General features: G+C 37.0%; 1 protein-coding gene across 1 annotated transcript; it reads right to left on the reverse strand.

The window, feature by feature from the left end:
* Positions 1-50,946: 50,946 nt before the first annotated feature.
* On the reverse strand, positions 50,947-106,145 carry KCTD8 (potassium channel tetramerization domain containing 8). Its single transcript, XM_027642603.1, has 2 exons — positions 105,700-106,145; positions 50,947-52,313 (listed from the first exon to the last, which is right to left on the reverse strand). Exons 1-2 carry the CDS (start codon positions 106,143-106,145, stop codon positions 51,815-51,817), a joined length of 945 nt encoding a protein of 314 aa, XP_027498404.1. The 3' UTR covers positions 50,947-51,814.
* Positions 106,146-124,796: the final 18,651 nt, after the last annotated feature.

Consider the following 124,796-nt stretch of genomic DNA (forward strand, 5'->3'; position numbering starts at 1 on the left):
GAACAAAGATTAAAGAAATAATAAATTACTAGAATCTATAGCACTTATTACTGTCTCAGAAAAAAATAAGATTTTTAAAATATGGAATTCAACAGCAAAATCAGGTTGATCTACATACCCACACACTGAACAGTGAACTTTTAATTACATGTACATAAACACATCCACAGTATTGTGGTTTAATGCTTTCTTCATCTTTCTGCTCTAGGTGACAAAGATCATCAGGAAGGAAAAAAAAATCACCATCTACCAGGATACCCTGACACAGTATTTATTCTCTTCTTAAATTCTACACTCATCCTTTTCTGTCTTGAAGACTTGCCAACGCATTTGAACTTGGGCAAAAGCTACGGCAAAGTGATCTATTTGTCAAAGCAACGTTATTTCTGCAGAGTGCCTTCTCATCTTGATTAGATATAATTGTCTTCACCAAATTTAGGTTTGCATTCTACAGTGACTTCCTATTTGTTTGTCTCTCTTGAGATTGGGATTCATTTAATCGCATTTTGACTATCTGAATGGTGAGGATCTATCTATGCTAATCATCTGCATCTCTTGGAAGACAACAGAAGAAGATGAACATTTGTCAGCAAGTGGTTCAGGTGATAAAGTAAGACTTTTCTCCCTTGACTGAGGGAATCTAGTTAGATAATTTATGGCTAGCTTAGACTGGATGGTCTTTTTGGTGGCTAAAGTCAAGGGAGATATATCCCATCCTTAACATAGATTTTGTCACTTTAAGCTACATTAAACAGTCTGTGTTTGGAAGTGCAGGAGTCAGAAGCTATTACCTGTGTGATCAGTCACACGGAAGATGTTTGACCCTAGTAGCACAATAAGGAGTTTTTTGCTTTGTCAAACACGAATATATATTTGCAAGTGCCACCATATCCACTGTTCTCCTTTGTGCTCAAAGACACTTTGACATTAACGCATGACTGACTCTCATGAAAACCACATACAACCATTCCATGATAGTCAGGATGAATGGCTTCACGGGCCATTTTTTCAGCTGTTTTAGGAAAAAATAAAAGGGATATTTTGTGCGTAATTTCCCCATTTGTATTCAATCCTATTTGTACTGCTGAATCAAGTGTAAATCAAGAATGCAATTGCAATTGCAATTGCAATTAAATTATTGAATCATTTAGTTTGGAGAAGAACTTCAAGATCATCAAGTCCAGCTGTTAACCCAACACTCCGAACCCACCACTAAATTATATCCTTCAGTGCCATATTTACATGTCATTTGAATACCTCCAGGGATGGTGACTCAACCACTTCCTTGGGAAGCCCATTCCAGCGCTTGATCATGCATCAAACTGCATTTGTTTTGATGGTTTTGAACTTGTAAGGCACTCCAATTACACAGGCAAAATTACATTTGCTCTAAAGGAGACAGGACTATTTGCATAAGTACACTTTTAAAGTACACTAAGTCCTGACACTTTTCATCATGGCTGGTGGTTCCATACTTCATTAACACTGAAGGATTGTCGTGGTTTGAGATTCTCCAAAATCCTAATTCCCTAGTCTAAGCCCCCTTGCACATCTCAACCTAATGTGAGATGGGTTTTCCAGACAAAGCGCGCAGTAGCTGTGGCTGGATTTCTGCCAGCACTCATGAGGGAGGCCTCCAAGCCTCTCTCGACCCCCTTGACGCAGGCAAAGGGGTCTTCCGTGGGCTATGTCACCCCAGACAAAGGTCGTTCCACCGTGGTCATACCACGAAACACTGGGGGTCTTCGTGGCGGTCTGGTATCTTCAGGGGACTCAAACCCCTTCCAGAGCTTCTGAGCCCTGCCTCAGGCTGCCACCTTGGCAGCAGTGCGAGGGGGGAGCCAAGGTCACCCCCTCTGCATTCCTCTCTGTCCCGGTCCAGCTTCAGGATGCTTTTGAGCTTCTCAACTCCTCTCTCTCTCTAGTGTTGCATGTCCAAGGCTCCTCTCCATAATAGGAGTCCATGTCTCTCCTTTCCTGGAGGTCTCAAAGGAGTTTGGGGGGGTCTGGTTCAGTTCTTACCCCCAAAACTCTGTAGCTCTGTTGCTGACTCTCCTTCTCGGCTCTCCAAGACAACTCAGTGTCTTCCTTACTCAGTTCCATGCTGTTTCTGCTGTTTAGTTCAGTTCTTATCTGTCTTGGCTCTCTGCCACCTTCTCCGGTCAGTGTTGCTTCTGCCGCTGCTGTTGTTGCTCTGTCTCCGCTGCTCAGGGTGGAGAAAACATCTCCCGGCATAACTACAGGCACCTAGCCCAGCTTTATGCTGTTCCAGGTCCCTCCAGAGGCCCCAAGGGGCTCAGAACCCCTTTCCTCATGGTGTCAGAACATGGCTACCACTTCCACAACCCAAAACTACGTCTTCTCTTCCGTTTGGTTGTGATATGTTTATGCTTCGCAGAAGCACTCATTGGCTAAAACTTCAAAACTTCAAAACTTACCACCCCCTGGGGGTTACCACTTTCAACTGCAGGGGGAAAACTTGGTTTAAACTACTACAAGGATTCAGTGAGACTCACAAGTAAGAAGCAGTCCATACACTGTCATAAATGAAAGAATTGTTGATTTTCCTTGAGTTAGTTTTTCCAACATAATTTTAGCCTTTCCTGGCTTAATTTACAGATACCTCACTCTGACACCAACCAGATCTGGGGAAAGGTCAAGATAATCCACACTTGGACTCAATGAAAGAGAAAGTGAAGCTGATCCTCCTTAGAATGACATAATAACAAGCCACTGGTATTTTCATATTCATTGCATGTCTCACACAGAGGTTTCAAAGAAAAGAAAGCAGGATTCGTGACAAGGGACAGCCTTAGGACACATGAAAAATGCTTCAGATTGGCTTTTTTTGTCATTTGAGAGAGAAAATAATATCTTTCAAGGATATTTACATTTTCCTTCACTTCCCCACCCACACCTGTCCTAAGTCCTGTCATTCTCAAGGGGGAACAGCTTTAAAGATTTGATTTTAAATTTTACATACTGATTGTCACCCACTGACATGAAAGAAGTACCAGGTGTGTGAAATGAATGAATGTAGTAGCAGCAGAGTTCTCCGCCTCTGAAATACTGGCTTGTGAACTGGAATTCGGGAGTGGCCTGTCCTTTGTTTGTCTGACAGATGACACAGAGTTTAATACTTTTGTGCCTTGCTTTGCCCATCTGGACAGTGCTTACATCTTTGCAATGGCATTGAACTCCAAAGGAGATACCTCCATTTGAGAGATGTCACCTATAATTTTAATTTCATCTGTAAGATTCTACCTTAACTATTTTATCCCAATACTCAATTTCTTTATCACATCTTGTTTCTCTCCAACAGATAGTATTTGATCCTTCCACAATTTAATACACTGGAGAAATTATTCTCCTGTAAATTTGCTTTACATCGGCACTCAAGAATTCTTCTGCACAATTTACCCCATTCCTGGTGTCCTTGAATCAGTATCGCTCTGGTATCGAATTCGAAGCAGTGCACCAGGACACCAAAATATTTTATGAGGAATCTCTTATGACAAACAAACTTCATTTTTTTCCTCAACTTTCTGTAGTATAAGCAGCAGCTACAGTTTGTTATGAGTACATGAACCTGAAAGAATCTCCTGGACTTCTTCCAGGTACCAAGGACATATCCAAAGAAAGCATCAAATCCTCTAAAAATATGTTCATTATGCATTTCACTTCTGAGGACATCCAAAGAGAAACCAGTCATCTGAGTTTATTTTTATCTAGTACAGATCCAAGTTTCTATCTCATATAAGTCAATGGTAAGTTTCTATTGATTCCAGTGACACCGGGATTTTGCCTGTACAGCTCAGAATTGGGTCTTAAAGTCTTCCTTCCAGTCAAGAGAAGTGTGAAAAAATTATTCAAATGTCCACTTACAAAGAAACAGGAATTATTTTACAATGTCTGCCTATTATAAAATTTCTTCTACATGAATAGAAAGGAACCCCTCCATGCTGTTGAAAACTTTTTCTTTCTCTTGATGCATGAACATTGCTTGTTTGGAAAATAATTTTGCAGGCTGCAGTGATTTATTTCACAGAATCAGAGAATGGGTAAGGTTGGAAGGTGGGTCGTCTACTCCAATCTCCCTGCTCAAGGAGGGTCATTCTAGACCACATTGCACAGGATTGCACTTGTGTCCAGATGGTTCTTGAATAACTTCAGTGAAGGAGACTGCACAACCTCTCTGAGCAATCTGTTCCAGTGCTTGGTCACCCACACAGTAAAGAAGCTCTTCTTCATATTCAGCTGGAATTTCCTGTGCATCAGTTTCTATCCATTGCCTCTAGTCCTATGGCTTGGCAGAATCAAGAGATAAGTCTGATTCTATCCTTTTAACGCCCTCCCTTCAGATACTTCCTTACATTGATGAGGTCCCCTCTCAGTTTTCTCTTCTCAAGGCTGAACATGTCCATCTCACTCATCCTTTCCTCATAAGAGAGATGCTCCAGTTCCTTAATCATCCTTGCAGCCCTCCACTGGACTTGCTTCAGGAGCTCCTTGTCTCTCTTGTACTGAGGAGCCACCAACTTGTCACAGTGCTCCAGATGCGGCCTCCCTCCACCTTAACTCACTCTATTGTCATTAGGATGAGAAAACAGTCACTTAGAGAAGCTTGAAATTACGTATTTCTAACAAAGCCAGTGGAGGCAATTATGCAGTAGATGTTGCACCCGATCTACTGTCTAAGACACAGCAGGTAAAAAAAGTCAAAGTGGTATCACACACGTTTTCTGATGGTTAGAAAGACAACAGATTTTTCTAAGTCTCTTTGGACAGGGTAATTAATTTCTAGCTGATTAATAATTTCTCTTCAACTCCACCTGGAAAATGAGATAGAGGTTTGTCCTGTGTCTCATTCCCTATGTGTTGTATATTAATTTCTGCAGTGTCTATATTTAAGGATGAATCCTTCAAACTGCTGTCCTGTGGCATGGTGTTCTATTGATACTTCTCTTATTACTGCAAATAAATCCTAAAAATATTTTATAATCTGTGAAGAGTAGGAAGTTAAATTGTTTCTGAGAAAACCACTGTGTAGCCTGAGCTCTAAAGAATGTTAATAGGAGCAGAGCAAAGTAATCCTACCAGTGGTATCACCAGAGGCAGGATTTCAAACAGTGAAAGGGAAATCAGGATGTTTACCTTACTAGAAACCATTAATCCCTTTTAGGATTTAATATTTAATTATGGGAAAGTGTCAATCAATGACTGGGTCTCCACTGTGCTATACAGAGAATTCTGTCTGGCAAAACTAAATCTAAAGCTAAAGCTCTTGTCTTGCCCATGTGAATTCTGGGTTTGATTGTTACTGGCTATGAAACCATTGTTCAAAATTCCATGAATAATTCAAAACACATATTTGTTTGCAGCAAGAAGTCCAGAAGCAAGAGTTCCCAAATTGCTCTTGCAATTTTCAATGAAGCACATCTGACTTTGTCAGGAGATAACACACGGAGAATAAAATTTATGAGCTCTGACTTTTCGGTTCCCCTTTATATCTGGAATGAGATTTCCACTTCCTCTAACCTAGAAGGTTGCTGCTACTGGGCTTGAGCTTTAAACTGGGAAATTCTGAATGAGCTTGATTATATCATCTCTGTTTTCAGAAGTGGTTCTATCCTGCTTTATTCTTCTGGGTAAAGCTTTAGTCCCAACCACTAAAGAAGCCTCTCCTAGCTTTGCTGACTAAAACCTAGACAGGGTCAGTCTGACAAGGTGTCACCATTGTGCAGACATCTGAATTCTCCAAGAAATTCAAAACAAAGATCCCCTGATGTAACTCTGTATCCTGCTCTGGGAGGGAGAAAGCAAAGAATTCTCTTATTGCTTTTGGAGCAGAGCTGGCAGTGATCACTTGCTCACTTCCTGAGCAGCTATGAATAGATCCCCTTACATAAGGTGAGTGAAGTGGAAAGACATAAGCTAAACACATTGTGGGAACAGGCTGTATGTCAGACAAGTCTGAAAATTTGTTTCCCCGTAGTCTTCTGAAAATGTACATTAAAAGTGTGCTGCAGGTAGTCCCTATATCAGGCACCTCTGAAACTTGTCCAGAAACAGTTTACAGCACATCAGCCCAAAGGGAAAGACAACAATGAGGGTAAGTACCTCTGCACTGCACAAAGGTGGGTCGACTCTGACTGTACTATGCTAAAAATATGGATAAAGCTGTACGAAGTAAGAGAGTACTTCATAATTAATTTTCATACCTGTAAAAACTAGAATTGTCTGGAAAACATCAGACTCATTACAATAGACTTTCTTTGTACAAGTGCAGCAAATAACCTTCTGTGATTTCCTGAATCGAACAAAAAAATGAAGGTTGGATTATAAAACTTAAATAGTCTTCAATGAGGTCTTTGCATTAAAAAAAAAAGTTATAAGGAAGATTTAATAGTACAAAAACCTGTATTGATTGTATGAAATGGGAAAAAAAAAGAGTGGCTAGAATTATTTTGTTATTATATAAAAAAAACATGAAACTTGAAATCAATTCTTTGTCAGTGCTGTCATTTTTACCAACCTCAATACATCACTATTACCCCATTTAGGATGGGAACAAAGATACAGAAGTATAGACCATCAGTTTGTCATCACATTTTTTTTTTCCAGGGATGGAATACATTCTGTCTAGTTTTTCATTTTGCTGTTCTTCTACTGATTCAGATTATCTTTCTTTCAGATTGTATTCCCATATTTGAAGCCTTTTAAATGAGAGAAATGAAATAATGGACCCTCTTCTGCTTTTCCAAAAATAGTGTCCAGGAACAAAGGAATGGAAATCTTGGATGTGATGCATATGCAAATATATCTGTGAATTTGTTCATTGCTCTGTGAAACTGAGCTATATATCCTCAGTGGATATATTTTTCTATAGATTTTGGAAAGTATAAACGTTTGTCCTTTTTTCCTGTTTAGTTCTTAGCTTTTCATTAAATATTTATTGAAAGTAGGATCTAAGAATCCAGTTTACTAACAGATTTTCTTCTGACTTATTTCAAGGTCATTTGAATTTTTTTGAGCAAAGACGTTAGCTCAATAGAAACTAGTCTGCCAGATATAATTTCATCTCCAGTAACACTGATGAACTTCACTTATTGAAGCGCTGTTATGATCTGCATATCTGTCCTCTTTACTTGTTGATAGGCTTATTATGTAATCAAAAGTAATGGTCCAAATTCAAATTTATTGAATACATGTGGTTGGTAAGTACCTTACTATAAGCTACACTGATTACATCTTCCTCATTCTCAGGTATCAGACATAATTTTTAAACTAATTATTTCAGAGTTTTTAGGATAAAATGCAAAATACATGAAGACAGTGAATGTTATTTATACTTAGGCTGAGCGGGGATGAAAATAATTTTACAAACATGTGGCATACACAGGAGATCTTCCAATCAGAGCCTGATCTTTTCAAACAGGCTTCTGGTGAATTTATTTTTAATCTATTTGGCTTTTTAATTCAGGTTTGAGTGCAATTTACCTAATTTCATGCAATTAGCAGAGGTGCTTATGTTAGGATTATAAGCACTCTAGGCTCCTTTAGTAGTCAATGGAAAAAGTCAGCATCTCTAGACAACTCTTTAGCTCATTAAACTTTGCAGTTTTCCTTTAGATATGTCTCCTTCTCCATCTTCCTAGTGATAGAGGGGGTCTGAGGAAATAATATTCCCGTCTCCTCAGTGCTTTACTGCAATGGGATTATTCAATGATCTGCATACAAGTGGGAGCTTGTCCGGGCTCAATGGAGTATGGCCAAAACTAATATCAGAGTAAATATCTTGACTCTAAAATTCAATCTCCTTGGAAGAAATAACATTAGTTTGGTCTGTGATTTGTACATACACCATTCTCAAAACCATTCTTGAGTCAGAAATGACCTAAAATATCAAAATCACCTTAACTTCTAAGTTCTTCATGGTCTCTTTATACTTTTGCTGCTTGCTCCCCCTCACTCTAATTGTGAAAGTCCAGTCTATTCTGTCCTCTCCATTTGACTGCACACATCAGGATAAGACAATTACTTCTCATATTAACATTTACAAACGCAAACATTTTCATTTGCATTTTCATTTTTAGGTAACCATCCAAGTGTAAACAAATCACTGCTTAAGTTCCTGCTCTGGGAAGACAGTAATCCATTAAGGATATTTTCTTTTGGAATAAGAGGATAAATAGTGCAGTGTAGAGATTTCTACACTTTCACAAGAAAAGACTAGCAGTTTCCTACTGTAATTCCTTCTAGTGTGGATTTTGAGACCACTTTCATTTTTGTTACAGCTATACATAGGATTTTAACAACTCATTGTCAAGATTTAAAATTGTCTCTGTCCTACTTCCACCTGCTTATCCATTTCTCTTTTATCTGTTTCTACCACATTTTTCCCCACTAATATTTTGCCTCATATGTTCTTATGCTTTCTACACCTTATAAGATAGATAAGTATCTGGCCTTGGGCAAACAATTCAATAATTGGTGTAGGGAGAGAATAATGAAGCCAACAGCAAAAGACCTTGGGCAAGTTTCATTAAAAACAAACAAACAAACAAAAACTAATAAGAAAATGAAACCAAAACACAGACAAAGGAAAAAAAAATCCAACCAAAAGTAAATGCACAGAAACCCACCTTCCTCCCCCAAACCAGCTTTGATATTTGTGCTTGTGCTCTTATTGTATTGTCCCTACCTACCCCATGACATTCATCCAAATCTCCATCTACTCCAGCCTGCTTGAAAAGGTTGTGCAATCTGACTGCTCCTTCCAGGAGAAAATAAAAAAGTACTCTAAAAATCCACAGAAAATAGGTAGAGAAGCTGTACAGGACAACCCCAATTCATCCCTGTTTGGGTCTCCGCATCCGGTACTAACTCTTATATGGCCACAGAACCAGAAAGATTTAGACTGTGAGAAAGGCTTGAATCCCTTCCAAAACCAGCAAAAATAGAGTAGTTGAAGAAATATGCTTGTAATTTTCTATGGTCAAGATAAGACTGGCCCCAAGTATTTCATTTTCTCAGCAAATTACTTCCTTTCCAATTTTTTATTATTTCATTAACTTTCCCTTACAGTAAATTTTGGTATCTTTTGGAATGGACAGGTTCTGGTCTGTAAGATCTGTAAGACTGATTTATTTCTTATCTGTAAGATTGATCAATCTGTAAGATTGATTTATTTCTACAATAACATTAATTAAAATATTAATTCATATTGGAGTTCTGCACTGCACAGTAAAGACTCCTTTGCTTTTGATGGCAAGCTGTTTATGACTACTTGGGTATCTGACAGAGTTTCCACTTTCATAAATTTGAAATTTATTCCCTTGGCATTAGTCTTATACGTATTTTTTTACTCAGTTTATCTTAGCCATCTCTCATTTGGTCTTTGGATAAACTAACAGAAGGTAATTATAAAAGCAGGAAGAAAAAACTATAAACAGTGGAAACTTACATCTCATACTTAAGATTCAGAAGCAATAAGGCAATAGTGGTCAAAGAATAAAGAAGTAGGAAAAAAATTTGGACTTTACAATGAAAACTTTATCCTTCCACTATTGCTTTTAACACTGATTTCACAGGTAGTATCTCAGAAGATGAAGTTAGATTTTGCTTCTAATTTATCTCAGAATATATTCCCATACCAAATAAAAATGTGTAAAGGAAGATTATGGACTTCATTTGCTATACAGTGGTGCAAAACCTGTAATGGTTAGCATCACTTAACGTCAGTAAAATGCAAGTTGGACTCCTTATGCAACCGCGCAGCCACCAAATTCCTGACCTTTGACAGCTACTGCTCTCACCTACACATCCATTTAAGTTTTTTCTTTAAAGAGGCTATGTGGCCTTTTTCCTCTTTCCTTGAACAGTGTTATGGTTTAAAGTATAAAGATATTAAAGCAAGTTTCCGTTCCTGTTGTATCATAGGGAATATTCTAAAATGCTGATATATTCGAATCACAATCTGAAGGTCATTTCATTGATTTCCATGCCATTCGTCCCAAGAGGTGTTTTGGTAGGAAAGCACCTTTGCCTTCTTTCCCAGCAAGGATTGCTGAGAACAGATCTCTTTGCACAAGGAATCACCTCTTTCTTGCTGCAGGTGAAAAAAAATTGCTTAAGTAGCACCAGATAGGAAAACAGAAAACAAACAGCAATACATCTGAAGAAGCTGAACACCCTCTACTCTCTTGCCATGAGACAGAATCATGGTCAGTCAAGAGGGAATGGATGTAGTTCCACAGTAGTTTAACTCTGGGTGTAACACAGTAGTTTAATACTGGGTTGTTTCCATACAGGAAGTTACCAGGCACCTAAGTAACATCTGCTTAACATAGGGAAGGCGTTCAGTGTCTGAGGAATGCTTTCTAGATCTTAGACCTGACTCAAAATCACTGTCTATGGAAAGTCAAGACTGTTTCTTATGTTTTTCAGTACTTCATCATATTGTATTTTTAATAGTTCAAAACTACAACTTCCATCAGTTCCTTCAGAAAATTATTCCAGAAACTGATGTTCACCAGGGTTGAGGGGTTTCTGTGATTTCTCTGTCATTTTTGTGCCTGCTGACAATTTTCTTTCAGTTTAAATAGGAAGAGCAATGGCTGAATTACTCCACTATAATATGTATGCACTCATTTGCAGCTCATTTCCGCTCCCATTAACAAGCTTTTCAACACCCTTAAGTAGTAGGAAAGAAAATATTTGCAGCCATTAACAAATGCACCACTTAATGACATTATAAGCCTGCCTGATCAGAGCCCTTTACTAGATATTGGATTGCTTGTTGAAAGTCAATTTTACAACAAAATAAACACCAGCATGACATAAATTTCACTAGTTTAGTTTTCAGAGGTAGTTATATGCCATATTACTCCTCAGGGGTGAAAAACATAATGTGTGCAAATGAATTTACATACACAGCAACTGATTTTCCAGTGACAATATAATTAAGGCTGTAAAAGACTGCCTATACGTAACAGCTACTGTGGGAGCCTCTTGTGTGCTCTTATATATACACAACAACCATATTTTGTTTTCTTACTTTGCTGTAACACTTGTCTTTTGGTAAAAAATACAAATTATACTGTGTCTAAAAAGTTTCTAAAAGACTGAAAAGTGCAATATTGAGACCACTGACTCAAATTTTGCATTAGAGAAAAATAAACACTGTTGAATCAAAATATATCCTATTTGTTTGGTATAAGCACTTGTTTTCAGTATAGACACATGTACATCATGGGAACAAAGTGAGTAGTTTTAGTACTTTGGTTTTCAACTCTTTTCCAAGATGATCACCTGGTATCTGAACCAAGCACCTATTAGAGCCCCTCTGGTTCCTGATCAAAATATTGCTCCACTGTGGCTTCACCTGGTACTAGGACAGTACCAAGGAGACACAGTTCATTATTTTCTTTTGTATTAAGGAGGGCTTCACTGCATCACTTTTTTTTTTTTTTTTTTACTGCTACTGGAGGAATTGACTGTGTTGCAATTACAGGTACCATTCAAATTTCGGTTCTCTTTGTGCGCCTGAGAAAGCAGAAGATAAGTGATGGTGGCTTTAAGTAGCATAAGCATGAGTATAAGCACAAGAGTGGAAGGTAAAAGGATAAAGACACCCAAGACTAGGACCTGAGCTCCATCACTGAAAAGAAATCCAAGCTATTTTAAAATGCATTTTGGAATCCATGGATAAGGATGTTTAAACCAGTACTTTAAACAGGTACAGTAGATAAATATTAATAAATTGAACTTCATTCTGCAGTATGAAGTGGAGAACTATTTAAGTAGATATTTGGAGATGCTTTTTAATCTAGTTTTCTACATAAAATTTCACAGATTTCTCTAGGAATTTTGATTTGCTTCAAAAACAAAAGCAAACTAAAAAGACCTTTTGAAGCATAAGAAAAGGATATTACTTTCCTTCAGTCACATAAGACATGAATGTATAATAGTTAATAATAAAGGCTAATCAAAAAAATTTGTTAAATTTCTTTACCAATAAAAAACTACATTTTTCTGGGAAAAGAAATCTACTTTTAGTAGACAGGTTAATATTTTCTTAGAAAATCAAGGAACTGAGAAAAGAAACCTTTGAAGCTTTGTATGAGAATATGGAATATTTTATTTGAAAGACAAAAAAAATTCAACTCAAACAGTGCTATTTTCTACTGTGAGTTATACTTTCTAATTCAATTGTAGCTCATATATCACATAATATGTCCTCCATCTTCATTGAGAGGAGATAAACAGATGAATAATATGATAAGGAGTCAGTCTGGAGAGACCATCAAAATGGCAGAATGGGATTGTAAATCCTGAGCAACAATTATAATAGGATCTGCATAGAATCATAGAATAGTTTGAGTTGGAAGGGACCTTTAAAATCCATTTCCCCTGCCATGGTCAAGGACATCTCAGCTAAGTCAGGTTACTCAGAGCCCAGTCCAACCTGACCTTAAATATTTCCAGGGATGAGGCAGCCTCTTCCAGTGTTTGTGAAACCCCTTTGTAAAAAACTTCTTTCTTATATCTAATCTAAATTGAGCCTCCTTCAGTTTAAAACCATTACCTCATGTTGTATTGCAACAGGTCCTGCTAAAAAGTCTGTTCACATCTTTCTTGTAAGACCCATTTAAGTACTGAAAGGCTGCAATGAGGTTTCCCCAGAGCCTTCTGTTCTTTAGGTCAAATAGTCCCAAATCTCTCAATCTTTCTTCACGTGAGAGATGGTCTGATCATCCTGGTGGCCCTCCTCTGGAATCAGTCTAACAGTTCGATTTCCTTCCTGTGCTGGGGACTCCAGAGACAGATGCAGTACTTTGGGTGGGGTCTCACCAGAGCAGAGTAGAGGGGTGCTGGCCATGCTGCCTTTGATGCAGCCCAGGATACAATTGGCTTTCTGGGCTGCAAGTGCACATTGCTGGCTCATGTCCAGCCTCTCATCCACCAGCACTCCCAAGTCCTTCATACCAAGGGCTGCTCTCAATCCATTCATCCTCCAGCCTGCATTGATACCAGGGGTTGACCTAATCCAGGTGCAGACTGTGCACTTAGCCTGGTTAAACCTCACGAGATTTTCATGGACCCAGTGCTTGAAGTTGTTCAGGTCCTCTTGGATGGTATCCTGTCCCTCAGGCGAGTCAACCACACTAATTTAACTTGGTGTCAGCTGCAAACTTGATGAGGGTCCCATTGTCTATGTCATTGATAAAGATATTAAGTAGCACATTTGTTACCATTTTGAAGAGAGTACCTTGGCATGTTTCAGTTCTGGACTAGATACTGAAATAAAGGAACTTTTTCAGTTTAAAACTTTGATGTTTCAAGGCACTTTGAAATTATTTTTAATATTTACCACATCCTTGCCTTTGAATCTCTGTTTTTGTAATATACATGTTCACAGTGCATCACCCCACACAGAGTGTAATCTGCACTTTATTCAGACTAATATTCCTTATTACCAGTTGAACTATCATCTTCAATGCCTTTGGAGCCTTGCTTTTCTTCCATTAGAGATGCTTAGGGGTCCTCGCAGATTAAATTTGCTGATGTACTAAATCTCAGATTAGATACACACCACAGCTACCAAACAAGCAGAGGTAATTTCAGAGCCAGTACTATGAGAAACATAGATCCATAATGTATTTCTTAAAAAAAATAGTAAAAATGGAAGGCTCTTAAAGTGTCATTGATGCAATCTCATAACTTACATAATGTTGGTATTCCTTGCACACGCACAAAAAAGTCTTTTGGAGGTTTCCTGAAAAGAGATGTTTTTTACCTTCTCCACTTCTGATTTTATTGTTTTAAAGACTCTCCATAGTGTCCAATTTTCCCTCACAACAGCTTTAAAAATAGTATTACATACAGTGAAATGTCAGACTGAAAATATCAAATAACCTTGAATTCACACAATCTTACTGGGCCCAGTCAATACACACTTAAATGTATTGCAATATTTCCATTCACTCAGGTATCTATTTCGAAGCTTCACAAATTCAGAAGTGAAATATATATTTGGTCTTCATAATTTTCTATTTTCCTGTTACAAAACTTCATATTCTATCAGGAGGATAAAAAATACCAGGCAATTTTGGTGACTACTTGTGAGCTTTCAGTAATAGAGTCTTTGGATACTTGAGAGAAGAATTCAATCTCAATGTCTGTCATAATTTTTAATTGTTCTTAAATGACAAACACAGAAATATTTCATAATTAATTGGAAATATGTCAAAAAATCCTAATGAATTTCCAGTGTCTTATTTCATTGTGGCCCTGGGTGACCTCCAGTAATATTGTTATAAACCATTTTTCAAATAGTTGAGATTGTACGTGCCGTCTTATTGACATCTCAGTTGTTCTTCTATGCACAGGCTTTTCTAGAAAAGTTAATTCAGCAATGTGATTACAAGAGCTTTCAAGTTTTCTAGGTCTTTTATAATTAGGCCTTTTATAATATGCCCTCACCATGTCAAAAAGAAAAGTTTGCTTATTTTATTCTCAGTAACCTAGCCAATTAGTAGGTGACACAAAACCAAGAAAACACCAAGGGGTTGGACACACAGATCAGACTTTGTTTTCAACAAAAATATGGTGCTTTGTAGTCCTTAGGGTGTAATGTCACATATTTAAATTGTAGTTCTCTATTGCCTCCTACAGTTCTTGCAATGGGCATTGTTCCAGCAGCTCTGAAGTTCAAAACTGGGATGGCTTGTTTTTATTAGGAATTTGATTGTTATCTTGACAGTATTCTTTTGTTTTCACTAGCACTATAACCAGTTGGAAGTATAAGAAAGGCTGATGCCTGAACAGCCTTACAACGCTAACAACCGCTTTCACAACAATGAAAAATTTTAGACAGATACTAACTCCTAATGTTCACAGCTGATTCTCAGATATTGTCCTTATTCCAGGGCAATAAACATAATATATTAAGAAAACCGAACATACTTTCTGCCCATTCTCTTGCTTCTAAAGACTACTACCACAAAACAGCTTACACAAATCAATGATTCTGCTCCCACTGGAAATGGAAGAGCCACAGTTCTTTTCTGCATTTACACTCATGGTGTAAAATACCTATCCAATTCCACCAGGAAGTCCCAGAGATTTGTACATGCTTTGAGGGCAGCAAGAGAGGAGAGGATACACGAATCATCTAACTAAGATCATTTAGATGAGAAAATATTCCCCAGAATGAGCAAGGGGTACACAAGATCCTACTATATAATTTTCTGTCGAGCTTGAAAATTATAGTTTGATTTGGTACAATAGGAACAATAAGCTCAGAGCTTTACTGCTCCCAGGAGACCAAGGGATTTACTACGGTAATTATAGTAACAGATACAAAAAACCTCATATATTTGGTGCTCATCTACTGATTTTTAAGGTTTGGGGTTTTTTTGGGTTTTTTGTTTGGTTGGTTGGTTTTGTTTTGTTTTGGGGGATTTTTTTTTTTTTTTTTTTTTTTTTGCCAAAGGGAGAAGAAAAATGGATTGCAGCAGCCTGGATCAGGGAGAAAACAGGTATATCTGAAACCAAGTTAAGAAGAATAAAGAAGATAACTGTAATTTTATGTGGAAAAAAGAAAATATGAGAAAACATTAAGGTCTACTTTGTGAGACAGGGATGACTAAGATTTTCACACTTATATTTCAAAGTAAAACTCTGCTCAAAATCTCAAGACAAAATATTAGTTAACCAGTAAATCCAGCTCCTAGCCAGATTAGGGAAAAAATAACAAAGGACATAATTTATAACATTTTCAAAACTGCTACAGTGAAAAAGAACCTTAAGTTGCCCTTACAGTATAAAAGATTTTCTAACAACTTTAGTGAAAATCAAGTTGAAGTATACGAAGCAAAACTAATTAACAATACTTTCTCCTGTGTGGTTTCTAATGCACTCCAGGCTTGGCATCAACATGCTCCAGTGGAAAACTCCACACAAAGTTGGTTTTTTATTCAATACTGGTACTATTATACAGTGTGACAAATAAATAAAGAGAATGAAATTAATTTATTTCTAGATTCAAATGTATCTACTCAACTTAAATGCTGAGCTTCATTTTTAAGATAGCTTTTCAGAACCATTTTGCTGAAACCATGGGTTTTGAGCAAAATGAGAACCAGAAATGATGGTGGGTACCTATTTTCCAGAAATTAAAACCAGGAGTTTAAATGCACAGAGAATGCAGGTTAGAATAAAGTCTAAAAAAAGAGTATGATTCTTAACACATTTTGTCTATTTATTCCCATGAGAAATCAAAATAGAAAATTCATAACACTAAAAAGAGAAGGAAGTTTACAATGGTAAATATAAGGTTATGACTTATCTAGTGACAAGTTTCACCCCTTGTCTTCATTATTATTTTTCTATACATCTAAATGTTATTCTCTATATAACATAATATAAAATAATAACATCATCATGAAGGTTATACTTGCAAAGGCTAGATTTAACTATTCTTCCCAAAAGCAAGTGACCTCCTGGGACCACCAGTTTATTCTATACCTGAAATTTCTCTTGTAGCCATTATATTGTGTTGTTGTATTCGGGTTTCTTGGGAGTTTTTTGTTCTGTTCCATGAGGGTTAAGGCTTGACTGCTCATGTGTCTCAGCAATGACTGATGACTGAGTTTAGATGGTTCAGCTGTCAATGGAAAAAGTGATCTGCTCAGGAAGGCAAAGGCTGTAGCCCTGCTTTTAACTTACAGTAATAGCCTGTATTTATTTTAACAAAAATAGATATATTAAATGCTATGGAGTGGTCATAGCACTGATCGTTGGCTCCTAACTATCTTAATAACATTCACAACCAATTGCTGCACAGTTATATATAAGGTTACTAAGCAACAAAACCATAGTAGAGAGCAAGTCAAAGACCTGAAAAAATGAGAACACATCATAATAAACAATGGCATTGGAGGTCAGAAAGAATACTCCATCTGTGTCCAAAGACATCTTCATTGATTTGTTATCACAGTGATGTGATTCTTCATGGTTCCTTTAAACTGATTAACAAAGAGAAGTTATAGAAGTACTGAAGTGCTATTAGTTGCATCTAAAATGCTGCTCTTACCAGGCAGACACCAGATTCCAAACTGTGGTGAGCTTGGTCTTTACTTGCAGTTAACAAGAGGCTTTCCTTTCCTGTTATATCTCCCTACCTATTTTTAGAAGCCTCTCACACTTATTCATGAAGTGCTCGTCACTGTGTGAAATTAAAGTATGAACTGATCAGTGTGTGAAAGTGAGGTTCAGAGAGTTAATTTATGAATAAATTATACCAGGGATCTTGAATGTGTTTAAGGAAGGCTGTGCCACCTGCTGAAATGGGCTGCTACTACTACACTGAGAGCTGAAATCAGAATGGCTGAAAGCAAAGACTGGCTGAAATGTACTAAGGTCAGGCAAATTACTAAATACAAACAGGTAATTGCATTTTGCTGGTATGACTACTATAAAATCATATCTTTAAACAGGAAAGGCAGGATTGCAAAAACTCAGTTTCTACTGTTAAAGATGTACAATTTAAAGGTAAAGCTTTAAGCTATAGATATGGTTTACAAATAAACTGTATTTTTCTGCTAAAGTTATCAAAATGAATTGATCCATGTGTAATTCTAATGTCTGGGTGATGTAAGTGCTTTATCTCTTCAAAAGAAGTTATTCTGGAGTAAGTAAGAAGTGGATATATCCTATTAGATTAGTCTCATGCTCCCAAATAAACTGAATCAATTTCTTGCAGCTTGGGCTCAAAGAGACTGTGAAGAACACCCAGAGTTAGGAGTAAAATTAAATGGAGAAAAATAACAGCATGGAAGAATACCAAAGGTAAATGCTCCATTAGACCTGAACTCCTCTGAAAACTCAAAGCATCCAAGAAAGATTTAAGCCATACACAGGGCACTGGTAGGAAGACAATCAGAAAGTAGTCTTATTCCTGATAATGGAAGGTTCTGGTAAACTTAATGCATCTAGAAAGATAATTGTCAAGCCAATTGTGCAGGAGGTGGGATATGTAGCATACTAATCTTTGGTGTGATTGGTAGTACCTCTCCACTTTCAAGCAGAGTGGTGGTGGTCTTTGATAGCATATTTTACAGCACTGGCTACAAAGTATTATGTGGACATGATGACGAACAAAAAATAAGATAATGTTGATCTTCTCATCCTCAAAATTCTTCTAAAATGTGCTCTTGCTTTTTCTGAGTTGTTCCGCGAGTCTTTGACAAGTTAGGTAATTCAGTTGTGGGAAAAGTGAAAATTTAGAGATAGATATTTTCCTAAAAAATTACACTTTAAAACTATGATAAATTTAAAACTATAATAATTAAAAAAATGTTCACATAGGTTTAAAACTGTGGTCCTAAGTCCACAATTAATTCTATGAAGGTGGATCTCTGTGCCTACATAAAATCTGCCAATAAACTGGGAGATACATTCAAGCTCAGCACCTTCTGAAACTGATGAAGACTATTTCAGACATTTAGAACTAGTGAGCAGCAACATTACTGTGCAGTTTTGTAGACCAGAACAGTTGTGTTGCACCACTAAAAGAAAGCAGATTTGTGATTAAATCATCTAACAAAAAATAAATGAGTTATTTCTCTGGTCAGAGTAAGGAAGCTCACTGCAGTTCATCACGAGTTTCAAAAACCTTACAAGATATATGGAGAATCTTTCATTCTTGAAAAACTGCAGATTTCCTCAAACATTTGAGTAACTCTAAGATTAAACTATACTTGCTTATTCGACTCTAAAAATTTCTTAGGTTTTTCACATTTTTTTCAGGGTAATGTTTTAAAGGTGAAATTAGAATGACTTAAATACTTTCCACAGCTTCTGTCAGCAGGTTTTTTTTCTTCCAAATAATACTACATGGTTGTCTTTTGACATTTGTGGAAGATAAGGTTTGCTTTTGCACTTTATAAATGAAACAAAATTTTTTGTTTTCAAATATATAACTAATGGAAACTATAATATTGATTATAAAGTCACAGTTGTTTATTTGTCACTGTTTTAGTTGATTAAGTGACACTTTAATTTTTTTCTGTTCCAATATTGAAGGAAACCATTCTAAAAGTGTGAAGTTATGTGTAAAAAAAAAAATAAATTATATATATATTCCTATTTCACCAGAGTAGTAATGTACTAGATGTCAAGGTAATAGCTGAAGGTCCTTTAAGAATGATGGCATTTTTCAGAGGTAAAAGATATAAGGGATATAGTTCTAGGAAGTGCAACTAGGAAAGGATGAAATTAAAGAAATTTTGTGGGATAAAAAAAGGAAAGTATGAGAAGATATTTTGCAGCACAGCTTTTGATGTGATTAATGAAACTTGGTACAATAGTGCACTAAAAAAAGGCTTTTACTTTATGTCATATTGTCTGATCTGGTAATTTTGGAGACTGATTTTTAACATATCTGATAGTTTTATCTAGTTTTTTCTAATCCATTAGTTAGCCCTGTTTTGGCTAGAAGCAGGTATGTGTCAGTTGAAAGGACACAGCCACTTGTGTTTATTTCTGCTAAGACTAAATTTATACTACCTTTGAAAGGAAATGAAATACTTTAAGTTTATTTAAAAGCAGGTAGGTTTCTAGGAATAAAAATGGAAATGTGATCAACTCTATTTGCGTAAGTTGTACATACTTTCCGTTTTAAAAAACCTGTAGTTCCCTGTGTACTATTGTTCCCTAAATAAAAGTGCAACTTGGTGCACAATTAAATCATACAAAAAATACATTAAAAGCTCTAATGCTACCTTGTATGGTATGTGAAATAATCAACATTTTCTGCTCATAGTCTCAGTCATTATAATGTTATTACGCAGTCATTAAATTGAAGCTGTTATTCCACTGCTAAAACAACTGATCAATATCCATTACCCTTCAGTGGTGGTTGGAGCCAAAATGAGATTATATTGCAAATGAGCCACAGACAAGGTAATAATCCCTCCACTTTGATATATTTAATGGCATTCCCTAAAGCAGAAAATTTCCTTAAGAGAGAGTACAATTTTTCTATCACATCTCCAATCTAAGAAATAAAAATGTTCTTTAATTATAAAAGGCCTTACGTACTATGGTTTATAATGAAATAATACTGTTCTTGGCAAAGATAACCACTGCTGAATCAATGAAATTGTTTCTAGTTTCTGCCTATAGAGTTTTACATGTTATAAATGCTGTATTGTATAGAGCCTGTGCCTTACCAAGGAAATGAACAAAATGATGTTTTCTTGAAGTCAGAATGTATCTCAGTGTAGTACATTTCAAATCTTGTCCAAATATAAATAAATAGAGATCAGAGACACCTCCTTAGAAGGATTTTAGTGTCTTTTTCCTATAAGACCTGCAATAATCTTGTTTTCCCTTTCTTAACACTTACAAAATAGGGCTGAATATCTTCTAAGCTATGCTTGAGCAGTTCTTCCAAGGCCCTGTCAGTCATTAATTTGAGGGATCCAGCTTTTGCTTTCTTATCTCTGGATCATTAGTGTATCTGGGTGTTATTATGGGTAATATAATTAGTTATTATTATACTAATTATTGTTATGTATTAATATATTAATTCTCTGTTATGTTGCTATGTATTATTATTGTTATGTGAGGTTTTTTATTTTATATTAACAGGATATTCTCACAAGACAGATGTCCTTACACCCAGATATCCACATCTCCTTTACATTCCACACATCATTATGATATGCAGAATGCAGATGGCTTTTCGACTGCTCAGTCTTGCAGTTTTCAGCTGGTCCAGTAGTTTCCCTATGAAGCAAAAGACTTCTCAAGTTGTCAAACAAATTTGGACAATTTCCTAATACATAGTATAAGATAGTAATAAAACATATCTCACTGCTATATCTCAAGTTCTGTTTCCCTTTCGCTTGTTTTTCTTCTGTATTTGCCAGATTTAATTAATTTTATTTTCCAAAGTGGATGTTACTTTGTCATACGTGGACAAAATACTCAGTTTCCTCCAAAAAACCCTTTTAGAACTAGGACTTTTGTATTTTTTTTAATCCAGCCTTCTGTGATTTTGAATATACTTGTGGAATATAAATAACACTTCAACCCTCAACAAGATAGAGCAGTTAAAAAAAAAAAGGCTTTACTTTTAATATTGTAATGACTACTTGGAAGGAAAAATTAACAGTAATTATGATAGGCTTATATAGGCATTTATACAGTAAGTATAAATAGTTCCTATGGCAGAAAGAATTTTTCCAATACTAAGGTAAAAATATTGGAAGTCTAATATCTCCTTTTCACATGCTTGTATTTGATATTCCTGTGAGTCTTACTTTCTGTAATACTGTTCAGTCTGAGCTCTGCACCAAGGGTCTGAGAGACTTTTGGCTTGTCCAAATGTCAGTATCTCTGTAAGCGTACATAGAAATAGAGGCGAAGAAGTTTAGCTCTTTCATGGATAACAGTTAGGCTGTTCTCTTTGTAGTCCTTCATACCCATGAAATAGAGGCTGTGATTTAATTTTCTACAAAATGGCATTGTCCATCTGAGCTATTCACTAGGAAAAACCTTCTTGGATATACTCTGAGTTCCAATGGTAACTTTTGTCATTGCTCTCTTCTTTCTTGTGTAAAGCTAAGAACTCCTGCAGTTTTTGAAAAGCTCATATTCCTGGCCCATTTCTTTGGATAAGCCATCCTTAGCTTCTCACCTCTCTGGCTTATTCTTTTGTTCTTCTCAAAAGCTTTTTCCTCTTAATGACCCTATTTGATACCTCCATTTAGCAAGCACAACTTGGTTTTCTCCACCAAGGAGAAGCCTCTCTGAGGCTTGAAAGAACTCTGCAAGAATAATCACTTCTTTGCAAAATCTCCGCTTTTTCCTTATCAAACCACCTGGCTTGGCCACCACCATCATCACTAATGTACTACAGACTGCAGTGGGAGCAGCCCAAGGCCATAAAGAAATAGAGTGCTAAGATCATATGGGGAATGGACTGAGGAAGCCATAGTGCATACTAAAGGGATTTCACTGCTCCTGGCACCCATGCTAGAGCGAGTAAAGTTGACCTGCTATACTGTAGTCACACCTTTGATTGCTCTCTAAACGTACTCTCAGTTAAAAGTTCGTGGCAGAATGGTATGTGGCAGCAAGAACAATTGGATCATAGTCCATGGCTACTCTGAGACAAGATGATGATTCTAGCAATAAATAATAATAAAAAAAATAACTTTGCATCATCTGACGGCTCAAATGCATATTTAAAGCTAAAATAAATAAATAATTGTTCTGAGGAGACCCTTACAACCCCTTCTGTACTACTACATTCTGCTTTATTTAATGTAAAGTACGTAACCCAGCCTGACAACCCTGACAGCAGAACTGTCAGAAGGCTTAGTGGAATTATATGATTTTCTTCGTCTGATCAAACTGAGAACTGACTTGTTTTGGCAAAATTGTAATGAGGTTCTCAACACTGACAGAAGAACGGCAAGTTAGGGAAAAGTGCAGATCATAAACGCTATCTAATCTAATAAATATTATAATTCTTAATGAGTTTTTTTCTTGGTTTTTATTTTTTCCTTACACAGTTGTTTCTAGAAAGTTTTCTACTCCTAGTTTATGTTTTCTGTACAAATACATTAATTGCATCTTAGCTTTCAGAGATCTGAGGGCTGGTGCTGATAGCAAAACTAGATGCTCCTATTTATAACAACTGTTTGATCAATAATGTATTGCAGATGCACGGTCCATAGTACATTGTTACAAACATACAAATGGAATGCCTTTCTCCTACACATGCTCCACAGCAGCTTGCTTTGCAGTGCCCAGCACTATTCTGCTCAGAGGGCAAAGAAAATCTTGCTGTTTAATTGCAAGTCCATTAAAACACCACTAAAGGTTAAGATATTGCAGTTACTGACATTTAAGTCGTAAATAAGCAAGGTTTGAAGAGAAGAAAGGAAGTGGGATGCTATTTTTATTGCATAAAAAGAAAAATTTTACTGGAGTCATAAGGCCATTTCTGTTGTTTTTTCAGAGTTGCATTCTCATTGGCTGTGGCTGAATATAACAAAATCATGTCGAAAAAAGAATTTTAAAAGATTGAAATGAAAGAAGACCTTCATTTCCTTTTACTTATACCTGCCTCATCAAGACTTACTGCAGTGGAGGAAAAGTGTACGTGAACTGATTCTGGTGGATTGATTCTCTTTTATGACATGAAAGCCAGATGAACAGAATCACAACCTGTCCATCTAACTTCATCAAGTTCAGTTGGTACAAATGAGAATAATTTCCAGTGTAGTGCAATGTAGTATAGACAGCAGGCCTATTTAGATTTGATGTCATTACTATAGAAAATGAAAATTACTACGTTCTGTTCAATAAGTAATAATGATCCACTGTAGTCTTTAAATGTCTCAATTTGTAAGAATGGCTTACATAGCCCTAAGCTGCATACATATTAATGAGAATGTTTTCTCTTTCATAAAAAAAAAAAATCCAAAATGCTTTTTGTTACCCAAACTGATAACATTGTTTCAAGGAATAACATGACTTCGTCATTACTTTGAGGTCTTAAATTGGTATTAAAAGTCTTTCTGTAGATAATAATCTGCAACTTCTTGAGCTGAATGCAAGAACTGCTTGGTAAAATTCTATAGCTTTGGTTACAAAGAAAGATGTACTCATCTCTTTTACCTTTAATATCTACTACTATTACCTTCCACGATGTTACATACATAAAGAGTACAGTCAACATACTTCATCAAGATAAATAATGTGAAAATAGAAGAGATGTTATTTTAATTTTTTCAGAAGCTACACAAAAAACAATTAACATACTATATTGAATCTTTTGCAGTAATTTTTAAAGTGGTTTTTTCCATTGAGTCTTTTTTTATTATTTTTTTTTAGGTTTATTATTATACATTATTTTGCATGATTTCCATTTTCCTCAGAAATTCACGTAATTTGCTTTGCTCAACAGATGGTAACTTAATAGACAATGGCCATCCTTATATTTGAGAATAATTCAGAAAATAATTGGTTTCTGATGATTTTCAGATACCTTAAAGTACACTTGATTATTAAGATATGTCTTATGAATTCAGAAAATTACATAGCCAAGGCTAGTTACCCTTCTCAAGAAAGTCAATATATTAAAAACCAATATCAATTATATTCCCTTTAACATGTTAGAACCTTGAGTCACTTTGTTTCTGTTACAAAAAATACTCATTGTGTAATGGGGTAAATAGAGTTCTGTTTTATACAAGGAAAAAATTCATTACCAAGACCAGTCTATAGGCAGAACACATAAATTAAAGTTTAATGCCTGGGTGCTAATCATAATTCTATCATAATAAACTTTTATTCTTTAAGGATAGTGTCATACATTTTCCTGTTAAATTATGTAAATATTTCTTTTGTTGTTTAGTCTTGATGTTTTCCTAGAAAGTCTTTTTATATGCTTCAGTTTAACAGTAGCTACATATTGTTTTATATTTCTGCAACACTTTAGTTTATAAATTGAAAAAACCAGATAAACTGTACCAATTCATCTGGGTCTTCTTACCTTCTGAGCACATCACTGATGTGTGTAGTGTTGTCTGTTGGATAACAAGTGATTGATGGTACTTTTTTCCTACCTAAATGCTGTGTTATAAGTGTTTAGAATAAAATTAGTTTTTCTAATGTAGTTTACTGGAGTACGAACATCAGTGGAGAGTGTACTAACACAGTTTTTCAATGGTCTAATCCTTCTCCAGCAGGACTTGAAGTCATTGGAAAACATACATTAATTTTCACAGAGGCAAGTTTTGGCCACAAAAAATTCAGATAGAAAGTCACACAGCACAAAGATAAATTGTCTAGATTCCTGTATCCTTTATCCCAACTTTTTAAACGTATGACTGTCAACATCACTGGAGCTGTTCCCAATTACATCGATATATATATAAGCAGATTGGGCCCACTAAGATCGTGTAAAGACTAAGATCTAAAATAGTCACATGGAGAATTACCCGATTCAGGTTATCAAAATAAACACTCTAATTTCTGCAGGATTGCCTACACAGACTAAGAGACACAAAACTAAATCCGAAGCAGTAGAAGTCTACAGCTTTTTTTCCGCATCATTGGTTTAATCATAGTGGAAGATCACATTACAGTTTTATGCATCCATATGCACATTTGACATGTCTCTGAGGAGTTGGATGTTTATTACTTTGACCTTAAGCAAAAAAGAAAAAATGCTTCCTTTTCTTTTAAGAACTTGATCATCCGCAGCACTGAGCACATTGTAGAAATGTCAAGGGCTTTGAATTGCCATTAAAGCCAGAAGCTTGAAAGGTTGAGTCATATAGATATTTATTTTATAGCAATTAATAACCTAAGAAATTAACTTACTAATATACTATACATCTTAATTAGAAGCCACATCTTCATTTTAATTAATTTCCTTTAACTTATCCTCTATTTAATTACTTTCCTTTGCAGTTTGCATAACAAAGGTGCAGATTCTATATAAGATTTACAATGGATTCAATTGTTGTTTTGTTGTTTGTTTATGTGAAACTTGATGAGAAGAAAGATGAACACTAAGTGATCTATTCTTACTCTCTAGTTGAAATGCACAATTCTCACTGATGCTGGAAGACACATCACAGAGTGTACTCCCCAGTGACTTTAGGGAAGTATTGAAGCAACCCTGTATTTTAGATGTCTAGTTTGTTTTAGTTTATTCCTTCGCACCTTTTGCAATAATTTGTGTTGCAGTTTATGTTACTGCATTACTGTCCAATTACAATTATAGGCTCAAAAAAGTGAAAAATACCAGAATGGAAAAGATTTGCTTTAAATACAGAATTCAAAACAAGTCATGGACTAAAAGAAATGTCTCAACTTTTGAAAAAAAGAAAGACCGAAAAAAACCCAGCCGAAAAAATACCCCCAGCAACCTCTTCCACCAGTGTAGCCTAGTGAATTTACTAAATTAACTTTTCAAGCTTTGCGTAGATTTGTTCCTGTTTTTCACTAACTCAGTGCTACACATCTAACTAACATGCTGAGTTTAGTCCACTTCCATGCACACCTTACCTCAGCTAATTGTGCCTTTACGTATCTCCTATTCAGATTACATAAACCAGCTGCACACAGTAATTTTGAATACAATACCACATCACCTGTGCAATGGTTCTACCAGAATATATGATCAGATTCATCATGTACTGTTATAGGTTAGAAATTCAGGAGAATTTTTCTTCCCCCACTCCACTCGGAGTGAGTAGGGGGAAGGGAACCAATTAGCTTTACAGAAGATCTAGCCGAATTCCTGGCTAATGGACCATCAGAGAGGCTGGGGGGAGAGGGGAGGAGTTTTGGGAGGGGGTGGCTGGCTCTGTTCGGAGGGGAGAGATTCAGACTGCTGAGTTCTTTTTGGAGGACGGAGAAAGGGTCTGTGTTCGGGGCATTTGGAGAGAAGGCCTGGAAGCCTGTCTTTCTGGCTTCCCGTCCTGGTCAGCCCTGACTGCTGGCTTCAACTTACCTGTGAGCTGTCTTTTGCCTCCAGCCCGGACCTGCTGTGTTTTCATCGGAGAGTCTCTGTGCTCACTGGGAGAAAAAGAGGAGCTTTTTGTGGCACCATCAGCTGAGAACCACACTGAGTCCTGTTGGGGGGTGAACTGTTTTCCTTACCCCTTTTCCTTCCATTGGGGGAAGGGTCCCCCATCTACTTTTTGGCTCCTCCCGTGACCCAAGACAAACCCCCAGACCCCTCTCGCCGTGTGGTGACCGCCAGTGATCCAACAGTGCCCCCTGCAGGACAACACAGAGAACTGCAGGATCTGCACTTTCAGAGATCCAACAGCACTCCCTGCAGGCCACGACTAGGACTGCGCTAAAGGACAGAGAAGTATTCATCCAGATCTTTTTTCCTAGGATTACTGTCTAGTTTTTTTTTGTGTTCTGTTACTGGTTTTTGCCAACATACATATATATTTTAATAAAGGGTTGTTATTTCTTCTGTTTTTTCCACACTTCCTTGATTAAAGCCCCTTAATTTTGAATTTACAGTTGCTGAGAGAGAGGATTTTGGTCTATGTCATAACTCATCCTCTTTAGCAAACATTCCAGTCTGCTCAGACTGAGACATGTACCCAGTTCTTTGAATTTATAAGAAATAAGAGACAGTGAATCAATCTTTCTCATCTTTTAGGCAGATTTTAGGCAGACTACAATTCTGCTGTCAGAGGATCAGGCACCAGAATTCCAGCCCCTCTGGTGATTAGCCTAGATAAATGCCTATGTTCACTGAATGCTGACACTGTCCCCCAACTGGCATGCTGTCTCCAATACTCTAATCTCTGCTTCACATAGAATCATAGAATGGTTTGGGTTGGAAGGGACCTTAAAGATCATCTCATTCCAACTCACCTGCTGCTGGCAGGGACACCTTTGACTAGATCGAATTGCTCAGAGCTCCAGCGATGGGATATCCACAACTTCCCTAGAAAACCTGGTCCAGTGCTGCACCACCCTCACAGGAGAGAATTTCTTCCTCATATCTGATCAAAACATACTCACTTTCAGTTTAAAGCCATTCCCCCTTGTCCTGTTGCTACATGCTCTTGTAAAAATCCCTCTCCAGCTTTCCTGTCAGGTACCGGAAGGTTGTAATTAGGTCACACTGAAGCCTTCTCTTCTCCAGGTTGAACAATCCCAAATCTCTCATCTTTTCCTCATAGGAGAGTTGCTGCATACCTCTAATCATCTTGGTGGCCCTCCTCTGGGCTTGCTCCATGGCTTGGCCCTTCCCATAGTGCATGGCATTTCTGGTTTTTTTTATGGTCACAGCATACCCCCTTTTTTCACAGGCATCTTCTTTCTCCCTCTGCTTGTTCCAGATGCCAGTAGTTTGGTTTTAGAGCCTCAGAGACACTTGTCAATTGTAACAAAACTGTCAAGAAAGTCCTCATAGTTTTGTAAGCCTGAAAGGATCTTGGCCATCTCCTAGCTTAAGCTGTTTAGATGTCTTTACCTGCCTGTTATCCTAGGTCCTCAGTGCTCGTGAAAGGAATTGCAACCTTCCCATTTGAAAGAAAGTGAAGATGTGCATTGAAAGCCTAAATGCAAAAGAAGGCCGAACCCTTGAATTTTTTTTGCATTTTGCAAGAGGAAGCCAGGTGCCTAAATCAGGGCCATGGATCCAGCTTCTAGGTGACAAATAAGCTTATCTAAGTTTGTAAATGTGTTGCTGTAGGATGTTTTAGAACTAAATGTATGAAATGGTTAATGGGTAGTCTTGGAGAATAGATGTATGAGCATCTATTGAACATAACGATCCGTCACTTAGGTCAGGAAAACCCCCAGCTGCTGAGACTCAGTTGTGGGAGGGGATGTGAGGATAAGGATGCTGTTTCCCACACTGTTTGCTGAGGCACCTATTATGAATCAATTATGAATAGAGAGCATCAGACTGGATGGGTTTTGTTGTGATCCCGGAAAGTTGAGACTAAGATACATCTTGATTTAAGATACTCAGGATGGTAGACTAAATTAAAATGAAGCCATAATAACATACATCTAAAAGGAGAATACCAGCACCGAAGAAATTATATTTTTGTCATAAATACTATCCTGGAGCAAAGAGCACAATGAATAGCAATGATTTTTTAGATAACATTTTTTCTTTGGGACCAAATATAATCTTTTCTATCTCAGTGAACTGTACATTAAAAAGTTTAAGTTAGTTGTATCAGAAATCTACAATAATGGCAACTTAAGTTAAGCATATGCATATGTTTGTGTGGATTTTTGTGCATTTTAATTGTAAAAATGTTAAAACATGAAGTGTTGATATTAAAGATTTACAGAATTTACCAAAAAAAAAAGAAAAATAACAAAAGACTCTTTGAAGAGTGGTTTTAAATTTTTTTGTACAATATTAGGTGTTTTGGAAATACTCTGAGCCACTTTTATCCCATGAGTCTTCCTAGAGCTGGTGAATTTTTGTTTCCTCTGATTCGTTGTGTGGAAAACCGATAAAGTAAATCTATCCTCACAGCCCTCCAAAGACAGTTAGTTTCTTGACATTTTAGTGGTCCTGGTTCACACCAGATTACTGTCATTATAATGTCAGAGACATTCCAAAAGCAAGGGCACTCCCAGTAGCCATGTATTTAATTTTTTTTTTCAAATGCTAGGCTGTTGCTTTTTAAACAAATATGTTGTAGCTACAGCGAACAGGGTGTGTTCTTTGCTGGTTCACCTCTTGAGTCCCAGGCTGTTGCTGTTCAAAATAGCAACAGAAATGGAAAAAAAATCCCTAGATTCATAAAAATATGTGCTTCATTTTTTCAAAAATCTGTGTAGCCGAGAGTTATTTCCAGGCAGATTTCTAGGAATCACCTTTGGTAGGGCAGACACAGACACACAAACACACAGAAATTAACAGGCTTGTAATAACTATTTAGCTGCCTAAAAGGAAAGGTTACATGTGGTTAAGTAAGCCTTCAGCACCTCTCTTCCAGCTCCAAAATAGATCTTTCCCTTTGCCTTTTCAGCAAGCAGGTTATACCATGGGAGGGAGAAGGTCCAAGTTCCTAGGTAGGCACAAGGTGATCATTCTAGGAGAGAATTCCACAAAAAAAAGAGAAAATCTGAGGGTCCTGATACCCGAGCAGCAATGACTGAGGCATATGACTGACCAAAGCAAGCCAATAAATATTTTTATATAAATAAGTAAATAGTTAAATAATTAAAATTCAAATTTATTCTCCTGTGTCTTGGACTAGATCTAAAACAGGACTTTCAAAAGAGTGGCTTTCCACTCTCTGCAGGGGTTGTGCAAAGGTGTCCCCAGACGACAAGTCAGTGTCCTGAAGAGACTCCCTGATAGCATGTCCTGAGTGGTCAAAGCCCCAGATGGCCCTTCAATGAAAGTCTCAACAGAGTTCTTTCTGGAAGACCTGTTTCTTACTCATGGTAGGGGGTGGTCAAGTATAACAGGATTATTTATTCCTCAGAATATCTCATGCCCTCCTGGGGTTTGGTAGGTTCAAAATGGCATGCAGTTGCTTCCAAGAGCTCTTCACTCAAGCAGATCACCATACCTGTCCCTGTATTTCCCAGGAAAGATCTGAAGTAATAAAGGTGCTTCAATTTGCAACAGAACACCTCTGCTGAAATCCTGCTGTCCCTTGTACATCTCTGCCAGCCTCTGCATTGGTATTGATTTCTCATTTAAGTGCAGAGGAGCAGAAGAATAGCAGAGCATACCGTCTCTGCATGTCAGCTTCTACAAATATAATTAGAAAGGTTTTTCCCTCAGTTCAGAGCTGATGAGCATACAGAAAATGCCACAGGTGAGAATGCATCCTTTTGTCCCTTCCTCTGTTGGGACACTTTTGAGACAGCAAGGTTTGCTCTCTGTTGCTCACTTGGGCAGAGTGCAAAGGCCGGTGGCAGCTTGCCAGTTTATCTGCACCCCTACCACTGCATCATCTGTGCACTGCACCCCATGCCTTGAGCAGTCTTCCAGTTGGAAGCACTCCTGATTCAAATAGTCCAGCATCTCAATATGAGTAGTAATGAGTGCACTTGACTGGGTACCCACAAATTAAACAGTCCAGTTCTTCCTACAGGCTGCTATAGCATCTCCTGTGAAAAATCACTTGCCTCTTGGGAACTGAGAGCAGCCTGGGGTGTGTTAGCACAGATCTGGCTGACTTTGCCTGTGGTGGTATCTCAATACCTTTAGACCTCAGAAACCCTTTTCTTTCTTTAGAGGATCATTTCATGGTCTCATGTCCTTCATGGATCTTACTTTTGGATGGTTACAGTTTGTTTTCCTAAATGTAATGTGGTCAAAACATATGCTTTAAAACAATATTTTACCACTACATTCAATTCTGCACCAGGGAACTTAAGGAATTTGGAAGTGATTTAGCTTCTGTTATTACTTCCGAAGACATTAAAAATAATAAATAAAAACATAGCAACCAGGGTGGATTCAAGAGACAATGAAAAGCTTTCAGAGGTTTATATATACTACATTTCAAATATTTTTTCAGAAGGTATACAAAAAAAAATCTAGTGTCAGAGGTTCCTCTGCTGCTGTCTTACGGAAGAACAAATCCATGTATGCATGCATGATGGAGGGAGTGGGGATGATGGGGAAAAGACAGATAGTTCTGGGAGCCACACTTTCAGCTCAGGAGTAAGAAAGCTTCCATCTAAAGAAAGATTTTCTTTACAAAATTTCAAAAATTCAGGCATAATGAATATTTGCTAAAAAAATATGAATATTTTAAAATATTTATTTAATGGCCTAAATGTGACAGCAATCTTAAGAAAAAACACTATGCATTCAGGTGAGATTATTAAAGATGTTTGTATATTTTTTAAATGCCCAATGTAAGCGAAGATTCCTAACTTTGCATTGACTTTTAAACTTTTAACAAATATCTTCCAAAAAACCCACTTTCCTAGATAACATATTAGGTGAGTTCTGTGGTATGTCCTTAATGACCTTCTGGAACAGAATTTTAAACTTTTATTTTTATACTATTTTGTTTTTATTTTAGTTTATTATATTTTGGGTTTTTTTATCTTATACTCACTTTTTCTAATAATAATATTAGAAAATATAAACCAGTATATTACATATCTATTGTGTTTTATTTCCTTTTTCCTATCTTTTTTTTATTGTAATACTCAACTCTCACTAAAGTTAAGAAAAGGGAAACTTTTACTTGCAGTAGTTTCTTTAAATGACTTTTCATAATGCACTGGATAATGCACTGTAGGTGCTGGATAAGTAAGGAAAAAGAAAAAAAAACACATGGGATTTTCAAGGCTTGCAAAATGTTTTAATTTTAAATGTTTAGGTATGCAATCTAAGCAATTTTCTGACATCCTAAGCAAATGATTTATGGAAGGTGGGGGAAGAAACTCTTATGGCAAAACACATAACACCCAGGTCTGTAATTGTTTCTGCCTACAGAATTCCTGCTTGTCTGTGCTGCATTGTTTAGTCAACATAATTTATTTTATTGTGTTTTTAAATCATTATATCACATTTTTTTATTTTCAGATTAAATCTTTTTCAATCTACAAAGAAGACAACACTTCATAGCTTTTGCAAATATTTACGATCAAGAAAATTACAATTTCTCAATTCTGAATGTATTTAAATATCTCATGTAGGAAATAGCTAATAACAGAGCAGGTTCTCATCATGTGCAGTAGGACACTTGAAATTAAGGGGTTTTGTACCATGGCAGGTGAATAATTTTAGATAATACTCAGTAGAGCCAGCTGAGGTGAAAGAAATATTTTCTTGTGCATCCCACAGAAATAACAGATGACAGTGAAATGAAATAACATCAGTCCTAGGATAGGAGGAAGGGAAGGCTTGGACAGAAGATGAAGAATTTCAGAAAGTTGAAAATGAAGAGGCCTCAATTCTTGAAGATGCCTGGTTTTGGTAACTGATTTTTCCAATTGTGAGTAAATGGAAATCAATCGAGATAAGGGGGCCCCAGCTGCAGTCTTAGCTGTGAAGGCCTAGCTAATTTTCTAGCTAATTGAAGCTACCAGGACCAAAGCAGATCCACTGTACTAATGATTGCATTATTTTAATTTCAGAGTATACTTGCAGATATGAGTCCTGCAGAGAAAATATGAGCTCACATACAGTCATATCAAATCAGGATGCCAGTTTCTATCAACCTTAATACAAAGAGAATTAATAAAGGGAGAAAGTCAGATAGCTTTGTGTTTCAAGTATTTTCAAAATAGAAGGTGGGAGTTTCCAATCTAAAGCTGTTGTTGTTGTACTTGTTATCTAAATCAGCAAAGTCTCATTAGAAGGTAAAGATCTGATCTAAAACTTACTAAAGTTACTGTGCTTGTCTCCACTAATTTCAATTGGTTGCAAAACAAAATTAACTTGGTATTTGGCTAAATTTGGAATTGAAAGGGACAGAACATTAATCTTGGGATCTTTGAGTCCTATATGATGGCTTAAGGTCAGATTTTATTCCCAAAGGTCTTAGTTTGAAATTGTAGTATACTGCTTTTTTTTTGGTAAATTGTCTTTACAAATAGTTTTTTTGTCTCTTGTTTTGTTCATTGTTCATTTGTTCTATCAGAGGTGATACACACAGTTTGCTTAGTCTCATTATTGAAGCTTGTGCTGTCTTAATAACCTTTCTCACAGTTCTTCCTCAGTCTTTTCCTTACAGGACAGAAAGCAAATTTGCAAAGGCGATGCTTCATTAATCAGATTGATTCTATGTCATTAATGACTGTTAATTACAAAGCAAGAAGAAAGAAATGTACCCCCTCAACCATTTTGTTTCCTTCCGGAGACATCTTTATGGCCTTTTGAAAGTTAAATGCTTTCTAATATAAATATGTTCCATCTCATCAGACATATAATTTAATTCTAATTTAATACGATTTGACATAAAAGTTTCTATAAAACAATAACATGATTTTGGTATGATAAACGGTTTGTATTTCTGCGACATTCATATTCTGTTTATTTTCTTCTGATTTTCATATGGCACAAGCTAGCTGATTGTTCACTGAAACACAAATTGTTATGCCAGTCAGAGAGTCCACTTCCCCTATACATAAAAAAAATTAAGACATTTTAATTACTTGGTGGAAACAGGTGGCTTCCTGAATGCAATCACAAAAAATCTTTACTTAATAGCAATGTTTCATATCACATTATTAGAAATCTGTCAAAGAAATAAGGGCATGTAGTTTTGATAATGGTAAAACTGGCAAATAAGAGCATCCCAAAATTCAGATATTTTTGCTAAAGAAAGGAAAAACAATAACTTTCACACAAATATCTTAGATATGTGTCTATCTATCAGAGTCTCCAAGGTAACGAAAACTCAAGAAGACTGACTGTTGAAGCACTTGCTAACTTCAGTGTGTCAGGATGGGCTCAGAGGAAACTCTTAAACCTCCTTTAAGAAATGGAGCATATAATTTGCATTGCTAGGCTCTTTACATTTGTTCATTCATATGTCCGTAGTTTAACTTTAGGTCAAAGATTAGAACTTCATTATCAGGGAATTAGTGGGAATGGTCCCAAAAGCTTTTTGACAGCAAACTTTTCAATCTTTCCTCACATAGGAATAAGAGACAAAAAACAAAGAATGTCTGACTGCAGGTTACTGCTGTTAATGGAAAAGCTATTACTTAATGCTATGAAGTATGCAAGTTTTTTAATATGATGGATGGCAAAGGCACGGATGTTTAATGAGAGAGCAGTAGTTTTCTGAAAAGTAAAATATAAAATGCTTTTGTATCAACAAATATGAAAAATCATGCATGGATTTAAAATAGAAGTCTGCTTTTTTCATTTAAAATCATAGAGAAGAAAGCTGACAGGACATATGATGTGGGACTAAAAATTATTGACTGTGAGATGCAGATCACAGAGGGAAAGACATGAAAGAAAAATTAAATTGAGAACTTTCTCTGATTGGTTAATTGTCTACATTTTATATATGTGTAAATAGATTGTGTATGAAAAGAAGTGGTAGTCTGAATTGCATATCCCCGATAGAGTGATATGTTACCTTTTGTTTTAAAATATGGTTTATTTCTCAGGATATATTTGAAAGATTATTCAATCAAAGTTTACTTAATGCATGATGGCAACTGTAAATAGAGAAAAATAGGAACATAGAATTATAATAAAAATCTTTTGAAAAAATGCAAAGTTCGAAATAAATAATGATAACCTTGGAGGGACTAGATGGGAAACAGAGTGTGTGTGGTGTTTATTTAACAGAGCACATTTGTTGTAAGGACTGATGTGAGCACTGGACAGGATGGAACTCCAATATATGGCAGCGAGACAGAAGATTCCTCAGTCAACAGGAACTGAATTTAATTGCAGTGCAGGTAACTGAAATCACACTGATCAACAGTGTGTGACAGGAAAAGAAGAAGCAGCTCTGTGGAGGACAATAGCTGCATGTCTTTCCACTCTAAAGGGTGAGTCCTACATTTTTCCATGTATTTACATTCCAGTCTAAACTAGGGAGAATTCAATGAGAAAGTAGGGGCCAAAAATGAAACCGACAAATGTTTATAGAGACAATAACGTATATTTGTGTTAAAACAATCCCCAAGATATATCCTTTCTGGGTAGCATGAAAGAAAACATCTGTTGCAGAGAGAGCAGAGGCTCTACATTCAGATGATGTTCATCTTTTATGCGCAGTTTGGTCTTTTATGCATATTATGGGACACTTTAATGATACCTCACATAAACTGTGTCTCCCTTGTGGAATCTCACATTGGGGTAGGTTATTGGAAGCTAACATCCATTACAGCGGTAATTTGAGCTGGGACAGAGTAATGGTATTGTATCAAATTTGCAGATGACACCAAGTTGGGGGGGAATGTTGATCAGCTGGAAGGCAGGAGGGCTCTTCAGAGGGACCTGGACAAGCTGGAGAGATGGTCTGATTCCAGCAGGATGAGGTTCAACAAGGCCAAGTGCCTGGTCCTGAACTTTGGCCACTACAACCCAGTGCAGCGCTACAGGCTGGGGACAGAGTGGTTGGAGACCAACCAGGTAGGAAGGGACCTGGGAGTTTGGATCAACAGGAAGCTGAACATGGGCCAGTAGTGTGCCCAGGTGACCAAGAAGGCCAATGGCATCCTGGCCTGGATCAGGAACAGTGTGGCCAACAGGACCAGGGAAGTGATTCTTCCCCTGTACTCAGTGCTGGTGAGGCCACACCTGGAGTACTGTGTCAGTTCTGGGCCCCTCAGTTCAGGAAGGATATTGAGGTGCTGGAGCAGGTCCAGAGAAGAGCAATGAGGCCGGTGAAGGGACTCAAGCACAAGTCCTATGAGGAGAGGCTGAGGGAGCTGGGGTTGTTCAGTCTGCAGAAGAAGAGGCTCAGGGGAGACCTCATTGCTCTCTACAACTACCTGAAAGGAGGTTGTAGCCGGGGGGGGGTTGCTCTCTTCATCAAGGCAACCAGCAGTAGGACAAGAGGGTATGGTCTTAAGCTGTGCCAGGGGAGGTTTAAGTTGGATATTAGGAAGAAGTTTTTTACAGAGAGAGTAATCAGACACTGTAATGGGCTGCCCAGGGAGGTGCTGGATTCACTGTCCCTGGAGGTTTTTAAGACGAGACTGGATGCGGCACTTAGTGCCATGGTCTAGTAACCATGGTGGTGTTGGATCAATGGTTGGACTTGATGATCTCTTTTCCAACCCTCTTGATTTGATGATTCTGTGATTATCAACCAATAACAGCATACTAATGTTTGTAGGATGCTGTTGCAGTGCATAATAATGAAAGGGAAGTATAAGTTTATATATAAGCATATATAAGTTTATATATAAGTTTAAAATCAATCCTTAATTAGGCAGATGACTTTCTGACTCTGATAAACACTGAAACTTGCCTAGAACTTCAGCACTGACTCAGAATGTTTGCAGTATTTCTGCCTTAGGATGCTCAGGTCCCTGCCAAGCAGAGCCTGTTTGCTTTGGTTTTACTGAATAAAGTGACCTGAGCCTCTGAGAAGCCTTTCCAATCCCTTTGATTTGCATACAGTTTTATTCCTGTAGCACCAGTGATCTTATGCCATTTGGCAGCACTTACTGCTGTGGTGAACACATCATGATTTCAGCAGAGTGAGAAAGGCAACAAAAAATAAAAATGCTGGCATTTTGGGAGCAGTTGGATTACTTCTGGTCAGTGTGAAGGGATACTTAGCTGATGAAAATTGTTTTAGCATATCTTCTAAAGATATCCTCTGAAGTTTCAGATATCCTCTAAAGTTTCAGGTGGAAAAGGTTGTGAACCTTTCCAGCATAGGTCATTTCTGGCTACAGGACGCCTTGTGTGGGGAGGACAGTGTTTAAATCAACCTCTTGTGTTTTATCTAGTGTAAATGCCACCCACAGGGAATGCTGTGGATGCAGCTCTTTTTACAACCTGGAAAGCCTGAATATTGTCCATTAGTCATATCGGAGGAGGAATTGATAAAATAAAAAAACATGGAATGATTAAGTCTGCCACAGTACTTACACACTGGCCCAGATTCCCTTCTCCTGCAAAGCAGAATCAGTCAGAGTTTACAGTCATGTGTCACGTGAAAAGGGGATATTTCCTCAGCCCTTAGTGTAGGGAGATTTCCTTGACCCTCAGTGTGTGATTTGTCTGTCAGTGTCCTAGAAAAGCTGAGACCCTTGCGCCCAACCAGTCTGTCAGCACCCCATTTATGCGGATCCTTCACTGAACAGTCCTGCTGGATTGGAGGGTAATTTGACTGCCCTTTTCAGGGAACTGCCAAAAGAGCACAAGGGAGACCACTCAGAGGGTGTTCCCACTTTATTTGAGCGTGTAACCTGCTGCCAGCAACTGCGAGGGCCCAGGAAGGACCATCACTAACAGTTTATGTAATAATACTCTTCTTTAATACAAAATTGGGACAGGCCAAGGTTCAAAGGTTGGTGGTGATAGTATCTGACTGCAAAAAATTACTTAAAGCAATATGCAGACAAACTCTTATCTCTAATAAAAGTATTTAGCACAGGTAGAGTACAGCTCTTACCCAAAGGCAGCCCAATGGGAGAGAAGACATGTTTGGTCCATCGACAAATCCCAGTAGTTATAATAGTCTTTCCTAACTTTTCGCCCACTCTTGACTTCCTTTTATGCCATTTCTTTATGTTTAGGTGGAGCTTGAATGACTTCAGTCATAAATATCTTTGTTGCTGATTGATGTAAAATTCTCTCGCTTTTAAAGATATAGTCAAAAAAAAAAAGAGTGCATGCCCAGTGAGGTATGCACTTGGAGGTGGGTTACTTTGGGGTGGAGGTGTGCTTTAACATTACAATTAGGCTCTAATGAACCAAGTTCATCTGAGGAGAACAATTTTGCCATCATTGTTGGCTCATCAACAGGACACTTTCTCCTATCTCGATTGACAGGTGCTGTGTGGTTTGTCAACTGCAAAGTACGATCGAGTTCCCCCTCCCTGCAAGGATTTCTACAGAGGCCGGTCACAGTGCCTCCACTCTGCTCCACTCTCTCTTCCACCCCTCTTTGGCAGGTGCTTATGGTTGCAGACTGTGCATATGGAAAATCATCAAGGAATAGGTTTTGAGCATGCCAGCCACATTCCATCCAGGGAGTAGCAGCTGTATTTTACCCTACAATTTCCATACTGTTATAACTTGTGTTAGGATGTGAACATAACTTCTCAGTTTCCTCTAATGTTTACCCCAGCCATCTTCCCACAGTCATATAAACGCAGAGTGAAATTGGGCTCCTCAAAACTGAACTGTAGAACCTCTTTTTTATTTTTGTTTATGGTTCTGTTTTAATAAACTTTTTTATTTATTAAATTCTTTTTGGTTTTAAGAATCATGCATAAGACTTCTGCATGTGCCCTCAGGTTCAGCTCTACCAGCCTCACAGTCCATTACATTAAATGTCCCTGCTACTTTCTCTAATTTTATAGATGTGATGTAAGGATTAGGGAACTATGCTAAATATCTAATAGGAAACACATTAAAATCTGAAGATCAGAAACACTCTATATAGAGCACATTCATCAGTCCATGTCTTCAAACATTTGTGACAGCTGACAGACTGTTCGTTGGGCCAGCACGCACAGCACAAAGGAGACAGGAGTTAAGTGAGGCAGGAAAACAGAGCATCAGAAAGAAAACTGTCCATTTGGCATCTCCTGCTTTATATGCTTCTATTGTGAACTCCTTCATTCAAAATATTATTTGAAGCCCCCCTGCTGAAGCCTTTGGGTCTTCCTAGAAATGAACAGAAACAGATTTAAAATGGTAGTCTTCATTGGTCAGGAATTATTAAACTAACTATTTGTATTTTCTATAGAGAGGAATTTTCTTCCTCTCAGAATACACATTTATTATCAATCCCCCACAGTTTTTTATTTATTGCCTGCTCAGAGGTCAGGTCAACCAATTCAATTTTTTAATGTCCAATCATGATTTTAGGATATTTAATTTAAGGCAATAAGTAAGTTGCTAGAAATTTCAGCACATTCCAGGTCAATTCAATAAGTTTTATAATTCTTCTGAAGTTTAAATTTAACACTTTTCTGCTGAATTGCAATCTAATTAATTATGTTCTACGCTACTCATCAAAAGGACTCCTCTTCTCCTACCTTAACCTGCTAATAAATGTCAGTGTTTATGAAGAGGAAGGTGCCTGATTTTCATTTGCACTAATGCTCTTCATAAGGAGTGACAGTAAAAGAGGCCTAATAGGACTGTAAGATTCTTTGTCTCCAGTTTTAAAGACCCCTCTCTACTGATAGAATGGACAGCTGTTCTGGCAGTGACTAAATAAGCAAAGATTTAAGATTTTGCTAGTAGAGAGGTGAATAGTCAGTGAATGACAAATGCCAGCTCTAGGATTTAGAACGCATTAAATGTATATACGTTATTTTTTTTTTTATAAATTGTTCATTTATTACAATAGGAAGAAATTTTTTTTCTCCATAACTCTAGGGACATGCTTAACTTTCTTCCTGTTGATAAGACTTTTTAAGGCTCATATTTTTCCTTCTACCAGCTCCATTGTTTTTAAAAGTCAGTCTTAGCAGTTACATAAATTAAAGGGAGGGGGGGCAGAGAATGTGGTTATTTTTTTTGTTTCTCTGACAAGCAGATATTTCCAGAAGCAGGCTGACATTTCATCATCTTGTATTCTCAAAGAAGGGCTATATTTTGTGGGTGATTGTTTCCAATACACAGAGTTACAGCTTCATTCCTGTCCTGTATTAGTTGAAGCACATAACCTTTTTGTCCTGCATGAAATTATTATGAGTTGTTTCAAATGCAAGGAAGGGGAATTGAGCAGTGAGTAGAACTGTCCAAGGCAGATATTTGCACAGCTTCTATCCCTCCACCTGAAAAATATAGAAAAATGACAGGGAAGTGATTACTTTTAATCAACCACAACTGTAATGACAGACATTGTTGCTGTTCCTGCATTTTTGTGATTATTCCACTGTTTTTACTATTTTAGTATTCCAATCTTATTTTAATTCCTAAGAATATATCTAGCTGAACAGCTTTTGTATGCATATACATTGTTAGGGACCATGGTGGCTTCCTGGAGAGCAGCAGGGCAGGAATGGGCAGCCAGGGCTGTTCCCACTGTCCCAGCCAGGGAGCAGGGCAGCTGGGACTCAGGGCCAACCCCAGCCCTGGGCAGTGTGCACCTCCCTGGGGATGGAGATGGGCATCAGCCCATGGAGGGGGATTCATAAAGAGGCAGACTGGCAGCTTTGCTTACAATCCAGGCATCCCAAACTTTGGTTAAACTGTAACTTACCTGCTGCCTAAACCTTCAGGTATTTGTCCATCTATCATCACCTACCTACCCAAATGTTGCAACATGAGTACACACCACATAGGTACACTGTAGGCTTTGCAGACAGGAACAGTCCCCAGCTATTCCAGAAGAATATCTGGTCAGTCACATCAGTCACATCTTGGATCCCCTTTGCTGCTCTGGATTTTCCTGAAAGCCTAATTTTACTTTATTTTATTTTTTTAATGAGATGAGGGACACTGTCGGGGATGGCTGTTAGTGATGTTAGAGATGAGAAGTCGTTCCTCAGCCACAGATTCTTGTCTGATATGCAGCACTGCTACCATGCAATCAGTTGAAAGGTAGCTGGTGAAGAAAGCACCATGACTGGATGGGAAAGGGGGGGAAAGGCAACATCTGTGCTGGGAGTGAAAGGGTGTATTAATAAGAGAGAAAGTTTTCTGGACCAGACAAGGTTGGTAGAATTCGGAAATGCCTCCATTTCTCTACTGCCCCCCAGCATAGATGTTGCCCTACTACTCAACTGCATTTTCTTTCTGAAGGCATGTTTGTACCCTATGCAGCTTACAAGGGAAGAAATAACAGTTTCCCATTCTGCCCTCATCATCCCCTTACTGCACAGTCACTGCTTACTTTCATGCCCTTAACTCCAGTCTGAAGTCCCTTTTCACTACCTCTCCCAAATGGCACAGAGATGCTTCTGGTTTTCCTACAGTGAATCAGCTGATGATTGCCAACTCAGCCTAGGAATATCATTCTCTCTGAGTACAGTGCACCTGCTTCGCTCCCTCTGGGATCCTCTACAGCCACTGTCTCATTTGTGGTGGGTAAGGTGAGCCCAGATCCAGCTGGTGCAGGGGTCTGTAAGCCCTGTCCTCCTGCAGTTCTGTGCCCTGCAAGTTCAGGAAAAGCCAAGATGAGCTTATTGTCATCTTCACTTGAGCTCTGTTTGGTGAGGAACCACACATCTGCAGGCAAGTGTCAGTAGGAATGTTGTTTAAGGCTCTCCCTCTGGGACAGCACCTTGCAGCTTGCTCCATCTTGGGGGTGCATTCCGTGGTTGACATAAGTTGCTGTGTGATCTTCCGCTGCCCTCTCCACACTTCCCAATAGCTTTGTCTTATTTTTGTTCAAGGAGAGACAAAGTTGGCTGCCGGCCCAGATTTGCAGCTGGTGTCTCTAGAAGAAAGCTTACAGAGGGAAAAACCACAAACCAGTAAACAAATAACCCAAATTCCATGCTGAATGCAGTTGGCATCATTCAGCCTTACAAGACATTGGAGACTGAGAGGAGGTTAAAGCTGTAACTACTTTCTCCTGTGATGGGAAAAGCAGCAGTAGTTGCTCTCTCTCCTCCAGTGGTGTCCAATAAACTGCTCCAGGTGGGAGCAATGCTTTTAGCAATGCTGTGCAGTGCAGGAGTTCGAACCTGAGAAAGACGAAATAAAAAAGGAATTTGCTGTGATAATTTAGAGAGAATACACTGCCACTGCCACAAAATATTCCCACAGCCAGAAATAAATAATTCTCTCTTTCAAAAAACTTTCAAAAAAACCCCGGCTTGTTTTCCCACCTGGATTGCATACACAACAGCACAGCACAGAAGGTACAGATAGGGTGGTTCTGCAAGGAGGAGAATACACCTTTTCTATGATGTGGCATTGCACTTGGGTAATATAAGGGGGCTTGCAAATGTTAAATGTCATAACAATGAACAGCAGGAATGGGCCAGCAAATTGTTTCAGACAAGTGCCTTCCACAGAATCTGGGCAGTCCCTTTTCAGGTTTGCCTTTGAGGAACTTTGGGTGGAATGCCTGTTTCAGTAAAAAATGCCCTCTAGCAACTTATCCCAGTACTTCTGCCTGGTGGATGGGCTTACTTGGAGAATGCAGCCATGTGGCATTAAGATGGAGACCCTGCCCTGAGTCTCTGGAAAGGTCTGGTCTCCATTCTTACAGGTAGATAAACTTGCATGTGCTTTTTTAAAATTGTTTAACCAGTCTTTCTGAGGAACATGGTGCTCTTCCATCTATCCCTCTTCCCTGAGGTAAGATCCCCTGGCTATCAGCTGCATCAGAATGTTGCTCTGCACTGCTAGCACTTGAACAGATAGTAGACTTAAGACCTCAGTTTTAAGGCATTAATCCTTCAATTGGATACCAAGGGACAAGTACCCCATTCATACCAACATACCTTTGACAAACCATAAGGTCTTACTTAAACATTAGAGTCCTATGAAAAAATGTCTTCATCCACTCAGGAGCTTTCCTGCTTAGTGGTACATGATAAAACTTCTCAGCTATCACACACCAACCAGAATGTTTAGTATGGGATTAGGTTGTACATATGCACTTTTTCCTTTTATTTCTATTTTGCATTCCCATTATATAATTTCTAACTTAGTTGATCACACAGTTGATGAGCGAACAATAGAGCAAAGTAATTTGATAAGTCTCACAAATATGAAGGTGTCAAAGAGGAAGATGGGTAATTAGGAAGATTTGGTGCAGAAAAGCATAGTCTAGACATGAGTTGATTTAACTCACAAGGGGTTTCATTGATATAAAAACAAATGAAGAGATTGTGATCATACCCCACATTGTAATAAAATTTAAACAGAACCATTCTAAGGAATACTTATAGGAATTACAATCGGTTTGCATTTATGTTACAGTCATTTCAGTTGTCCCAGTTCCTGTTTTGCCATTTTCAATTGTCTTGGGGCAGGAGACAAGTCTTTTTGCTTAACTGTACAGCACTAAACATGCATCTCATGCAAAATAAATATAAAAGTGAATCATGACAGGCATTCTGGATATTAAGTAAATCAGAACACACCTGCTGCATCAATAATCATTCTGACTGAATATCCGTGGATGACTGAGGAACCAGCAGAAAATCTTCAGACCTGTGAGGAAGCATTAACCAGATAATTGCATAAACATGTGACAGCTTAAAACCTTGGTAACTTACCAGCAGAAAAGAATCCTTTAATCCATTAATGGTTACAGTAAATACATGATATGATAATTCTGGACATGGGTCCTGCATAATATGCCAGTTTTACTGAGATTTTCTGCAATCAAGATCATAATGGGATGTGGCACACATACAATAACGTAATTCATGGGAGTAATATATTGCATTTGCACCATTGTTAAGGTATGATCTATGAGTTTACAGCTATGCTTTCTAAGGTGGGGTACTGATGTGGTTCTGGAGATGAGGCCCTTGATGGTTGCTGTGAAGTCAAGCAGGATCTCAGCTCCTGAGCACCAGCTATGAACTATTCAATGCCTCAGTCCACAGGATATCCATCAGCAGATCATCAAGGTAATCATGTGAGGATGATGAAATGAAAATACCCAAAGATCTCACTGCTCCCCAGGTACTTGAAGATGGGAGAAAACTGCTCAAATCTCTTTCAAAGCCATGGAGGTTTTTTTTGCCCTGTTCTTGGTCTGGTTTCCCTCTATTCCCCCCAAGACAGCTTCACTGTGTGTGAAGACTTACAGAGGGACACAGAAGACTTTGGAAAACTTCTGTAGGTTTTCAGAAATACTAATGTATATAGCTAATTTATTGTAGGCTTGTATGTGTAAGAGTTCTTCTCATTTCTGTACCCGATAGTGCAGCATCATTACTTGCCTCCTGCTGAGATGCCTATCACAGATTGGCTCAGGTAATTGCTGTTTATGACCGTGTGGAAACAAGACAGACTCACTAGGAGTATTAAAACATAGCTCTTGTCAGACAAACTTGATTGATTATTCCTTTCATACACACTACAGAATTAGTGGATGAAAAGAATGGGACAGCATAATAATTCCTGATTTCAATGTCAAGAAACCTTACTTGTAAAATTAATTCAAATTGACTTAGAGTGGAAGTGGGAAGCTGTGGTTAAAGGTGATAGACAGGTCTTATTCAGATGAGCGGAAGGGCATAGGGATCAATGCAGAAATAACAAGAGTTTTTCAGAGATAGTAAAGAAAAAAGAGTTATGTGCCCAAGTCTCAGTTAATGCCACAGGGAATTGGGGATCTCTCTGTGTGCCTTTGAAAATCTCTTTAACTGAGATAATTAGAGTAAGTGGCATGTTCATGAAATTCAGCTAAAAAAAAAAGGAAAGACTCATGAGCAATTGGAAGACTAATTAGAAACATAGAGAAAGGTAAAATATAACTGAACATTTGAAGAAAATGGTCTGGTTAGAAACAATTGAAAATCTGGGGTGTATATTTCCAGAGGGCTGAAATAACCAGGAAGAAGTGATGATAATAAAAAAGAAAAAAGTCAAGTCAAGTGACCTAAGTTTGCAATTTAAAAAAATCAATAATGAATTATATATATGGAAACATCTCATCGCAGTGCAGGAAGGGAATAACTTTTTTCCTACTTCTGTCCTTCCATTAGTGACCAAAACTAGAATACGTGCATTATCTTTCTCCAAACAGTATTGAACAGTTAGAAGAAGTTCAAGGAGAGTCACGAGACGTATTTGAAAAAACAGTCCTTAACTTGCCAGGGAAGCCCCATGTAACTATTCACATAAATTTAGTGACTGTAGTGACAAAAATAGAAGCCAAGCTTACTTTCTCATCAGGGGCCAAGAGGGAGCTGTTTAATTTTTCCACAAGAACATTCAGGAATAGTATGATAAAACCTGTGAAAGAGCAACTGTTTTTCTCCAAGGGGCAGTCTTAGTTCTGCAAGACAGTGAAACCAAGCTTTCCCCTGGCAAAGGATACACAAGGGCTTCCTGTCCCTCCTTGTCCGGAGATAGAAGCATTATATGTCATGTCCTGGAAGGGCTGGGGCTTCCAGTCCTTTGCAATGCCTCCAAATCCACACTGGTATGGATTTAAACCTATCTTCTTTAAGCTCATTTCTCGACTGTATGGCAGGTGTTCAATCACTCAGCAGGCATCTCAACTGCTGATGTCAGAAGCTTACTAATGTAATTTATATCAAGGATAGGTATAAATCAGAACAATTCAGGGCCAAAGTGTCAGCAACTATTTTGTGTTGCATTGAATCTAATGCTACATTCGACACAAAAATGACACCATATGAAACACACAATTCATCTAAATAGGATGAGAAACAGGGAAAAAAGCTTTTTAGGGTCACTGATTGATGGTTTTCACAATTCCTCCTAGGCCAAACTAGCAATCCAGTAGGGATAAAGAATATTCTGTCAGGTGCTGCCTGCTGTCAAAACTTTACATTTACTATGTAGGGAATACATTTATGAAGAAAAAAATCTTTCAGCATTGTATCAAGAGGAATCTAAGTTTGGAGCACATTATCAATTATCAGTATTAAATTAATGAATTGCATGCATGTTAAGCAGATAGTATGTAAAGTGATAGTATTTCAGAATTAAATGTTGCTTTGGAATATGGAAAGATTATTTATTGCCTATTTATGATCTCCCTTCCTTTTATGTTAACTTAATTTACTTCTTGTGACTGGTACTCATATGTCCAGGGGAGACTCCCTGCTAAAAATTACACTATATTGTAAATGAAACACTTAACATGCTTAATGCTAGAACTTCATCTAATATGTACATGAAGGATCTGGAGCCTCAGAACTAATCCCACCAAGCTATTTCTACATTTCCTCTTCCTGTATATAAAGAAACATAAAGCAACCTGGTGAAGAAACAGAGAAATTTTAAAAGGCAATGTAACATAGAGAAATGGATATTTCCACTATCTCCATCTGGTCTACTATTGTTTTTCACAATTCCTTTTCCTTATCTGAGGAAAAGAGATGGCCCACTAAGAAGAGGAGGAGTCCTTTGAGTAGGAAAAAATTCTCAAATCCTTTTTCTCTTATATTTATTGCTAACTGCATTGTGTCCATTTGTGCTTTTCCCAGATGTGTCTTACACAATCTAATGTCTGAAGCTGAGGATTGCCAGGGTGCCAGGCTCCAAACAGATGGGAACACAGTCAGTGCTGAGTTTCTCTTCTGGGCACCATTTGTACTCTGTTTTCTCAGTATCCCATTTCATGCTACCACGAGCCCAATTTCAAAGAAGAAACAGTAAAGCAGGAGAGATTGCCACCTTCTGCTGGGAATCTACACATAAGAATGTTGGGATTTGGTCTCACTCTACAGCTGTTTTCTGTGCAAATGGTGATGACCCAGCAGAATAAAACAACAATCCCAGTTCAGATAACAATGCAGAGTGTTCTGAAGGCAAGTACCCGGTTACAGAAGCATGCAACAAGTAGTATATCCCCATGAATACTGTGTGAGGAGTAGCTCTTACAGCCCTTACCTGCACCAGCCTTATGCATCCCAGCATCACCATCTTTGAACTGGGATTCCCGATTTAGCTGCAGTACCAACACACAGCAGGTGTAGGTAGCCAACTGGATGCTGACAGCATCAGCGGTTCATCAGTCAGTGAATAATGTCTTTGTGGCTTGCTTCACTGGGTGACTGGTCAGTGCTAGAGAGATCTGACACCTGACAGTCCTACAGAGAGTGTGAGCTGTAATGCAATGTGACTTTGCCTTCCAGCTTGTGCTTTATGGTATCTTCTTGTCAGCAGTGCTGAAGTTATTCAAACCATCAACATTGCCAGTGCATCCAGCTTCCCCCATCATTTTCCAGTGTGGTCAAGTCTCTTCTGAATTTGAATATGTGTTTTCAAGCAAGGAATGGATAAGCTCTTAAACAAAAGTGATTGTATGTCCATGGTAACAATGGCAAAGAGAGAGGTAGAGTGGAAAATACGAAGCAGGCTGAAAATCACTTCTACATTACAGATCCTGCAAAAGAAGAAACTACTTGCTGGCCTATAATATCCGAGCTGAAGTAATGGGTGAATGCTGTTTTTATGGTGAGCCATATCAGTGGTGCAATCCTGCGAAAACCTGAAGGTTTAATAATTTCTGAGCATTCCGAAGATATTGGTTCAGGACACAAGTCACCTGCAGATGAAGCCAAACGTTGCCCCCTTGTTACCAAGTATACTAAACTGGGGTTTCCATCTCCAGTAGGAAGTATATTTTGAATATCATTACTTGAACAAAGACAGCATTAGCAAGTCAAATGATTCTGCGTAAGCATTTTTTTTAAAGGAGGCCACAAAATTATGCTTTTTGTGCAATTTGGCTCTTTTTATTCATTTAAAGGAATCAAAGTAAATTCTAAAATTCAATTTCAGAACTAATTTCAATTATTCTAAGACAAATTTTTATTAGTGGAAGAAGGGCTCACAAATAATATTTCATCAATAGACCAGTTCAGCATGTGATTCTGATCTTTATTCACATTTTAAAGGTGTAAACATAATTGTATGGCAAAACTGTATCTCTATTCCCCATCTGTCCAGTTAAAACAAAAAGTATATTAAAATTGGTGTGCATATGAGCTTAACTGGGAGATTACTTGTGAAGGAAAATTTGTTTTATTTTCATCAGTCCCAAATCTTTAAACATAATCTAGAATATAGCATTCTATATTTCTGAATATATTAAGAATTAAACTCAGATGAAAAACAAAAAGGGAAATGTATTCCATGTTAAACTCTCAATAAGACCATAATTTAAGGGATTGCATTGATTTAGAAAAAAATTCTGCAAAAGAATTTAATTTTTTATAAGAATTACTTTATAATAATTTCTTTCAGGAATAGGTTTCATTTATATGTTTTATTACTTCTTAGATTTTTTTATTTAATTTTAAAATAAATGTTATCAAGGCAATTAGCACTTATTATAATCATAATGACTAAAAACCACCTGGTCTTTAATGTCACAAAATCAAATTTGCACTTATCTTTAAAAAGGGTAAAAAGGAGGACCCTGGGAACTACAGACCTGTCAGCCTCATCTCTGTGCTTGAGAATATCATGGAACAGATCCTCCTAGAAATTATGCTAAGGCACACAAGGACAGGAAGGTGATTGGAGACAGCCAGCATGGCTTCACCAAGGGCAAGTCCTGCCTGACCAACCTAGTAGCCTCCTATGATGGACCAACTACATCAGTGAAAAAGGGAAGAGCTACAGATCTATCTGTACTTCTGTAAGGCCTTTGACACAGTCCTAACAACATCCTTCTCTCTAAATGGGACAGATACAGATTTGAAAATAAGAAAATATAAAATTATACGATTTTATAGAATGATGCAGACAAACATTTTAGTAGGGCCTGTTGTGATATGAAAAGGGATAATGGCTTTAAAGTAAGAAAGTAGATTTAGACTACATATGAGGAAGGGATTTTTTATTATGAGGGTGGTGAGACACTGGAACAGGTCTCCAAGCAACTTGATCCAGTTGAAGATGTCTGAGATCATTGCAGGAGGATTGGACGAGATGACTTTTAAAGGTCCCTTCCAACCCAAAACATTTTATGATTCTAATTGAAGATTGGCAAATGTGAGTATTTTGGTAATTTTTTAAGAAAAATATTATGTTTTTTTATCATAAACTTCAAATGGAGTGGAATTTTAGTGTACTGACCACCTCCACTGAAGTCCTATAAAAGACACAGGTTCCCATGGTAGATCATACCTGTGCATAACAAAGTGAATAACTGGAAAGAAGAGAAAAAGAAGACTGAAACGAAAAAACAAAAAGCAGCTATCAGAGAAAATAAGAAGAGTGTAAGACAAAGGGAAGCAATCAACCCCCCATGTGCTTCTAGTACACAATTTGCTTATAACACCTGGGAACTTCCTACCAACCATAGCCACCTAAATGCTCACAAGCTCCCCTGTTCCACCAAATGTCTCAGTTTATGTTCTCCCTAATTATCTGAAAACTGTAGATTAATAACTACATGGATAGAGTTGGAGCTGTAACTGGGTGAACTGCATGAAAAGTGTGATGGGAATTAGAGAATATGACTGAAGGATTCACGTAAGCTGTTGTTTTCTCCCTTTTCTCTCCAACTACAACACAACCCAATTTTTCACTCTGAAAGAAAGTGTACCTGCCCAATTCCAAAATACTTTGTCTTAAGATGCTGGTGTGGTTGCTAAGTAATAGCAATGTCATTTATCTGCCACATCACTCATGCGCCTCATGAACATATGGAAAGTGGTTATGAAAAATCTTACGGTACCCATATATTAAGATATGTATTAAGATAATACGTCTCAAGAATGAATTAAAAAAGTTCTGAGAAATTTTAGGTAGTATGATAAAAAGAAAAATGCTTATAAAAACATTTATATATTGACAAGTTAAAATCAACAGACAGGTCAAACAATCACCTAAGCATACATCGGGCTGTTACTACCTGGAGTACTGAGAATAACTAGGAAGGCAAGACAAATCTCCAGACTCAATAGCAAAGTTTAATGGGAAGGTTCAAGATGCTATCTGCATCCAAAAGTTATAATCCCAGATGGAAAGAAAGCTCTCTGTAATAGTCTAACTCTAGACTAAGTAAAAACACAATTGTACCCACTGGAGGTAAGTCATGGATAAACTGGAATCAGGTAAATTGGAAATTTCATCAGGTAAAGATTAGGAAGCCAAATACTAGAAAAGAGAAAGTAAATGCTAAATTTGTCTAAGAAGCAATAAACTTTCAAAAGAAAGAATGGGTCTTTTGGACCAGAGAGAAGCAAGCAAGGAACATGAGGGCAGAGCTGAGAAGCTCTGATTTCACACTGGACTGCATCAGTTCAGACTAGACTTACCCCAGATACAGTCTTTCAGGTTATTAAAATGTTGTCAGAAGATGTTGAAGGCAACTGACTAACTGAATAGGAGAACAATTAGAACTAGATAGGTTAAGAAAAGAAAGAGTGAATGAAGTTGCTAAGTTACTATTGGAAGTTTTCTTACAGTGGCCTCTTAGAGGACTGAAAAGTAATACAGGTATCAGGAATAACCCTGGAAGTTATAATACATGTCCTTTTTACTTTAGCTAAATTAGTTAAAATTACCATAACATGTAAAACACCTCTTCTGACACAACTGTGCAGTTCCTGCTACAGAACATGTATGGTGATGAACCCTTCTAAATGTGTTCATGTACTTCTGTGTGCTCACAGTAATAATTTCAAGTCCGTAAGAACTCAGCAGCTCTCTTGCAAACTTCAGTGGTCCTTACCCATTTCAGCTATGGCTGTCCAAACCACAGTTGTCTTCTTGGTGTTCTTGTAATGAGAAAGGTATTTATTTTCCTATATCATGGCTGAGATAACACGTTTGTCACAGAGTTGACTATTCACAGAAACTTTTCATTTGTCAGTGTACCAAACTCTGCTGTGATATTTTAAATCTTCTATTTCTAAGCTGACTTCTCGTGAACTTGTCAAATTGGAACTGCTTTCCTCTCTGTCAGTAAAACCGCTCAGTTTTTCAATTCAGTCCCTGTTGCTTCTTAGTTTAACTCTCTCCCTCTTAGAGAATCTCTATGGTGGTTCCAATTAAACGGCACTACCCTAAAATTTTTCCCTCATTTGAAATGTTTTTTGTTTTGTTTTTTTTTTTCAACAGAGTAGTTATGAAACATTAAACAGAAAGTAATAATTAGCTTGATTCTACTTTTAAAAGAGATAACAATAGCCAAAAAATCTACCAGATGGTTCTTTTAATAAATACATTAAAGTCTCTTTTATTTTTCTCCATTTTTAGCGATTAACATAAAAACTTTCAGACCATCAAACCAGTTTTCACAATCCGCCGTAAATTTGCATTTCACAGAAATAATCCTGACAAGCACTAATAGATGAACGTTATTGGTGCAATAATAAAACAATATAAGGCATATTTACACCATCCTTACATACAGAACACTGTACACACAAAAAAATCACAGGTCCAGAACAAAGTAAATTCAATCCCTTAGACGTTTTACATTTATAGGCTTGGTATCAAACAAATAGTTCTCCAAGCAACAGACAACCTCTTGTTCTTGTGTGATTTATTTGTAACATTGTGCTCATGCAAAATAGGTATTTGCTTTATTGCATTAACATTGAAAGAATGTTGAGAATTAGTTCCAAAATATGTTCAATTGAATTTTAAACCCTGTTTCTCTTCATCCTTAGTAAGTCTGAGTCATCTTTATTGGTGACATAAAATGAGGTGTTAACTGATGATTGAGACTTTTATTTGGTAAGTTCCAAAACAATAATGAAGCCCAACTGACTACAGTTAGAAAACCATCTTTCTTGACCATGCACTTTTTTCTTTGCTATTATGAAGTGGTTTAGATGAGATGCCTCTTGCATTTTTTAAGTTTCTATCTTTTTATATATATTTTTAAAGAAAAACATGTACTATCCAACATCCACTGTTCACAGAAAGAAATAAGCAGCAGGAATAGCTCTGGTGGCAGAGTTGGCCAGAAGGAGGACATCAGTAAGTTAGTGGCAATGTAATAGTGGCAATGTAATAAACATCAAATGCCCCAGAGGTACGTCATGAAAGAGCTGATCACTATAACCCATATTTCTGTAAGAGTTCAGATTGCCAGGGACGTTTGCGCTCTGGAAAGTAATCTGGAATGTGGATTTTTTTAAAATCTTGGATACATTTTCTCATTTCTTCCTCAACACTCAGCTTCTCACACACCTTCTTTTTGGAAAGATTTGTTTCTCTGGACTTGCTAATGAGAGTTTGAAAGAGTTCACTGTTCCTGCGTTTGTCTGGAGGTGGCATCCACTGTACTGGGGCCTTCTTAGACGGACGATCCAAAGTCAGAGTATTTGGCTGGTGGGCTGTGGATGGTTGAGTGCTGGTGGCGTTTTCTTGAGGGGTGCTGGCTTCCGAGTGGCTGTCACAGCTTGAGGTGGACAACTCATTACAGGAAGTCCCACTTTCACTGCCCTTGTCCAAGACTTTGTCATGTTTTCTTTCTTCATGGTCTTGTTTTGGGGAAACGGTTCGCTGGGGGGGCCCTAATACAAGGCAGGAGAGAAAAAGTATTAAGCAAGCACTGGTTTACACAGAAAACTGACCAGATACCATTTAGAAAAATGTGATTCAGGGTCTTGGCTGGCATAAATTGGTAGCATTTCGTTGTAGGTAAAAGAACTATACCCAACTAATACACAAGCTGAAGGTCTGGTCCTCAAAATTCTTACTCCTAAAAATGTTTACAGAAAGAATAACTTCACTGCCTGTCTGAGAATCCAGGTAATGAAGTGTGCATAATGTTCACGGATTAGCTGCAGTGGAAATCCTTGCTGGTAAGTTTAAATGAGCTAGTTTGCTATTATACTGCATGAAGTTTATTATGATAAATTAGATTTTGGCGTATTAGGGAAATACTACTGTACAATTTGCATGGTCTTCACTTGAATAAAAATATTGCAAGGGCTTAGATTAATTTTTTTTTTTTGGAAGCTCCTGAACAGTCTACTGATACTACTCTCTGCAGATGTCAACTCTGCAGAAACCCTGGACTGAAAAAGGAGTATCAAACCTTGAATAAGAGTGATCACTCACTGTTGACAGTCTGTAGGCTTTTTTTTAGTATCCTACAGTGATTTCACCACACTTCTTACTGTCAGTTGTTATCCCAGACTTGCCTTGGTGCAAGCTCAGAATTCAGCCATACACCTCTTACTGCACAAGCTGGCAGGGAAAAGGAGGTTATGAAGTTATGGGCAGAGAGGCACTCTACCATGGCTGGTAGAGTGACCTGCCAGCCTCTTGGCAGGCACAGCTCAGCACTTCACACGCCTAAAAATCAAATCTAGGCTGTTATTCTCTCCATATATAATTTTTGCTTTGAAGTCTTAAGCGAAATGAAAGTGAAAATTGGGTGGTAGCCGCTAAATCTGTGCAAGCATTTTCATTTTTGAAGCCTTATTTCAACACTCCAGATGTGAAGTGAAATTATGCTATGCTGACATCTCATAAACGTCACAATCTTAATTAGGACACTACCTTGAGCGGACAGAAATATCTACAGATTTCAAGAGGTGTTGGATCAGACCAAAGGGAAACATTTCAAAGATGTTTAAATATCTAAATGAAAATGTACAGTGGGGCTTCAATGGCAGTTGTGTGCTTGCTACAAATCCTAAAAGTGTCCAAACAGGTTAGGTATCTAAATATCTTACAGTTTACCCAGACACTACCAGCATCAGTTAGCTGCCTTTGGCTAGATCAAAAGTCAGGGTATGACAGCTCTACCTTGAGTCACTGGGACAGAGTTGGCAGGAGATTTTTGACTGACTTAGTATTTTGTTCAGAATTACAAATTAGAAATACAATTACAATTATAAAGAATGCAGAAGCAATGTCAACACTCCAGTGTCTTTTTGACAGTGTAGTTCTATGATTCAAAGGACTCTAAGAAGATTGAAATATTTTATGAGACACAGGGGAAAACAAAACAAAGCAAAACACAAAGGAAAATAAAGAATAATCTAACAGCAGCAGCACTGAACAACCTGCTTTACTTTTGTTTTAGCCAGCATTCCAGGATGCCATGTCATGTTTCTGTAGTCTGTCTAGAGAAACCCATGAATAACCAAGAGCCAATGAGAGGTAACAATTCATCAGGGCTTGTATACACTATGCAGAATGAAAAACACAAGCAGTTTTCTACTTCATTATATTCAACCCAACTATTTAACACATGGCTTCAGCGATTTCCCTCCTCCTTCTCTTCCAGAAATATGTTCACCTTCTTAAATAGATTTACGTGACTTCCTTCTATTGTTGTATCTTGCATTTCATACCTCAAACTATTATATGAATATGCTAAATTGACAGTCAGCTGGTATTACAGAACTACTCTGGCTTTGCAGCATGCAATTATAGAAGTGAGCAGTTAATCAGACAGTGATTTCAGTATTGTCACTCTGATTTTCCATAACATGATTAACATCAATACCTAATCCAGTTTACAATGTTTGCTTCTTCAAATATAACAGCCCACTCCAAGACTAAGAAACTAAAGTTTTCTGTTAGCAATATTCTGTAGTCTTCAACTCTCTTTCCTGCCCATTTTTTTTTTTTGCCATAACTTCATACATCAAGATGTTATTTCTTGTTGGTCTCATTATACTTAGTTCTTTATTGGTATTCCTTGCTTTTCATGGGCTAAAATCTGCAATGGATCAACTAAGGATCAATTTCAAAAAAGCACTTCACACCTTCAAGAATATAAAAAAAATCCATTTTCTGCTATAAGATTATTCAGCAGTGTGACAATAGGCAGGTATTTAAATGCTTTTTTGGATCACAGCCCTGAGGTTCAGTACCTTACATCACTGAGCTCCGTATGCTTCACTGAATTGCCTAAATTCAGAATTACTTTAATCCAAACACAAGTTTCTCCCACACCTCTCCTTTTAAAAATTAACAAATCCTCCCTCACAAAGAATTCTTTATATGCCTCTGCACTGCTTTCTCAGTAGTGTGTTATTAACAGAAGCAACAGTTCTGCTAGAGGGGAGTTTTTTCTCATAATATTTTCTGCCTACTGAAACCCAAAAGAATTTTTAAATACATAGGAAAGAATCTTCAAAAGATTTGTTTAATTTTCAACATCAGGGATTATCAGATAAATTTAGCTACATTTCTAATCCAGAAAACATCTCCTTATTGCCCTCTATGCTGCCACATTCTCCTCTGTACCTCCTCAGTCATTTCAGAAGAACACTAGAGATATTCAAACAGTTCAGTCTACCTGAAACTACTAATTTTCCAGGAGTGCAGAATAGTTCTTAAAAACACAGAGAAAGCATATTCGCTCCACTGTGCACATAGGTTGGAGAAGACCTTATAGATCAAGTCTAACTATTAACCTTACAGTGCCAAGTCCACATATGACACTAAAAAAATCACTGATTTACAACCTCTCTCTTCTGCTCCTGCCCCTTCTGGGATCTCCCACCTGCTGCTGGTTCCTCATCTTAGAGCAGTTGGAATTGAGTCACTGTATCTTGTTCCTCTCCAGCTAATTCTCCTCTACAAAGATATGTCCAGTTGCCCTCTTTACTGCCCAGTTCTTCAAAACCCAGGTAGCGCTTCTCCTCCAGGCAGCTCCAGTAGACATTAATCTTCTCAGTTCTTCTTTTTCCTTTAATGTTCTTAAATGGCTACACGTCTCTTAGAAAGTCAGAAAGTGAACTGGCCCTTTTCCTGGGCTTACTCACCACCTCTACTATGGTGGTGTCACGGTTTAACCCCATGCAGCCACCAAGCCCCACACAGCCGCTCACTCACTCCCCCACCAGCGTGATTGGGGTGAGAATTGGAAAAGTAAAAGCTAGAAAATTCATGGGTTGAGGTAAAGACAGTTTAATAGGGAAAGCAAAAGCATACATGCAAGAAGGAAACCAAAGAATTCATTCACTGCTTCCCATGAGCAGCCAGGTGTTCAGCCATCCCCAGGAAAGCAGGATCCCATCATGCATAATGGTTACTTAGGAAAACAAACACCATAACTCCAAACATCTCCACTTCCTCCTTCTTCCCCCCACTTTATATTCTCAGCATGATATCATATGGTATGGTATGGAATATGCCTTTGGTCAGTTTGGGTCACCTCTCCTGGCTGTGTCTCCTCTCAGCTTCCCATGCACCTCAAATCTCTTCACCAGCATTGCGGTACGAAAAGCAGAGAAGGCCTTGGCGCTGTGTGAGCTCTATTAAGCTCAGCAATAACAAAAACACTTCTCTATTATCAACTCTGTGTTCAGCACAAATTCAAAACACAGCCCCACACCAGCCACTGGGAAGAAAATTAACTCTACCCCAGTCAAAACCAGCACAGGTGGCTACTAGACTTCCAAGTCTGGTAGACTCAAAGAACATCTTGAAGATATTTTTCTGATCAGGAAGGCATAATTACATTTACTTTGGCTGTATTTATTCCTAATCTGTGTTGCTCTCTGCACAGATTTTAGAACCGCCTGATAAAAGAATCACTTTCAATTGCTACAAAATATGCATGGAAAATTATCTAGAAACTTATAAACTGAAGTGAAAATCTGCTTCTACCAGTTATGACAGCCAAAACAGAAACTAGAAGTCCTCTCTGAATTCCTCAACAAACACTAACTGAGCAACAGAGCTCCATTCAGCAACAGAACATGGCAAATACCACAGCAAACCATCCACTGGCCAAAAACTGTTTGTTGAAAATTGTAACCATGTACTGCTGGAAATCAAATAAACATTACATAAATTGCTGTAGATATTCATGAAATGCAGTCTAAATAACTATTTGGACATTTTTTTAGCTCTGTCTCCTGCAGCAGGAAACAAATACCACACTGGACACAGTAAAAGAATAAAATAATGATCTTCTGCTTATCCATATTTCAATTTTTGTACACACTTATTTTCTTAAATATTAATACAACAGACTTAAAATAAAGGAAACTATATTCAAATCCAATTAACCTGAATGCTCCATAACCTGGCTTCACCAAGAGCAAATCCTGCCTGACCAACCATGGGGCCTTCTATGATGGAGTGACTATATTAGTGGACACAGGAAGAGCCATGGTTGTCATCTATCTGGACTTTTCTAAGGCCTTTAACATAGCCTCCCACAACATCCTTATCTCTAAACTGGAGATAAATGGATTTGATGGGTGGACTGTTTGGTGGATAAGGAATTGATTGACAGTTGCATCCAGGGGGCAATGGTCAATTGCTCAATATCTATATGGGCATCAGTGACAAGAGCTGTCCCTCAAGGGTCTGTAACTGGACTGGTACTGTTTAATGTCTTCATGACATAGATGAAGACGAAGATGAAATATAAGATTCACAGATGAATCAAGTGTTCCCTTAGCAACTTCGCAGATGACACCAAGCTGAGTGCTGTGATTGACATGCCTGAGGGATGAGATGCCATCCTGAGGGACCTGGACAAGCTTGAGAAAGGGGCCCATGGGAATCCCATGAGGTTTAACAAGGTCAAGTGCAAGCTGTACATGGGTCAGGGCAACTGCTGACATCAATGCAGGCTGGGGGATGAACAGATCAAGAGGAGGCATTGGGAGTGCTGGTGGATGAGACACAGGACATGACCTAGCAATGTGTGCTCTAATTGCAATTGGATTTACATTTTTAATGATTGGGATAGCTATTGGACATTGTATGATTACTCATTTTATTGCTTCTGCTGCTTCTGTCTTATCTCCTACTCTCATCACCCTCGTGGACAACCCATGAACTGAGGAAAAGTCCATGGAAGAGAGTGTTTCAGCTACAGGGTGGTGTAAGGACTGAGAGCACAGTTGCCTGTCTCAAACACTGTTAAGGCCAGAGAAGGACTTTGCCACGACATAAGCACAGAATGGCGGTAACTCCAGGCCTGGTAAAGGTGAGATCTGGTTAGCGCATCCTGGGTAATCATCCAGACAAAAATTCCCACTGTGGAATACTGTGTAAAGGAGTAAACCGCTCGTATGCATATCACTGGTAAAACAAAGGTCACCCCAAGTTATGGGACAGATGGCATCTGTGACCATCAACGACCACCAAAGCCCCTTCTTAATATGCCTTTTGGGATACCTGGAACTTGGACTGTAAGATAAGCCCCCACAGTGGGAACTTGAAATAGGACAAAGGTGGTGTTATTGTCTGGGTGTTATCTAAGACATAGGGAAAGTTTAACAAAGCTCGAGGTGAAGAATGTATCACTGATTATGGACACAAAGAATGCAGAATTTAGCCGCTCTACTGAAATCCGCTCTCACTGGATAAAATGTAATTCTGGCAGGGGGAGATCATGACCATCAACTCAAGGTCCACAGACCCAAGAAACCCACTGACTCAAAAGAAGAGAAAGACCTAGCATGTGGACTAATTAGCAATAGAAGTGAGGGAATCAATTAACCAACAGAATAAGAGAACTGTGTAGCCATTGAGTATTAATTCCTTTGTTTGCTAAAATGTATAAATGATGGAAAGTTTTGAATGACCTCAGGACCCCCTCCACCAAGAAACCTAGGGTGAAGAAGGACCAATGGGACGTAGCTGGATCCATGGATGGTGACTGTCTTCTGCTTGATCTCTCTCACCTCCTCCTTCACCCCTCCGTTTTCTATTTTTTTCTATCTCTCTTCCTCACATTCACTGTTAAATAAAATCCGCATTATTGACAAGTCCAAGCCTATGGACTTGTTTGCACATTAATTCAGGCAGAGGCATCTCTCAGTAATCAGATCTTAACATGTTCATAGCTCAGAAAGCCAACATCAAAAGCAGTGTGGCCAGCAGTTCAAGGCAGGTGATTCTCCCCCTCTGCTCTGCTTTCATGAGACCCCACCTGGAGCACTAGGTCCAGCTTTGGCGCCCCTAACACAGAGACCTGTTGAAGTGAGCCCAGAGGAGGCCACAAGGATGATCAGAGAGCTCGACCACCTCTCCTATGAAGACAGGCTGTGAGAGTTGGGGTTGTACAGCTTGGAGAACAGAAGGTTCCAGGGACACCTTATTGCAGCCTTTCAGTACCTAAAAAGGGCCTACAAGAAAGATGGGGAGAAGCTTTTTAGTAGCACCTGTTGTGATGGAACAAGGAATAATGATTTTAAATTAAAAGAGGGTAAATTTAGACTAGATATAAGGAAGAAAGATTTTGCAATGAGGGTGGTGAAGCATTGGAACAGTTTGCCCAGAGAGGTGGTGGAAACCCCATCCCAGAAATGTTCAAGGTCAGGCTGGATGGGGCCCTAAGCAACCTGATCTGTTTGAAGATATCCTTGCTCATTGCAGGGTGGAGTTGGACTAGGTGGCCTTTAAAGGTCCCTTTCAACCCAAACTGATTCTCTCCTCTCCTGAGGTCAAATGCCCGGTTTCTTGTATGCACAGTGTCAGCTGCATGAACTAACTTCCTCACTCAGCTACTCAGTCCTACAGTGTCTCAAAAATAATTTGTTTATAATTCAGTTTATTTTTACTGCAGAATGTAAAAGAAGTTGTGAACACTTGCACAGATTGCTGCGATTAGCTATTTTAGTAACTACTGTGTTGACATGAAAAATAGAAAATCTTAGCTCTGGAGTGCCACAGTTATAGCTGGATGCAAGACATGTATATAAGAGTTGAAGCTGATATAAAAACAGTCATTTGGAAAAAAACTCATAACAAAAACTTTAAATGTGTTTAATATGTAATACCTCAATCAAGAAGAATAGGATCTGTTAGAGATGCTATCTTTCACTGTTGTTTCAGAATACATGCATGAAAACAGTGGACTGATTTGAGTTTTACCAATCCCCTTGCCAGCACTATAAAATAAAGCCTGTTAGTTGATTTAAATAAAAACCTAAAATCTTGAGTCTTTTTATGATGTCATTTTAGTGAAAACAATGTTCTTGCAGGTCTTTTATCTTCATAATTTCCTGTTTCTTAAAATATACTGAAAAACCCAAACCCCAGCCTTACTAGATACAGTCTACTGAATTAATGAAATAATCCAATTAATTATATCAGTTCCTTTGAACTGATATAGCTATACACAAAACTAAGTATTGCATAAGCAAAAAATTTTTAGTAAATATATTTGTGAGAACTTCAACAAACATCTTCAAAAAGATGTTTCTTCTTTCAAGAACATCTTTAAAAATTGCAGCAAAATTGTTAATAAAATTATGGTGTAAAATACTGAAACGGTAAAAAAATCCCATGTTTCTAATTGATTTCTTAAAAAATGAAAACAGGAGGGCAACAGGGTTTTAAACTGGTTGATTTTACTGGATGGCTTAGAAACATAATAGCAACGAGAGCAAGGGTTATTTTTATTTGTACCTGCAGAAGAAATGATCTCTAGTCCAACAATATTATTTGCAGTTTGAGTCAGAATTTTTGCATGCTTGAAAATATTGACATTATGTGATTTTCACATGATTTTCCATGAAATGAAATTTTCCCCACATTGTTTTGCATAGTGAAAAGTCCTTATTTTTATAGGCTACAGAGGACCTTTAGTCTGGGACACAAATAAGTTAAACACCTGAATGAGCTTCTCCTCTACCTGCTAATTCAAAATGACATTATATACAGAATGAATATAAAATGAAACCTTTTGTGTTGTATGATTTAATCCTAAGAATCTAAGTAAAATTAACTATACTATATATAAACTATATATATTAACTATATATACATAAAATTTACAACCATAGAAAAAATACTAATCAAATCTCACATTATGATGGACTTATCCATCTAATATATCTAGGGTTTTTATTACCTTCCACCATGACTGGAAGTATTACATGAAGCTGAATGCTTAGAGAGAAGTCACCTGTGAAATCTGATGACAAGTTATGGCTACTGTGGGAACACTTTCATTACCAGAAGTCTGAGTACTTAATATCACACTTCGGTAGTAAACGATTACCTTTTATGTCTAATTTCACTTTAACTTTATTTATTAAAAAGATTATTTTTAAAAGCTATAAAAGGATAGCTCTAAACCCCTGACATTTTCGGTGGTATAATAATGGTATTTTAGAAGAAAATCCTGTTCTTAGAGCTCGGGTCAACACATGAATTCAATCCCTGAGATGGGCACAGGATTCAGCTTACCTCTTACCGCTAGAGTTGTAGGTTAAAACTGTAGCTTTAGGGCTGGCAAATCTACAAGGCACTTCCTGACCACTGCACTCTGTCCTATTTAATGCACTACAAAATTAAGCTAAATCCATTGCTTGGATCTAGCAGTGAGAGTTTATGTGAGTTTAATTCCATACAGCTTGTCACAGAAACTTTGCTACTAATTTTAGGTATTGCAATTTACATCTAACTTAGTTCTGGGGGTTGGAAGGAGGGGAGATGGAAGGCCATGTCCCAAGAAATGTCTATTTTGAGGTTAATATGGAGGCCTATACATGAATTAAGTGGCATGCAGTCCTCAGCTGTCCCTCTGCCCATGGATGAATTTTATCCATTATGAACATTCTAAACAATCAATACTAATAACTAAGTGTATAATATGAGAAATACCTTGACAAGTTCTTGACAAGTGGTGCACTTATGGGAAAAATTGAAGAGTTCAGCATAGAAATTTCTGAGGTATAAAATTTTATGTGGGAATCCTTATGCTGTGTGGCTTCAAATTGCTTCAAGTAAAAAAAAAATATATTCAGTTTCCAGTTTGGGTCTCATATGGTACAAAATTTCAAACCACTTTTTGAATTAAAGGCCTGATCCAAAGAATGCTTAGTGTATAATAGTGAAGTATTTTTCAGAAAGGAGGATTGAAATTCAGCCTTTCCTATTTTCTTCCTCCTTTGAGATGAGTGATGAATTGCTATGGATAGCCAAATGCTCACACTTTCATGTTCTTTGCTCCAACTGAGGCTTGGCTTTAGTCACTGTAAAGCAGAATAGCTTCAAAAAAAAATGAGAAGAATGTCTCTTTCACTTTCGATTACTTCAGGGTAAAATATTCATTTGGAAGAAGCAAGTTAACTTCCCTCAGGCACAGGAGAGAATTAGTATCTGTGAGGCTTTGATTTATTACTCTGCTAAGCCCTGAACTCTTGGGTAAAAGGCCAGCACTGTTGACGTATCAACTTCGGTGCTTTGAACAGAACCTGAATTTTACATGATTTAAGAAAGGCAAGCAAGTTGGCTTGCAAATGAGACTGCTGCAGAGAGGCTTGTGAATCTCAGAAGGGCTTCCTTGACATGAAGAATAACACTTAGGTTACTCACATTTATCAAAACAGTTTTGTAAACTATGTCCTATGCTCTGGCAAAACTTCAAATTCATATCTACAGGGCATGTAAACTGGTTTGGTTTCATTAATAAGCTGATTCTGAGCTGAGTCTGGGTCCAAAACTGCATTCATTAAAAAAAAAAAATTAAGACTTAAATGTTGACCACATTTAAGTCAAAGACAACACACTCTGTGACCCTAAGTTCCACAGAATTAATTAAAAAATAAAGCCTGTTCATTCTAGCGTGAATGCAAAAAATAATCTTAGAAGGAAAGCAATTTAATGCTGAAAACAGAAAGGGTGAAAAAATACTGTCTTTTCTTAAAGAAAAAAAAAAAGGAAGTTAGAATTACTTCTATAACTTTACATACTTTACTCAAAAAGCATATTTTTATTGGCATCCCTAGACAATTCATTTTTAGATGAAGCCAAGCAAAATTACTGCAAATAATACTTTAGCCCCCAAATATTTAAATAAGAACATATTAATTCTATGTTCTAAAGAAAACTTCACCATATACTTAATTATCAAGTTTGTTAGAATATAGAACCTATAATAATGTGTTCAATGAGTCATTGTAGACAAACTAAAGAAATTATGAGGGGTTTTTTTAAAAAATCATGGAGATCTTTAGAGATAAAGGCAAAATATAGTCTTTGATTATTTGGAATTGTTTTACTACATTTAGAATTTAATAGAACACGCAAATTTCCCCATAATACTTCCTCTCCTCTACTGCCAAACCCATCTCACATGCTTTGATTCCATCACAAAATTTCGAAGTGTGAACTGTACCTGAAGTCTTCTTGGTAATGTTTCATAATATTACAAAAGACTTTTAGGAGTGTTTATTTGCTATTTCATGGACATTTCAACAGGAAGAATATGTCTGTGATTGCACTCTTGATGAAGCCTTTTATTTAAACCTCCTTACCTGCCATGGAAAGATAAAAAGACACTGTGTAGCGACAGCAGCTGTATTGGGCATAGCTCCCACAGGGGAAATTACCCTTTAATGGTGTTAAGCTCGATGGTGTGTGAATGGTTATGTGGTACTTGAAGTGAAAGAAAAAATTCATCTTTCAGATTAGGACCACATGCCTGTAAGTGACAAGTGCTTTGTCTCAAAAGTAAAAAAAAAAAAAGAACACAACACAAAAATATTTTTCTGTCACATTTACTACCACCTGATGTTAAACTAACTTCTAGAATGAACACAGTAGAATGAACGAAATAAATCACGGAGGAAAATTTCTTTGCTTCTTTCCAGTCAAGTTGTATTTTAAATATTAATATTATTCATGACATCAAAAGACTAATTAGTATATATAAAGGCAACTATTGTTGTTATTTGGAATGACAGAAGATACACAATAAACCATCTGTGCCCAGCTTGAATTCATTAGATATTTCACCTGAATCTTGTTTTGAACAAATGACCAACCCACGTGCCTTTCATTTGTTACTTTACCAGCTGGGTTCCATGCTAGGCCGAAGAGTACTTAAATAGGAGAGACAGAGTAAAATTCTGCCAGACAATTTGTTGTGTTCTGGTAAAACCAATGAAGAGTCTGCAGGTTTTTATTAAATATATTAATCTTAAAAATTTGAAGGCATTCTGAGAACTGTCTTTTCTAGGTAGGTAAGATAAAGAAGACAGGAAAGGCCGGTAGTTTTTATATCCAACTACAAACAGAGTCACACATTGAAGACGACATTTCTATTTTCTGAAGTTAGAGATGGCTACAGCATTAATGCCCTGTTGGACATATGAGAAGAAAACAAAAAGTTTGGAATAGATAAGATACAAACTGAATCAATATCAAAAGATCCAAAGCCAGGAAACCACCAATACTGCCAATATCTACCCCCTGTGTATTATGCATGACAGATTTTATCCATTTGGGGATTATATCGCTATGTTAGTACTTTGCAGCCAAAGATGCCAATCTGTCTGATTACTCTTGAAGAGAGCCCTGTTTAGCAAACAGATTGCACAATCTTCTGCAAAATCATAGAAGGAAAATTAAAAAGTCTACTCCAGCTAAAGGAATACTGTAAAGTTATCTGACAAGTTCCTAGCAGACAACACAAACTTTCAGAGTCAACCAGATGCTTCACATTTTGTATATTAAGTTATTTGGCGAAACAAGACTCACTGAAGCAGTATAGAATTTTCTTCCTGAAGCAAGATCCAGATGTCGTCACATTCTTCAGTGGTGATCATATGCTATATCACTCTCCGCTAACAGCAGAGTAATAGCAATAAAATACAAATATTACACAAGTAGCAGTACAACTGAACTTGATCTTCAGATTGGAGGGATTTGGTTATTTTAGAATGAAATTAATTTGACACAAATGTATTTTACATATGGAATAGTTGATTTGTTCTCCCCCCACCTGCAGAAATATTTTTCCCTTGCCAAAAATCTGAAAATGTAGGTACTTAAAATAATTTTAATGTTTGAAGGAAGTCTCAGAAATTAATGTACTGGTATACATGACAAATGAATAGAGCTATCATAAAAAGCATGCTTCTTCCGTAACTTCACTTGCTACACTGAATAGCCCCAACTGCTTGTATTTTGGTAACATCTCAGCAACATCTGGCAGATGTTCCTGCCATTCATTTACAAACCACAAAGTAGGTTAATGCTCAGCTCTGATATTGCCTTTTTTGACTGGTTATTTTTGAGCAGTTGTCAGTTAAGAGCTAAAATATTTTGTTCTGCCCATGAAAAATACTTATTAGATACCTATTAGATGCAGTATTTCCCTAAAAGAAATAGTTAATTGATATTAAACTCTACCAAATTATAAACTTGGCCAAGTAAGACTTATCTAGAGTGATACTCTCAATATACCACAAAAAGTAGTTACAGGAATGATCAGAGGTGGAACATTTGATCATGTTGCTCTTGTAAACCCTGTTAAAATTTCACTGCTTCTTTCCCCAAACTAGTGCTGGCAGAAAGTTAACACTGGCACTTCATTAACACTGATCACAGAATCATAGAATCAGCTGGGTTGGAAGGGACCTCTCAGATCATCAAGTCCAACCCTTGATCCACTACTGCTGTAGTTACTAGACCATGGCACTAAGTACCACATCCAGGCTCATCTTAAAAACCTCCAGGGATGGAGAATCCACCACTTCCCTGGGCAGCCCATTCCAATGCCTGATTACCCTCTCTGTAAAGAATTTCTTCCTAATATCTAATCTAAATCTTCCCTGGCAGAGCTTAAGACCATGCCCTCTTGTCTTACTGATAGCTGCCTGGGAGAAGATCAGTGGAAGAGAGTTCCTTGTCACAGATCCATCCATCTTCTACTCAAGCCCTTGTAGCAAAGGTACCTTCTATTCTTTCAACACACAGGGTACTGGGTACTAGTAGAGAATCTCAATGTCAAGGATGTTAAATGTCTTAAAGCTGTTCTTTCTTAAAAGTTTTCTTGTAATCACCTTAAATGCAGGATTAAGTTACAAAAAGAAAGAAAAAAAAGCTGCTAACAGCATACTTGCAAAAGCTCTATTGAAGGTTGACCTTGGCTGGATGCCAGGTGCCCAACAAGAAGCTCTAGCACTCCTCTTCCCAGCCAGACAGGGGAGAGAGAATAAGATGTAAATGACTTGTAGGTTGAGATAAGGCAGTTTACTAAAGCAAAAGTGAAAGCTTGCACGTGTGCAAAAGTGAAGTGGAAAATAACAAAGTTTATTCTCTACTTCCCATCAGTGAGTGATGGCCTGTCACATCCCAGGAAGCAGGGCTTCAGCACGTGGAGAGGTTTCTTAGCAGGCAACCATTGTAAATGAATGCCCCCCCTTAGCTTTCATATCTGAGCTGACATCATATGGCATGGAATATCCCTTTGGTCAGCTTGGGTCAGCTGGCCTAATTGTGCCCCCTCCCTCTTCATCTTGCCCTCAATTAAGGAAGGTTACAGTGCTGATGCTGTGCTCAGTAGCAGCCAAAACACTGGTATGTCATCAACACCCTTCTAGCTACCAATGCAAAGCACAGGACTGTGAGGGCTACTATGGGGAAATGAACTCCAGCTCAGCCAGACCCAAAGCAAGGGCACAAGTGACAGAAAAGACAGACAATCATTCCATCTTCATGATACAGAAACACATCCTAATGCATCTCCCTTAACCTGTGGCTTTAGAGGCTCAGTTCTATTTCCTATCCTATTTTGGTATCCTCAGATAACATTTCAAGAAAACTGCTGTTGGCCTGGGGAAGGATATGGACTTCTATATCTCTGTTTATCCCTGATACAGCGCCCCGTTCCCTGGGGATCCCTCTGAGGTTGCTGTTTATTATCATTCCCTTTTCTCATCTTCCCTTTTCTTCTAAGGACATATTTATTTGTAAGTCAATCAGGAATTTCAGTCTGTTGTCAACCACATTACTGTCTGCTGCCTTCTGCTTTGTAAATATTAATATTGGTTGGGTATCTGCTCAACTGTGAAATAGTCTTTTAGCCACCAGGTTTGTGTTTGGCTACGCTCTAATCAGACTTTCAGGCAATGTGAAGCTGAATGTCTTTTCACTCAGATAAGCAACACTCTTCTTTGAACCACTCACATTTCTTTTTTCCTAAATTCATTTAAAATTCTCAGCTGTCAGATGTGGCTCCCTATGTGGCCATATAAATGTTTGTGCCAGAACAACAGGCAACAGAGGGATGAGAGAGCATATTCAAGGGAAAGGACTGCACTTCTCAGTGATGGTTTACAGCAATTTGAAACATACGTGAAGCAATTACTTGCCACCTTCTGACACACATAACCATTAAATATATTGACTTAATAATGTCCTTATAAAATACAGTTTACTTTCAATAAAAGGATATGTGGAATGGAAAAAATGCCATCTCAAATACAGTCTACCAGTCAGAAATATATTTTAGTGGAACTTCAGGGATTCAGTCACTTCAAAAATCACTGCTTCTTTCTTAGAAGCTCCAACATGAATTAAAGCAAAGGAAGAGTGATTAACACAGCAATTTCAGGAATTTTTGCTTTGACAGTGTCTTGGAAGGAAGATTATTCATAACTCACTGGTAAGAACTCTCTTCTTTGGGGATTGTCAGCGGCTTCAGTTACTTTGTTCTAACAGCATGAGCAACAGGAAAAAAAACCCAAACAATAAAAAAGGGACAGGAATCAAATGTCACCTTTGTGGCTTGCTTCCCCATTCAATTTCAGATACTAAATTACAATTTTTTCTCAATACTTTTTATTTCTATTTTTCTAGTATCATCTCATATGACTTTGTCAATTACATTGTCAGTCACTTTAGCTAAAATGTGAAATCTTCACTTCTTCCTTCCAGTTCCCTCAATTTTACAGGTTACTTTCCTAAGGACATGCCAAATAAATTAATGTTTATAGAATGTGTATAAAACATGCTAGTGGAAAGTTGTCAAAATACTATGCACTGGCTTTGGCCTTAGAAAAAGTCTCATATTAAATTAACATGTTGGACATCAGCCATCTTGGCAGGCTTACATGATACTTATGATAGCACTTTAGGCAATAAGCAAGTGCAAAACATAGGGAAACGCACACTTTAATCAAGTCTGCATTTTACTTTTGATTACTGAGAACTAGCAGTGAATTATAGGAACTGGGTGAGGGTCCACAGTGAATTACCCTAAAGGTTCAAACATTAAGAGGGGAGCGATTCCGGATATACTCAAGATCATATCTGTAGAGTTCATGCCTTTCCTTGCTAGTCCCTGGGATAACAGAAATGTCTTAATCTGCAAGAATTCTGTGAAAAGACCAGAAATGTTTGCTGAAAGCTTTCCACAAGTAACAGTGGTGGTCATCAGCAAAGTCTTTCTCATTTCTGTGTATGCAGTATGAAGTACATTTCAGACTTACATTTCAACGGTGTAGCAGTCCCATTCACCTATTTTATCGTTAGGGTCGGGTATATGAAAAATACAGTAAAACAATATGAAATTTATGGGGTATAGCATTTCTAAACTATGTAAACACATACCAATTATCCACTATCTTTAGATCCAAATTCTTAGATCACCCTTATGGAACAATTCAAACCATTAACTCAAAGTAGATAGCTACAGAAAATCTGAAAACATATGCTGAAAACAAAATCATATTTATATGGTATACATTTAAGTAAAAAAAAAATTATTGAGAATATAAAGGATAATGAATTTACTCTGCACACAACATATTGTCCTCTGCAAAAAAGCAATATAGTTTGTAAATAATTTGCATATTAAAGTGTTATATATGCTTACAAAGTATGACTATATGACATAAACTCACAAACAGATAAAATACCTGAAGGTTGAATTCATGAGATGAATTCTCCTTGGGAAACAGTGAAACCACAGAGATTAAAACTACAGTATAGTAAAGACAATTAAGTTCTTAACAGAAATCCTGAGTATTTGCAGAACAAATTACATTTTTGACAGGACAAAACCAAAAGCATTTAAGGCACAGTCACACTGGTCACACTTAAAAACTGAAAACATACAGGTATTGCAACAGCAATTGCAAAATTTCTTCAGACACTTCTTAGATAATATTTGAAGACTAATACTTAGATAATACTTGCAGACTATGTTCTAGCAGTAGACTACATTGTGCACAATGTAGCTGGGCTGCATCATCATTAATTAATAGATAACCTTTGCCCTGAACATGTTAAAATCAGTTTAAAACATGACAAGAAATAACAGATAGGGAGAGACAGAGAGATGTGAAGGCACAAAAAAATGGCAAAACTGCTCATCACGATAGACTGGTTATTTCAGACCAATCTTTTGTCAAAATATATATGAGCAGCATAAAACCAGAGAGTTTTAAGGAGGATTTTGAAGGGTAATAACACAATAGCTTTGCAGATGTTAGTGGTACCTTCTCCATCAAGTAAGAAGCAGCCTCCAAGGTGACATGAATACAAGCAATAGAGAAAGTCACCATGGTCTGGTTGGAGATAAGTTTCTATTGCAACACTAAATGACAGGACAGACAAGGTGAGGACAGGCAGCTAAAGGCCTAAAGCGTGAGGACAAGCAACCCACATCTGACATAAAAATGAGACATTCAATGTAAGAACTGAGAAACAAGGGTCAACACAATGAACTACAAAAATTATTTTTTAACAACACAAAGCAGATGCTCTGGAAATAGATAAAGTAAGGTTTTCCACTGCTAGATACTGACATCTGGGTGGAAGAGATGGAAAACAAAGACCCTTTTTTTACAAATATAATTTAATTCAGATTTCTAAGTAAGTCTATTTAAGGCTTAAAATCTAAGCTACTTTTAATATTAACAAAAGCACCCATAAGCAATTTCCATCCAAATATAAGACCCTACTTCTTCAGTATTATCTCAATTTAATGTGCATATAATTAAAAGTGTCAGTTGCCAGAAAGCTTTCCTCTGTCCTTGGTCAAGCAGCTACATCAGTCTATAGAGCAACTAGTTCCTGGCTGACCTTTCCATGCTTTCCTCAATACTTTCTACCACATTCTCTTGCCTCAACATAGCTGTTTCCCAATGAACTACTCCTATCTTCTTGCAGGGAAACTCAAAGGTTAAACAGCATCAGATCTCTTCTGAGCAACTTAAAGCTTGTAAAATTGGTCCTACAGAAACTATATACCCTTCTGATTCAAATTTATTTACTAATTTAACATGACGTGTGATTTGTTGCCTGCAATATTTATTTATTCCTTAAATACTTCAAATATTTTCTCTAAGGTGACCACTGGTTGCATCCAATAGTTGCATTTACATTCCATCCCTGAACAAGTAACAAAGAATTTGATTTACTAGTCCAGGTATAAGCAGCATTGGAAAGAACAGGAAGACTTCATCCTCCTCTTATTTCAAATGTTTCACATATTTATCACGAAACACAATACACATAACTGAGGTATTTAGTCACTTACTAGAGTTTGCAATGAATAAATTATGACCATAGCAGACTGAAATGTGTTTTTTTAAACTCATTCTTTATTTAAATATTAACTATATTTTCAAAGTTTTTAAATAAGAAAATTATAAATAATAAACCATGGACTGCTTTGCCAATATTTGGCAAATTGAATACCAAATAAGTATTGAAGGCTATCCAAAGAGAGTGAGTGACAGTGTTCTTTAGGGAAAATTTAATTTCTTACATTATTCTTAGAAAATTTTTTTAACTAAATACATTGAATCTCGAGAGATTCATAAAACATACCTTAGCAATACTGAAATAAATCTACTATTAGTCAATATCTAATTTAGCCCTAATGGACAAAGAAAACAGCAAAAAAAGGCCTACAAGAAAAAAGTATGAGAATTTCAGAGGAGAAATATACAATCCGCCACAATCTTACATTCCAGTAAATTATCTGAAGAATGTTTTAATTAGGACCTGAATGGCTTTTGTAGCTTGGCATAGCAAAAAAAAAAGAATGAGAGCAGGAAAGAAAAATACATTTAAGAACCAACCTGGGAGAGTGAACAGACAGTACTATTGAAAATTTTCACATCAAATTTCATTTGCTAAACAAACCTGAGCAATTTTGATTTTATCACAGCAACCTACCTTATAGTAAAAACATTACATAGAAAATAATAACCTCCTTCTGATTATCACCAATAGTTCCTCCTCAGTTTGACCAAAGGCACAGTTAATAATTGTTTTACTAGAGTTTAATTTAAGCTAAACTAATTTACTTTGTCTTATTTTCTTTTTCCATCTTTGACTGGCTCAATGGAGGATTGACCAAGTATATGGAATATTTACTTTGGAATATTATCACAAAAAAAAAAGGTCAGTTACAAGAGCAGCATTTGATGCATTTTATAATTAATCAATTTATAATGAATACAATCTTATTTTTTATTAATTGGCATTTTAATTGCATTCACATAAGACATGTAATATTTTAGTTTACAAAAAACTAAACCGCAGAAAAAGTGAAAATAAAAAAAAAAAGGTAGTTGATACGAACACACATCTTTCTTCTAACACCCATAAGACTTGGGAATATTTAATCTTCCAGAATACAAGACTCATCTGTTACCTTACAGATGCTGACATGAGTCTGCAATAACAGTTGCAGTTCTGTATTTGGAAGTTTCAGTTTGAGCAGTTCAAATTGAAATCTGCTTCTGAATACAGCTGAGGTGGTGCTTCTTTTCTGTCACGTCCATGGGTGACAAAAAAGACCAGTGTATATACATTAGGGCTGGTAGAGGCCAATGGTGTAACTTCACTGACTCAGATCTTCAAACTGCCCAGTTATTAATCAGTGAAGGGGCTATCTGTACCCTTCTCACTTTTAGTATTACCCAGAAAGGAATCCAGTATCAAAATACCTCTCTGTTATTATATTTATTGGTCTTATGCTTCCCTACATACTCGTTTTTCCTACTATTTTGATTCCTGTGTAAAATAACTTCATTTAACCAAACTTAGTGTATCTTTCCTATTCAGCTGTACATTGAGCTTTGAAATAAAACAAGGCAGTTACTCTGAACAAATTGTTTTTATATCTGAAAGTGAAATTTTCTTTTGCATTTCAAAGTCAATATTAAAGTCAGGGCTTTCTGTCTCAGTGCCTGAGTTTCTCCTTCTGTAAAATGTTAAGTTGTCCCTTCCGTTAAATGCTGCAAGACCTGCTGCTGAAAATGTTATATGACAACTGGATACTAATAATATGCTAGATTAAATCCCACTGATTTCTTACAAATTACATACCAAATTTATTTCAGCGTTACTGGTTAAAGAACAGGTGGGTCAAGAGAAATTAAAATCAAGATCATAAACTAGGTAACAGGTTTATCTTATGTGACCGTAGAAAAGGTCCCTCTTGTATATTCTTACTACTATTTCTGGTCTGTTAATGTGTGGTATGTCACAGTATTACTCTAGATTGACAGATTTAGGAAAGCAAAAGAAGTCAAAGTCCTCAGTGGAAAAGATGAATGAAAATCCAGTGATTACAATATTGGTTCTTCTGCTCCTTCTGGTTGACTTTGATTTTCACTCTACAGTCAAAAGTTTATTAAATTATCCCTTCCTATTTGTTTTTTTTATTGTACATAATGTCAATGGATGTCAAAAAGAGGAAGAAAAATGTGCAGATATAGGATCCTATATTCTTCTCACGAGATACTGTAACTTGCACACTTCAGATCTAGCTTTTGTGTTATCCTTAGTATGCACAAATGGCAGAGCTTTAGAGCTGCCTTTATCCCAGACAAGGTCACTGACAGGACATGCACACTGGCAGAGACTTTTAGTGACAGAACAAAAACTTCCAGATTTCCTTTGAAACAGACTGTCTGCATTTAAAACAAAACAAAACAAACAAAAAGGAAATGTGTACAGAGAAGTCGCTTTTCTGGTATATCCTTTTATTTCCCCAGAACCAAGCTTAAGGGTTCCACAAACTGGGAACGGTGACTGCAACATGGTGCTATTTCATTACTCTAGCTGGGTGTGTTCTTCCTAATTATACTAATATCAAGCAAGAGGCACAATCTTAGCTACATGTTCTGTTTCTTTGGAGAAACACTTTAAACTGGATTCTTTAAACCAGTCATGAAATACTTTCTGACACAAATACCACCAACTGTTCCTTATATTAAAACCAAAATGAAATCAAAGAACAATCTTCACAGAAAACTTACTAGCTTCTTTGATTGTACGTTTCAACATACTGTCAATGATACTGTTTATAATTTACACTCTTCAGCAGATGTTCATAATAAGAAAAAAGAAAACACTTTTTTTGTAATATCTAATCATTGTTGAGATATTGGATTTTTTAAAATATGTCAGGGTCTGAAACACAATTGTTTCTTCTCTTGCTCAAGGTGTATTTTGACTTCTGTCGTTTGTTTTAAGACGTAAGTTTTTTCATTTCAGCAAGTGAGATGCTTGCTGTATTTCTATAAAATAATGTAAAGAAAGTAGCAAAATCCACATAAGTTATAAAAAAAAGGATCAAAGGTATTTAATAACTTTCAACATTTCTTCTTAAAGCTACTTTTTTTTTTTTTTAGGAAAAATAGTTTAAATCCATGTGCTTAAAATATTTTAGTTTTTGATGCAACCCATATTTTTCACTGAAAAAATATTTCGGCAGTTTTTTGTGAACACAACTAGTGCTATATTTGCCACATCTTACACCATCCTATGTCTGTGACACAACTGAACCAATAGTTTCACTGATCCCTTTTATGGTATTTGTCAGAAGCTATTTTAATGTCTTTATATGAAAGAATAAAAGGGAGAAAGAGACAAAAAATTGCAACAATTTTAAGGTGTATGGTAAGGTAATTAGATAAAGGGTATCTCTGGATTATGCAGCATCTATGGTTAATGCACATGCAGTACTAAAAATACAGATACAGAAATACATTTCTACTAATAGCAAAACGTTACATAATATATCCGTATAACAAAAAATGTCACTTATTTCCTCAGCAGCTGGAGGCAAGCAATTATTTCACAATCATCACCTCCCTTGCTTCCTACTGCTATTGTTGCACTCAATAATGAGAATTTCAATTCTGGTACTTTCATATGGTTACATTTCTTATAGCATGGCTTGGATTCTGAACACAGTTACACTCCTGTGAATCCAGCTTCACATTAGCAGTGCTGATGAAGGTGCTCTGGTTTTTCATCATGCTCACAACAGAACACAAGTTAGGTTCAGCGAGCTCATCTCTTTTATTCTTATATATTAACCTGAAACATGTGCAAGAGAGACACGCTCCTATATTCAGCAATGTTACAGTTGGACTTGGAGGTTCTCAGTTCCTCTTCCTTTTATCACTTGCTAAAACATCTTGGTTTCCAAAAACTCGGAAATGCTTTCACGGTCATTAGGTGTTAGGATTATATTCTGTATTGGAACTATTTTGTTGCCCCTGTAGTTCATTTTTTATAGTTCCTGTTTTTTTAAAACATAGTTGCTAGAAATGGATGCTTTTAGATGATGAATTATTTTCTGCCCTCTGGAACAACCTCAGTAGGCGGTCCAGGCACACTCATATGGACAGCTAAAAGCCTGGAAAGCGGGAAACTCTGCTAGAAATTGTGTTTCCAGAATGAAGTGATAGCTGAGCTGAGTTTCTTAGGATAACATGCTGCACTTAGCTGTAGAAGTTTGACCACATATGCCTAAATCTTCTCTTTTTGATGTGGCTTTCAGCTTTCCCGTAACTGGAACACAGCTTAGAGATATTTGCCACTCTCCCATCATGTAAGCAATGAAAATTTCAAGGTTTATCCCCCTCATGTTTCTTTGATAAAGACTTTTCTAAGCACATTGAGCGTTTAAGTTTAAGATAAAGTCTGAACAAAAGCTTATGGCTGGGAAGTGAATGAGTGAAAGAGCTCTAGAAATGGTATACGCAGTAGCTGATCAGAGATAAAGCTAACAAAAGTAACATTGGATGAAAGCCATCAAAAATAATTTTTAACTGGGACATAAGTACCCAAAAGAATGTGCCGTGCTCCTTTTCCACCCTGCCTGCCACTGCATGTTTCTAACATCACTTGGTGATGCCTGTCCAACATTTCTTTGAAGCATCCATATAGGAAAATGGGCACCTGCCTCTTGCAAAGAGGTACATTGCAGTGTTGACCATGTGGCTGGTGGGGCCAGACATTGTGGTTGGATGCCCTAATGCTTACCCAGCCTGGGCATCGGGACAGGGTCACCCAAGACAGCCCCCAGGGAAGAGCTGGGAGCTAATGCTCTCTAAGGAGAAGCATCAGTGCTGACCTTCAAGACACGCTGCAAAACTGCTTCCCACTCCTTTCAGCTCAGGAACACTAGCTAGACAACCATGTCAATTAACCCTCTTGTTTTTACTCGAGCATTTTTTCAGAAACAAATTAAACTCTTGCTTGTATCAAGGGATACCTTGAGAATGGGCTAAATTTATAGAGAAGCAAATATTGTCTGATATGCCTGACTTCAAATGTAAGAAACAGTGATAGTCACTGAGTGGCAGCCCACAACATTAAACTAACACCTTCTGTGAACAGCATGTCTTTTCAGGATTAACAATTTATGAAGTTAATGCACATCTAAGTATGCAGCTGTCCTTCTCTATTTTTAATAACCAAAATGAAAGTGTCACCAAGTAAAAGGGGAAAAAAGCTGTTTCTCAGTTGGGACTGTACAGAGAGCAGTGGCAGAGTTATTCTCTGTTCTGTAAAATGGTACTAACGAGTTTTGTCATGGAGATTAATAATACTAGATAGACCATGTATATATTTATACATGGTCTATCTATTTTATATGTAAATATGTATATTTTTCCTGCTTGCCACCAGTTTCTTGGACTTTGTCGATGAATGTGCTATAAATACTATAATAGGAATAGAATCTGCAGTGGCACAAAAAGATGAATTTTGAGCAATAAATATTTTGCTAAGATATCAGTACAATGTCCTACTTATTTTAGGAGTATCGTGAAACTGTGCAGTAATGATCTGCAAAAAGCCAGGCAAGAAGATGACTGATATGGGAATACAAAGGTGGCTACACACCTGAGTAAATCGGAGGCGAAAATGCATTGAAAATTGAATTGTTGAGCTAGAGAAAAGTCACAAGTGGCTTTTTTGTTCAGAATCATACTTGAGTGTCATTTAATATTCATAGTAATGACTTTTGACGAAGCATGCTGCTAAAATGTGGTGACTCAAAGGTGAAAGTTATCAGTTAAGAAGGAAGATCACACTGATGAAATGAGGCGATGCTGAAGACTTAAATGATAGAAACAGGATGAAATGCAATGGTACAAAATGCATCTAAGTAATTATTAACAAGAATTTCTTCTTTAAGCATCTGAGTGGTAAGAAAAGGAAAGCAAAGAATTGGTTGCGGTAATTGATCACAGTTCCTCCAAACAAAGTAACATAGCTACTAAAGAAAAAGTTGTATGTAATTCCAGAATATGACAAGTGAGGCATACCCAGAAGGAAATATTGTACTATTCTACAAGATACAGGTAAGACCTGACCCAGAATGCAGTGTTTCATTATGGCCTTCCATGCTTACAAAACACAATTGCAAATTAAAGAAAGTGCTTCTAGCTTTTTTCACCTTTTTTATTTTTAATATATTTTTTTATTTGAAAGCCCAAAAGAAGAAAAGGCAATGTAAACAGAAATGACAGTGTTTGAACAAAAATAAGTTGACTTCAACTAATTATGAGTTCAGAAGCTTTTTAACAAGCAGAACAACAAGGTTTTGCAGTCTGATAAATTCGCAGTTTGATAATCCACACAGGATTATGTGTGGTTACTTAAAACAGTACTTCAGTAAATTGAGAATTATCTTCCAGCCACATCTATGAGACCCCAAATCAGTAACAAGTTAGGGACTGATCTGCCTAGATAACTTCCTTATCAATACTTCTCAAAAACTTTCGATAAATAAGAGAAAAAAAAAATCCGAACCAGGTTTTCCTTGAATTGCTTGTGCTGTGGGCTAACTAGTTTTATTCTGGGAATTGCACACCTAGCAGCTTTGCAGACTATTTCCACCCTCAGTACACCCAGTGAGGGCACCAGGCAGAAGTAATCTTTCCTCCCTTTGCCCAGACTATGTAAAAGTGCAGTGTGCAGCTTACAAGAAAATAAATGCAACGTGCTTTTTGTCATGCCTCACAATAAACCCGGTCAGTTATAAACGAAATAATTTTTATTAATCCTGCATTCTGCCCAGAAAAACAAACAAACAAACCAACAAACCCTACCCAACAGGTCTTCCTGGGCAATTTGCTCTGCAGCTGGTAGTAGCACATGTATTGCACACATGATGCTACAAACATGGTGGTATTAGCCAAGCTCTCAGTAGAGCATGTGAGACCAAGACACTGTGTCCAAGACACTGACATCCCTGACAAGAAAGGACTACAAAATATCTTGAAGCCAGATGAGAAAAATAATCCAAACTAAAAAAATATTTCACAAACTTTATACTGGTAGGAAACATGATGAGACTGTGTTAGAAGATCTGCTGGATTCAACTAACTTTTATTATCTATTTAAAACTACGTATGCTGCTCTTGATCTTTTGGAAACTGTCTTAACAGTTCTGTTTACGTATAATGATAGCAGGTCCACCTTTTAGTGAAACCCTGTCATCACAATTGGTGATTATGTACCCTACATGCTGTTGATTTCATAAGACTTCATCACTTCCATGGCTGTCAGTCTCAGCACTCGCAATGTTACATTCCTTCCTCCCACACTGTAATTTCTTTAGCACAGGGCAGGTAGTGGAGCATGATGTTTATGCTGCTATCTCCACTGCTGTTGCTACTTCATCTAATGCATCTGTGATACAAGTTGCTAAATCATCATGAGAATAATAATGAGTTATGAAGCAGGCTATTTATTATACAAGAACTATTCAGTAATGGTATTTTTAATGTTCATTTAATTTCCATCATCACTACAATCTGCATAGAGCTGCCTATAAGTCTAGAACAAAAGCAAATAATTGTAATCCAGTCATTACTGCTACAGGTTATGAAGTAAATTCATAGACACATATGAAAACCTTTCCTGTAATTCAGTAAGGTTACTCCTTTGGGGTCATATTAGTATTTCCCTAGTTTATCTGCATGAAGCATCAGTTACTTGGTAAAAAAAAAATAGTATACTGCGTCCACTTTTGGGGCAAAACGTAACACACTTTGCTCCTCTGAAGGTCTCAGCAGCAACAGAATAGAATATTCACTGACACTGGTACCTAAACATCAGTTCATGGGAGAGGAACCTTTAAGGTTTCTTCTATATTCATCCTGAAAAACCTACATTTATATTTATACACCTGCGCTGTGATTTCAGGGGGGAAACTTAGACTTACAATCCCTCTGGAAGCCAAAGAAATTTATCTCTTCTTCATAGTATATTTGTAAGGCAGATACCTGGCATACACCAACACAAGAGGTCATCAACAGGGGCAGAATTCAAGGGAAATATTAAAAGTAGCAAGGGCAGACACCTCCATTAGATCTTGCTGAAGGGGGACAATAGATCTAAAGCTTAAACTCTCTCTTATTCTCTGTGTACCTCTAGAAGAGGTTATTGTGCCCTGAAACAGGAAAAAAATTAATGTCCTGGTACCTCAGGTGCCTCAAATCACATTCAGTGTTGCACTAATATATATCATTCTTGTTTGTTTCCTACATCGTACATCAGAGATGTTCCTTGTATCACTGAGATATCATGTATTTCTAATGTAAACAACAGTGCAGCCTTTTCATTCATATCCTCTAATTTTTTACAGGCTGTTTTGCTCAAAAATCCTGTAGTCCATAGATAATATTCTTGTTGAGAATGTCTCCTGATATGTAGCAAATACTTTACCCATAACAGAACATATTTAATATGAAGACTTAATATTCTTTATTAATTTCATCATTAATAGTTACTGAAAATGAAAAGAAAATGTATAGCACCTAACTAGCATCACAGCATGTGCAAAAAATCCAAATAAATGCAACATAACATATATTATGGAAAGCGATTGTTAAGATTATCTAATATGGCTTGTATCAGAACACTAAATATTGGGTATGCCTGGGTGAAATAGTTTTTACTGATTTCAATGATATCAGTGCTGCTGTAACTGTTTGTTGCTGATACCCATTTGGCCTTACTTTCCTTTTTCAAAATTTTATGTAGCCCAGTCTCACCTTCACTACTCTGCACAGACATTTCAGTGTTGATTTTCTTCACCTTACAACCTAAATTAATACAGTGAATACAGTGAAATCTTTGGATTGTAGCATAAGGCTGAGTCATGGAAAGAAAACCTCTACAAACAAATACATACTAGTAAATATAAGAAAACTCATCTACTGGTGAAGGATTGGCCACACTGTGTAACTACTGTCAGTCTTCTTTAAACAGTTATATCCAATGCCAACAAGCCCTTTCTCAGAACATATTTGGACACAGTTTTGGAAAGAGCATGGGTCAGGGTCTGTTCCCACAAGGTTGGTTGCACATGGCTACAGCGGTTTTGGGTGAAGAGATATTTGGTGTATAAATAGGGACTTTTCATCTCAGAAATAGTTCTGTCTTCCATTCCTTTGCTGAGGAGCATAAGAAATAGTTAATGAGGGATCAAAACCATGCAATCTAAATGGTGGTGTACAAGCGCATTTGCCTGTATCTGCTTTGCTGTTGTTTTTCTCTAATGACCAGCTGCAAAGATAGAGAGTTAACAGGCATTAAGCAACTCTACAGCAGCTCTGACGCTCACAACCATTGCTTTGGGTTAAACTTCATACAACAGCTCCCCATGCCTTCAGTGCTGCAGTGTGCCATATAGTCCCTCTTCTGAAGTCTAAAGACACCTACTGGTATGAGACACTCAGAACAAAAAGTATCTTTTCTGCAGAGGTATCTCCAAATGAAACACGCATGCACTGCAGTTTAGCAAGACATTACAGTTGAAATAATTAGGAGTTTCTTGTTGCAAAATGGTCTGGAACATAGCAATTCTAGCTTGAAAGTAGATTTGCATATGGGAGCTTAATTTATCAAACTGTGGGATGTATTTTGGAAAGAGAGCGAATACAAATGAAGAAAAAGAGAAGCATATTTAGGATGATTATGCCTTCCAATTACATACATCTTTACACCCTGTATACTTATCTTCTGACATGTAAAGCTTCTATTTTCCAAATAAAACACCTCAACATTTTAATTGAAAACAAATATGTTGAAAAACAGAGCAAGAAGCATTTCCTAATCCTGTAGGGTAAAGTGATATAAAGCCAGCTAACAGCACATTAAGATAAGGAATACAGCCTAATTGGTGATAAAATGTCAATATTCCAATAGATGTATACCAGCAGTCCATTAGATTTAATTAGGCTCCCTCAGTAAGTAATAAATCATGTAAAAGAAGAATTGAAAAAGAAATCAGCTGACTGCTGGGAAGCACTCATGGGTTGGTTTACCAAGGCCAATCTTTGAGTAAATTAGGAACTAGCACAGACATATTAAACAGACGGTTTGAAAAAAATCTCCAATGTCTAATATTAGTACAGGATTAAGAGATTACACAAAGGCACTGTTGATCTACTCAGGTTTTAATTATGATCTCATTTATTGATATCATAAAAAAGTATTAAGAAAGATTCAAATGATGGGAAGCACTAGAGTGGAAAACTGGGTTGCTTATGCACAGCCCTATTCTGAAAACTGATAACAATTAGTGTGCAGCACATGGACGCTGAAGCTTCACCCTGTGTTCAGAAGGGCTTTATGAAGCTGCCCCTGTACACGCTATCAACTGAATTAAAGCCTGTAGTTCACAGCCCATGAATCGAAAATGAAATGCAAATGAATTGGCAGCTGCATCTGTGGAATCAGGGTGGAAGAGCAGCAAGTGCAAAACACACAGGCTGAACACACAAAACCAAAAAGACAAAAGGGATATGACAGAACATAAAAGCAGTACTTCTATGGAAGAGTGAAAATACAGTAGACTTTAACAAAGTTGCCTGACTAAAAACTATGCTTTTAGGTTGAGATTAATTATGGGATTTTGTATTTCCATGGTTCTTCTCAATTCTTCATTAAAAAGATGTCTGAAAAGGAGCATGTGACATTTTAAAAAAAAACCCTTAAAAACACATGAAACACAGAGGATATGAAGCAAAAGAAGAGGAGGTTTTGGGTTACTGTTTCCACGGCATGATAGGAATAAGAGAATACAAGAAAACATTTTCAGACCTGATCAGAAAGTAACAACTAAATTTTTAATGTTTTACTTTTGCAAACTAATTACAATAGTTGCTATTTCTACTCTATTTAAAATGGATCTGATGAAACTGGAATAGAACTGACATAAGAGTGCCATTTCCCACGGAGTAGACCTTCTCTAGTCATGTGTAAACAGCAATAAATAGTCTTCATTTATTCAAAAGTGATGCTATGACAGTTTGCATTAAGCCCTGAGACAGGCATTTAGTCTGCATGTACAAATAGAATGGGACTGGTGAGATGGCTGAAGAAAAGTTTCTGGGATTTTTGGCTTTCAGGAAGAATTTGATATTCCTTTAAATTTCTGGTCCTAATCTGCCCTCTGTGAAACTACAGAGTGGAGAAAAAAGTGATAGGAAAAGTTCTACAGGTGTTTTTAGATTTAATTATTACCTTGTGTATGTCACTTTTAACTGTACATTAATATTCCGTGAAATTAGTTCAGTGGTAGGGAGCTAGGTAGCCAGGAGTAGGGATTTATTTTAACTTAGGTATAAAACATTTTAACCATTTTAAAAACCAGTGGCTCTGTGCTATGCTTCAGTTTGAGACTATCAAGTTACTGACAGCTAATACATTACACCAAGAATCATCTACAGCGTATTTTCAGTGCTACACCTGAGCACCAGGGCAGTACTAACATGCATCAAGTGTATCAATTCTGGCAACAGACAAGCTTCATCAGCACTAGCTGGAGATGTGCTCCATTGCCCTGTGTAGACCTGTCCTATGTGAGGGAAAGAGTGTCCAAGCTCCACTAGGCCTTCAGCAGCTCATTCTTCTTAATTTTGTTTTTATTAATTTGGAGATGTTCTTTATATTTTCAATTTTCAGAAATAGTAGTGTATCCACGCAACCTGTGCATGGTTAGTATGTTGAAATGCACTACTACTATGACAGCATCCAGTGAGTCCACACAGAGTGGGGAAATTTGCTCAATGATTTCTTCAGTATTGTGCAGTTTTTAGAAGACTAGAGCTTGTAACTTGGCACTTTCTGATAAATAAGGTCTGATAAACTTCTGGTTTTCAGTCCAATACCTGTAAAATTGGTGGGTTTTATCTCTTGGATAAATATATGGTAACGGTTTAAATCTCCATGTAAGTTTATTTGTTGAATCTTTTTATTATTACCTTTCAGAGGTAATTTAGATGTTAGAGAATACCCTTTTGGCAGCATTAAAACACTATTCAAATTATTTAGTGAAATAACTCTCAAAATTACTTAGTTAGGATCTGCAACCCACACATGCAGCCACATCCTTAGACTCACATAGAATACATACAGAGAGAGGATATTTTTAGTATTAACTTGAGGATTTAATTTGTTTGATTATCTAATTCCAGTTCAGTAGAGAATAATTTTCTGATTTGACCTTGCTGTGATAGAGTGCTTGATATTTGCTCAATTTAAAATTAGGTACAGTAGCCTAGGTTGGTTGATGTGTTTTCATAAATGTTTTATTAAAACCTACTAATACGGTCACATTTTGTGAAATAAATAATTTGCTCAGTATGTATCCTGGGTATTCATGAATAAAAGAAGCTTGCTACTTGAGAACATTTTTTAATCTCGTGATATTAGAGGTGATAATAGGTGGTTCATTGGAGACAGTGAAACAATGCTTAAAAAGGAAGTATGAAGATTCAATCATTGATAGATTTTATTATATTTCCTGCTCTTTCATTGGTTTTATGTGGTTTGATTTAACTAATTTCAAACTAAATGACTGAAAAGCATATTATGCTGTTTTTACCCATGTTACCAAAATTCTGTATCACACTGGCAGTAAAATTTTAGATTCTCTGAACTAAGCAGTAAAGGTATGAGTGGTGCACTACTTTTCTTACATAGAATGGGAATAATCTAAAAGTATCATACAAGCAACTTCTCATAATTGATAATAACTTATAAGCACAATTTCTCTATTGAGACTTTTGCATAAGATCCTTATAGAGAGAACCATGTGGAGGACCAGAAGGGACTCAAGGAAGAGCTGTCATAGGCACACAGGTAACACCTGAACCACACAATCCCAGTTAATGCTTTCCCATCACCTCCTGGACTAGAATGTGACTTCTTTTTACAAAACAGTTTTGTTGTGAGAGGAGGGTGCACACTCCCCCTTCATCCAGCCTGATCTTTTGAATCATGTGTATATTACTGCCTTGGCTTGTAGCCTTGCTACAGGCTTGTAATGAAAACCAGTGACACATACTGACTTCCAGTCAGCATCGGGGCCACCCTTAGCACAGAGTGCGCACAGAGATACAGATCCTTTGTGTTTCCAGTGCAGGAGATACACCCAAATCTGGCACCAATGTAAGAGCTTGGATGGGGTAAAGAAGCAAGAGCTTTACTGACTACTTTCTCACGGAGATTCATAACAGAAGTGGCCACCAAAGCAGATGCTTCTTACCATTTGTCAGGCTGCTGGAAATTCATCAAAATTTACAAACCATGTATGTTACTTTTGGGGAGAGCAGGAAGGAGCAGATTATTTTAGTCTTCATTTCTAGTACAGAACAGGGGAAAGGGAAGAAGATACAGAAGTGTCCTAATGGGTTATTACATTTTTTACCCTAAGAACTTTAGAAATTAATATATATTGCCACAGTTACTGTGTTTGCTTCAAAGTTGTAAGTACTTCTATTAGTATACTCCCCATCACCTGTGCTTTCCTTATACCTTCCTTCAGATAAAGATGCATTGATACTTCTAATAACTAATAGTTACAATGAAGGAAAACTTCTGTCAAATTGTCGTTTCTGTCAAAATATTAAACCATTTTTAACAACCATACCTGACAAATACAAAGACGAGGAAGAATGTGTGCATGCAGACAGCCTTGATACCAAGCATTCTTCATTATTTCTTTCAAAAGATTATGTATTTCCCTAATTCTATATTTCTGTGTTCATCAGAAATATGTGTTTCAGAAAAGAGTTCTAAGTATCCCTGGTTTTGCTATCTTTTTTTGCTATCGTACCCATGTGCCACTGCATCACTGCCTATATGGCATTACTACCATACGGTGAAGAGAAGTGCTTTATTAATTAACAGAGGAACATGGGCAATAAACACCTACTTAGAAAATGGAAAATAAGTGACTCTGAATTCAGTGCCTATTGGAAGTATTTTGAGTGTTACACACAACAGTTCATTTCTTTTATTCATTGACTGTTCATCCAGATAGTATGAATGAGTATGTTGTAATAAAGTTACATTTAACATCTATAAATGTTCAGAAAGAAAATGCTTTTCCTTTGGGGCACATACTCATTTGTTCTACCTAACTAGTGTCAGCACCCAGACAAATTCCATGATGAGAAATTGATATTATCCATGCAAGGTATAAAGTTCTTCATTTGTGACAGAATATTGTAGATATGAGGCATTGATTTCCCAGTAGTGATTCTTCTATAAGAAGCTGAAGAATTCTGAAGGTTAGTAGTTTCTGAGCTTCAGAAGGTTTTAAAGCTTAAAGAAAATTTTAATAAAAAATTGTAGGGTACAAGAAGCCTAAAAGAGGCTTTTTAGGCTGGATGACATGAAATGGGCTGTTGACTATGACATCAAAGTTCTATGTACAAGGTATAGAGTAATATTTTGAAATCTTTGAGATTTGCTTTTTCTGCTTTCAATTTTTTAACTATTTTGAGTCACACAAACATATATGAGCAAAAAAGGTTGATAGGCATATCCTTTGTTGTCCCCTGTAGTTTGGGGACATTTTCATTTAATCTCTTCACCAAACATGTCTTCATTTCTCACATCTTTTAAATACATGAGAAAACATAAAGAATAAACATGTAATCAAGAGCACAAACTCAAGATATATCTTCCTAGATGTAGTAGACTGAATTCTATAGAGAAAGTTGCAAGAAAAAAGGGCAACAATGTTAATGAGAAAATATTTTTATAGAATAATTTAGGTTGCAAAAGACCTTTAAGATCATTGAGTCCAACCATTAACCCAGCACTGCAAAGACCACCAATAAACCATATCCCTAAGTACCACATCTAAACATCTTTTAAATATCTCCAGGGATTGCGACTCAACCACTTCTCTGGGCAGCCCATTTCAGTGCTTGACAACCTTTTCGGTGAAGAAATTTTTCCCAATAATAAATGTAAACCTCCCCTGGCACATCTTGAGACCATTTTCTCTTGCCTCATCACTTCTTCTTGGGAGAAGATATTTGTATCTGGCTACAACTTCCATCCAGGTAGTTGGAGAGAGAAATAAGCTCCCCCGACCCCTCTTTTCTCCAGACTAAAAAACCCCAGCTCCTCATAAGACTTGTGGTCCAGACCCTTCACCAGCATCTTTGCCCTTCTCTGGACATGTAAAATATTTAGATTCCTAAATATTTAGAAAGTCGCTTCTTGAAGGAAGAAGGCTATTTACTGAATGCCCACAGAGTGGAGGAGTCACAGGATTAGGGTATCAACACTCTTGACTTTTAGGACTTCAATCCAAGTTTTATCAACAACTACTGAAGAATAAACATCACAAAGTGAGCATTGTTTTGGTGAAATGGGTGTTTATTTCTGCCTTACTAATTACCCATAGACATGCTGACTCATTATTAACTCAATTTTGTGGAAACAATGTAAGCTGGAATTTCCCTGCTGTGGATAAACCTATTTTGACTATTCAAAGTCAAACAGCTACAAGTTTTGCTATATCATTAAAATTGTACAGGTTAGTCCTGCCTAAACATCCTAACCTTTGAAAAGTGAAAATGTAGTACGTAAAGGATGCTTATAGGTACTTCCAGAAAATTAATTGTTTATTGAATCAGATGACACCCTTCCCAATTATGATGGGTAGGGCCATACTGCAGAGGAAGTCCTTAGATCTCTGCTACAGCCTTTCCTTAAAACACTGCCAAACTCAAGAAATAAGAAATCTCCATTTCCCACAGCAGAGACCAAGAAAAATTATACTCTGGAAAGATGTGTTCACCTTTTGTATTTTATTTCAAACAATACTTAATAATACCAATAATTAAATCTCCTTTAAGGGGCTAGTAAACTGTTTGATAATAGAAACTTTCAGAAAGAATCCTAGTTAACTTAAGTTATAGAATTTTACAGTGAACGCTAGCTATGAAAAAAATCTAGTGTCTAGTACAAATAATTTGGTATCCTCCTCAGGATTTTTGCAGTTACTATTATATTCTGGATGCTGAAAATAGCAAAATGAATAAAACGTAATTGGACTAAAAGCCAAGAATGCTAAGTCCTTTATTATAACACCTGAACTCAGTAGCATGAGAAGAACCCACATATCCTAAAGATGTATTTTGGAAATAATTATTCCACTTTTATATAAAACAGAGCAATTAAAAATCCTCAAGTGATCTCACTTATACACACTTACCTATTTCATGCCTGCCACTATATTGTGCCAGTAATCAGCAGGGGCAATCATATTCTTTTCTGTTTCTGTTTAGATGTAGAAATATCTAAACAGATAGTCTCATCTGTGTGATGAGACTATTTGAAATACAACCCTTTTCTCACCTGATAATAACCGTGTCATCCCAACAGAGGTGAAGCTTTTATTCCCTCTCAAGAAAAGAAGCGTCACTCGTCCTTGGAAGCATATGGACACAACAGGGTTTATTAATGAAGAATCAGAGAACACAAGTCATCTTCTAGACCAGAGCAGTGATGGGGAACTGAAGCACAATAATCTTATGCTTTTTGTTGTCACCAAAATGCTTAATCCTAGGTACTCCATTTCTCCCCACTACTCTACCAGCTGCCACGGTTCACTCGCAGCAAGTAAACTGTCAGGAAACAAGAACACAAACAGAAAAACAAATACTGAATCTCTTCCTGAATAATGGCTCAAAGTGAGAACAAAAGTACTTTGTCTTCCTCAAAATCAGATTATAAATGCAGTCCCTAAAAGACAGTTGGAATTTTCTGAACACAGAGATTTAAATGCTCAATTACCTGTTCTATGAATCCCATGAGCTCCAGTCTTGGACCATTCTCTCCAGAACAGGAGAACACATGCTTCTTTAGCTATATTTGTAAATATACATCCATTTGAACAAAACAAACAAAAACAAAACAAAAAGAAGCCAAAAAAACCCCAAAGCCCAAACCCTTCTACCTGATGTAACCTAATTGCAAACTTGTCACACAGACTGAGCTATCAGGCTGGCCCAAGCAACTTTGCCTAACATAAAACTGATGCTAAACACTGCAAGGTTATGGAAAAGCCACCATTACATATTAATACCAAAGTCAGTGGTGACCGTAGTGTAGAAGCACACAGTTTATCTTCAGTTTACTTTAACCTACCAAGATCATATTCCAGTAGACATCTAATTACAGTAGCAGAGCTCAGCCCAGTCTCACACTAAGGAATTTATTTTTTTCCTTGAACAATGCTGTTAACCTCACAGATACAAACCCTGTATCGCAGCCAGGGCAAACAACAGCAAAGACTGAGAAAAAAATAAACCCTATTCCTGACAGAAAGCACTGAAGGTGTTAAGTTTACTAGAGCAGTGAAAAGGTATATAAATCTTGCAGCATCATCTCAATATCTTCAGTTTGAGTGGCAGGGAAAAAATATTCATTCCAACTATTCTCCTTCCCCATGCACAAGAGACAACTATTGACTTAAGAGTGCTGAAAAATGAAGGAGCAGTTTGGTTGAAGTCTCCGAAATGACACTTTCTGAAGTAAATTCCAACTTGTATTGCAGTCAGAAGCAAAAGAGCTGTCAGAGAGATTTAACTGCCAAGGAGCAGTGTTTGGAGGGATGGTAAGTTAAGTTTCATGTTCTTATCAAAACAGACTAATTCAAAACAGATTTACTTTAGGATGAAAATTGATAGATCAAGAAAGTTCAAATTATCATAAGTAAATAAAAAACATAAAAGAGGAATAATTCACTTTCATTAGTGCTTCAGACTGTCTTTCCCTTGAGAATTCATTCAGGAAGAATAGTTATTTGTCCACTCCAATCCAGTAGTACTGAAACTGCCTCTTGTTATTCAAGCAGTAAGGAAGCATCCTCTCTGATTAGGCAGTAGAATCAACCATCTTATGAAAAAATGTATTTCATTAGTTCTAGTTTATACTGGCAGGTCTCGAAGAGCAGAAGATAAATTCATTTTTTTCTACATAATATTCTAAATAAAGAAATTACAAAGTATAATTTATAGCCCAAAACAATCAAGTACTTGGTAGACAGCTCTGAAACAGTGTTTCCAGAGTCTCTCTCAACTTCATTTTCCTGATTGCCACTGTACCTCAATCCCAAACACTGTCCCAAAGGACAGTCTTTCAGCAATAGGTCACCAATACATTTCTCTCCTAAACCAGTCTTCACAAATGCCTACTGCTGTCACTTCCACTTTAAGAATATAGTCGATACATACTCAAATTATATATATATAAAAAATCTGCATTCCAAGTCATATTGACATAATCAAGCAGTTATGTTTACCTGCACAAGAAATGTATCTTATTTCCTTCTGTAACTCATTTTATTATTATTATGTTTCTTTAAAGAAAACATAAACCCAGAAATTAGGTAGTAAACTCTAGACAGAGTTTCCTTTTTTTTATTTATACAGTTAAAAATCCTGATTTTTACATGTACCATTATCATAAAGCTTAGTAACAATTCTTTTGTATCACCAAATAATATTGTGTTGCTTTTCCAGCAACTTTGTTCTAAGGAGAAAGATTAACATAGTGTACGATTTTGTTAGAAGTGGTGGGTCTGTGAAGTCTGTCTGAAAATAATTTTTACTTAAGTGGAATGAGGAATATTTCCCACCCCCTGTTGTAGCACGAGATGTGAAAACATTTTACAGGAATGATATATACATACACACAACGAAAGAATTTTCTGAAGAGAAAGAACAAAAACTAAAACATAACACCTCAAACCGTTAAAATAAAACAAGCATCTAAGTTACACAGTTATATTCATAACTATTAAATAGATGATTCTGGAGTTTACTGCCTGCAAAGAAGGTAAAAAAATCTATTGGTACCTTATTAAAGTGTAGGCTAAACTTGAACAACATATAGTAAGTAGGCCTCCAGCAAAGTCAAAGCACTGTACATTTGCTAGCTATAGAAATACAGTATCAGATACTGATTTCCAATGCACTATGTGGATTTGCCAATTTCCTCATATGAAGCCTCCCTATAGGGAGATCAAGAACACCTAACTGGCAAATTTTCTACTGATACGCAGGCGTGCACACGCACACACACACATACAGCACTTGTCATCTGTGTTCTGAGCCAAAACTAGGCGGGAAACTGTGGCATGAGAGGAACACATATACAAGACAATGAGCTTTGCTGAGAGAGCGTACGTTTCTGTTAAACCAGGCTTAGTACCTGTTAAAGTGCCAAACGCTGAGTAATGTTTGGATCGGAGCTTGGTCCAACTTGGGTGGGTTTCATCTGCATCAGCCTGAAACCTGCAGCCTCTGGCCTCAGAGGGGAAAATACCCTGGTACAGAGACCACCTACAACAGGATGTGCAGACTAGAGGCTCTTTAATGCATCTCATGGGGGCCTCAAGGTTTTACTCATCTAAAAGTACCCCAGTCACCACCACCTGCCTTTAGCTTCTGAAAATCAGCAGCTCTACCTGTGCAATTTTCAATACCAAAATACACACTGGTAAAGATTCTTCTGTCAGAGCAGTTACGTATGTATGTCATAGAAGATTAAGAAAAAGTCCAATGAACAGCAGCAAAAGCTGCCAAAGGAGCCCAAGAGGCTAACCCTGAAGTCTTCATGTTTTATTTCACTAAAGTCTTAATATATTTCTTTTAATTTTATAATAAGATATAGGAGCACCTCTGAAAAAACAGTATCATTTTCAGATAAATTCTATCTTTATCTACTGGAACCAGAAGACAAATCAATTTTAAAATCCTAATTACAAGAGCAGATATACTAGTCTAGACACCAAATCAAAACCAAAAAACGTTAGGGGTAGATGGCCTGAAATAAGAATTCTTTCATGCAGTGCAAAATCTCTTAATGCCTAAAATGGAAAAAAAAAAAATAGAGTTTCTAAAAGTATTTGGCCTGAAGCGTTATATTTTTAATGTGTTAACTACTTCTGATGCTGTTCTTTACACAGTGTTCAGTGTAGACTGTAATGCATTTTCAACTATTTGCATGCTAAAGTGGGAGAATATTTTACTTACAACAGTTTTTCTGCAATACGAGGTTTAATAATACTTCACTGTGTTAAAAAAGCCCCACCTCTGATAGCCTTTGTTAGAACTGCATTTCCTTTTTGGTGAGATTTCCTACATAATTTCTTTTTAAACTCTTCCATTTAATGATGCCATATTAAAGTCGCAAAATATTTCATGAAGACAAAGCAAGATGCATTCTTGAAAAGTCAGGACTTTCCCTGGGAAAAATACACACTGGATGGAGGCAAAAGACAAAACAGGGCTGCTGCTTGCTGCTATAATTTTGGGAGGGGTAACTGATCCTTAATATAATGAAATACAACTGTGCAATAATTTTTTTAAAAGCCACATATGACTTGAAAATCATGGCCAAAATATTTTCAAGCTTTTCAATCTGTACCATTTGGCTCTGGATTTCCAAAAACTTCCAAGGAAGTTTCAGATGAATTCAAATTCTTATCAGGGTCTGAAGTTTACGACAGCAAAATCCTCATAAGTAAACTCCAATTTACAAGTTCTGTTATACTAACCAAATGAAGAGAGAAGCAGTTAACAACTGCTTCCTCAGCCAGGAACTGCTCTATAAAGTCCCAGCAATCTCTTAAAACAAATGTCTAATTACAATTCAAATAAGTAGATGACCAGTTCAGATGATGACTGTTTAAGTGCCTAAAAAACTGAGCTAATCCTATGACCTCAGCTATATGTCTTGGCAGGACTGAATCCAGCATGTCTAGAAAAGCTGATTCAACTCCTACCACCATTGGTAGGATTAGATGAAAATGAATGCCTGGCTGAGATGTTTAGTTTCTTTCATATTATTTCCTAAACATATATATATACACACATATATATATAATTTATTTATATATCTGAAATAAATAATTCCTTCTAATTGCTATGAACACCTCATATCATTATTGGGCTCAGAAGTTGACTTCTTTGACCTTATTTTGTAGAGAACAATCCAGATAGTGTAACCTTGCTGTTGGCAGCATTAGAGACGAAGCTGATCTTAATTCCAGTTGGAAGTCTTGCTTGCTCTTTGATCACACGAAACAAGGTCAAACTTATTTTACCTGAAGGTGTACCCTGTAAAACTCAGAAAAGTGCTACAAAGAAGCAATAGAAGCATTCATAATTTAAATGACAGCATGTTTTATACAAAGGACTCTCAAGGAGTATGACAAGGCTATGAAGTAAATTGAAGAGAATTCAAGGAATCAATTGCAGGTGGTAGAGCTAAATGAGGAGGACTCAAATCATAGTTAAAAGAAAGGGCAATGGAAATGAAAGGGGTTAGAGATAGATGTAAAATCACTTTAGTGATTGCCTAGCACATTTCTTGTATTTTACAGGTAAAAAACTAATTGCCAATTAGGAGAAAATACTTATTAACAGCATAATAAAAAAGAAAATGAAAAGTTCTAAACTTGAAGAACCAAAAGACTCAGAAAAGAAGATGAGGCAGCCTCCAAACATACTTTATTTGTAAGCTGAGGTTCATTTAGTGATTAAAGTTCTCTTACTAATGAAAACATTAAGAGAGTCTTATATAGCTCACTGGTCTTATGTAAGTCTCAGCAAAAACATGCTGTATAAAAATATCATGCAAGAATAAAAATGATTTTTCCACTAATTTCTTGAGGATTTTTGTGAGGACCATTGTCTCAGATGTTTTATTTCAATTTTTAATGGTATATGAATCCTTTTCCTGTCTCCAATGCATGCACATACACATACAGCACATACAGCAGTCTTATAGAACACTGCAACAGCAGAAAAATATCACGATGTTGCACAGTTGTTTATCTAAATATACAGCTTTATGCTCTAATTACCAGCAAGCTCAAAAGAGAGGAAAATAGAGTAGAAAAAATGAGAAGACCCACTGAAATGATGCCATGAGACATTCCAGGGATGGTTTCTATTTGTACCCACGTCCCTGAGATGTTCTCATTTGCCTGGCAGTATCTCATGAAGATGAATGGGCCACTTCCCAAGTCTTTGGAGAGTTTCTGAAAGGGCACAGAGACATGAAAGAGAGAAATGATAGCATTTACCTTGTGCATCATTTGATAGATATTTACTGGCATGGGGATCAGGTGCTTTACATTTTAAAAAATAAAAGAGAACCGCTCAAGTTCTTTGAGATTTTTTCACTTTTCTTGCACAAGTTTTCACAAGTCACTACTGAGGGTTTTTGCTTTTTTCTGTTTCTTCTAATTAACTAGTTTAATTTTTCAAATTCTTGCTGGCTTCTACTAATATTGGTACCTCGTAAATACAGCTTAATAACAGGTAAGTGCTAACACAGCTTCAGTATGTATGTTTCTTTGAAAGCCTGTTAATGCAGATCTCTTCCTTTTTAATACCAACGTACATAATGTACCTTTCTCCAGCTGATCTCAAAGTTGTTAGTTTGTCTTCAAGTTCACACTGGCTAAAATGCAAGTAATCCTTAAAGCAGCATGATAAGCCTGTTATTAGACTAACGTAACAAAAATTTCAGCCTCTTTATTAAAAAATAAATGGGAGTATGCAGAAAAACATGGTGGTAAGTGAATTTCTGATACAGCTCTATTTAGGCCAATGTAATTTCCCAGAGAGCTGTAAAGGCTTTGAAAATTTCAGGTCAATCTCCTGTTCAAAATATGCTCCTCCATCACATGGTGGGGTCTAACCATGTTCCTTTCCCCCTGAACCAAATTGCCTCTGGATGACAGTGAAGATTTCCTTGCTGCCTGGGACAACAGAAGCTTTCCTGATGGAAAAAAAAAGGACATTCCTCAAAACCAGAGCCACTACTGCATCTTCTCCTAATTCGTTATGGATTCCTTCCCTGCCTTCCTACAAGGAAATATAAAAGTCAGTCACAGTGCTAGGCCTTCACTGTTAGTTGTGGAGAGAAAGGATTTTAGCAATACCTGCTAACTCCTCCAACACCTGTAAAGGAGAGGAGATTGGCTAACTCCACAGCTAGTTGATGGTTAGGTATGCATGTAATGGAGCAAAACTCTTCCCTAGAGATAATGTAGTAACATGATATACTCTTGTAGCAACACATTGCAGTTTGAAAGGTTCAGGCTGGTCATTGGGAGAAACTTTTACTGGCACACACCGCTCAGAGAATCTGTGAAATCCTTTCCTTTGCAGTTTTCAAGACTCGGCTAAACAAAGCTAGGCTGACTTTCTACGAGGTCAGCGACTGTCCTGCTTCAGGGAGCACTCTGAGTTCGATGACTTTGGGAGGTTCCTTCCCACTCACACTTATTCAGTGAGCATTGTACACTTAGAGAGGCCAAGTTGGATGCCTTAAGGTAACAAGTGGAACCATATTTGTAGAACTGTCAGATGGTACAGAGACATTTGAATCTGCTACTTTCCTGTTGTACCTTTGGGATTCTGGATTTATTTCTAACTAGGTCCTTTAAGTATGTCCTGATAATGTTCAAACAGTCAAAATGGTCTATTAACTTTGTTAGCATAATAAAGCTTTAGCTTTAAGGAATCTGTAGTTTCCTTAGTGACTTCAAGAACATGAGCTCTATATTCCTTTCTCATGTTTTTAAAATCATTGTGCATGCCAGAATGTGTTACAAAAAGGTACCAGAAAAGCTTTATTTTCCTGAATTGGAATTTCACATACTCATATTTTAAAAATTACTAGATATAATATAGCAGTTAAACCCTCAGCTGATAACATAGCACCACCATTTTATGGAAAATTCATCACTATTTTAAATTTGCATAAAGACAATTCTTTAAACAGCTATATAAATAATAAATTCTTTGAGTAGCCTAGCTGAAATTTATCTATGTTACTGAACATAGAAGCTTTTCAGCATTTTCAGTCTCTTCCTCTGGAGGACCAAATCTTTAGCACAAGATTCTGCGGCATACACTGCAAACATAAAAATAAGGAAAATGCATAAAACATATAGTTTAGAATTTTTTTAGCAAGTATTTAAAAGATTCAGATTTTTCTTGAAGTATTTTCAGTTATGTGGTAGTAATTTTTAAATATCCCGAAGTCACTAATATGTTGTGAACTTAAAAGCTCACAGAATTCCATTCCAAAAAGAACAATAATCCGTAAGATCACTTCTCTTATGCTAATATTCTTCTTCACTAATTTATGTTTTGCTTTGGAAATCTAAAGTTACTTTTTTTTTTTTTTTTCAAAAAAAGTGATGTTCAAAAATATTTTTAAGTTGATTCTTTTGAGTTAACAAATTTTAAACTGAGCTTTAGTGAAAGATTGTTTATGGAAACAATTTTCCAACTAAATCTGTTCAAAATATCACTTGCTTTTCCAGGCTGTTATGAAAAAAATGTTGTTCCCAAATATGACAGGCCTGTAATCCAACAGTTTTATAAATGCAAATTCACCTTATATAGACATAAATTAAAAAAAAATATTTCAAGAAATACTTTTAACGTAGGTTTTACATAGAAGATTTTTAACACGTGGGATTTTTTTCTTACCCTCCAAATCTGATAAAATAATTCTAATACCCAAGTATGACTTTTCTATTAAAATACAGATCACATGAAGATTGCTCATCAGATGTGTTCATTTTTTAATCACTCTTCTAATGTGTCAGACTTTTCTGTTAAGAACTGAAATAAAAAAATTTTAAAAAAGCACATTAAGCCAGTTGGGTTTAAGTCAACTTCATCTGATTAACTGTTACAACAGAGAAATTAGCATGTCTGTAAGCAATTGAATAAACATTCAGTCTTCATGAAATAAAGCCATATATCTTTGAGTATTAATTCTGTAATTAACATAAGCGACAGTAACAATGTAGAGTAGTCGAAGGACACTGTTTACTAAAAGGGTGATTTTGATAACTCACAGATAAAGGAAGCAAAGTTGGCATTATCTTTTCTTCCTGTCTTTCAAAAATTCTAGTGAAAAGAACAGCTCATATGGAGCCATTTAACTTTTCTTTTCCTATGTTGATGTCAGCTTTGCAGTTATACTTGGCATAACAGCTTTGATTAAACATTTTATATAATTGTAGGCTTCCTGAGGGGACTCAGAAAAGGAACTATCAGGTGCTTGGGTTACATTCCAGATGGCAAGAGATTTGCTCAGTTTCACACTCTTCTTCCCACTGATGATACTAAAACACAGTGGAATTCATTTGCAAGTAATTCCAGGAACCATCAGGCTGAATTTCAAAGAATTAAAAAAATCAGCAACTCTGCTCTTAAAACAAAACAGTTGATTTGTAGATATTTGTTTTATAAACAGTTACAAGACTTTCCCTTGAGTAATTCTTAAACCTGTGTCTGCAAGCATTACATTCTAAAAGTGCTGCTGTTGCACTAAGGTTACACATGAACTGAAATGGCTTTCTACAGTTAATCCTTTCCCGCTCCTGACTTAACATGCAGCTAAACGGATACTAGAGTCAACGTCCTCTAGAAGCAGACACATATAGTAAGGGCATGTTGAGAAGGCAGCCCCCAGTTAGATTCATTTGGGTTACGACCACAAATGGACACTATCAAGATAAACTTTATTTACCACAGCAAGTTAGCTTCTGCAAAAAGTTAGGAGGGATCCAACCCCACCTGAAAAAATACCAATATCAAGGTACACTTTCAGGATGTTTGGGAACAAACCTGAAGACACTGTAGCTCTATAGTCTGGAGAGCATCTGAGAGTCTGGATGTGGAGGGCTTGGAGGACAATCACAGTAATCATTCTCAGAAATCCCTAATAAGCCTGTTCTGCTATTTGCCATTCCCCTGATTCTAGTGGGCTGTCAATTGTTCAGACTTGTTTCTGACTTGCAAATAGAATGTTTTAATGTATGCTTATACATGCATAACGATAGAGGTGGACTGGCTTCCGGAATTTTCCTATCCCATGAAAACTGACATGCAGAATGGGACTGAGCACAGTGGAGGTATTTCCACACAAAACTTCATCCCAGAAATTGTCTCTGGCAACTGAATATTCCTAAACTCACTGTTCTGAGTTCAGACCCACTGCTTCTTCTCATGCACAAAACTGCACCACGCTGAACTCAATACCTGCTATAATAAATAAATACTGAATTGGATATTTTGTTTTTTATTTTTGCACCCTAAAAGACTCATCAGCTGGATTTCAGGCTCAACACCCAGCAACAGACTGGCTTTCCCCTTCCCATACTCACTAACACATGGCTGTGACAGCTTGAGGATGCCTGAGGAAGAGCAAGAAGCCATGGAGGACTGAGTACTGGTTCTGTATTTCATCAAAAGATGAATAACAATAATGAACTGACTGTCCTACAAGAACTCTTTGAAAGAGTGGCTATAGACATCCAGCCAGAGGAGAGAAGTATGAACAGGTACTTTTTTTCTAACCTGGAACCAAAGTTTTGTTTTGCATGTGGAATAAAATTATAATGCAGAATGACAACTCAACTCATGCTAACAACTACAAGGAGTTACCGGCTAAAAATAAAGGCTCATCAGAGCTACTATGTACAGATTCACTCAAGGTTATTGCAACACACAACAGCAGAAGTGGTAACTGCTGTGAAATGAATGCCTGATTTGTTGATCCCAATTCCTTTTACTCACTCTGTATTAACCACTTTTTTACTGCTAACAAGGAAAGCTGAATGAGTAAATACTTACACAAAATTGTATGACTTGATTCTCTTGTCAAAAGCTACAGAAGGAGTGGCATACCTTGGAATGAGCTTCACTGTTATACAGTAGACCACAGTTTTCAAATGAAGATTCATCAAAATACTGTCTGACAGAATTCATTATCCTTAGTAAAACAATCAAGGAATTTAACCATAGGTAGTAATTTGGAAAATTATCATCAGTAATCTAATGTCAGACTGTCTTACCAATATAAAGTAAGATTAAGCAACTCTTGCATCTCAGGTTATTTCAGGACACAGAGTATTTCAAACCCCACTTTACTCTGCATAATCAGAATATAGAACTATTGCACTGGAGCATCTTAACATAATAGTAGTATGAACGTGAACAAATTAATTTTGTGGAACGACCTCTGCTTTCTTATCAATATAGGTTGCAGATATTACTTTTGACTTATAGAATGTAAAACTTAAACCACTATTTTACAACAAAGGATTCTTTGAATCAAAGAACTAAAAGTAATGTGAAACAGAGTAAAGGTCAGATGTATCTGACCTTGGAAGATTAGGATGAACTGCAACTCTTTAAAGCTTCTGAAATCTTAAAAAAAAAATTAAAAAGAAGGTCGATAAAGGACTTAGTCAATTTTCTTATGAAAAACACTTTCATGAAAAGTAAATCTTATGTCCTATGAGATATGTAAAATGTCATGATTGAACTATATTACAGATCTAGCAACATAAATGACAATTAAAAAGAATATTCTTTCATTTCATATCTAATATTATGGGGCAAGTATTACAAGTTTTAAAAAGCAATGTATAGGTTTAAACATTTTTTCATTAAAATAATGCTTAGAAAATAACATTGTAATAATAGGAAAAGTCACATAAAGTTAAGTAAGAAATGAATATATATCCAAGAAATATAACTTCAATTAAATTTGAAGTTTGAACTCTGTTTTGAAATTACTATGACGGGCATTTAAATGTATGTGTATACCTTATTGGTATTTTTGTATTTTGGTATTTTTGGCGTACTTGTATCTAAACCTTAGTTCTAAGACTTTGATCAATCAGTTTGTTGGGGTTTTTATAAATATTAAAATACCAGTCCTGAGTTTGAAGACAGCAAAGTCTTCAGGACATAAGCATCAATTATAAACCACTGTTCTGACTCTCCTATTGATTAAAAAAAAAAAACTTAGAGAAAGCATTCATAACATAGTCTTATGGGCCAGGAAGCAACCGAACAGCAGAGCTACAAAAATGATTATTTTATGCCACTTTGGAGACTTGAACATGTAGAAGATTCAGAAAAACTACTTGAATTTAAATAACAAAGGATTACCTCTTCTGTACCTCTTGTAGAAATCTTCATTCAAGAGAACAGTCACAAATGGATAGATCAGCTTTACTCAGAAAGAAAATCTGCAGGAACACGATCATGAAGGGTGGTGGACCTCTGCAAATGATGACTTTGTTTGCAATTCAGCTGATTTCAATCTATTAATTTCCTTCTATCTGCTTAGAAAACTCTTTAAAACTATTTTCAAAAGCATCTCTGAAATTATTCTCTTTCCATTAATAAAACTGCCAACAAATATCACATACCTGCTAGAAATTAATGTGTAATTATATAACATCCTAAGGTTTGGAAAGTTAGATTTCGAGGTCATAATGTCTGCGACTTATTTGGATGGTCACAGGTTTTTAGCAGATCAATGATGTATTAGCAAAAAGACGCTATGATTACTCTGTTTATGCAAAATACTGTTCTCTATTCCTATGAGCAGTCTGTAAAGCATAGACATTAAAAAATCATTTTAAACTACACTAATTCTTCGAATAAAGTTATTTTTGGAACCTGTGCATTATACATTTATCCACAGTCATGTTTTGTCTCTGTCAAGACTTGTCACAAACACCTAGGAGAGCTCACCTCAGAGCAATCTTTATAATTTTTATGAATGTATGTTTTGTCAATCCTTCTAAAATGCTGTAAAGTAACAAAGTTTTCCCCTTCTTCTTGAATGGATAAGAAAAATAGGCATTTGGAGATGTTTGGGGGCACATGAAAAGTCAAGAAGTTAAGACGACAGAATAAAATTCTTTGCAGCTATAGTGAAGCTTCCACACTGATGTCTCTTAAGAAACAGCTCTGTCATGCTGTTAAATAGTACATATTTAAATAACGAATATCTGAAATTCCATTAATTTTTAAAACCTTAGCCACCCACTAGGTGTATTCTACATTTTTAATCTGGCAAGGTCTTCTGCTCAGTTTTACAACCTTCTCCCTACTTCTGAAGCAGAAAATGTGACTCTTACCTATGGTGAGATAAAACGGAAAGTCTTGTGAAGAAATTATTTATCACGTGAATAATTTCATAGATAGGTAAGAAAGATTCCTCCTTTAATTAATCCTTTTTTAAAGAATTATAAATGATGTGAGGCCAAGGCAGCCTGACTGACTCACTAGTCTTTACAAGTAATCAGAAAATTTGTGTGTAATGATCATTATCAATAGATAATGAAACCATCTTAATGCTTCTAGATTTTTCTTTTCTTTTAATGCAGACTTGTATTGCCTGTTGCTTTTAGATGTATGTCAGGAGACATACATGAACATTTCAAATAAAAATGTGGCAGCTTCTTAGGAATTTGCATTACCTATATGTTTTTCAAAAAGCAGTTATGGTTCAGATGGTGTCTGACTTCTGTGAAGCTGCACAGAGCTGCAGAAGAGAATAAATCCTCCATAGTTTCTCTTGTGCACCCATCTGGGAAGAACAGCAGCTTCAATACCGAATAACACAGCTGTTCTTCCTCATTTTTACCCTGAGAGAAGTTTCTGGACTGCTTGGACAACACTTGGGAAGGCAGAAGGAAGTAAATTTTCTGGTCTCATTCAACAGATGTTCCTTGAGGTGTATATTATCTGCATGCTGTGCCTTTTTGAGGTCACTGAAAGGACATGGATTTTTCCAAAGGATTCAAAAGACAGAGAAGTGGCATGCTGGGTTTCTTAAAATACTGTTTCTTGTAACAGTCAAGTGCAAATAAGCCTGACCTTGCCCTTCAGTATGTTCCTCTGTAAGGAATCAGAAAGAAAAGTAAATCTCCAGCTACACTAAAATAGAGAAAGGAAATTGGGAAGATGTGGAAAGAGGCAATTTTTTTGTTTCATGACTAAGTGAAAGAAAGGAGAGCTCATCACTTCTAAATAAGTTACAAATATTAGCATAGTATTTACCCTCAAGGCAAATGAGACAGCTCAGATTGACAACAAAAACCTTCCACGGCAACCAGTAAATACAAGTTTGGCATTTTTAGGACAGAGGTTCTGGGACTGCCTACCCAAGATTCATCAAAAATTTACTGAAGCTGGTAATAGGGTAACTTTTTTCCTCATATAGGACTCCAATGAAAACCCACACATGTTCAAACCTTTCTAATAAAAGCAACAATGTACATTCATTTATTTCTGAATGGACTCTTGCATCTGTCAAAAATAATTTTGTGATATGAACTTTTACAACGAATAGAAAGACTTTAAAGGCAATGAGAAAATACATCAAAGCATGTAATACAGCAAGAAAAGTGAGAGTAAGGCACTTTGGGATGCTATTTTAGGGCTATGTTTTTATTAATTAATTTCACAATCACAGAGCATCTGTCAGCTATGGCAAAACATTAAGGAAGAAATGAATGAGAGATTGTACTGAAGAGAAAAAAAATAATGCGTAATGAGTTGAGTATAAAATTATCCCCTGTAGACCCTCAGAAGAATAGTAGATTGAATCACATGAGGAGCAAACTAAATCTGTTCATACATCCTGTGTTGGGAATGAACACAGTCACATCTGGCTGAGACAAGGGAAAAATGCTACCTTTTGCTTTTATTCTCACACGCAGTGCAGATTGACACTTTGGGTGGCTGAAACCACAGAGCTATATGTATGTTTTCTAAACGTGTTAATTTTTTTCATAATTCAGACAACGTAGCTGAATACACTTTTGCTGGAAAAAATCGTCAACAGCCTATCTGGACTGGTTTTGCTCCTTATATTTGGCATAATTCCTGGAATTATGAAATAAAGGAATAGAATAAAGTATATACCAAAATGCATCCTGAAATTGAGATTTAAGTGCGTATTCCACTGTACAGACCTTGCATAGTGAATAACAGATACAAGCAATGTAACTGATATGAATTTTAAGCAACTAATAGTCTAAAAAATATTCTTAAGTCCAAGGAATTTTCACATGCAACTGGATAGTTTCTGTGTAATCATAGATAATGAATATTTTTACACATAAATCACAGCTTGATTTAATTCATGGAGGGGTTTGAAATTTTACTTGTATCTCCAACCACATAACTATGCCCTGTGCATCTCAGAGCTCCCTATGCAGCATTTTTAAATCACTTATCATTTACTACAAACTACAGAAAAGGTTAATGCTGCCCTTTCATATTCTGTGCACTTCTTCTTCCAGAATAGCCAGATAGTGATTTCCTTCAGCTGAGTCCCTGGCCATATTGCTTTGGAATGTTTGTATTCACAACGCAGTGCCAGACAGATTTCCACTGTCAGTTATATCGCGGGTTGATGTTATACCACCAAAAATATATAGCACCATTGCTAACTGTAGAAGATAATGAACTGAAAAGCTCCAATGTATCCTTAAAAAAGAGTTGTAGTAATAATGGAGCTCTAAATCTCAGTAACTGTTGTGTGGCTGCTGCTATAACCAGGAAAATTCCTACTTCTATGGACTAAGCTAGTCGTGATACAGTGGTGAACTGGGACTGCCCAACTAGTTCATCTTTTCCTTTCTGCCTGTTAAGAACAGCCATTTAATTTTCTTATTTCTATTATCTTTATCCTCTAATACCATCGTACACTGGAGATCAAAAGATGGGGAAAAGTGTTTCCTTAACAATATCAAATTAATTATTAAAACTACAGTTGTTCTTATTGTCTTGGCCTCAAATACTTACAAAGTATATGAACTTCCCTTAATTGTACCTGAGGAATTAAAAATGTGCTGCTAATGTGCAATTCTGCTACTAATATATTTATCTAATGACATTTAAATGAAATATTTTGTGCGGGTTTGTCCCTACAAGTCAGGTTTATTTTTTATTTTCTGGGATAAAGCAATACTTGTTTTATATTTTAAATAAAAGCAATAATTGTAGTGGACAGTTTCCAGTTGAATAATTCTCTCTCTGTCTAGGTGTTTACATGTCCCTTGGCATATGTCTCCTTTCTTGTAACAGTTCAACATTTCTCCAGTCTATGCTGTAAGTCACAGTAGGTTATCAAATACCATGACTGGAAGCTATGAAGGCCAGGAAACGAAAAATAAGCAGGTTCTCACACGTATTTATATTTCTTCCTATTACATCTTTTCTGTATTTCCTCTTTCCCATCTCACAAAATCATAATAAACTCATCATCCACTCTGGGCCCACAGATGCTAGGAAGAATATACTAGCAAACCTCCATGTCTCAGGAGAGGCCATGCCCAGATACATCATCACCGTGTTTGCCCAACAGGCCAACACTGCTTGGTACAAAATGCTTCTTAGCTGCATCTGCCATAGGAAAAAGCTGTAAGCAAAAAGCCTCCCATGAGCTCTCATACAGAATTCACGGAGATGCAGAACAAAATACAAAGCAATCTGATTTTAAAATTACTCATGCAAGCAACTTGTAACTATGTACAATGTTCTCCTGCCCAATCAAGCTTTCTCAACACGTAATTTTTTCCTTAGAGATGAAACATCTTCTAGTCCTAGCATGATTTGTTTTTTTTGAACACCTTATATATATATGATTAAAAGTTTAATGATGTTTTGATACAAAAGAGCATTTGCATAGTTACAACAAAAGGACATGCAGCTAATACTAAATATAAAATTTTGTCACTCATCCTTTACATTAAACCCAGTTAAGATTTTACAAAGCATCTGCAAAGGTTTACATGAACTCTCTCAGTGTTTGCTTTGGTGTGAACTGGGTCCATCCCTCTAAATTATGATAGCTGTCAGCAAATATAAATTATTCACAGCTAATGAGGTAAAGGAAAGCCCTCAGCACTCCTGAGGTTAGAAGGACAGATGTGGTGTTAGACTGGTATTCTGTCAGCCATGAAGAAGTGATGCTTGTATGACCACTAAAACAGCCTTAAACTGGAAATACGCCACTGCAGCACTGAAAAGTGGCTCTGAACCCCACAGTTTAGGCCACACTGTCCTGGGTATCCTGTAAAGAGTGAAGTGGATATAGTTCCTGCTACAAAGACACCAGTCTAATACACTAATAAACTAAGATATTATCTTATGACCACTTTCTGACCTCAGTTATACTGCTCCCAATCTCCTATAACTTCCCTCTAATTTATTAATCAGTATTTTTTTTCTACAAGGTTCAAGAGCGGGTATGTAATACACATTTTATAGTGTGTTATATAAAAAGCAAATATCATTGTTCCCATTAATTTCAAATACAACTATTTATTTTCCTACAAAAACTGGTTTAAAGAATATAATCATTCATATATTTTGACTGACCTATCCACGTTTAAATCAATTAGTTCTGTCTTCTGGATTCCAGGATGCTAACAAGACATCTAGACACACATGACAGAAAAAAAAGTGCTTGTTTCTAGACATGACTGCTCAGGTAACAAATGCCTTATGTATCACACGATCTACTGCAGACTGTGACCAACCATAGCTGTGGGCTGCCGACTGACTTAGTGATTCCAATTAATGTACAAACTTTGTAGTGTAACACAACACTATGAGGATACTATGATAATTACCAGCTCCCTGTGTGCTATCTTCACTGAACAGCATCTCAGTCATCTACTGTTTCCAAGCATTCGAGCATTTCCCACCTTTCCCCTTCTTCCCCCCACAAGGATGGTGATTTTCTACAATAGTTCTGTTCCCCTGAAGTTGTGAATTTGTACAGTAAAGGAAAAGCATTCTGATTACAAGATACTACACAGCCACTGGAACCAGAAAAAGACAAATGAATTTCCTGTACAAAGAAAGATAAAATGATTGTGGGCCACATTGATAGGAAACTGCAAAATCAATTCTTTTTCTTGGTTCATCCTCATTGTCTCCACATGCATGCAGAAATATCTGCTGAAATATGTATGCATAAAAGTACACGCACAAAGGATTGTTTGCAGTTGCTTGTAAAAAAATATTTGCAATACATCTGAAAAAATACCAAAGAATAAAGTACACATGATTTTACAGATAATTCCTTTTTACAATAATTCAGATTTAATTTTTACCTGTACCACAACTTCCTGTCAGATTGGAAATCTCTGTTAAGGAGAATCCTTAGCTTGCCATGTAGAATATCTTGAATAGCTGAAATGGTCACAAACTTCACCATTTTTCAGTTAGGGTTGCTACAAGTTCTTTGCAGTATTTCCACAGACGATGAAATTAAAAGTATGCAATAAAGAAAGACTGCAAAAAAGGAACACACATTTTCCCACACATGAACCATTCAATTGAAACAGTCTTGTTCCGTTTGTAAGATGCAGAGCAAAGTTTAGGAACAACTACCAGGTTGAAAACTTACATATTAAAAAGAAATTGAAAAAAAACCCATAAGAGTACGAATCAATAATGCTTATCAAATCCTGTCCCAATGACAGCAATCTTACTGCAGAGTTCCTCAACAGAAGCCAAACATTCTAGTGATGCTAAAGAATGACAAATCTCATATACCATTTATTCTTACTACACTTACTGTTATTTTTAATATCGTTTTATGATAATAAAGCCATTTCCTCCTGTTACAATCTTTCTAAAGAAGTGAATGATGCTTCTTTATGATACATTAGATACATGCACTGTATTTTTGTTGTCCATTATGCTAGTATTTTATTCTGAAATAACTCCCAAAGGTCTGCTATCAGTGGACAGCAGATGGAACTTTATTCTTTTCAGTGGCTGGAAAACTTCCCAAAGTAATATATGTCTTGTTCCTGTATTCATTGCTCAATTCTGATGTACACTGACCAGTTCTTAAGTTAGAAACATACTTATACAGAAATGGAACTGAATGTATGTTCTCTTTTTAGGGAAGATTCTCTTCTGAGAGGTTTAACGGAAGCCTTGGGACCATTCCTTCAGCACTTCTGAACACTGCTTGTGAGAATGGGAAGTCAGTCACAATGAAGACGCTCAGAACTTTAATGCTGAAATAGACCTTTTTAATTAGTTAGAAGTAAAAAAGAGCAATCCATTACATGCATGAATAACATTATATTAATTGCCAGCAGATGAAACTAGCCTTTTCTTTTAATGCCTCAATCTTCCATATGTTCACCATAGGAAGTTGAATTTGTGGTACTTGAAGGCAACTGAAGGTCAAGGGAGCCAATTAAGACCAGTTGTCGTGGTTTGAGCCCTCCAAAAATCCAATTTCTAAGCTCCCCACACTTTGCCTCAATGTGAGAGGGGTTTTCAGACATAACACATCTACTAGCATGAGGAAAACCATATCAAGATTTATTACTAACACAATAAATACTATAGAAACTAAAAAGCAAATAAATACACAGTATTAATACAGTCTTTACCACCCCTGGGGTCCTTCCACATCAATCAAGAAGAAGAACCCTCTAGGATGATAGCTAAAGTCTCTCTCTCACTGGGGTATCAAGGAAGGGGTCTTCTTTACCCCCACCAGCTGCTTGGCCTCTGCTGAGGTCTCCTCCTGGACTACAAGGGAACACTTGCCTTACCAGGTCTTCATCACGATTTACAGTGGGTCAGCTTTTGAGTCCTTTCCCCCTGGTTCGCAAAGGTTCCTCCCAGAGAGTAAGATGTCCACTCTTGCTCTCTAAGGTACAGGGTTTCTGGGTTTTGCTCAGTCTTTATATCCCAAATAGTTTTCACCAAAAGTCCTTACCCAGAAAAAGCCTGCTTGGTTTGGCTTCTCTCTGTTTCAGCTACTGCAGCGTTAGCTCGACTTCCACGTGTTACAGGGAGGCATTCCTCCCCCTGCATCCCTCCTTCAGTTTTCGGCTGCCCCCACCCAAACCTCTGAGCCCCTCGGCCTGGCCTGTCTCTCTGTTGCTCAGTCTCAACTCAGGGTTGCCTCCTCCCCTGCCATTGTGGAGGGGAGGAAGTGGCAGCGAGACTGCTTGAAGTCTTTCTCTCATCCTCTGCCTGGAATTCTTCCTGCTCTGCATGATCTCCGCTGCTTCTGCAGCTCTGGGCCACCCCTCAGCCCGTGTCTGGTTTGGCTCTGATGCTGAGCCTGCCTGCCAGGGGGAGGCTGGCTCCAACCCCCAGCTGGCCTCTGAAGCCCCATGCCACCGCCTCTTCAGGGCAGTGGGGAAACGGCGAAGAAACCACTCTGGCCCCGGCCGAACCAAGGCCATGGAGGCCCAGGGCCCCCCCGAGTTCGGGGGCCCCTGGCCACCCATCGTGGCTCCAATTCTCTCTCTGCCAAGAAATTCCTTCCGGCTGTTGTAATATCCTAATTTCACAGGGGCGAAATGCAGCTCTGATTGGCCCCTGATCAGAAACTCACCTGGGACCAACCACTTCCACCCCCCCATCCCCCCGGGGGCGGCTCAAACCACAACACCAGTAGAGCCAAATAGACGCATTTTGACACATGCAAAGACAAAATGTGAAAGTGCAAATGCTTTGATCTGAACCCCAGCCAGAGTAATAAGACACATATTATGAAACCTCATTACAAAGCTCTGAATCTGGCATTAAACAGCTGACAAGAAAAGGAGACTGGGTTCCATCCCCCTTGGTAAAACTGTGAGGATCAGTATTGTGACAGTTCAGATTCTGGTTTATTTTTACATCTATCTCTAGAATGAAATGAGCCGATGCTGTTACATGAATAGAACATCCAAATACATTTTATTAAATGTGGAAAAGTTCTACTTTGACATCAGAACCTGCTATTTTTACTGCAAATTTCACTCATCACAGGAGGTTGTGACAACTTGCATTCCTTTGTGCTCTTTCATAGGATTGTGTGTAATGGTCTTGATTTTGAGTATGGTTTCTGGAATGCCATTTTTTCAGTTTTGGATTTCCTTTTCAAGAACTCTTCTATATACCATTCTCCTCTCTCTAAGTATCCAGTTCCATTTCCATTTGCATGTAGGCCTTCTTGAAACCCTGACTTTCCTAAGTCATATGAATATGGTAACTCTGTGTTCAGTAAGAATTACAGATTTTCACAGCAGCATTTACTGTTTCAGCTTGGGGCAGACCACTTAAACTTTCCAACACTGGTCTCCTGAACAAATATTAAACCACAACTAGGTTCTCCACCTCAACAGTCGGGATAACCAGAAGCAAAAAGAGAAGGAAGAGAAATAAAGGAGAATAAGATGCTGCAGCTAAATTTTGCCTCTTGTTGCATTCAAGGAACTCAGCATAATTTCACCAAGGTTTTCAGTGGGTGACAGGTAGCTGATATCACTCACAGCTCACCACATTGCCAAGAGAGCTGGGGGGAGATAGGGGGAGGCTGAAAGCCACAGAACTGTAGCACTAAGAAAGGTTAATTACCTGACACTTTTTCAGAAACAACAAAAAACAGTTCTAAATTTCTTCCAGAGCAGTTCAACCATTTTGAACTATGAAAATATTATTGAATATTTTAATTCTCCATACAGTGTCCCTACATGATTTAGCTATTCTAGTATATTTTAACAGATGGACTTAGTCAACAGCTAAACTTCTAGGTTCTGTCTCATTTATGAAACATAAAGGGACATAAGTCCACAAAGGTGAACTGTACTTAATGGCTAGTCTGGGTAGACAAAGAATTTTTAAACAAATAATAGTAATTCCAAGCATCCAAATTCAAAAGATAAGTCTACAATCATATCACTGGCTTTAAAGTCTTGAGAGGAAGAAGGGAATAGGATTTGTTCATTTCATTCTGCTGAGGTGCACTTGTCAATCATTTCTTTCTAACTTACAAAAGCCAGTAACCATTTTAAGATATAATTAATAATAATAATAATAATAAATGAAGCCTAAATTCTGAATTATCAGATGAACCCAGGAGCTTGGTTGCAATTTTTGGAGAAAGAAGACCAAAATGGGGTGAGTTGTGAGGATTCTTGGCAAATTAAGAGAACTATCATAGAATTCGGGTAGGTAAAATATCACATAATTTGACTTTTTAATAAAGAGATATATTCATGTATATTACATTGTACTAACTGTATGTGGCTCTTAAAGACACCATCTCATAAATAGATATCAAAACACTTTATGAAAGTAATCAGAATCAGTACAACTACTTTACAGATGGAAAAACTGGGACACAAAGGACTGAAACCACCTGACAAAGCAAGCAGCCAGCAAAGCCCTCATATTGACCTTATATATCTCAAAAATCCGACAGAAGTATTTCTTACCCAACAGTATCTCAAAAGAGGCACCTCTATACTTATGGATTTTACTCAGAGACAAGAAACTGCCCCCGTTAAACAAAATGCAGCTTCTTATTATGCACAGTGTCTTGCAATTTTCTCATCCATTTTTTTATAAAATCTCGTTTCTATGCTTAGTATAACCACCTGATAAGAACCATTTCCTGGAAGCTTCAGATCTGATCTAAATATAAACACCTGTTTATGTTGTCTTTCTGAATATGTAAAGCTTTCAGGCTTTAAATTAGACTGAAAATACACCAAAAAATTCTAATTACTTTGACTCTCTGTATTTGACACCCAAAAAATTAAGTAAGGGCGAAGTATAAAAAAGAAGGGAAAAGCAGAAAGGATAATTTCAAGGTAATACCACTGTCTTTGCCTTAAGCATGGAAAAAAATCAAGGGGTAGTGTATCATTAAATATAGTTTACCAAGTAGAACACTTCTGTCAGTAAATATTTGTAAATATTTGGCAATCAGCACCTAAATTTTATAATTTAATCCTGGGAAGACTTATGTGCAAACTTAAATTTACTCCAATGCTTAAAGTTTATTGTGTGCGTAAATCTTCAGGATCACCTCTGAGTCATCCATTTAATGCTTGTGTTATAAAACAGTGTGTCACCATATAAAGTAATGTATCACTCTCATTATTTTTGAAATAGGAACTTTATCTGGGAAGCTAACTCTGACCATATGGGCTGACAAGGTAACATTTCCAAAACAGCACAAGAACACTTCACATGAAAAAGCTGGACATGAAAATAATCAGAATTTTCAGAATTACAGCTCATGTTTACAAATCTCAGTAATTTTGAAATATAAGATCACTTGGCTAATTATTTACAGGTTAAAACTCTTGCCTAGTCTTGACCTATCACATATGACAAGCCATTAAATACTGAAAATGGAAGCATGGCCCTATAAAATAAAGCATAAAAATCAGCTTATACTTGTAAAGGCTCTGCACTGTAAAAAGGCTGTATTCACAAGCAGCTTCCATTTTTTATGGAGCATGTTTTGAATTTCCTACTGCTGACTCAGGGCATAAAGCTAGGAAACAGAGTCAAGATAGAAAGACAGGCAGACAATTCACTATTGGCAGATAAACTTATTCACAGTGGTGAATTTGGCTCTAAGGACATGAAATGAGGTGTCATGAAATCCTAGAAAAACACAGTTTTCGTATGCTTTTAACTAAAAATTAGAGAAAATGGAAAGAGGTATATGGAATCATTAGGCTGACAACACTATGTTTTTAGCTACAGCAGGCAAAGACATAACAAAAACAAACAACTTAAAACAGAAGCAAGGTGCATTCTTTACATCCTGAATGTTTCTTTAGTGATGGCATAATCTGTCACCTACATGAAAGTTTTGGGTAAAAAAATGCATTCTTCTGCCAATATTAAGCAGCACATGGAAACAAACAAATCAACCAACCAAAGTTGCAGTGGTGCAAAGAATAAAAGAATCCAAGTCATTAATTGGGGCTTTTGCATATGATCACATGAGGTAAGTACTCAAGAGACATGAGGTTTTCAATAACTGGGCAAATATGCAGGCACAGAACCTTGGTCACTACTCTGTTATAGTAATAGCAGGCATATTTCATACCTGTGACCTTTATTCATGAGGTTTTATTTCTCTTATTCATTTAAACCAGCTGTGAAACTAACCATGCTCAGTACAGAATGAGAGGACAGAGATGTTTTTGACAGGCAATTACAGCCCCTCACACTCAAGTCTGCACAGTACCAGTTCCCAGCTGGCTGCAGCGCAATAGAGAACTCCAAGATCCCAAAGGAACTGCCTGTAACTAGAGAGCTGGGGCAAAACACTGGTATCATCTTTATCACACTCTCATAAGCATGACCATGACAAGAATTAACAGCAGGAAAAGCTGTTCCAGCTTTTTCAGCTACCTATTCTAAAGTAACTTATTAACTTCTTTACCTGTATCTGCAAAGAAAATAATTTCACTTTAATATTTGAGATTGTCTAATTCTTTTTTTCATGTTTCATTTTATCTCAGAAGCATTCTTTTAACAGGGAGTTTAGCTAAAAAAAACCCAAAAAACCCATACCAATCAGCGTTAAATCTGAGATATTTATCCTTTCTAATGGTACTCAGTTTTTAATCTGGTGAAGAATTCATACAGCTTTCAGAAATAGGTTCTCTCAAATACTGCAATAGTAAGTATGTGTTACTTCGGATTTATGTTGGGACATGAAACTGTTAGAGAAAGTCCAGGGGGGCCAAGAAGTTGATAAGAGTGATGCCTTAGGATTCTTAAGATTTGTAGCATATAGATTTTTAATACATCTGTATAGTTTCTAACACTTTAAAATAGCAGTTAGCAGTTACTAAACTCCCTTTCTCATGCTTTGTACCAAATTCACAAAATTCTTCAAGTTTCCTTTAATGCTCTTTTCAAGGAAAAAGATTTTAGCAAGTACATCTTGTTTGGGACATGTACCTGGAAGGACATAAGATATTATTGCAGTCAAAGCAACCCAGGAGGCCCAGAGACATTAGAGACGCTTTAAAGAAGGCATGTGATGCTGAAGATGATGATGGTGAAGAAGAAAGGGGTCTTGAGACCCCCGACTCAATTCCGGGGAGGTGTGCCGAGGGGTGGACCTGAGGGAGGTTCTGGGGGTGGGCAATTTTCAGGTTGGTTGAATCCATTAGATATGATAATTATTTAGTATTATAAAATTGTACTAGGCCTATACTGTATCATACACTTATGTGCACTTATGTATTTAGTGTACCTAAAGAGCTTTAATAATGACCTGCTCTCTACTTTATCTGTACTAATATTGTCTAGAAAGTTCCTTTCTTCCATTTTAGGCATCAAGAGGACTGGAGCACCTCCTCTATGAAGACAGGCTGAGAAAGTTGGGGTTGCTCAGCCTGGAGAAGAGAAAGTAGCATGAATACCTCATAGCAACCTTCCAGCATCTGAAAGTGGGCCACAGGGAAGTTGAAGGACTCTTCATCAGGAACTGTAGTGACAGGACAATGAGTAATGGGGTACAAATTGAAAAAGGGGAAATTTAGGTTAGATGTTAGGAAAAAAAATTTATTGTGAGGGAGGTTAATCACTGCAATAGGTTGCTCAGGAAGGCTGTGGATGCCCCAACCCTGTCAGTGTTCAAAGTCAGGTTGAATAAGGCCTTGAGCAACCTGGTCTAATTGGAGGTGTCCCTGCCCGTGGCAGCAGGGATTGGGACTAGATGATCTTTAAGGTTCATTCCAACTCCTTAACATTCTATGATTATATGATTCTGCATTTTAATATCTTTTTATTTGAATCCAGTATGCACTTTTCATAGGCAAATGTTTTCTTAACTGTGAGAGGGGAAACAATACTTAATTTGATTCATTCTTCACAAGTCATCTTGTCCATTATGCATCTTCTATTTGAGAGCTGAATTTTTCAGTATAGGTTTAGTTTTTAATGAAGGGCATTTTAACAAAAGACCAAATACCCTGCATGTGACTATTATTTCAGATCATGAGTAATAAAGCATATTTCATGTTGTAAGATCATACATGTTGAAGAACACTAGATTAGTTTATGTTAGAACAGTCCTTGCAAGAGTTGCTGTTGTAATAATCAATGCATAAAGTGCAAATTATTGGTCTGGGCAAGCCTTCCAGCACAGATGGGCTGCCCCTGAAGGCATAGATTTTCAACTAGCTGAAGCAAGATATAATTATTTCCCACTTTGCCCCTGAGCATTTAGAACAAAACAAATAAAAATCAATCTTTGATTGGCAGTGAAGTGAAGAAAGAAATACTCTGGGCTAGTGGAAACACTGAACAGGAGCAAACACTCTCTGTCTAGTTTTCTAAGTAACAATAGGTGCCTGAAAAAAAGATACATAAAATTTAAATAACAACATATGTAAGGCTAGAGAGTTTACATATATTTTTACAATCAAATGCAGAAAGGATTAAAAACTTTTTTTCTTATGCAGATGATGTTAATATCCTTCACCATATTATTGCCATTTAAAACTTGCAAGTACATAGCGATATTATTTAGGAGAGTGTTTATCATTCTCAAGGTTAAATGCTTACCTACAACAACGAGACTTTAATCATCACCACTGCTCTTTAAGAATAAATACCTTAGACCATGGATTCTCTTTCATAAAATGAAGAAAACATGAGGAAGAAAACATCTCTTCTGCATTCTATAAAAGCACTTCCTTTGAGTATAATTTTTTTCTCTTCTTCAACTTTTCCGTTATCATTGATCAATCAATAAACTTTTTCTAAGTTTATAAACATTTACACTTAACACTCATTTTCACTGTCACAAATATTATAGTGTTTACTCATTTTTAGGGGAAAAGATAATATATTATATTTTTAATGAACATTCTTCAATAAAATAATTTCAGTATCACAGGTCATGGACTCAGAACTCCAAAGAGGAAATCACAGAGATATCTGAAGACTTAGATGCTATCATCTACAAAAAAAAAAAAAGTTATTTATTTTTATTTCTTCTAGAAGAGGGGTGTACAGAGTTGCAGCTAAGGGACAAAAATACCTTATCAGTCCAAACACATCAAGCATTTCTAAATTCAATAATGGTTAAACCAAAAAAAGCATATCGGTTCAAAATTATGAACTTAACTTAAAACTAACCCAGTTCTCAACATCTTGATTTGATACTGGGTAAGTGTTCTATGTGAAGTATTCGTGTAGGAGAGAAGAAAAAAATTCTGCAAATAAATTATGAATTATTTTCTCATCTCTTTTTCAGGACACCAAGTGATGCGCTTTGGTGTCTCCAAGTTTCTTTTGCTTTAAACATAAAATATTATCATATTTTAAAATTTAATGATCAAGTCATAAAGATACTACAAAGGATCTGTGAATAATAGTTACTTCAAAAGTATTTTAGGTAGGTAAAGTTTAATGTTGACTTTAGAATGAGTAGTTTATTATTTGCCAACAAAATTGTCTGCCTTTTCTTGGTCAGTTTCTTATGTGCAAAATCTATTAAATTTTAGGGAAAACACATAGTTTGCAAAATTATTTCCCAAAGTGTATCCAGAGATCTATTTTCAGGCCTCATTCTTTGGGACACCAAAATCTACATTTTAAATATCAACAGCAAAATATTTTTTATCTTTATACACAAGTAGAGGAAGTATCTCTATAGGATCCTCAGTATTCATACACCTTTCTGGGCATTTATTATTTGACATTGCTCTTACCAGTTTTTCATGACTCTATCTTTTGTAGCATAAGCTTGAAGGCAATGTGTACCTCATTTTACTACGACACTTTTCACCAGCATATCTTCCTCATTAACATGTTATTCATTTACTTCCAAACTCTGTTTCTTCTAAATAGTTAAAGAGCTCATTTTGTATTACAACATCATGATTAGCTTTGTATCACCTCTTAAAAACATTGAAGATGTATTAAAATATTGCAGTTTTATTCAGATGAAGTTTGAGAGTGTGAACTTACCCCCAGCTGAAATCAAGTTAACACTAAAGGCGGTCATCTCATTATCTTAAAATAGGCTGTGCTGGGTTTAGGTGGGTAAAGTTAATTTTTTTTCCCAATGGCTGGTGTGGGGCTGTGTTTTGGATTTGTGCTGAACGCAGACTTGATAATATAGAGACGTTTCTGTTATTGCTGAGCAGTGCTTACACAGAGCCAAGGCCTTCTCTGCTTTTTGTACTGTCATGCTGGTGAGGAAGGTGGGGGTGCATGGGAAACTGGGAGGAGACACAGCTGGGACAGGTGACCCAAAGTGACTAAAGGGATATTCCATACCATATGATATCATGCTTAGTATATAAAGCTGGGGGGAAGAAGGAGGAAAGGGGGGATGTTTGGAGCAATGGTGTTTGGCTTCCCAAATCACCATTATGTGTGATGGAGCCCTGCTCCCCTGGAGATGGCTGAACACTTGCCTGCCCATGGGAAGAACTGAATTAATTCCTTGGTTTGCTTGTATATGCAGCTTTTGCTTTCCCTAAGCAAAAACTGTCTTTATCTCAACCTGTGAGTTTTCTAGCTTCTACCCTTCCAGTTCTCTCCCCAGTCGCACTGGTGGGGGAGTGAGTGAGCGACTGTGTGGGGCTTGGTTGCTGGGTGGGGTTAAACCATGACAAAGGCATGTGACTTCAATCCTCCAGGTTCCTCTGGAGGTACCTCTCTTCGTTTACTATACAAAACTAAACACAGATGCTTTAAACCTTACCTAGACTAGATACTTACAGGTGGCCTAAAGTTTGAAGCGTGAAGGTTCACCACAAGCATATTCAGGACATAAGCACGTCTTTGAACATTATTACAGTTACAATTGCTGGTAATTAGCAAAAATTGAGGAATAGACAAGCTCAGATACAAGAAAAAAAAGTTTTTAAAGAAAAATTAAAGTAGGGTAGCCAACTTCCAGTGGTGTGAATCTACTAGTGAAGAAGGCCTTATCTGAAATGTAATCTAGATGCAACAATATCATAGCTCCAAATATATCAATTTTCATTTGGAAACCTTTATTTCAGTTCATTAAAATTATATCTGTGTACCTAAAAAACAAATTATTGGGATGTTGGGTTGAAAAATAGCTTCTAGATAAATATTTTAGATATTAATAATATATTATGACTTTTGTTTAGACTTTGTATATTGTGCTACGCATTATTATTTCTTAATTATGTTTTGTCACCAGCAAGTAATTAATTTTCATCATACTTTTCGACTTGAAAGACTTCAAGAACCTAAAGGCATTCTGTGAAAGCTTTGAACTTTCAATTTCTTTTGTACTTTCCATTTCTCTCTCTATTCTCTGCTTCACACTTACATATTGAAAAATATAGCAAAAAAGGTCACATGTGAAAAAGAGAGCTGTATCAGCACTAAAAACAATACAGTATTGGAGTAAACAAAATGAAAAGTAGATCTTTATAAACATAGATCATGAAGGCAACAGAAACAGTTGTTCAAACAATTTAGTAAATTGCTCTTTAGTGACACTTGTCAATAGAACTTTTATTTCATCTCTGAAGCTACTATAGAATTGAATGTCCTTGCCATTCCAGTTTTATAAATCATAATTCTTGAGTGGACTTAAATTGATAAGCCCTGATGTTTTTCAAATTTCTCTGAGTATCTCATACTTTCCATACAAGAAACTTTTTATTCATTACAGACCTCTTGGAAATAGAAACCACTACCTATTCCCAGCTAGGACTGTCATTTTGTATATAAACAAGTAAAATCAGCCAAGTACCTTGAGTTTTACTTTTCTAAAAGGAAAAGGTAACTAAGTTTATTGCAGAGCATTTTCAAATAGTCATAACTACGTGATACTCAGGTGGAATATCAGCTTTCTGTAGCAACAATTCAACAAAGCATGTGTAATATCTTCCAGAAATATTGTTATTTAGGAGCAGGGTACAGTTTTGAAACACCAGTGGCAAGACTTGACATCTACATATTTTATTGTATGGATCACTGTTGGTGATGTACTGTACTAACTTAGCTGTATTTTGTATATTGTTTAATTCTATAGTGCTACTTTTCATGCAGAGCACATGCCCAGCTATAGTAATGATTTACTGGTGTTGATAGTTAAGCATTTAAAAAAAGTAGCATCATTAACAGCACTAAAATTTTTCATAAATACAGTCAAGTTTCAAGAATTACAAAAGGCGATTAGTAATCTGCAAATATATCTACTGCAAAAAATCTGCTTTTTTAGAGCCAGAAATGCCACAAGTGCGAAGAAATGACATATGGTCAAAACCAGACAGGCTGCTAGCCAGCAACGGGATAACTGAACAATAAAGAGGACAAAGTTATAACAACCTATTTGCCATGTCAGGCTGTCGAATGGGTTTCTAAAGATATGCAAAGATTAAAGAAGGAAAGGCTAAAAAAAAATCTTGATATTGACAAATGCAAAAAAAGAGGGAATAGCAATAGTGGTTGTGTTGGACTTGTTGATTTTTTTCTCTGAAAAAGACACCAGACTCCTACATAGATATGGAAATGACAGCAGAAGGCAAAAAATGTTATGTATGCATAAAAGGCCACTTAAATTATCTGAGGTATGAATATCCAGATGAGATGCCACTGCTCCACATGCAGAATATTGTTTCTGGCCTACAAAGAAATTCTGTTACACACAGTTACTCCCTGTGAAGGCGATTTTGTTCATACTGCTAACCACAAGAAGTCACACTTGTTTGCTACTGCTTCTTCAGCAAGACATGTCCCACTCCACAGCTAAAGCTCTAGAGCTCTGTCAGGAAGGGTGTAATCCTCCAGAAGAATGAGCAGAACCAGCAGGACTGTGGCACCGCTCCTCAGAGAAGTAAGCAGTGGTCTTGAGAACAAGCAGCAAGCACTCACAGCATAAAGGGCTGCTGCAGTCACTGAAATAGCATCCTTGCCTGCAAATTGGATCAGCACAAATGGGATGGGTTGAGTAACTCCATGTAAGTGCTTCTGAGTCATGGGATTTGATTTCAGAATTCTCTAAATTCGAGAACATTTTGAAATGAGAGATTATTCCCAAAACAAAACATGCTATTCTTTCAACTGCCCATGTTTGCCATTATAGACGCTTATGACACCTGATGTGTGGAAGAACAAGGCATAACATGAAATCACAGACAGTTACATTTCTGCCTACATCAGCTGTCATTGACTGGATATTTCAGTTTCACAAATTCAGCAAACTGATATGGGTACTGCTGCCACCACCACTGAGGTCTGATGAATCTCTGAATGCTACAACATTGGCCATTCCTTCAACCACACGTGGGGTCTGCACTTCATTTGTGCAGTATTTCAATCACCATCCTCGTGATGCACCACCAAAACACGCTGACAGGTTGTGCCATTCTACCTGTATCAAGTTTGGATATTCATTTCCCTCCTCGGCCAACCAAGTCCTAGAAGTGACTGCCACATAACCACCACTAGAACATTTTCTCCTTGAACATTAAGAGGAAAAACTGTTTGAAAAATTGTTCCAGAAGAAAAAAATCATATCACTATTCTTGAAGACAGTTGTTGAGCAATCTTAGCCATGTTACAACATATCTAAAAAGTTCTGAGTTTGAAAGCACATCCAGAAGTGATAAATGAGTGTATCACTACACAGATTACTCTGTGTGACATGTGAGATGCTATCCAAGAAACTGTTGTCTTGCACCTGCATTGATGCCTCTGTGTTTTTCAAAAAAGGACACACGGATGTGGCAGACTCTTACTTGAAATAAGTCAAGATCACAAGTATCTACTGCAGTAGTTTCTGCTCTTTGTCTGGTGTGACTAATGAGTTACCAGGTCCTATCATATCCAGCAGCAGACCTGCATTTCTGATGAATTCGAGGACTTTGCAAAAAATCTCATTCATTAAGCTATCACCATCAAACAATTACGCTGAATAAATGATGTAGACATTTAAGAGTGCCTTACAAAGAACTCCCGAAGGAGACCAGCCAACAAAGCTTGTCAGATCCCTCACTTCTAGTAGGATACATCCACAGCTAGGCAAGGACAATCTCTGAGCAACAGTGCTAAAACACAGATTTCACCTATGTCTCTGCTGAATGTGTGGGATTTTAGTGTACCACTAAGCAGCCCCGATTCACAGTCCAACTCTCCTTACTCTTGTTACTCAAGAGAGACACACTGCTGCTGGGCTTGTGGGACATGGCTATTTGCAGTCTCCCAAGAAACTTGCCCAGTTGAGGGAGGTAGGTGTATTGCACATATGTGCTAGATGTGCATGTTGCAGAAGTATGTCATATAGGGAAAAGGAATATATATATACAAGGGAGACTACAATTTTGGTGGATAGAATGAAAGCTTACACAGCATGTAGGGAGATGTATTGGGTCTGGCTGAGCTGGAGTTCATTTCCCCACAGTAGCCCTCACAGTGCTGTGCTTTGCATTGGTAGCCAGAAGGGTATTGATAACACACTGGTGTTTTGGCTGCTGCCAAGCACAGCATCAGCACTGTAACATTCCCTCCTTAGTTGAGGGCAAGATCCTGGGAGGGGACCCAAGTCGGCCAGCTGACCCAAACTGACCAAAGGGATATTCCATACCATGCCAGATATAAATATTCCATACCAGCTCAGATATAAAAGCTGAGGCAAGGAGCAGGAAGGCAGGGATTCATTGTCTCCAAAGCCTGCCTGCTGAGAAACCGTCATGTGTACCGAAGCCCTGCTGCTCAGGAGTGGCCGACCATTGGTGCTCATGGGAAGCAGAGAATAAATTGTGTTATCTTTTGCTTCTGCATGCGCGAGCTTTGCTTTACTTTTTGCTTTAAATAAACTGCCTTATCCCAACCCACAAGTTGGAGTTTTTTTCCATCTTGCTCTTTCCCCTGTCCCACTGGGAAGGGGAGTGATAGAGTGGCTGGGTGGGCACCTGGCGTCCAGCCAAGGTCAACCTACCACAGGAGATAATACAAATACAGATGAAAGAGTAAAAACTGGATTTAAAGATTGTCCCAGAAACCCCCTTGATAGACCAGGGAGTAGAAGCAGGAAAATGGGAACTTATACATACTTGGTATGCATAATTTTGCATGCTGTGAGCAACTGTGCAATTGCTGTCCATCTTAGTACTGGTGCTACACACAGAATTACTCTGTGTAGATGTTTGAGCCTCACTGCATGTGGCTTAATTATCAAGTTGCTCTAGTAAAGCAGCTCTGTGGATCTGCTGAAGAGACACTCCTGTCATCAATGGCAAGGTCCTGGCTAAGACAGGACGGTCTAGAGATGGGGAGGTTTCACTCACAGTACTGCAGAAAACCTGTCAGCAAGTGCACTACAAGATTCAAAGAATCTGAGAACACAGGACAAGAATTTTAGAAAACATGTTGTTTCTCCACGTGATTTTGTTTACAGGAATTGAAGACAGTCCAGATGATTTGTATTCTTATGTACTTGTGTTGAGCATGGGATTACTTAGCGCAAGAGAGGAGAGAATGTCATCTCTTCCAATTTCCACACAATTTTTCTTTCAGTAAGTGGCCTCTGCCAAATGTGCACTGGTGAGAGATACAGTTTTTGGACCCATATAGTTTCAGAGCCAGGAGAGATAAGTAGAGCTGAATTCATGTCTTTTTACCAGCTATTGGCAGGCAAGGGATCATTGCAGGCATAAGTAGACAGAAACAGACTTAATAGCAAATCAAGATACCTGTGCAGAACCCTCTAATTAGGCTTGAGGAGCTGCAGCTAAAGGTGAAGATACGAGTACTGAGAGTGAGTGCAGGAAATGAGGAACAAATGTCATTGTCTGGAAGGATTGGTATCAATGGTAAATTTTGATAAAATTTATATCTCCATTAATTTTATCTGGACTGCTTCTAAAGACTGGGAAAATGGTCCATGGTCCTTTAGAGCTCTTATTCCAACACTGCCTTGTCCTTGCTCTTTTTCTGTCCTGTTTCTCCTACTCGTATCAGCTGGCTGTGTTTTGTACACTTCTGGTGACACCTTCACGATGTGGAGTTCACCAATCCGCTGGGGCATTGTCCATAAGGTGAAGCTGATCAGTTAGAACACAGTCTGACCCTCACCACATAACTGCTCATACAGAGAGCTGCATCCTTGCCTTCTGTGTGTTTTGTGCACATTTTACAGGCTTGTAGCTGCTTCTGGATTTTGTGATCTCTAAGGATGTGATATTTCTCAAGATGGATGCCTAGGTCTCTCAAGTGCATCTTGTCTACAGTGAAACTAATCCATCTGGTCTGGTCTGAAGCAGTTTCATAATAATGAAAGGTAGCCACTTACTTTGTGTTAGATGTTTAATTGCATCTTAGAAATCTAATTTCCCATCTTACAACAGACTTATACAGACAACAAGAAGTTGCAAATACACATGCTCCATGGGTATTGTTGAGGACAGTGATAGCAGATTGATCTCAATGGGAAGGAAGTGCAAAATGTAGTAACACAATTTCTAACAACAGTGCATGGGAATGGGAAGGCTGAGGCTGGAAGTGTAGTCACTAATGCTGACAGGCTGTAAGTAGGGATGGAAGAAAAAAGGCAGATTAAACAAATGGACATAGATGAAAGGCAGCTAGTTATGGCTGGGAAGGGTGATGATTCAACAACTGACACCTACTAAGCAAGAGACACTCTTTGCGAACACACAGCTGAAGTGTTCTTATTGTTTATACTAAAGTTGCTTGAAACAAGTGTGAAAATAGACCACAACTGTGGCAGCCCAAAGTAGCATAGGAAAAATGAGCAGAGAGTGTTCTGCTGTGAAGCAAAGAGTCAGAAGTCTAAAATCTGAGCAGCTGTATGAGTGTCAATTACCAAGGAACTGCTCTCACAACAGAAGTCTGTATCTTCCCTTGATTATTCCTTTTATATATAATAATTTGCTTAAGTTTATGATGGAAGTGGCTAGGAAATTGAAGACAAATAGTTCATTTTAAAGGCAGAAACTTTACTGAATTTACTGATGGTTGTGGGCTGGTAATGAGGAATCTCGAAACTGAAGATTTAAACATGAAATACCCTCTTATCTTTATTGCCATATGTTTCAAAAACAAATCCCACCTATGGTGTTATTAGCAACATCAAAGCTTTTGAAAATTTTCTGGAAGTCTTACATTTTCCATTTGGCTCAGAGACACAGAGGAAGTCTTTTCAAAGCCCTTGGGAATATATCACAAACACAGTTACATATATTAATAAGAAAATGCCCTGCCTTGTAACAAAAAGACCAGCTTGCACATTATAGCCAAGTCCAGAGGGACATATGCAGGTGGGTTGAATTACAGGTGGACTAATAAGCAAAAATACTGATACCAGCTTATTTCCATTTCAACGGGAGCTTGACATTACATATTAGATGAAAAAGTTGGAAATTTTTCAAAGAAAAATGCACGTAGTATTTCAAAAGCAGCTATCATTTTAGCATATTGTGTGGAACTAAAGGCCAGAGGAAAAGATTACTATTCAAAATGCTCACTCTTCTTTTTTTTTTCTTGCTTAGCTACTCCCTGGCAGAAATGGTAAAAATGTAGATTTTAACCTTTCAGAAATGTACTTCACATGATTCCACTGATTGTAATATTACACTGTCATATTTCTCTGTGAGGCAGTTGATGATATTGATGAAACAAATGGCATCTTATGATTACAGACATCGTGCCATTGATTGACCAAGAATTCAATTATAGACATTTCAAAGAAAGAATAAGAAATATTTCAAAACTTCAATCTAGTAGCTAAAGTCATCCTGGGCAGAGCGTTTTAATGCACTTTATTTCCATCGTGGAACTATTTAAAAAGCATAAAGCTTTTTACATAAAGTTGATTAGCTCTTACATCCTGGAGTGTAACTCAAATATGAATGGCTATGCTAAGCATTTGAAATATTGTCCTGAAACAGTTTGAAACTTACACATTAGTAGTAAAATATACAATTTCATTTAATAGCAACATGAATACTTCTCAAAAGTAGATTTCCATTATAGTATTCCCAAATGACTGTGTCTATTATAGTCTACAAATAAAAAGCCAACTCACAAGACACAGATTGGACTCTGTGGCTGAGAATCAATGGGTCTGACAGTGCCAATGATGCCTTCTGTTAGCATAAAATATATTTCACAGTCAAAAAATTACATCTTAATATATATGTACAACACATATATGTACAATCAACATTCCAAAACACATAGCATGTTATGGTAAAGCATTCAAAACAACCAGTGAGAATTTTAAAATTCTGTAGTAGATGTGGAAATATCATAAAGTGAGACTTAATACTTTTCAAAAAGATCTGAAAAAATCCATGTGAAATTTAAATCTCACGCCACTTCCTATGTATTGCAGAGTGCATCTACTCCAAAGTTCTGAAGTGGACAGTCTTATCATTTTTGTGCAGAAGAATTACATTGCAGGAATGATTTAAATTCACCGTGTACCAAAAGCCTAAGGCAAACAAAATGTCTAAGTTAGTAGTAAGAATGTCTTTTTGACACTAGAACAGATAATGAATCCTATTACTAAAACACAGCAGTAAGCTTAATTCTGAAATCACATATAAATTATAATTCTAAAATTAGCATTTTTTATTTCACTCCTACTTTTAATATAGTTTCCTAGCAAACTGGTCCATAAAAAATGTAAAGAGGAAACAGCAGGCAACTGGCTCTTTGGTATACACGCTCAGACTCTGAAGCGGTTGGATAACCTGGATAACTCAAATCTACATGTAATAAAAGATACATGTAAAATTCAGCCATAAGAACACACTGCAAGGGTGCAATGGGAAAAAGGCAGCATTGCTGATGACTGTGGAACAGGGAAATCCCCCAGCTGGCACCCGGCAAGCAGTGAAGAACACACTGTGCTCTCAGCCTGGGCATGCCTGCATTCCTCCTGAAATGAAACCAGCTCACGCAGAGCCAGCTCCTGTGTCTCCGCATCATCGGCACACTTAAGCCTGAGTTTGAATAATTCATCCTTGGCTAATCAAGAGCTGACCGTATCTGGATGAGCCGAGCCCATTTATTAAACATGACACCTGTAACAGTAGTTACAAGCAAAGGAAAGTTTTTCCTTGCCATATGGGGTTCAAATACCCAGATCTCCAGTGCATTAGCTGCTTATTCAGCTGAAAGACTAACATATCTCATAATGTCTTCTTAGCCAGTATTACGGACGTTGTTTAGCCTGCAACTTTCCTACTGTTAGTTTTCAATTTTTTACAAAAGCTCAGCATGGAGAACTAGTTTGCACTGAAAAGACTAGAAGTATTTTCCTTCTACTTTCCTTTCCTTCCTATTTCAAACACTTAAATTTATCCATGTAATTCCTCACCTGCATTTTGATTCTGCAAAGCAGTACAATTTCTAGTTACTCACACATGCTTACTGTAGCCCTTAAAAATGTCTTGCAGATTTGTATTTTATTCTCTGATTGTGTTACACTGTATTTAAAGGAAATGGTAATCCCATATGTGATATGAGCACTAAATCATATATTTAAAAATCTTCAGTTGTGAGGGATTACAAAAGTTTAAAAATTACTACAAATACTCACCTAGAGAAATAAGATTAATTGCCAGTTTTTACCTTCTCATAGTATACTGCCATTGTCTCTGGCGGAGAACAAACTGCTGACAACATATCTGACTAGCTTCAGTCAAAGGATCAAGAAACATTTTAACTAAAAACTTTGGGAACAGCTATGAAATGTACAATATGACTGAAGATTGCTGCTGAAGTTTCTGCCAATATGACTAAATATTCTTTTAATGTTGCTTTTTATTTACTCCTGTGAAATGTAGAATTCTGATAACTACAGCCTAGAATGCTCTTTTCACTCTAACACATGCTAAATTTATAACTTCTCCTTCAAATTACTAATGTTCAATAAAAAATATAATTAATATCACTCTTTAACAAACCAAAAAAGCATACTTTGATTTTAAAACATTCAAATGTTCAAGAATTCTATACAGTTAATTTTCTTGAATCACTACATTAAGTTTTAGCAACAAAAAATTCAAAAACAAGGCAAAAAGCTACTGTGTAAAAATTTAAAAATATAGTTTAAACCCAGGATAATTTAGGGCCAAACGTACAATGTAAAGTAATTTTAACTCTAATATATGCAGTTGTATGGCTACCATAGTTAATAGCACAGTTAAAAATGTAATTAGACCAATACTTTTGTACAAAGAAATATGCTGCTATTATCTCAGTGGGAGATAACTCTGGCCTTTAACTTGAAATAACTCTGCAAGTTACCTTCCTGATAAACAATGCAATATTAATATCACAGCTGGGAGCAGTTCTCTCTCTGAACACTCACAGCAGGCATCAAATTTGTTGCTTAATTTTTGTAAGAATTGTAGGATTCTTATCTAATGGGTATCTTTAGCATCAAGTAAGAGGAACAAGTAGAGTTTAAGATATAATTAAAGTAATTTCATATATAAGCTAACAAAAAAAAATAATCCACTAAGCAGCAAATATTAAATCATGAAAAGCATAAATGTAACAAATTATTCAAGCCATGTATAATTCCATGATGCAAGATTCTTAGCTACCAGTGATAGAAAAATAACCAATAAAAATTGGGAAAAACAAACAACAAAAAACACCAGAAAACCCCCACAAAGACTTGGGGAAATGCTTATGTATGTATTCAAGTTATGTTGAGATTCCAAGTTGAACTGCATGATATATTATGGTCTCAGATAAACTTTTAGCAGGGCCTGTTTTGATAGGGCAAGAGGTAATTATTTTAAACTAAAGAAGGGTCAAATTAGATTAGATATAAGAAAGAGGTTTATTACAATGAGGGTGGTGGAACAGGTTGCCCAGAGAGGTGGTGGATGCCCCATCCGTTGGAAACATTCATGGTCAGGTTGGATGAGGCTCTGAGCAACCTGATCTAGTTGAAGATGTCCCTGTTTATTGAAGGGGTGTTGGAGTAGATGACCTTTAAAAGGTCCTTTCCAACCCAAACTATTTTATTATTCTATAATTCATCCTTTTTAAAAAAAAAATCAGTGACAATCTTATGGTCTTTCTAAATTCTTTAAACAAAAGAAACACTGTTTTGACTAGAAAAGGGCAAAAGCCTGACACAGTTTTTT

The sequence above is a fragment of the Corapipo altera genome, unplaced genomic scaffold (assembly GCF_003945725.1).
Source record: "Corapipo altera isolate COAL_440 unplaced genomic scaffold, ASM394572v1 22, whole genome shotgun sequence".
NCBI lineage: Eukaryota > Metazoa > Chordata > Aves > Passeriformes > Pipridae > Corapipo > Corapipo altera.

Coding starts and splice junctions, on each gene's coding strand:
- KCTD8 (XM_027642603.1), bottom strand. CDS start 106,145: ATGGGTGGCCAGGGGCCCCCGAACTCGGGGGGGCCCTGGGCCTCCATG. Junction 52,314..105,699: donor AGGGGGAGGAATGCCTCCCT/GTAACACGTGGA, acceptor TGTGTAAACCAG/TGCTTGCTTAATACTTTTTC.